This window comes from Akebia trifoliata, chromosome 2 (assembly GCF_017979445.1).
Source record: "Akebia trifoliata isolate Shusen 1 chromosome 2, ASM1797944v1, whole genome shotgun sequence".
Lineage (NCBI taxonomy): Eukaryota > Viridiplantae > Streptophyta > Magnoliopsida > Ranunculales > Lardizabalaceae > Akebia > Akebia trifoliata.
Window position 1 is genome coordinate 4,940,282 of NC_141376.1, and position 142,653 is coordinate 5,082,934.

Consider the following 142,653-nt stretch of genomic DNA (forward strand, 5'->3'; position numbering starts at 1 on the left):
CATTTTTCAATGTTTTCTACCAGGAGCTAGCTTGTGGTCTTTGTTGTTTATATCTAGCAAAAAATTTCACCCACAATAAGCTTCCCTTGCAAAAACCAATTACAAATACTACTCACGATTATTAATTTATTTCGTTTTCTATGCTTCAGAATTTGAAATTAAGTTAGCTTTTTCTCAATAAACCCATCAATGGAAGAATCATGATTTTGGCTGGGGTTACATGAATGTCATAATCAAAAGGCTGCATCCATCAAATATTATATAATATAAGCCATTTAGCCCGTTACACACCATGTGAACACATAAAGAATGGGCCCAGCCCATCATGCATGATAGATACATTAATCTTTTTTGTTTTTGTCTTTGCTTTCAATGTCATGTTCGTCTTCAACATTTCTAATACTAATTAATACTCAATTCCTCGATTACCACGACTGACCTGAGAACCCAATCCGACAACATTTAATCCTCCCGGAATCTGACAACAACCTCCCAAAGATCCGGCTTGTAAACTGACACCCTGTCTACCTTTCCAAGGTGACGAAAGCTCGACATGTTGTTTACCAAGGGCAGTGCTAGCCTTGATGGCAAGAGCACATAAGTGTGATATTGAGAGAAGGATATGAGATTGTGAGAGTGGCATGAGGAAGTAAATTTGACCGAGTTGCAACTCCTCTGTCTCTGGTACGTGCGACACGTACGAATCGAGGTACATAGTGTCCAAGTTGCAGAGAAAGTGGTTGGGGTTGTGGGAGAGGACGTGCTCTGCTCTGATTGGCTGCTTGAATTCCTCTAGTGTACCATCCAAGTGGATTAGCTTGGCCGTGGATAGCCAACTTATACCACCCCCTATACTTGTGGTTTGGGAGGAAGCACAGATGCCCATGTGGGTATGGACTATGGACTATGAAGAGAGACAGATGGTTTGATTTGTGGGTTGTTTTAAATTTGTTGGATAAGTGATTTTATAGGGAACAGAAATCATCGGAAGTCAATGTCCAAGGTGACTTTTACATATAATATTATTATTATTATTATTTTTTTTTGACAAAAATGGCCATTAAATCCTTTGAAATATAAGAGATTTTTATTATAAAAAAAAAAAAATCGTTCGCAATTATGACAATTCTAAAAAAATCTTACTTTATCATGTTTGTTACTCACTAAATCTTATTTTATCTAGTTTGTTACAAGGCAAACCTTGTAATAGTGATCTTCATAAAATTCAAATTGATGAGAGTGGATCTTAATCACATCAAATTGTGACATTTTAAAACATGATCTAATGTCATAGGTTTATAAAGAACAAAATTCTAAGAATTCTAGAGAATTTTTTTTTTTTAATTTTGAAAATTAATAGTCATTCATTTTCAACACCTTCTCTAAAATGATTCTTTTTTTAATTTTATTATTCTGAATTTGAATTTTTTCAAGAAATCTAGAAGATTATTGTGTTGAATTATCAATTTGATGATCCACATAGACCCAACAACCATTAGTAAGATTTTAAATTTTATTAAGATAGTCATGCTAGTCTGATTCCTAAAAGGTGCAATGTAGAAGTGATCGATTGGATTAGTGGGGGCCAACCTAAGTTAAATAAGGAAAATTTCGTGTAACCTTCGTAAGTTTTTATCGCGATGATGTTACGTTATCCTCCTTCACTGACTGTCTAGCTCTGCTATTTCCTTCTCAGAAACATCTGATTCCTAATAATTAAAAAACACACTTTTCGAAAAATCCCAATTTCAAATTAATTTGATGGGCCTTGATTTAGTTCGACGTTCTTTTCCTCGAACCTCAATCAAACTTGAAAACAACGAGATTCCATTCTCATTAAGTTGTAGATTTACCAAAGCACCCCTGCCTTTTTCACAAAAATCTATTCTAATAATGGGACCCACACAGTATTTGTACGAGCAGTCAAGGTGTTGTCCAATCGGAAAGAATCAAAAGTTTCTTTAAAAAAAAAAAAAAATTTTAGAGAAAGAGAGAGAGATGATTAAAGTACAAATCACTAAGGGTATGTTTGATTGCATGGAAAGTCACTTTCCATGGAATTTAAAATCCATGGAAAATTAGTAGTGGAAAATAGGTAGGGTTGGAAAATCAAATTCCATTGTTTGATTTCACTTGGATAAAATCATGGAAAAAATATGAGAAAAAAGAAGAAGAGGAGAAGGAGAAAGAAGATGAGAGGAGGGGGAGAGGAAGAAGAATATGACGAGGAAGAGGAAAGGGGGAGGATGTGGCGACGGTGGCGAAGGTGGCGACGGCGGCGACAGAGGTAAGTGAGGAAGATAGGGGGAAAACGTGGTGGTAGTGGTGGTGGTGGTGGCAGAGGAGGTGAGGGATGGAGAAGGAGAAGAAGAAGAGAGAGAGAGAGAAAGAGAGAGAGAGAGAGAGAAGATGGTCGGAGACGGAGCCGACGGCGACAGTGACGGTGACGGCGATGGTGACGACGGCGACGACGATGACGACAATGGCAAGGTTAGTGTGATGGTGGTGGTGGTAGGGAAGAATTGAGGATGGAAAATATGGGTGGATTTCATTTTCCCACCCATATGGGTGGGAAAGTGAAATCCATGATTTAGTGGACTTTTTGAATGGGATGGAAAATGAATTTCCATTTCCATGTGCAATCAAACACTTGAAAAATGTCATTTTCCATGGAAATTGATTTTCCACCCTATTTTCCATATGCAATCAAACATACCCTAAATGTGATAGCTAGGAGCCGCGTAGAAGAAAATAAAGAAACAAGGAAAGAATGTTTGGTGGACCTTGGAACAAATTTTGTATGGCAATTACTTGGCAAAGGTGGTGGATGTACGTTCATGTGGTTTCAAACACAAAGCCCAGATCCACAGCCCATCTGAGTGGTCCACACTAATGTTGTGAGAAGCTAAGCCATGAAAATATCATGCATATGTAGCCCAACGACATGTGTTCCATCGAGATATTGATTAAGACCCTATTCCCAATTCCTAATCATTCGTGGTTTGTTCACCAAGTGTAGAGACCAGCTAACTCTGCTGCAGATGTGTTAGCAAATTATGATTTTGAGTTCCATCAATGATTCATCTTAGTTTTCCTCTGATTTTGAGTTTAATTTCAATTGTGTTTTACAATGTCGTTTTTTTTTTTATATAGGTCATGATAGAAATTAGATTGCACCTTTACATTTGCTAATAATAATTTTGAATCTCATTTTTTTTTCCTGTTATTTTGCTTGTTTTGATGATCAACATGTTTAAATGGCCTCCCACAATGTTTACAAGTTCCTCCCTTTAGTTCACTTTGTTAGACTACTCTTTTGCATATTGCAAAGTTCTTCCATTTTTCATTCGATTAGTATTTTTTACATATTTCTTCTCTTTTATGCATGGGTACTAAATAGAACTTTATGGTCATGAATTTCTATATCTTGAATTATATATTAGCTTTGTTCACGAACGTCTTTCTAATTGAAGTTTTTTTATTTTATAATTTTTTAGAAAGCCCTCACATAAGCAATATATGAAAGACTATCTGTCGATAACCAAATAATTGTATAACTTGGTGCGTCATATCCTTCGATTATGAGAAGTATGTTATATGTAAGAGCCTCTTAGAGCATCCAACTACTCCCTGATTATACGCCCCCTCTTCCTTTTTGTAAATATTGGAGATTCCTTATATAGTTTCAAACTAAAGGCATGCCTTCTTCTCGTATAGGCTAAAAGAAAATGACCTTAATGTCATCCTCCTCGAGATGGTCTTGATTATCATCATCATTGTAATTACTATTGCCATCATAATTGTAAGAGTCCAACTTGGTTCGGTTTAGGAACAAATTAGAATCAAACGAATAAGGTCGGTTTTACTAGAAAGAACTAGAATTGAAGCAAATTGCCCATAAAACCGAACCAAACAAAATTGAACTAAGGTTAGTTTGGTTCAGTTCGGTTCAATAAGTTGCCAATGTCTTATAAACCTTCTTGGAAGTAACAAACATTTTAATGAAAAATAAATAAATATGAAATATTTCATATAATAAGTCATTAATTTATGCTCTAACTCCAAAGCAATAAGCACAATACAAAAATATCTACCATCCTCCACTTTCTTTCATGCACCAATCCATAATAACTAACGTATACTTATTCATTTTATGTAAGGGTTTCGATTTTTGGTTTTGTTCATTTATGTACAAGTCTTGAATCAAGAACTGAATCAAATTGATTGGTTCTACATTTTCTTAACCCGGAACTAAATCATAACTAACTTGATATATACTTAATCATGTTATAAGGGTTCGATCCTTGGTTTGATTCGGTTCTATACAAAACTTAAACCGAGAACCAAAGCAAATTGATTGGTTCTACATTTTCTTAACCCATAATCGAACCGGACTTAGTTGCACCCCTACATCATTGTAGACACCTCAAATTGTGCGAGCCTGTCAATAAAAGGCCTCATAGATCTTGGACAAGGCCCATAATCAAAGTAAAAGGCCTAAATAAAAAGTAAGATGGCTTTTGGCCCATTTAACTTGAAAAAAAAAACCCAAGATTTAAATCAAAGCCCAAATCAAATCCACTTAACCCATGGACTATTTGTCCCTTTCCAAGGTACACAAAACACTTTCTCATTTATCCTTTTTTGATTAACAGCTCTCTCATTCATTCTTTTTATTAGCAACTCTCTCATTTATTCTCCCCAAAATGTGTCACTTGGCAATATCTCATTAGTCCCAATGTCCAAGGAAGCATACCATTGGTGAGTTATTCTTTAAAATCTATTGGTAGGTCAATCATTTAATGGGAAATCCCCTTAGTAGCCTTCATCACTTAATTTGAAATCTCAAGGAAAATATTCTTAAAGTTCATGTAAATATGTTGGAAAGAATGGAAATGAACTATTTTGCCCTCCAAAAGCAAAAAAACATCGAAGTACATGAATTGATCATTTTTGCTACATATTACAATCTAAGATGGTTACTTTTGAAAATATGTATTTGCCTATATTTTTTAAGTTATTTACAAGAAAAATCAAATATTACATTTTCACATGTTTCTCTCACATATGTTATTCAAAAATCACTTTTACCAACCACTTCACATTTACAAGGCCTACTACCAATGTGACACACATATGTACATATACAATAGGGGATGAATGCATCATTGAATGGTTGATGAATTTGATCCAAATAATGTAAACCTTCACTTTGTAGACTTGTTTATTTTTGTTCACTATTTTGCTAACCAGCAAAAGCTGGCCATAAAATAATAAAAACTCTTTGTGGAATAATAAAAACACTTTGTATTGACATGTATTGTTTCAAGGGTGATTTCCTGTTAAAGCTGTGATTGTGAAAAAGGGAGAATTTTATTTTTTAACTTAAATATGTGTGACAAATTTCCATCGCTGTGGTGCATAGCTTCAACTACGCTAATGTGTTCGCTATCATCTATGTTTCCAGGTTTTCAAATAGGTTTGCATGTGTCCCATACCTTCTCAGTCTTGATACTGAAAATGAATCTGTGAGGAAAGTATTTTGTTGAGTGTATATGTTCCTCTACTCTCAGGTGTGTCATACTCCAATTAAGCCTCATGACTCTCTTACAATCATAGTTGTCCTCCTTTCCAAAAGATCGGTCTTTTGGAGTAATTAGTTGCTTAACATGGTATCAGAACACTAGGTTTGTATAAGTCACAGGTTCGAATCTTTCTACCCTTATGGGTGAGGGTGGTGTTTGAGTATATATTTTCCTCCTCTCAAGTAAGTCATACCTCACTTAAGTCCCGCTAGGTTTGTATAGGTCACGGGTTCAACTCTCCTCGAGGGAATTTTCCACTCTTATGGGTGAGGGGGAGTGTTGAGTGTTATGTTATCCACCTCTGCTCCAGGTGTCACGTGCTCACGTATCATGCCTCAAATCTACTTGTAACCCTCTTATATTCATAGTTGCATCTTTCCCATATGTTGAGTGTATATTTTCCTCAGCTCTTGGGTGTGTCATACCCAAGTTAAACCTCATGACCCTCTTATATTTATAGTTCTCTTCTTCAACAGATCAATCTTTAGGAGTAGTTGATTGGGGTTAACACATTTGATAAGTACTTCGAAGAGATACTACATTGTTGGCTTGTATCAAAGGGTCCTACCAAAGCTATCACCTTATAAGTGCTCAGTTGTGTCAAACATGTCCTTCCACCTCCAATAGCATTGTTTACAAGAGGAAGCTCACCATATTGACGAGTAGAAAGACCACGTCTTATTAATGGGAGAAGGGTAGGCCCCAACCCCATTTCTTGGATGAAATTGGATTGCAAAATTGTGGGGGTGCTATGATGAGTTTTCTAGGGCTCATGATGCAAGTAATCGACAAATTGTTGGAAACAATTTTGTGCAATTAATCTGGATTCTGTGTCGACTAATCAACTCGGTTGAATCAAAATAAAGAAAGAAAGAAATGAACTTTGGACCCGCATACAATTCTATGAATAAAACTCTGGCTGGTTACTTACTAGCGGAAATTGAAATTGATGGAAAAGGAGAGATGCCGATTGGATAAGACTTAGGGAAATTGGACCCAGAATTGAATTGGGACTATTTTTAATTTATAGATGATGAAGGTGATATCTGGAGACAATGATTTAAAAATAAAATATGAGATAACAGATATTTCTCATTTCTTCCAGTCTCCCATTCGTTACGGATCAGAAAATAGAGAATCCTTATAATATAGATATTTCAACAATATGGTCAGCAAATACAAATACAAATACAAATACAGAATAAATGAAACTAATGATGATGAGAGAAGAGGCCAAAACGCCAAGTGGAGCCCATGAAAATTTAGAATTCAGGTTCGAAAGAAAGACAACATTTTATTAATATGTCATGTTTGTATCCATGAATCAACATCAATTTCACTACGGAGAGACAGATTACATCCTTTCATGGAATAATAAAGAGAATATACACAAGTCAGAAATATAATTAGGAACTTTTATAATATTAGTGAGAGTACGAAAACACTTCCTTGTTGACCAATATCATAAACTTCCATAAATCATAACAACATTGTCTTTAAAAAAATTGGTTAAACATTTGACTATGTATATTTAAAATTTTAATTATACTCAAATTATTCTAATATTGTACATTGGGCGAATTCTTCAACAACAAAAAAAAAAAAAAAAAAGGCCTTTTGAATACTCTTTTGACTGACTAACCCCTTGAATGTTTACATCAAAAGCTCAATGAAAGTATAGACACTAAAAAGCAGTTTTATTAGTGAATTAATTGTTCGCTATTCAGTAGGAATCAATGGTGAAAAGGGTCAAACCGCTGGTCATAAATGAGTGATTTTTGGCTCATGAAATTTCTCGTCATAGTGCTCATAGACTATCTTGCGTGTGCCACATGAAAACCTAAAAAAGGTAATTATGTAAATTGGGGATGCCATTCAATACACACAGGCTTATGTGATGGGTGGATCCTGAAATTTGTGAGCACTATGAACAAAAAGAAAAAAAAAATCCATAGATAAATAACTAAGCAAGTTATTTCATAGTATGTTCGGCATTAGGGGTAGGCCCTAAATTTATGGGCTCACCTGGTCTCCATAGCGAAGTATTCTCCCTTACGGTTTAAAGAAAGTGTAATGATTTTCTAACTCAACTCTGATGCTCACTAATGTGGTATGTGCAAGACCTGTAGAATTTTTTTCTCAAGATACACAATTGCACATGTCTATGGGGATGTGCAGTTGTGTATATCGAGAGGGGGAAATTCTACTGTTCTTGCACATGTCACGTCTATTTTTGAGTTAAAAAATCAACACTCTAAAAGAAAAGATGATATACAAATATTAAGCTGCACTAATATCTTTCTCAATATGTGCTTTCAAAACTAGAAACTCCTCTCAACTTTCACATCTCTTAATTCGAATCAACTCCCAAGAGCCATATAGATATACATTAAATTTATTAAATATTTTTTTTATAAGAGATTTAGAGTTATATTAATTAATTTCTCATTTTTTGAATATTTACTACACAAAACTAATAAGTTGACAATGACCAGAAGAATGATATAGCTAGAGTGTCATACGATAAAATCAAGGATTTGAGAGTCTATAAATAAATAAATAAAGACGGTAAAGATACATAATCTTAAATAAATCAATTTTATTTTTTGTCGTATTTAAGATTGATTTAATTATTGGAATGTATCCCCAAATGCAATCAAACACATAATTTTAAATTTTGATCATCATCAATTGAAAGGGAGATCAAAGAACATGGATTGAACAAGATAAAGGTTCACACACACTTGTAATTTTCCTCAATAGATTGAAATTCTATTATCTCTCATATGTGCACATAGGCTGAGTCAAATCACATGTATCTTACATTTTTCTTGATTGTTTTTCATTGTAAATCAAGGAGTTTGAGCTCACATTTAAAAATTATGTTGTTATCATTATAAAAGTAAAATGAAAAAGAAAAAGTGGGGTTGATTTTAATGAGTCTTAGCAGAATAAATTTATACATCATTGTATTCATTTAACATCACTTGTACAACCTTTGCCAAGCCCCACAATGATATTATAATAATAACACACATAAGTGAACTTCTGAACATTATATGACAGGTCCCACCAAGGTGATGTATATCAAATATCAATCTTATATAATTTTTTGAGGAGTAAATTAGGAACATCATTAGTCCTTGGAAATAATAATAATAAAAAGAACAACTTGATGGGCGTATAGTCCAAATGAAAATGACAACTAGGGTTTGGGTGCTTGAGTGAATTAATCAGGCCACTATGAACGGGCACGCCTAGATTGTCAGTTTTGTACGGTAAGACTTATAAGCCAAGTTTGTTCGAATCGAAATGCAACCACTTGTGAGATCTACATCATCTTTGGTCATATTTTGCTCACAGTAACTGTTACTATTAGTTATCCTATATATTCATCTTTGAATCATTCTCTTTATAAATAAAGTCGTGATAATATGACTCGTCAGATGGCATATTCAAGTAATCCCATGACGTGATAAATTCAAATACTGTAGATATGAACACCTTGGGATACACAATTGCACTTCCACATAAAAAATGTATCTTGAGATGTTCAAATCTCCGATTCTTGAACTTGTCCACGTTAAGGAGTCATTTGAGTATGCCGCCTGACGAGTCATATTATAATATCCTAAATTCCCTATTATCGTAAAGATAAAAGTAATTTGATCAAGAATAAAAATAATTCAACTTAAAGAGGAAAATTATTATAATAGAGGCATGGTTAGATTGAAATTATAAGATAACAATGAAGAAATCTCCTTAAAAGTTAACTCTTTAAGAAGTCTATAAAGAATCGTGATAATTTGAGTACCCCACGTGGCACTCTCCATTGACTCTCCCAATGTTGGATTTAGTCTCACATCGGACAGAAATTGTCTTATCTCACTCCTTATAAGATCCCGGACTTCTTCACTCATTGTTAATTGATTTTGAGTTGAACCATCAAATTTATCATGATATCAAAGTGGGTCTTTATTTCTTTCACGTCATCTAATTTATATCTCCATATGCTTTGGTTCAATGCAGCTCACACGTGCGGGGGCACGTTGAGTTTAGTTCTACAACAGATGCAAATTTTCTTTGTTTCACTCCTTATAAGATCCTGAACCTCTCCACTCATCGCTTATTGATTTTGAGTTTGACCCCCAAATTTATCGCGTGACATGATAAGTTCAAGTACCATAGATTTGAATACCTCGGGATACACAATTGCACTTTCTCATAAAAATGTGTATCCCCAAGAAATTTTATATATCTCGAGACATACAAATCTACGATTCCCAAACTTAATCATATGAGGAGAGTCGTTGGAATGTGCCACGTGGGGATAATCAGATTATCATTGACCAATCTATAAATAAAGAAATTGTTTGTATATTTGATTTATTAAATTTTGACTAAAGAATAGTGTCTGTATTTCCCGCTAATCGCTTCCATTGTCGTTATCTTCGATTCCAAAATGGAGGGCCCTGCTCTCTGCTCCATTCCCTTCGGATTCTCTGTAAACGTTTTGTGGATCATACTCTCTCCACTTTCTGTCATTCCAACTTATCGTGATGAAAATGTGAAAAGTCCAGAAGAGAAATACGGGTAACCTAGGCAACCAGTTCCGGTAATTGATTTTGAGAGTTGCTTTTCGAGAAATGAAAATCGAATACCTAAGTAGCCTGTAAACCCACGCGTTAATATCTTATCCAAGTGTCCGGCTAGTTTGTGCTCTTGAAAAGTCCAATTATAATTGCTACAGTTAAGTTTTAAAGTGCATGATGTGTTGGGAGTTGCGACTGCTTGTAAAAGGAACAGAACCTTATTTTCATAGTAAAAATAAATGAAAAAACTATTTTAATACAAGAAAAATTATCCTCTCACTTCGTCTGGCCACTGTTACCATTATCACACAAAATTCGGTAGGTGCTTTGCAGTCCTACGCTACTTTCACCATCATTTCCGTAAATAGATCCAACGAAACAAACAACGATAGCGGGCCCACCCATCGCCCCTGTCATTCTCCCATCATATTGTAACAGCTGCCGAATGCAACCCAAGCATGGACGCTACGAGGGTACCGTGAATGTTCATGTCTTTTGTCTTATTAAATTATACTCCACAAATCCACACCATCTGATATATCTATCGTCATCATTCTGCTTCTACGTCATCACGTCACCTTTGGCTTTCATGATGTCTAATTATATTGCCGCGTTTGACCCCTCTCTAGTCTCTCCTTCGTCCTAGCTTCGTCATCCCACATTTAAAAAGAACTTTCAATTAACCCCCGTTAAGAGCCAAGAAAATACTCCAAAATTTTACTTCACTTTCACTAAAGTTTGCCGTTTGGGTTCTCCCCAAGTGGACTTTCTCACATTTATATTTCATAATTATTTGACTTAAAAGAACAACTTCATATGAGTAGGGGCATTTTAATAATTTAAGTAACAAATTATAATTAATTAAATGAGCTACCCTATTGGCACCCAACTTTTACTTTTAACATCCTAATTAAAAATAAATGAATAGCTGGGAATATCTCTCTCTCTCTAAGGGTGGATTTAAAGTGAGGGCTTGAGGGACTTGCCCATCAGAATTTTTGAAGTTCATGGATTAATGAACCATTACGACAGATATTAACTATAAAAACATCTGCTCCTATTATCCCTCACAAATACTCACAAAAAAATTTCTATCGTTCGTGTATCTCTCTTCTTTTATTTCTGACTTTTTTTTTTTGCGCTAAATTTATGTTACTTGAATTTAAGATTTCATAAGTCTAATCATAACGACCCGAGTGTATAATATTTTGTAATGGTAGAGATTTTTAAGCCATACCTTCCTAATGTTTGAAGAACGAGGTGTAATCTTTACTTGGGGCGTAAGAAATAATTTAAAAAATTGAGGTGTAATAAGTAAAAGTTGGGGTGCCAATAGCAACTTTCTTAATTAATGAAAATTCTCAAAAAATTTAGGCTTGAAAGCCATATATAATAATATTATATTTACAAAAAACAACCCTGTCACCTTCCCATTTCATAGCTGTCCTCTGCAATCACAGTCAACTTGGACGTAAACTTTTGCCCTCTTCTACCACTACGCGTTGATCTCATCTTCTTCTCCACCAAACCACCACTAACGTCCATCTCTCGCTTTGATTGTCTCTCACTACTGGCAAAAATTACCGAATTGACCCCATTACGGCAACACCTTTTCTTCTCTCCCCCACTCTTCATGAGAGCTGAACTTGCTTTTACAGCCAATGCGGCCATCTCCTCAGCTTGAAGCGGATGCCTTAAACTACTCAACGGCATCACAAAATAGAGTTGACCCGGTTGGAGCTCCTCGTTTGCATTTATAGCTGAAACAAAATCATCGAAATCCATTTCATCTGAGTTGCAGATAAAGCTTGTTGGATGCTTCTGCAGCACGTGCGAGACCCTAACAGGGTAAGAGAATTCCTGAAGTTCTCCATCTTGGAGTATCAGTTTAGCCGTCGCGACCGAGGTGGACTCGCACGAACTGCAAATGCCCATCTTTAACTCACTGAGTCGATTCGTCCAAAAGTTGTTTCTTAGGACTTAAGATCAGCTACTTTGTTTACAATTATGCCTCGTTGTGTAGCACAGACCACAGAGGCTTGGAACTTGGAAGGAAGAAATGGGCGGAGATCCATTTATAGAGAGTGGAGATTAATATCGTAGTCAAGACTTTTTGTCCACGGCATATTTTGTCGTTTATTACGTCCATTCTTTGAAACGAGTGCAAGTAGTCGCCAACCTGTGACAGGTTGTATAAATGTTCTGCCCTCACCAAATAGCCCAACTTTTCATTAATAATTACGGAAATAAGGACTGGGCCTAGTCTTAGGTTTCACGGCGGAGTATGTCTCAACATTCACCGTCTTTCCTGTATCAGTCTGTACCTAATTATTTGGCTTCCGGAATCTACCTACGGTCACTAATCAGAGGATCAGATCTACGGTTCAAGTTTGTTGTGAGACGAAAATGCTTTTGAACATGTTTTTTTTTTAAATATATCTTTATGGTTTTTTAAGAAACCTTTATTCAATGCACCTCATTAGTGACTTGCTTTTGAACCCAACGATACTTTAAATGTGAAAATTATTATGTAGATAAGCCATTCTTTGGTGGGTCACACCCAAAAACTTAAAGTTGCTTCCAATCGAACCTTATTAGCCGCCCATCGGATTTACTTCAACCAATTTTTTTCTAATTAGTGCTTGAGTGGTGAGTGGACGAAAGGTGATGTCCAGCATAGAGTATGCAACAGTACAGCATCAATGTAAGATCCTGATATCAACCATGACGTGTCATGTTTATCCCATGATCAATGTGCCAATGGTCCAACCACAACCATGCCGAAGTCCAACCCAATCTGATAATAACATTCTGTTCAGTTTGTTGGAGTTCAAACACATCGAGCTGTGAGCACGACTTGGTTATGAGTCCTAGTTATTTTAAACTCTAACAAAAACATGTCATGTAGACACTTTACCTTTATTATAGAAATAAGACACCGTATTGGGTCACAAGTCTTAAATAAGAGTTAGGATCAAGAAACAATTATTTGTTACAGTATTATGTACATTGTTTCGATGCCATCTATTTTACAAGATTCAGCAACATCTTATCAAGTTTTACAAAGCATTAAAGGAATAGACAACATCTAAATTCTGAGGGATTGGCTCCCTGATAATTTTGGATTGATGAGCGGTTAATGCTTGTAGGTTGTGAGTTCAATACCCAGAATGAACATTAATTTCTCAAAGGTCATTTGTGAGGGCACACATTCACTCCTAGTGCGTGTGATGTGCGAGTGTTGCATATGACCCAAGACTAATCTTTGTACAAGACCATGATTTATGAACTGAGCAAAACTCAAATACTAGTTTGATCCATTGTCTATAGGTATAAATACCTGATTATCATAAATAAATAATAAAAAAAATGGTGTTCTAAAAAAAAAATGTATTATAATAAAAAGTTATTTGTCAATCCTAACCCTTTAAATAAATATAACTGGATCCAACCAAATTGAGATAGAGGGTCAACGTAATTTGACAAAATTGGTTTGTTCAATTTTTTGACATGATAAGATGGCCTTAGTCACTTTGTTGAAATAATAAAAACGTGTACACACTAAGTCAAAAAAATTCATGAAACACTTAGAAAAATATAATTTGAGGTTGGGCCAAAGGTTTTATCAGTGGTCTCTCGAGGATACATAATGCAACGGTTTTGATCTAATATAATCTCCAATTTAACTGAAGTGAGAGAGGTTATGTAGTATGTTGAAGATCGAGGGTTAGTTTGATAAAACGATAATAAGAAAAAAGAAATAAACGTGGCGAGCTGAAGATCTCCAAAGATGCAAGAAGAGACACGTGGCGTTAGGTGTCAAAATGAAAGAAAACAAACCCAGATCCGCAACACCCACCAACCCGACCCAACCTAAAGGTCTGGTACAATATGATAAGGTGGGCTGTAGGGTGGAACACCAGAACAATCACATGGAAGCCGGGGTACCCATTATTTGATTTTGTATTCTTTCAATTAAATATTGGGGTCTTTGTAAAAGCAAAGCTTCGCCCAAGATTTTGTGGTTTGTTTTGTTGTTTTATTTTTTATTTTTTATGATTAATTATGTAATTAGGATAATTGATACCTCAACTCGCTTTGCTTTTCCTCCATCAACCTACGAAACTTCCCTCCCTCGTGCAGGTCGAAGGAATCTATCTGTCAATCATTGAGCATTGAAATTTTATGTTAAATGACTGATCTACCCTTTGTTTATATATACATCATCCATTTTGTCTAGTGATGTTAAATAGGTTGATCAATGACCTTAATGATCCAATCTAACTGAACCCTTCAGCTTGTTTATTTATTCCATATAGACAATGTAAGTTATGAATATAAAGAAAAAATAAAGTTTTGTTGAAGAATCATCAATCGATACCAATGTAAGAATAAATCTCGAGTGGTTGGCTCAATGGCAATTTTGAACCAACAAGTGATTAATATTCTTAGGTCGTGAATTCGATATCCAATATGAGCATTAATTCCTCTAGGGCCACCAGTGAGGGTACACCCTCACTTACCTGGTACGTGTTGCAGCATTGCATGTGCTCTAAGACTAATTGTTGGACAAAGCCATGGTCTATGGACTAGACAAAGCTCACATATGCATCCCGTCCGCTGTCTATGGGAACATCCAATTATCACAAAAGAAAAAAATTTACAATATAATGGTCATACCTGTATTTTTGCATACATAGTTAGAAATTAAAAGCCAGTTTCCTAGTTGTATATTCTTTCCTAATTATCATAAGCATGGTAATTAACTGATCTTATAGAATCTCATTTAGAAAAGGAAAATACTGAAGTAACATTGAAATTGACATTGTTTCACACATTGCTGATGTGGATGTGTGTAGAGAACCATAGATGCTTTTCATCAAGATACGAGTGAGAAGCATCTATGGTTCAGTGCACACCAATGTGTGAAACGATGTCAATGTCAATGTTACTCCAACACAACTCCTTAGAAAATGATAACTAAGACCAACTCTAAATTAAAATAGCTTGAAATCTCTTTTTAAACCAAAACTTATCGTGATGTGATGAGATACGCTAATAATGTGCCAATGATATTTTACAATACATCTTTTCTCACTAATAATGGATAGTATTGGTGGATCTGGCCTATCAGTATTATATAAGATGAGTGTATTTGGTTACAGATTATGCGAGGTTCCATGGGAGAAGAATAAAAAAGTTCAATTTTGGTGAGAATGCTCTCTTTACAATGGAAATTGATTTAAAAAAAACTCTAAACTAAACTAAATCCCTACTTTATAGAGAAGTTGGCACCTTCATGGTGCTAGTACAAGTTAAACTATACTCATTCCCTGGATACCATAATTGCTTCTTCTCCCCATGAGAAAGATGAGCTAGTAAATCTATCCATTAAAATCTAGTAACAGTAGGTAAAGATGTGACACGTTGTCCATCGACACAAGTAGAGCTCATTAGGCGACAATATAAATGTCGTTGTTTGTCTTGTTTCACTGTCCAACTGGTAAATTAATGCCGTGGACAATATAGTTGTTTGTGAGAACCATCCGAGTTTCGAATCCACCTATTTTAGTTCCTAGATTACTGAGAATTTAGGAGGATTTAAATAGAATAGTTTTTAATTTGAGGTAATTTGGTACCTGAAGTAAATCTAATTGGACTGTTAGTACCTAGTACTGGACCAGAGCTGATACCAATAATAGATGGTGCCCCTTAGATGTGTCGGTGAACTTAACATGATCCCTAGACAGAAAGGGAAGGTTGATGGAGTACTGGGTCATTTGTGTCGATGACAGTAAGGATGTACATTTACGATAAGGGAATGTGAGACGGATCTACGTGTGGCACTAACGCGTTCAATCGACAATTTTTGTACGATCTGCACTGTGGTTGAACTAACAAAATGGTTTGTCAATCATGCATGACAACTAAATGGCTAGGACATTATAAAGTTTTGATGGAACCAGAGTCACCCTTGAAGAATCAGTATATCACTCAAATCGCCTATTTCAGGTACAAAAAAAATTAATTAATTAACAAAATTAAAATTGATAAGAACTACAATCATTGCGGGCGTTGCACGTTCCGTGGGAGTAGTCCTTGGACAAAACAATGATCTATGGACTGGGAAAAAACCCAGATAAGGGTCCGATCCATTGTCTACTAGGTTATCAAAAAAATAAAAACTAGAATCATTGTACATATTAGAGTTTGGTCTGAGTAAATTGATACTTGAACTGAAATTCGTATGTCAATGGATCTGGACCGGATTGGATTGGGTCAATTTGGTACCAAATCTTTATATTAGGATCCAAACCCAATCTAATAACAATGGTATCATGTTCAGATCCAGATATGGCCAAGCCCAATTTGATATACAATCAAAATAAACCTCACACAGTCAAACAAATATATAATATAATTTATATACTTTCTAACATTCTTTCGGATTAGGTCCGATAATCAGATTGGATCCTTATTAGAAACCAAATCATCAATCCAAACCCAAAGTTATTGGATTAGATTTGAGATCTCATCTAATCCATTAACAGCCCTACTGGAATCAACCCTTCCACACCATTTTTTGCAACCGTTTTCCCATTATAAATCTTGGTTTTTACAATACTATTGTGATCCTTTCCTCTTTTTCTTTAATGCGTTACCACTGTAGATTGTCTTTAATTGTTAGGAAAATCCCTGGAAAAAACATTTTCATGAAAAATGTGATTTGTGAGTGTTTGAAATTCATTTATTTGAGACTTGGCGTTGGGATCATTTTTTAAGTCATAAAATCAAATCAAACTCATTAAGGGTAAGTTTGATTGCTGAGGAAATTAACATTAATTAATATGTTTAAATTGCAGAAGTACCCTTAAATGCATCATCATTTGATTGATTTAATCATAGACTAATCACTCCAACAAAATGAAATTAATGCTCAAATTTACATATTATCATATCTTAAATGTAATAAAAAGCAAATAGTCCTTGTAGAACACAAATTCCACTCTTAGCATATCCTCTATTTCATTATTCCATGACTCAACATCTCAAAATGCAACATACCAACTTCCTTGTAGGCCATTGGATTTGAGCATTTTCATCATGAGCAAGGCCCATGATCAAAAACGCCCAAATCATAGGGCTTTTAATTAAATGATCCATCAAACCTATTTTTCGATTTTCCAAAAGTTCATGGAGTAATACCAATGATAAAACATACAACAGCACCATCAACCTTACAAAGATGATAATTAAAACCACAAAACCCTTTACACCTTAGTAGTCCCTTTATCCCATAAAAACAACGTCAACAACACCATCAACTTTACAAAGATGATAATTAAAACCACAAAACCCCTTTAAACCTCAATCCCTTTATCCCATAAAAACAACATCAACAGCACCATCAACCATATAAAGATGATAATTAAAACCACAAAACCCTTTAAACCTCAATCTCTTTATCCCATAAAAACTGCATCAACCACACTATAGTACTCCTTTAAGAAATATTATGATTTAGATATTAATGACCCAACAACCCCAGCCACAATAGCCGTAGGATCTCCAAGAACTGCTGAGATGATGAACTGAACTGCCAATCCAGCCATCTCACAACATTTCTTCACTTTACCCTTACTACGATGGTGGTTTTGAAGTGTTCCTTTAAGGCTAGGAATTCTAGTTTCTAACTTCTTACCACGGCCTTCATGCCCAAAGTATAAGTACTCGTACCAGCTCTCCACTAGCATTTCCTTCACACAAGCCACATGTAAGTTGTACTTCTTGCATGATGAACGGTAACTCCAACTCCGTCCTTTCCTCCCACATCGGTGGCATGGTGCACTGACCTGTTGGAAATAATTCGAATTATGAGGAAGACATCGATAGGTTTCAAGGCTTAATCAAGATGCAATTTCTTTAAAATGGATTTTAAATCCGCTAGAGAACGTAGTTTTAAATAAACCGTTTCTAAGATATACAATGAAACACAAATCTCCATTACTACCATTGGAACATGTACAAGCACATTCGTGCGCGAGTACAACACATTTGGACAATTAAGCTCAATAGATGAATTAGCTAGATGAAAGTTCTCTTCTTATCCAATGTGAAAGTAAATATATATGAGAAAGAGATTAAAATAAATCCATTTACTTTATAATAAAAAAATTTCTACCAAGAAAACCTTTGTTTTCGCCCAAAGGAGGATCACAATAGTAATTATTTTGAAATGTGAACAAATAATCGAACATCACCTTCCGGTATAAGAAAAGCTTTGTTTCACCATCATCGAGCATGCTAGGAAGCTTTGCGCAACATGGATGAAGATCAAATCCACAAGACTTGCAGTGGTAGACAAATCCAGTTACGATCTTCTCGCAAGCATCACAATAGCGGGGGGTGTCACCGGGAGGTCGTGATAAGAATTGGAAGGAACATCTGCGGTAGAAAGAGTGATTTATGGAGGAGGATGGAAGGGCACAGTGAATGTGTAGGTCGAAATCACAAGTAGTGCTACAACATTTGTAGCGTGACCCTATGCCTACTTCCTTGCACCCATCACACTTGAAGGGTACTTCTAAATACTCAAACTTCAGCTTGTGCTGAGGGTGGCAAGGGTGAGTGATTTCCCCATATTTCATGATTTTGGTAACACAAGAATTTTTGAAAGAGGTGACACAAGAGAAGAATCACATAAGGAGGGTATTATATATGTTTTGAGATATAAGAGTGAAAATTTAACATCTTAAGTGAGGGTTTGGAAGAATAAGTTAATGGGATTGTGATTGAAGCATGTTTGGAGAATAAATGCTCAAGGACTGAAGACAAAGTGGATCGAATTGGAATTCGAATTTTACACTTTTTAATTGTTGATTTGTTCTAATTGAGATTGTCTTGGGCACAAACACAAACAAATGCATTTACCATCATAGTGCATTATTGGATGGCTGTGATTCCATATGTGTGGGCCACCTGATTAGGTCTCAATTATCTTATTTGTAGTTTGGGTTGCTTTACAAGTGATTGTATATCTCCCCTTCATTTCAGCTTTATAACAAAGCAACTGCCTGTGTCATGCCATGTGTCAAAGTTTCAGTTAAAGGATGGAAACTTGCAATAGAACGCAATTAAAGTGTCACAATCTTCGAATCTAAGTACAAATTAAACTAGATAAATCTATGTGGAGCTGAGGACAAGAAAAAGTGGCCCATAGTACTCTTTTGGGCCCCTTGTGAACTTTTGGGGCCCACTTATCAGAAAAAGCATCTTGATGGGTGACTTCTTTTCTGTCCGTTGGATTCAAGCATTTTTTTCTTTTTTACTATTATATTTTAAGTATTTGGATCCAAAGGCTAAAATCACTCAATCAAGCTAATTTTAGTATGTAGGACTCAAATGAGTAGGCCAAAAACTTCATGGGTAAGGCTATATTAAAGCTTGGTCAATAAATCCACATAGAAATCAAATCCACATCACATCCTATGTGGGGCCCAGGCATGGCCACATTCACCTAACATTGGCCAGTATTGACTCTTCCTGGGTTTTATGATAATGTTCTCTTATGTAAAATATGCTTCCAATTGTTTAGGTTTTAAAGTGCTTTAGAATCTATTAAAGACCAAATTTTGAGAGGTCCCGAGAGAAGTTGAATGTGTGTCTGAAGATTTACAATATCCTTAACAAACGTACATTTTTTAAATTTAATTTCAAAAATTTTCAAATTGTTTTATTGGAAAATCAGAACATGATCAAACTTTATTGAACTTTATGTTTCTTCTTATGCTAAGTTATGGGTGTTTTACAAAAATGGGCGAGTATTTCGCAAAAATTATTGAATCAACCATGCCTTTTTGTAATATTTATGAAAATGACTATATAAGTAATTTTATAATTATTATTTTATGGTACCTAAGTGGTTATAAAATATATGTTTCTGTTTACTTATTTAGCCAACCCATTTTCTCTTAACGTTTATCACCACACCTAGTTTTTCCGATAACATCTTGCATAATGAAATTATATAAACAACATCAAATAAAGAACGACCACACCACCATTATTTATAATCTGTCTCTCTCAATTAATGAAAGTCATATGCTCAGATGATAAGAAATGAGAAAGCATATTCATATCGAATCCAAGTCTTATTTCTATAAGCTAAAGTTTCTTTAATTCTCTAGCCCTAATAACATCTCTACCTACAAAAAAAAAAAAAAAAACCCAAATTACAAAACTAGAGCAAGAATGATTTCTCAAAATTCTCTAGGCCTTCAACTTCCATGCCTAAAAGTTATCAACCCAAAATCTAGACACAAACTTTTTCCCATCCATTTCAAAACTTGAATCTTTATCCAGGTGTCCATAAATTAATGAATAATGATTTTTTGATGCCCCCTTTAACCTATGCCCCTATCACAAAATCATAAATCATTTGCCTTGGGATACGTTGAATCATAAATCTTTTTCTTGTGTATCTCGAGGCAAATGATTTGTGGTGATGGGGGCATTAGATTATCACAACTCTAAATCAATTCGTTGGATCCCTTGAATGATTTGAAACCTCATCTTATTTCTATCCTTCCCTCAATGATTTTGTTATTTTATCAAATAGATCTATTGAAAAGAGCAAATCACAACCCCCATAAAAAGAACCATAAGGGCAACCCTCTTTATTCTGTGTTTTGGGCTCGCACTAAGGTTTAAAATTGGAAAAATTACTTAAAGGACCCTCGCGGAATGGCATCTTTCTAAATGGTCCTTGACCCTCATGTCCCACATTTCTCACGATTGAATGCCCTAACTGTTTGAACTCATCGTTTTCATCCAAAATTGGATTTTTTGTATCTCAATTAAGTTTCGGAGACTCCATTTCATAAATAAATAAAAAAGGTTTTAAGAAAAAAGATGTGATTTTCAAGATTTTTTTCAAACATTTTAAAGATGTATGTAAAAATTTAGGATTTTTTTCACTTTTTTTTCTTAGTTTTTGGATGAAAATTAATCAATAATGATTCTTTTGGGTTGAAATCAACAAAATAGGTTGTTATCTCAAGTTTTTAGTCGATCTTTTAATGTATTTTAATTGGAAAAACTCAAAAATTGAAATAGATGGATTTTACTAGTGTCGAGTTCATCACTTTTTATTTAATAACTGGTGAACTCTACAATAAATATTGGTGAGTTCGACAGTAAAAAAATGAACTCAACATTAAATAAAAAAACGTCGAGTTCGATAGTAAATTTTTTTATCTCAATGGTATGAGGGACCATTAAGAAAGAAAAAGTTTACTAAATGTCTTATTAAACAATCATGAGAAACTCAAGGACTATTTAAAAAGAAACCCTTTCACGAGGGTCCTTCAAATAATTTTCCCTTAAAAATAGGATGGTCACCCCCATTCTCCAACATGGATTTTCCATTTTATTTGATTGTTATAAAAAAATTTGGTGTGCCAATAGAATTTCTTTTAAAAAATTAAAATTTATTACCTCATTATCATATTCAAACTTCTAAGGTTCTTCCACCAAAATCTTTGAAGTTTGAAATCAAATTCCTTGTACTCTTATTCTTTACTTCCAGTTTTTCAGGAAAAGTGAAGAAAAAAAAAAACACCAACCCCAGAAGCCTTCCACCCTCCACATTAAGATCGCCCAACCTCTTATACCACTGGTAATTTTTTATTTTCCTTGAGAAATCTATTGTTATTGATGATAAGAAGACCCAGTAGTTGTAATTGTTCTCTAACTCTGTACAATTCCTTCCTCTATTTATTAAGAATCAATCTCAATAGTGATGAAGACTGTCTGGGGTTTTCACTTAATTTCAAACACTCCATTTCACTCTACTATTTCTATTGAAATTTAAAGTTTTAAGCTCCTACAGTTGTAAGACATGCTTTCTAAGTTACCCAGCAATATTCCTTCTCATCTGAGTCTCACATTTATGAAAATTTATGTGAATTCTGGAGACTTAGAAAATGCTCGACGATTGTTCAATAAAATTCCTCAACTAGATATCCGTTCTTGGACTATCTTGATCACAGCTTATACAAAGCAGGGTTTCCCAAAAGAATCAATTAAACTCTATGCCGAATTCCGAAAAAGCAACATTCAACCTGATAAGTTGATTCTGTTATCAATCGCCAAGGCTTGTGCGGTATTGGCCAATCTTGTCAAAGCGAAAGAGATTCACGAAGATGCCATTAGATTTGGGTTCGGTTCGGATAATTTACTTGGCAATGCCATGATTGATATGTTTGGAAAATGTAGGTTCTTTCAAGGTGCACAAAAGGTCTTTGACGACTTGCATACCAAAGATGTAATTTCTTGGACCTCGATCTCAGCCTGTTATTTGAATTGTGGGTTCCCAAGAAAAGCTCTGCAAATTTTTCGTGAAATGGGATCGAATTGTGTGAGACCGAACTCTATAACATTGTCATCCATTCTTCCCGCATGTTCTAGTTTGAAATATTTGAATTCAGGGAAAGAGATTCACGGGTTTGTGATAAGAAATTGGATGGGAGATAATGTTTTTGTGACTAGTGGGCTTGTCGACATGTATGCTAATTGTTCAAGTATCAAGCAAGCACAGCTTGTCTTCGACAACATGTCTCGTAGAGACATTGTGTCTTGGAATGTGATTATAATGGCTTACTTCTCAAATGGAGAATTTGAGAAGGCTCACAATCTCTTCCATCAGATGAGAACCGAAGGTGTTAAGTTGAATTCTGCCACGTGGAATTCCATGATTGGTGGGTGTATGCAAAATGGAAGACCAGAGCAAGCACTCAATTTGCTTGCTCGAATGCAAGATTCGGGGCTCAAACCCAACCATATCACGATTGCCACCATCTTGCCCGTTTGCACTGATTTAGAAAGCATAAGGGGAGGCAAAGAGCTTCATGGGTATAGCTTTAGACATTGGTTTTCCGAAGATATAATGGTTGGAACTGCTTTGGTTTTCATGTATTCAAAATGTGGGGATTTAGAGCTTTCTCGAAGAGTTTTCAATAAATTGCCTAGTAGAGACACTGTGTCTTGGAATACGATGATCTTGGCGAACTCAATGCATGGGAACGGTGAGGAAGCTTTGTCACTCTTCCATAAAATGATAAACTCGGGGACTAAGCCTAATTCTGTTACTTTCACTGGTGTTTTGTCTGGTTGTAGCCATTCACGACTTGTTAATGAAGCCCGTTTGATATTGAACTCGATGAGTAGAGACCACATGATAGAACCAGATACGGACCACTATTCGTGCATGGTTGATGTACTTGGTCGTGCTGGTTACGTAGAAGAGGCATATGAGTTAATCCAAAAAATGCCAATAGAACCAACCGTTGGTGCTTGGGGAGCATTACTTGGAGCTTGTAGAGTGTATAAGAAAGTAGAGTTGGGGCGAATTGCAGCTAAGCGACTATTTGAGATTGAACCCGACAATCCAGGGAACTATGTACTTTTATCTAACATTTTTGTTGCCGCGAAATTATGGGATGATGCGTCCGAGATTAGGAAATTGATGAGAGATAAAGGAATTACAAAAATGCCCGGTTGTAGTTGGGTTCAAGTGAAGAATAGAGTCTATACTTTTGTCGCTGGTGATAAGAGAAATGATCAGAGTGATGAGATATACGGATTTCTAGAAGAGTTGGGTGAGAAGATGAGACTTGCAGGGTATTTGCCCAATACAGATTTTGTTCTTCAAGACGTGGATCAAGAGGAAAAAGAAGAGGTTTTGTGCAGTCATAGTGAGAAGCTTGCAGTTGCTTTCGGCATACTTAATTTGAATGGGGGATCATCAGTTCGTGTGTTCAAGAACTTGAGAGTGTGTGGAGACTGCCATAGTGCCATTAAGTTCATGGCCAAGATTGTTGGGATTCGGATCACTCTAAGGGATTCCTTGAGATTTCACCATTTTAGAGACGGGTTTTGTTCTTGTCGAGATTTTTGGTGACCAAGTTTCCGAATAAAGAAATCGATTCTTAACAGAAGCTGTTCTTACTGCTGGTATTGTACACAAGTCACACAAAAGTCAGTATGATTAGTGACCCAAATCATCTGGTTCTGTCGCTTCCTTGGGATGGTTTTTGCCAGGCCGGGAAAGAAGTTTAAGAATGGCATGGTTACTAGTATCATGGATTAAGTCTAATTTAAACCTAGAATATATATATTTCTTGTGTCCTAACCCACCACAATGAATCTGTGACATATACAAGTAGCTTAATTCTGCTGAGCAGGCCTCAATTTTAGAATTAATCTTCGGTGTCTATTTTTATATAGAGCTGCTATTGGCACACCAATTCCTAAATAAATCACCAAAGTTGGCGTTAGTAAAAAATGGCGTGGCAATAGAAACTCTCATTTTAGTCAGCACCAGTGCCTTCTGCATTGGCTCAATGAAAGATAAGCTGAATGTTCTAAATATTATGATGTTTTGTTATAGTAGTAACATGATACTGTGGTGTAGTGGTTATCACGTTAGTTTTACACACTAAAGGTCCCCAGTTCGATCCTGGGCAGTGTCATTTTTCTTAGATCTATATATTTTTATATCCAGACCCTCTTCTCACCCTTCTTTATTAGATAAAAAATTTCAAATCTAAAACTAAAATTCAATGTTCAAAATTTATTTTTTTTTCTGGAAGTTAATAGAATTTTGTCCTCTACATCCCTATGGGGAGGTTTTGGATGTCCGAAGGTGATGCAGTGAGTAAACTTTCTCTAGTATGAAAGTATTTTTCTTTCAAATTTAGAAAAGACCAAATTAATAAACCACTCCAATGGAGGTTGTCCATGAGTGAGACTGACTGTCTCGGACAAGATATTCAATTTATTTGAGTTGTCTTAGACGAGATTTTAAAAATGCCTTTGAATTAGAACAAACGGTGTCTTTGAGACAATATGTCAACTTGTCTTGTTGGTGGACGATACCGAGACAACTTGGATGAATCATCCTGATCTCAGATGAGATTTAAAACCATCCATGTTCAGAAAAGGTGCTTGGCCTCCTCCTTTAAAACCATTTGTAACATTTTGCTCCCAAGAAATAGACAAAGTAAACAATTATATTATGGATTTACAGACAGACAGACAAGAACGGATTTGTTGCAATCAAATTATCTTCTTTTCTGTTCCCATCATTAAATTATTGTACATTGGAAACTCTTTCTACTATTTCATTGACGTTAGTATTGGTTTCTCTACTAATCTCTTAATAGTACCTACAAAAAGTTCGATATCATGTGTCACCCCTTCATCTAATACACATGCAAGAAAAATGAAACTCGGAAATTAAAAAAATAAAATAAAATAATATATATATGTAAATGTTCGGCACCAAACATTTTGGCAAAACATTTTTCAAAACATGGGTTAGAAGTTTTGGAATGGGCTGATTTTTGGTGAGGAGATCATCCTCACCAAAAATCAGCCCATTCCAAAACTTCTAGCCCATGTTTACAAGTTGAAAAATCGTGGACCGTCCATTTTTTGTAAACAATTTTTGATGGGGTTAGAAGTTTTGGAATTGGCTGATTTTTGGTGATGATGATCTCCTACGGTAAGGAGATCATCCTCACCAAAAATCAGCCAATTCCAAAACTTCTAACCTATGTTTTGCCAAAATGTTTGGTGCCGAACATTTTCATATATATATATACGGGGGGCGTTCAATGGCCAACTTTTTGGCAAAACATTTTTCAAAACATGGGTTAGAGGTTTTGGAATGGGCTGATTTTTGGTGAGGATGATCTCTATGGTGAGGAGATCATCATCACCAAAAATCAGCATATTCCAAAACTTCTAACCCATGTTTACAAGCTGAAACATCGTGGACCGTCCATTTTTTGTAAACTGTTTTTGATGGGGTTAGAAGTTTTGGAATGGGCTGATTTTTGGTGAGAATGATCTCCTCACCGTAGAGATCATCCTCACCAAAAATCAGCCCATTCCAAAACCTCTAACCCATGTTTTGAAAATGTTTTGCCAAAAAGTTTGCTAAAAAGTTTGCCCTTGAACGCTACCCTATATATATATATATATATATATATATATATATAGGGTCCCGTTCAGCACCCTAAGCTTTACCACACACTTTAACAAACGTGTTTTGTCTTACATGGGTTAGAAGTTTTGGAATGGGCTGATTTTTGGTGAGGATGATCTCTATGGTGAGGAGATCATCCTCACCAAAAATCAGCTCATTCCAAAACTTCTAACCCTATCAAAAATGGTTTCCAAAAAATGGACGGTCCACGATTTTTCAACATGTAACATGGGGCTAAACATTTCGGAATGGGCTGATTTTTGGGGAGGATGATCTTCTAATCATAGAGATCATCCTCACCAAAAATCAGCCAATTCCAAAACTTCTAACCCATGTAGGACAAAAAACGTTTGTTAAAGTGTGTGGTAAAACTTAGGGTGCTGAACATTTCCCATATACATGGGGCTAAACATTTCGGAATGGGCTGATTTTTGGGGAGGATGATCTTCTAATCATAGAGATCATCCTCACCAAAAATCAGCCAATTCCAAAACTTCTAACCCATGTAGGAAAAAAAACGTTTGTTAAAGTGTGTGGTAAAACTTAGGGTGCTGAACATTTCCCATATATATATATATATATATATATATATTATAATAATAAAAAAGGAACACAGTTTTTTTTTTTTTTTTTTTAAATCAAATTTTGGTACTTTTAAGTGTTGAAATTTCTTTCAAAAAAAAATAGAGAGAGAGAAATGCTAAATGGACGTTGTTTTAAGTGCACGCCCTATGCTGTGTTAGCGCACAATGCAACAAATGTTTGACATGTGGCACAATGACATCAGCAATAGAGAGAACTTCTCTCTCTTGCCTATTGCCCAAATATTTATTTTTTTAGATTTCAAATCTTTTAAAAGGTCGTTGAGCCCACATTGATTATCACATTGACAATCTAACAATATAGCCTTTTAGATTTCAAGAAAATATTCATATTAAAAACATATTATTTTTTGAGCTTAATCCAAGATATTAAAAATGGACAACCACTGAGCACTCAAATTTAAAAATAAAATTCAACGGTGAAAAATAATTACTTTTTTAATTATTATTTTTTTTTATAAAAAGTTCATATACTTTATCTCTCCTGCCCATATTGAAAAAAATAAAATAAAAGCAAACTTTCTGATTTGATCACTTGGTGACATTCAAAAACTAGTTATAGAGGAAAAAAAATTATATGAACTTACAAAAAAAATATAGTTAATTTTCACCGTTGAATTTTTTTTTTTTTAAATTTGGGTGCATGATGGCTGTTCATTTTCAACACCTTAGATAAAGTTCAAAAAATAATATATTTTTTAATTTCTATTTTTAGAATATTAATATTTTCATGAAATCTAAAAGATTGTGATGTTGGATTGTCAATGTAATAATCAATGTGGGCCCAACGACTCTTTTTAAGATTTAAAATCTTAAAAAATAAATGTGGGTAGCGGGCAAGATAGAGAAACTCTTTATTGTTGATGTCATTGTGCCACATGTCAAATGTTTGTTAGGTTGTGCGCCAACACATCATAAGGCGTCAAGGGTGTGTGCCAAAAATAACGTCCATTTAGCATTTCGTTTATATATATATAAAACACCAAAACTTCAGCACTTAAAAGTATCATAACTAGAAAAAAAAATAATAATAATAATAATAATAATCATCACTTTAAGCACCAATTTGAGTTGGTTTTGATAATTAGAAAAAATGTGTTAATTTTTTATTTATAATAATCTTTTTGATAATTTCCCCTTTAAAACCATATTCAAAAATAAAATTGCTTTTGAATTTCATTATCTTTTTCCACAGCTTGTTCATCTTCTTCTATTGTCCGTCCCTCTCCCTCTTCATAGATTCTTCTATTCTAAGATTACTTCGTAGACCTTTTTATTGATGATTGATTGCACATAACGATCGCTTTCTTACGTCCAAGCACCTCTATAAAAGACATTGAGTGCATCTGCAGTGCAGGGAATGAACAAACCAAGAAATAAATTAAAAAAATCATCTTATATCCAAATCGGAATCCAAAAAAATCTGATATCCAAATTTGAATCCTATATCTGATTAATAATATTGGATTCAATAAGCAAATTACAATAGAATTCTTGGATTTGTCTTAAAACCCCAAAAACACAAAACCCTAGATTTTTGCCCTTAAAAATCAGTATCTTTAATAAGGAAAATAGGTTACGATGGAAAATGATTGGTTTTATAATTTTCAAGCTTGATATTCTATCAATTTCAACCTACAAACCACAATGCAAGAAATCAATCTTAAAAACGATCCATTAAAAAGTGTGGTAAGATGCATTTTGAAAGAAAAATCAAGGATTTATTTTGGTTAGAGATTGAAGAACAGAGAGCAATGTTGACACAACACTTAAACCAATCCACAATAGACAATTGTAAACCCACAAATTACAGGTTGGGCTTCTTCCATGCTAAAGAAAGTACACAAGAAGATGCATGTCTTGGTCCTTCCAAATTGGCCAATGTAAATAGTTGGAATTTCTATTCATTGGGCAACTAGGATCACACCACCTAATCCAATCTTTATAGACTTTCTCTATAAAAAAATTGGGTAAATGCTGAAGTATCATTGAAATTGACATTGTTTCACACATTGCTGATGTGGATGTGTGTACAGAACCATAGATGCTTTTCATCAAGAAATATGATATTGATGCTGTGCACACCAATGTGTGAAACAATGTCAAGTTCAATGTTATTCCAGCACGATTCTTTTTTTCATGGACAGATACAAGATCATACAACATAGAAACATCCCAAAGAAAAGTAGAGAAAAGTCTACACTCATCCAATCATGTAGTTCTCCCGACAATCCATAAATGGGTCCACCATCAGCATGATTTAGAACATGCATAAAAACAACCCGTCCAATCTGGAGAGACTAGATTTCACTATCTGTCATGATGATCAAAACACAGAAAGCATTTGATATTCCATCAGAGAAAACCTCAATTTCAAAACTCAGTTAATAAAAGTGCATACTTCTCAATGCTCAAAAACCTATGAAGACCTCATTGTTTACCAAAGTTAAAAAAAAAAAAGTACAGAGACTCTTCATCACCATCTTCTTCTTCTTCTTCATGTAAGAACAATCATGAATGCCTCTCCAAGACCACTGCAGCATTTCAGACTAAATTTCATTAGGTGATACAATAAAACCAAAATGAATTACAAATGTTATGACCCAAGAATGCCTTAAGTATTAGTTTTTCTTCTAATCTCTCACCTACAAATAATTCAATATCATGTCTCTTAGCCAACCTGAGAAATCTCTACACCTAATGAAGGCATGGAGATTATTGGGGTCAAACCAAGTGATAACGATTGAATGGTCGTGGAGCATTCCAGAGAAGATTAATATCTCAACTCTCCTTAGCATTTATCGGGCCTATTTTAAAACTATGGTAGGCAATATCTAGAATCTTCTAATTAGATATGATACATACAACCTAATTATGGCAAGGAAACAGAAATCTATGGACTCTTCCATATGGCTGCACCATGTTCTAGAGTTTTTTGGGCTTTCCTAGATTTCTGTAACCCCCCACCCAAAAAATAGCTACTATATATCAATTCTTTCCCTTGTGTGTGTGGTCGTTCAAATGAATACCAGTTATTGAATGGTTTGGATCATCCAATTTGGATTGATTTCAGAATAGGAAATCTTCCAAATGGAGGCCACAATTAAGACAACTTAGATTGAGAAGAACAATATACACCCATGAATGAGAGAAGTACGTAATACAAAAGGTATGTTAGCACAAGGACGATCCCAAGCGTCCCCTAAAGGAGGAGGTTGGTGACCGATGTAAAAGACACTGCCACAATCTCAGTCCTTTTTATCACACCACAAGAAAAAAGAATTTCTCCAACACACAGGGATGCCATATTCCTAATCCTTACCTCTTTTTATAGATTTCTCAAATAATAATAGTTCTTTAGGATAAGTAAAATATATTGATGGAAGGCAATTGAGATGACCAACCAATGATACAAAAGTAGGGCCAAAAAGCCAAACGACTAGCTAAGGTGATATACAAACACATCCACTCCCATCTTCTCATAAAAGTCCTAAAAAAAACACAGCAAAACAAAACTCCCTTGAACTCCTTAACGAGCTTACATAAAAATAAAAATAAAAGGAACTCATTATTGAAATTATAATCACTTACAACAACCACTCCTTGTATAACAATTTTTTTAAATAATTAACAAACAAGATTCAAACTAAAAGAAAATCCGAACCAATTTTTACTTCAACTTACAATACTCCTAATCAAATGCAACTTACTACTCCGAATAAAATTAAATTACCACTAACTCAAAAAATAAAACCATATGAAATGGTAAAAAAAAGGTTCTACTAACCACCATTCGAAATTTTAAGACAACCGCAGAAAAAAAGAAGAAGAAGGAGAGAGAGGATGGGAAAAGGAAAAGTCGGAGGTAGGCAGTAGGCACAATATAACACCATCCCAATGAATGTAGACCATCATTTCAAAGAGCATGGAGAACAACTCCAGGTGGACATTCCGACCTTTGAGCCAATTCCAATGAAGTTGTTGAAAGTACAGAAGTCTTTAGTAAAAACTAAAAAACAATCCAAAGGTATAATCCTCTGCATAATCAAGCAAGCAACCCATTAGAGACATCCATTTAACTCTTCTATAGAGTTCATTAATATCCGAACTCATTAGTTTACCCCCATCTATCTGAATGATCGGTCTCAATTCAGGAGGAAGAACTGGTAATAGGCACAAAACCATCCGTTCTGGTTCTACATTTGTTCGAATAAAATGCTTAGCTAATTCCATGCGTCTAACCAAAAAATCCTTTCTTCTTCCAATTTTTCTATCTTCCCATTCATTACCGGCGGTCCCTTCTTCCCCATTACTTCCTAAGTGACTATTAAAACATGTTACGGCCAGCCCATAGACCACAACAAGTGCCATATTGCACAAGAATGTGACCCATGCTTCACAACACCCACAATCTACGAATACCATCATCATAAGTAGAAAATAGAAAGACAACCAAACAAAGAACATACAAACTGCTGCCCTCATCAACTCCCACTAATGAACAAGTTGCATCCAAATTCTTTATTATACCACCAAACCACACAATATGCTTTCTACCATTAACAACACCAAGGATAATGATTGAATAGAATAACAGTCATTATCAGCCTCCTTGTATTCTATTTTCCTTCCTTTTCAATATATTATACTTTTTCAAAAAAAAAAGTAAGTATGAACAACCACTAGAAATAAAAAACACACAGCAACATACAACAAGTAAAATGTCACTGCCTTCTCAAAATCCATAAGAACGCAAAGAAAGATCCTTACAATGATAATGTAATCAAAATGCATCTCCCAAGACAACTAACATTGAAAATGTAACTCATGTTGAGGATGTCAAAATCTTAATGGATGAAAAATAACATAAAATAAGCATCTCTAGCATTGAAAACTGTGCGAGCAAACAGGAACAATGGGTGCTAAAAGTAAGTAGTAGGACAGCCAAGAGGAATTTAATAGGAACAGACAAATGTTGCACAAACCAAATCACTTCTTTCTGAAGCCCAGTCCAAATAGTTTGAAACCGATGATTTGGCCAGCAAGCTCATAATGATAAAACACATTATAAATTTCTCTAATATCAACTTGCTGATTGACAAAAAAAAAAGAAAAAGGGCAACCATTGCACAACACAATTTCCGCTAATCTGAAGAGGCTAACAATCATTGCGTTCCATTGTCCTTCATCATATATTTCTCCTTTATTATGATTAATATAATATAATATTTGAACCTTTATCGTGGAATGAGTGAAATCTCTTCCCAAACTAAATGGATTAGCAAATTGAAACCCACCCCACACTAGAGCTAGGGTTTTATGTTAGAGCAGGAGATCGAACCAAAATGAACTCGAAAGATCTTATTCCTTTATGTAACAGGAGGCTTCACAAAAATAAATTTTGCTAGGTTTTCCTCCCTGAAACAAACACACTCTACCCTTAATATGGATCAGGTTCTCTCCATTCTTGATCCAAAACTAAATCGACAAATTACTTATGATTGATGAATCATCAAGATATATACTAAAAACAAACAGCTAAAAATCAAGGAAGAGTAATGTAATCCAGAATCCAGAAAGAATAAAATGGTGGAAATTAATTAATGAATTAATAGGTGATTTTAGGGGGGAAATTTATGATTTACCTTATATACTGGTAAAAGTAAATTTGATTAGAGCTCGAGCTTGAGTTCTTCTTTTTCTTCGCAGAGATAGTGAAGAAGGTAAGGGGTGACTCGAACCACCGCAACCCATATTCCAAACATGGTCACATGCGTCCTCAGCTGCTTCAGAGCCGTCGCCTTGTCTGGCCTTCGCGGAATCGCTCCCAAAAACATCTCTCTCTCTCTCTCTCTCACACACACACACTATTCTCAGTTTCTCTCACAAAAATGGGAACAAAACCCTAGCGAAGTAAGCGAACGATTGTGGGTTTTGATTTGTGACTGATCTGATTTATGGATTGGGTTGGGCCTAATAATTCCAATAAGCATGATCCGGCCCAGTGTAGTATTGTACGATTAATGTACATATATATAAACTATTTTCATACATAAAAAAAATATGATTAATGTAAAATGAGATTATGGGATCATTCCATTTACAATATATATAATTTACGTTGAAATCAATTCACTCGGATAAGCCAAGTCAAGCCAGACTCAGTAGCTATTTATCAGATGTGGATATTGGAGTCTTAAAAGCATGACAGACAAATCATGATATGTTTGATCACCCAACATGACCCTTGTAAGTACTAGGAAGTATGTATAATTTCAATTAATGATGTTGTCTAACTTCTTTTATTTATTTTTATAATGAATAGTGCACCCACTTGGGAGAGCGCGCGCGCGCACACACACACACAAGATCACACTGATATTTGTTCGGATAAGTTGGATCGAGTTAGTATTAGATTATTTCGATCGGATGCATTGAATCAAATCAATATTTGATCGGGAATGATCAAGTGTATTAGTTTGTGATTGGTATTTGATCAAGGATGATTGAATCCTTCAGATCAAGTGGTGTCCGATCACACGATTAAATTCGTTAGATCGTGTTGATTCAACAAATAAGTATTGATGATAAAGTGCGATACACATACTTTTGATGAGAGTGCGATTTGGATCGTTATATTTAATATTAAATGCAATCCAATAACTATTAGATCAAAATACATTGGCTCGTGATTCTTGGTCAATAGACACAAAATTTACTATAAATAACCAACTAGAAATCAAATCGACTCATCGAAAAATCCTACAATTTCCTTATTTTAAGTTTAAGAACTTGACACCATCAAAATTTTTTTTCTTGAGTGTTTTAAGTTGAAATTTAATCGTATATAATCTAATTTAACATTTTCGAATGTAATTTCATTATATTTTGAAAGCAAAATATTCTTATACCTGATATGTATTTGGTTCAAATCGAAAAATGGATAACATTTATCTAAAAGAGATTGATCCTGATCGAGTCTTGAAGTTTCTTTCATTGAATTTCTCTCAATTTTTACATAAAATTTCAACACATTTTAATCAAGAACCTAGAAAATTACAACTCATAACCCTATAATCATATTATTTAATTTTCAAAATTATAAGAGTATTCTTCTTTTACCATATGATCTACAAAATTCTTTAATCAATATTTTAAATTACAAATAAACTCTTTCAACAGATGAGCGTTTGCACATACCACCTTTGAGTTACAATTACAAATAATGAGATTTTCATCGTCAAAATATTATCCCAAAAACTTGGACATTTCCCATAATGACCATTGAGTTATCTGTCAAAACAGCAAATGTATACAATTCTAGCGATCCCATGGAAACATGTGTTTCGCGTTAATAGTTCTCTCGCAAAGTCGCAAGCCTAGGGGAGCAAATTTGCTCCTGTGGTAGCGGATTGATTCTTTCGCCAAACGGACACATGTGAATACGTGGTCCGAAATCTAGAGGTCCAAATCTCGTTTTGACCGCTACGATATTTCGATTTCGGCACCCCTAAACGCAATTCACTTCTCCCCTGTGTACGGGGTTCATTGATATTTTGAAGACTTGACGATCTCTCTCTTGCTTCGCTTTCGAGCTAGAATTGCAGAACGAGAATGGCGAAATCGAGCGCGGACGACGAGGAGCTGAGGCGAGCTTGCGAGGCAGCCATCGAGGGCACTAAGCAGAAGATCGTCTTGTCGATCCGGGTAGCCAAGAGCCGTGGGATCTGGGGTAAATCCGGACGATTAGGCCGTGGACACATGGCCAAACCTAGGGTTCTCGCCATCTCCAGTACGTATCAGTAACAATCCCCTCTTCATGTGTTTTTTATTCTTCAATTCGATGATCTGGTCATAATTTCTCATGTTGTACAATATATCCACGTTTCTGATGCTTGATTTCATCGTCCCTCGCTTTCTCTTTGGATTAGATTTGAGATTTCAAGTGATCTGATCTCATCATCCGTATTCAAAGTTCCGGTTTTTGTCAAATTTGGAATTAAGAAACTTCATTACGAAAGGACCGAGAGAGAGACCTGAGGGTGGTTTCGAACAGTTTCTAAACCTTAATTTCTAATTACGAGAATGAAATGCTGCTATTAATGATATTTTTTATGATTAATTACGTTCCAAAGTTCCAAAGAGTGAAGATCACTACGAAGAGTTTTGCTAAGTTTGGATTTTGTCGATGTAAACTGTGAGTATAAGAGAAATTCACTAGAACCTAAAATTTGAAGGTTCAGTAAAAAGTAAGAAAATATTACGGTGTACTTGTCACCGCTCGCACTGCAACTTTTTTAGAAAGTTTCAAAGCCAATAGGAAGCTTTAATGGATCAATTCTGAAGTTAACAAATTGTCACAAATGGGTTCCAATCGAGGAGGAAATGAGAGTACCGAGGGTGATTGTTGATGTTGACCCTGTTAGTGGCAAATGAACATGAGGTGTAGTTTTATTAATTTTAGACAATCTAACCCCCTCTTTGTTTCTCAAAGTTGAGTTACACGGTGGTGCACCTTAGAAACATTCCATCGTGTTAGTTCCAAGAAGTGCTAGTTATATACTCCCAATGATTTCTGATATTTCTACCAAATCGCTTTACATATGTTCACAAGGTCATTTTTGCTTTCTAAATGCTAATTTTATACTTGCCTCCCCCCCTCTCTCCCTTTTTTGTAATGATCAATTGGTTATATGTGAGAATAACTAGTGAGGATGTTGGTCCACATTGTTGGACTGATTTTGTGTGGCATGAGCTATAACTGCTTGTTGTTTCTGCAGCCAAAGCAAAGGTTCAGAGGACTAAAGCCTTTCTTCGTGTCATGAAATATTCTTCTGGGGGTGTTCTTGAGGTAATTCTGTGGCTCTAAGCTTAGAATGAATGCAAAATATTTTATTAATTTTGGAATCTCTTACAGTTTCACTGAACCTTGTAACGACATGAACTTGCATGTAATTGAGTAAAAAACTTGCATTCCTCAAATTCAGTTTCTGTTTGTTACTTAGTGACAATTGAGTGTCTACTCTAATATCAGTATATTAGCCAAATATATGTCTGAGAAGCTAATAATCTTAAAAGGTTTTATTCAATATAATAAAATTGATCAGAAACAAAAAACAGAGATTAGGCTTTGAAACTACATAATCTATAGTGTACCTATTTAAGGTGATATTCTCGGGAATGGGATGTGATTGGAAACTTTTTGTGCATGTAGCCTGCAAAATTGTATAAGCTGAAGCATCTCTCAAAAGTGGAGGTTATTTCAAATGATCCCAGTGGCTGTACATTTATGCTGGTAATGTTCCGTATCCCTTGTGGGCTCATACCGTTTTTATCTGCCGAGTTCTGTTGGTGGTTTTATCTTTCTGTAGTTCTGGTAACACACCAGAGTATGGTTAACTTTCTATGGTTGTACAGAAATATTTTCAATTTGTATTCTCAAAAATTTTAGTTGTTCTTTGCCTCCTTTTATTCTTTACTGACTTTCATACAGGGATTTGATAACCTTAGAAACCAGAGTGTTGCCCCACCACAATGGACCATGCGCAACATTGATGATAGGTGACATTGATGACATTATTTCATTCATATGCTCTTTTTATGTTCCTATTTCTAATGCCAGTTTTCATTTCTACCATGTCAAAGTCATGATTATATTCATTTTCTGATGGTGAACTCAAAGCCTCAATGTCCTTAAGGACCAGTTTAGAGTCTGTTGTAGCCTTTTAGGCAACATTTTATGAGCTCATTATACCTGTTTGACCTTTTGTTTTCATATTTTTTTGCTTGTAGGAACCGCCTTCTACTTTGCATCTTAAACATTTGTAAAGAAATACTGGGCCGTCTTCCCAAAGTTGTCGGTATAGATATTGTGGAGATGGCTCTTTGGGCTAAGGTGCATATGATAATTTATCCTTTTTCTTGCCATTTTTGTATATTCTGTCTGTTCCGTGATTCTGACATCTCACACGTTTTATCTCAATTAAAAACTGTATTCTTTATCATATGAAGGAGGGTTTGTACTTCTCCTCACCCCTAGATTGGGTTTTATGCTGGTTTCAACTCGTCAGATTCAGATTAGTGAAACCCATTCAATTTCTCTTTTGAGGTGGCTGAATGCTGATAGAGTGCAATGGTCGTGTACCCTCTAGCCATGCTCCTGGATTATAATACCTTTCACTTGGATAGTGAAATAAACACCCACACCACGTTTATGTTTGCTTCTAACTTGTAAGGATACTATTGTTTTTCAGCTGGATTGCCTTTCCATTGAAATAAGAAATCATGATTACAACAATGTTGTTCGCTTCTGCAAACACCCACTGTTTTAAATGATGGGTTAATGTTTCTAATCATTCCATTTTGAGAATATTTTATTTTTCAAGTGTCAGTTCTTTTTCTTGTGGAATTTTCATGTATCTCATTTACACTACTATGCGTATACCTCTCTCTCTTAGTTTTTCTTCACACATCACTGTGTAATGTCGTTTGAACTTTATTCACATTTATGCGTTGAATGTGAACATTTTCCATCACATGAGCCTTTCTTCACATTGTATTCCTGTAGCAAATTGTCTTGTAACTATTGATTTGCATGAACTGTCTAGGAAAATACATCCACGGTCACTAATCAAGCAAATCCTCAAAATGGGCCTGTTGCATCTATTGTGACAGAGGATGACTTGAAAGTGACTGTTGAAAGAGATCTTGTCTCACAAGCTGAAGAAGAGGATATGGAGGCTCTTCTTGGAACGTATGTACTGTTTCATTTCATTTTTTTTATCTGTTTCTTCTCCGTGACTTTTTTTTTCTTGTGCTGTGTTTTTTTTGCTTCTTTTTCATATTTTGCGAAGGTGGAAGGGGGACAATAGCCCTATGATGTTTACTTATTTTATAATATATTCTAATGCTCATACGAGGCATCTCTTCAGCATTGCCTTATTCTTGTTTTTTTTCTTTTGATAAGCAGTGTTGTATTATTCTTGGATTTGGATCCATTTAGGCATTGTTCCGGGTGTAATCTGGAAACTGAAAATGCTGGTCGCTCCTAAGTGTTGGCTTGATGGTGAGCGACCAACTGGCTGGAAAATAACCCTCTTGCTTTAGAAACACCATTGAATGATCGAAAAAGATACATGTTGCTGACCTGGATGGTTAGGATAAGGCAATGTTAAAAGATGATGTTCAAAATGTTGGCTATTTTATCTTTGTATGCAAATAGCACAGATTATGTCTCTTAGGCATTGACCTTGGCGTTTATGATTTATAGCTTAGTTGTAGGAAGGTCCTATTACAAAGTGTCACTCTCGTTACTGTTTTTTTTTTCCTTTGCCTCTATTCATGACCTTTTGCTACCATGAATTCATTAATATCCATCCTGAGCGCCGCCAAGTATTTTCATGAGTAGATTATTTTTACTGTTTTCTGGAATCGTGCATCTTATTATAAATCTTTTTAGGATTCACTGATTCAGTGATATGTTAACCTTGGGTGTTGTATTTAACTAAAAAACACAATTTAGACTTTTGATAATAACATATTGAAAAAAGGTGATCACCTGCTACATATTCTAATAAGCACATGCTAGATCCCATATGTGTTGGTTTTTAGCTTGGGAAGCATTTAGAACTTCACTTTCTTACTATGGGTGTAGGGTTGTTCTTGTGTTGAAAGTTGTGTTTTCTGATGTATTGGATACCTTTCCAGCGCCCTTGTCTTCTGCTATCCATTGAATCCATCCTATAATTCAGCATTGATGGATTACACATATTAAATATACAGGTATGTCATGGGTATTGGTGAAGCCGAGGCTTTTTCTGAAAGGTTGAAGCGAGAACTTCTTGCTTTGGAAGCAGCAAATGTGCATGCCATTTTGGAAACTGAACCCATGATAGATGAGGTAATCCTGATAACTTATCAAGTAAGGAACAAGGTTGAGTTTAATGGATGGAAAGACTTGTGTTGCCATGAGTTTGGGCACTTTTGGAGCCCCTTCATGAATGCATGATAAGCTCTATGGTGCTTAATTATCATTGTCATTTTAAAAACCTGCTGTTTAATCATAATATGCTTGGGGTCTCAAAAATACTTATCTTCCTGGTAATGTTTTTCGCTGAATAATTGCACCAGTGTCTATGCCTCTTGTAGTGGGTGGTTTATATTTTTTTTTGGGCTATTTTTTATTTCAAGTCTTTAAAGATGAGATCTATAGTGTGTGTTGTAGATTCTTACCCAAGACTTGTATCATTTGATGATGCCATGTGAAATCAATATTTATTTAATTATTGTGAGTCATGCAGGTATTGCAGGGCCTAGAATCAGCAGCCATTTGCGTGGATGATATGGATGAGTGGCTTGGAATTTTTAATGTAAAGTTAAGACACATGAGAGAGGACATCGAATCGGTATGGCTGTTTTCATGCTTGGAATTTGAATAGGAAATACTCTATGAAAATATCCTTGGTGGAGATCTAGTGAAAACTACTTTTTAGAATTTTCCTGCACATTCAGATGCATTTATAATATTTTAATCCTAATATAGCGAGTCTATGAAAATGAGATTTATCTGTATGGATATGTATGCCCTATGTCTTATTGTCAACAACCATATCTTCGTCCCTATATCTTTGTTTGATACACATTTGTTTCATTGAGGAAGTTGACTGTATCAAAATTAAGATGTGTGTATCTCACTTCTTTACCTGTCATCTATATAGTAAATATAAGTACGCGCGTGTTGCTGTCTGTTATTGAAAACAATGTGCCATATATATTGACCCCATCAAACCCAATATGCCAACACATCTGTAAAATTCATTTTGTATGGCAAGAGAGGTCTTTTAAAGATACTTTACTTCATTTTAACTATAAAATACAGCAAGAAGGTACGTAAAAATGACATGTCAAAATTATAGAAATAATAGCTGAGAGCAAATTTTTTTAATAAGCTGAGTTTTTTTTTTTGAAGGCACGTGTTCAACTTTTGAGTACGTCATAGTGTCCGACACGGAAAATTCTTATAAATTTGAGTTCCATAATGTGTCCTATGATGTTTCTGATGTGTTTAACGGCTGATCTTTGTTATGTTTGTAAATGATTGTTGGAAACTCCATGTCATGGCTGTTGAGTGTGTATTCCACCACTCTTGAGTGTGTCATACCCCTCTTAAGGTCCGTGACCCTCTTATATTCATAGTTCTCCCCCTCTCCAACAGATCAGTCTTTTGGAGTAGGTGGTTAATATTGCATCAGAGAGTTAGGTTCGTATAGGTCACGGGTTCGATTCTTTCCACTCTTATGGGGGAGGGGGGTGTTGGGTGTATAGTTTCCTCCACTCTCAGGTGTGTCGTACCCCTCTCTCCCCCCTCTTCAGCAGATCGGTCTTTTGGAGTAGTTAGTTCACTTGGTTGGTTAACAGTGCATTGTTGTAATTTTATCAATGGATTGAATGAGTCAGGTTAACAATAGTTATGTCATAGCTAATGAGTTGGTATGCTGTTTCATCATCATCATCGAAGTTGTTTCATTCCTATAATAGGGCTAGGAAAAGTTATATCATCCTCATCTTTTGTAATAATCATCGTCATCATTCTTTTTTGTTGGTATAAGGTTAGCAAATGAAGTTGGGTGCAAGATGGTTTGAACCTAGGTTGTGGGAACATCACCCCACACGTCTTACCACTTATCTAAGTTGGCACTTCTCATCATCATTACCATTGAAGCCTTATTCCAAAACTTTGTTTCCTGGTGTCACAAAGGAACATACTTAATAAAAAAATAATAGCATTTGTTAATTCTCTAATCATAAGCTGTGTTCCTTGCCACTGATGAGTTCCTACCTGAATTGCCATTCCATTCTTTTAAAATCCTTTTCAAAAATGTCCATTTTGGTTTGTCACTGCTGGACTTTCCATATTTTCATAGTTATGTGCTTCGTGTTAGCCAGCTTGTATTTTTCCCTTCCAGTTTAAATGTGGGACAGTATCGGTAGGCTTCAAATCATGCCATCACTTATACTGTATATTACTTGTGCTTTTTCGCTCCTATGCACAGATTGAAACGCGTAATAATAAGTTGGAGATGCAGTCTGTAAATAATAAAGCACTCATTGAGGAGCTTGATAGACTTCTTGAACGTTTACGCGTCCCTTCTGAGGTATGTTCCACATCACATGATATTACATCACTTTCATATCAATAGTTCATGATCGGTTTGAGTTCAATCCACTTCTTCAAGTTTACCTTATAATGGCGGCCTCTTTAATGCAGTATGCAGCATGCCTTACAGGAGGTTCATTTGATGAGGCACGCATGCTTCAAAATGTTGAAGCATGTGAATGGTTGACCGGGGCTTTACGTGGTCTAGAAGTGCCAAATTTGGACTCTTCCTACACAAACATGCGAGCTGTATGTCCTCAGCCCATTCCATATTCTTTTTCAGTTAATGTTTCCTCAAAATTACTTTTCAGCAGTGAAAATGGAAATGAATGACACCAATTTTGTGTACAACACGATTCCAGATATGTAGGCATGAGGATGCTCTCATGAATCAATAAATTAGTGTTGATAAAGCTGTGTTACATATATGTAAAAAAATGGAGAATACAAATAGAATCAACAATGTTCAGGTCATGTCCAATTGTACTCACTGATGTTACTGGTTGGCTTACTTTAAGATCTTCAACATACTATCTTAAGCCCATGTCTGGTTCATATTCCAAGTAACACTCTTGTAAATGGTAGTTAGCTCCTTTATCCCATAATTTCTTTTGGAAGGAAGGTGACACAGAATTATGCTCTACCATGGTTGAGTTTAGGGTAGGGAGAAGGAAGAAGGAACTCCAAATCTAGGGTCAATCAGAAACTCTAGCATCCGATCCAATGAGACCCCATATGGTGTTCATTTTTACAAGTTACGATAAGCATTCATTGGATAGAATGCAAGTAACACTCATATTTATGAATATGCATTGTTGTACTTCCAAAAATGCATATGCTGGTTTAAATTGCAAGTAAAACTCTAGTAAATGGTAGTTAGCTTCTTTATCCCATGGTTTCTTTGGGGAGGAAGGCAACAGAGAATTTTTTTATTTATTTTTGATCGGTAGGCAACACAGAATTTTGCTCAACCATGGTTGAGTTTAGGGTAGTAGAGAGAAGGAAGGAGCAATTTCGCCTCTAGGGCTAAGCGAAAACTCTAGCATAAAAAACAATTCCTTGCAGAAGTTGTTGCACTGTGCAAGTTATGAATAGCATTGGATAGAATGCCGCAACAAGCTATATGTTTTTGCGCTTGGGTTGTGCTATTGGTCCAGTCAAGGGATTTATGATAGTGGAAAGAGGAAATTACAGCCAATCAATTGTTGGGTAGTGTTATTGGGTCGCGTGTGTGTCGGGGGGGGGGGGGGGGGGGGGGGCATAGTGACAAATTCAGGCTTTGGGAAGAATTCGGCTAGGGAAAAAAACCAATCAAGTGTGGAAAAAATGGAAAATTTAAAAATAAAATATATTATTAATTATGAAAAGTATAAAATGAATATTTCATATATTAAACAAAATTACAAAACCATAATATTGTTCAGCGTAAAACTCCATGATTAATTTGTGAATTTCTTGTTTTTTTTTAAATATATGGGACTTTTTTAAAACTTTGTGAATTATTCGGGATTAATCCCTGATTGAAATAATTTGCAATTAATCGGCACTTTTTCAAAAAGTTGGTGATTTTGTTACTATGGTTGATTGGGGCGTGGGGGGTCACTTTGCAGGTCTAAATAAATTTGCATCACATAATTCCTTGCATAATAACCTTAATGCTATCATATTAATGCTTCAAACAAAAGGTAGTAAATTTTGATGCAGGATTATGAGATCGAGAAGTTCACAAGTAATTGTTTTCATGCTGGTGAACTATTATTAGCTTCAATTTTTTTGATGTGTTCATTGTAAGGTGATGGAATGAGATATCTTGTAAAACATGCACAGTTCTTACTGCTGGCCACTGGGAGTTTCTCTGGAACCCTACTACACTTGTTGCCTATTGTTATTGTGAACACATTACTGAGATATTATCTATCATCATCTATGAAAAGTGAAATTCATACAGGCTAAGGAGAAGCGGGCAGAACTTGAAAAATTAAAAGCCACATTTGTTCGGAGAGCATCTGAGTTCTTGAGAAGCTACTTCTCTAGTTTGGTGGATTTTATGATAAGTGACAAGAGCTATTTTTCCCAGGTTGAACCTTAGCTTTATGTTGTACCAGCATTCCTGACAAAGTTACAAAAGTCATGTTGATAAATGAAATTTTGACATTTTCCTGTCTGCTTGGATGCATGCAGCGAGGGCAGTTGAAGAGGCCTGACCATGCTGATCTTCGGTACAAATGCAGGACCTATGCACGTCTTCTGCAACACTTGAAGGTCTCAACTTGGATGCAAAACTGTACTTCCCTTCAAAAGTTGTGATACCATTGATTTTCTCTCTTATAATTCTTCATTTTCTTTACACTAATTTCAGAATCTTGATAAGAATTGCTTGGGCCCATTGAGGAAAGCTTATTGTCATTCCCTTAATTTGTTGCTTCGTCGAGAGGTCAGGGGACACTATACCTTCTACTCAATCACCTTGGATGTTGTATCTGTATGCTATTTAAGTAGACTTTATTACATCAAACATTTTCATTCTGTTCCAATTAAGTCATACTACCATTTCCCGTGCCAGGCTGTCTCAACTTCAGAAGTTGATGTATCCTCTGTTGTAGACTTATGTCCTGTTACTGGTGATGGTGGATTTTACTTCTATTGTTTGCTCTTATGTTTAATAATAGATATGTTTAAACTTGCTACAGTGTGCACCAAACGTCACAAATTCTGTAAATATGTATTAATAGTAAGATATCTGATGGTTTGGGAAATGTTGAACCTATAGAGTAAGGCATTGTGATAGTTTTGATTATTTATAGGCCCGTGAGTTTGCGAATGAGCTCCGTGCTAGTACAAAAGCATCAAGAAATCCCACAGTCTGGCTTGAAGCCTCCACAGGTTCCAGTCAAGCAGTGAGCAATGCAGACACTTCCACAGTTTCTGAGGCATATGCAAAGATGCTTACAATTTTTATCCCGCTCCTTGTGGACGAGGTTAGATTGTCGTATTTTTCCTCATAAATTTATGATTATACCTCTTATTATATTTGAACCTTCAACTGCTCTTCTATCACTTAAATTTCAGAGCTCGTTTTTTGCACACTTCATGTGCTTTGAAGTTCCTGCGCTTGTTCCGCCTGGAGGTCCAGCCAATGGTAGTAAAAGTGGACCCAATGACGACAGTATTGATGATGATTTGGGGATTATGGACATTGATGAAAATGATGGCAGTACTAGTAATCTTCTTCCATACTTTGATTTAACTCAACTCAGTGAAAGTTATTTTTATTGTCTACACTTATGTTTTAGCAAATGAATTTCTCATGAAAATCGCTAAAATATTTCATTTGCAGGTAATGGTTCTATAGAGCTAGGAACATTGAATGACTCGCTTCAAGACTTGCTGGACGGAATCCAAGTAAATTTTCACTCTTTCCTTTTCAGTAATTTTTCCTTCCTGATAAAAAATCCAAGTAACTTTGCCTGATACGATGTTTATGTGTATGTGCATAGACTCATTTACTGGAATTTGCAGTTGATGTTTGTTGGGATGACACGACCCTTGAAGTTTTGAATCCACCTGATTAAGATTACTTCATTAAGAAGTGTATTATGAAAATCAAAATTTCTAATTCAGACGGTTTTCTTTGATCCAAACCTGCAGCCTCAGCTTTCTGATGATATAAAGTGTCCATTGCATACTGCTGATTTACTTTAACTGAGAATTTAATAAATTATGGTTCAAAGTTATGTTTGGTTCCAGAATGTTTCGGAGGAATATTTTTGTTTCACTTGAGGCAGGAATGAAAAATTAATTGTTTGGGGATGTTTCGGATTGTCTTGAAATATTTTGGTGGTGACTGTCTCAACTTTTCTCCTGACCGAAACATTGCCTCAAAACAAGATTTCAAACCTGGATTATAATGACTGTCCATTGCTCCCTTCATGAGCTTCTATTTATAGGCACCCTTTGTTTGATAAACTTCGGAATTACTGGAAAAATGAAGTGCTTACCAATAGATAATCAGTTATCTACATTAAGACCAAATTTCTGGACGAATTTTTTAATGAAATATGCTTCCATGCACATGCATGCACCCTGCATGCTGCGACACATGAATGAATTCTTGGAACAGATTTTCTATTTGTTAAATCGTGCTTGAGTATTTTTCTGGTTCTGAACTGCCACGTTCACTTCTGATTGTCATGATGTGTTGTGGTTGCATTTTTTGAATGCTTTCACTTGCCAACCTTGTTAAATGTTCTTCTTGTTGCGTAGCAGTAAGCACTATTGGTGGTTTAATAAAGTATGATCTCCTGGGTATGTTCAAAACTCTTAATTAGCCAAACTTGTTATCTTTCTATGAATTTGTAGGAGGATTTCTATGCTGTGGTAGATTGGGCATACAAGATTGATCCTTTGCGTTGCATATCAATGCATGGGATTACTGAGCGCTATATTTCTGGTCAGAAAGCCGATGCAGCAGGATTTGTGCGCCTCTTGCTTGATGACCTGGAATCAAGAATTTCCATGCAGTTCAGTCGAGTAAGCTTTGCTCTTCATGCTGAAGCATTTTATGATCTCCTTTTGCATTCTTGAGACACTGACCTACTCCCATGTAACATATAATATGTGTTGCAGTTTGTTGATGAAGCTTGTCACCAAATTGAGCGAAATGAACGCAATGTTCGGCAGATGGGTGTTCTATCTTACATCCCAAGGTAAACTGGATGTAATGGGGTTCTGTTTTAAGATTCAATCTTGCATCTCCATGTTCAAGTTGGGAGTTCTATTTGGTATGATTCTGGTGATGGGTACAATTGTACATTGTACTTTGATTTATTCTACTACAAAGCATTGCGGGATTAAGTTCCTTAAATTCATCCTTCCTTTTAGTGTGGATGGCCTTTTTATGTACTCCAAATGTGTAAGAAATTTACAATTTCAGATTGGTGAAGTAAATGACCACACTTATGATCCAACCAATTTCTAGAGAATCATTAAATATTTTTTCGAGAGCAATTCATACTTCCTGAACACAGAATGATATTAGGATAACTTGAACATGTTGATGTTGACACACTCTGGTGCCATCATGCATTATCCCAACAATTGGGTGTTAGAACATTCAATTCTATCAAGAGGTTTTTTAGTTTCGGGTAAGTGAAAAAGATTTCGTTAAAGCAAGAACGATTTTAAAATGAAAAAAAAAAAATCGTAGAAGGCTCCAAAGGATTTTATCTCTAGCATCAAGAGCATATCCTAATACCACTTCAAAGTGGTATTATTTATTTTTGTGTGATAGGTAAGCATTTCCTGAAACCACTAGGGCATTTCATTTCTTTCCTTCCATGTATTACTTATAATCTAGTTTTATTTATATTCAACTTATATCCTATCTTATATCTAATGTGGTTTTGATCCCTTACGCATAGATTTGCGATCCTTGCAACACGTATGGAGCAGTATTTAACTTATATCCTATCTTATATCTAATGTGGTTTTGATCCCTTACGCATAAATTTGCGACGCTTGCAACACGTATGGAGCATTATTTAACTTATATCCTATCTTATATCTAATGTGGTTTTTATCCCTTACGCATAGATTTGCGACCCTTGCTACACGTATGGAGCAGTACATCCAAGGACAGTCTAGGGATTTGGTTGATCAGGCATATACAAAATTTGTAAGTATAATGATCTATCATGAGTCATATGTGTTATTCTTTGTTCTTTTCTTTTTAACTTTTATACTACTTAGTATTTGTAAGATTCCTGATTATTTCCTCTATAGTTTCAACTTTCTCTTATTGAGTTTGTAAATCCACCCTAACGCCTCACTAGAGAATGTGATGGTTGGACTCTAGCATCATTTACTGTGAAAATAAGAAACTAGAGTTTTGAACAGGAATACGGTGATTGTTTCAACCAACAAACTTCTGCAGAACATCAAATAATTATTCTAATGAAAAGCACAATTTCTTATACTTTTTAAGTGTGATAAGCATCGGACAAAGAAGAAATACAATTAATTAAGGAATTGGAAGATAATTTCCCTAGTTTTACAATTGATTCTTGCTTCCATGTTTAACATGTTAAGGATATGTTTCTTTTATTTTATTTGAATTGAAAATATGAGGTACACGTGTTTCCTGTTCTGTAATTGCGATGTTTGATACTTTGAGATTCAGGCTGATGAAAATATGGAGGCTGTTTTTTGAACAGGTTAGCATAATGTTTGTAACTTTGGAGAAAATCGCACAAGCTGACCCAAAGTACGCTGATATTGTGCTTTTAGAGAACTATGCAGCCTTCCAGAACAGGTATTTCAATCCTCATTTTCTTTTATGAATTGTTGAGACCTGAGGTTGACCCTCAAATTGATCTGAAGAGTGACCCATTATTTCTAAATTGGAATCCTGTCCATGTTAAGCATGCTGATTTGAAGTGATTGCTTGCAGCCTCTATGAACTAGCCAATGTTGTGCCCACCCTAGCAAAGTTCTATCACCAGGCAAGTGAATCTTACGAACAAGCTTGCACGCGTCATATCAATATGATTATATACTATGTAAGCATTTCCTCACCCTTTTCCTTTTTTTTCTTTCGTTTTCTGGAATTATTAATTATGAATTGTGTTAAAAGTTGAAATTCCAGTGGTTAGCTGTCTACACTTCAAACTTGAATGTTATGTTCTGAAGGTGTTCTTTGTTAATTTTTTTATTTGCAGCAATTCGAAAGACTCTTCCAGTTTGCTCGAAAAATTGAGGATTTGATGTACACTATCACGCCAGAGGAGGTTAGTGAATCATAATTCCACATGGTTTGTATTTCTTTTTGGGACACTTTTTTATTGAACTACAGTACTTTTGTTTCTAAACAACTTTTTTGTGAATATTCTCGGTACTACGAGGAAATCAACCATCATTCATGTCCGTATTGGCCGTGTTTTCACGTTGAGTCTAACTGTAATCCCCTCCAATTTGCCTTAAATGTTCATAGAACCTTGCATGTGCTTACATACAAACACAACCAAATGGTCAGGCACACATGCAAAATCATCAAGAGAAGATTAGTTGGGGAATTTGGAACTTTTGTGTTTGGTGATGAACCAGTAAGGATGTGATCAATATTACTCATTGCTCCCATTAACTTTATATTAGCATCTGGGCTACTCAACTTAAGCGTGGCTATTCCTTGAACTCGATAATGGTCCACATGGAAGTGGGGTTGCAACTGGGTTGGGTTGGGTTGGGGGGCCAATCTGAGCTTCATGATAACTCATGCTCAGGCTTCAGAGGATCAACCCAAGCCAACCCAAACTAAAACTCTGGTTGATGAGGGTAGTGAGAGGGGAAAAAAGTGTTTTTGGGTTGTCCCCTTGGCTTGACTTGTGGATCTTGATTTCCTTCTCAGTGAGGACAAAAGACTAAATTTTTATGTGTGAAGTTTAAGAAGGATAACTTTTCACCAGGACATGCATATTTGGGGATATCTGTTACTTTGGGCTTTAAAAATGGACTTGTAAATCTGCAGCAGGATTGGTGACTATACAATATCTCAAGTTTTCAGTAATTGAGTATTTCTTTAATAATTTTCAGATCCCTTTCCAGCTCGGACTATCAAAAATGGATCTTCGGAAGATGTTGAAATCCAGTTTATCTGGGGTAAGTCATAGTATATCTCCTCAAAAGGACCTTTTGTGCATGTCACTAACATGCTTTGGTTAAATTTGTTGGCTTCCCTGGACAGGTGGATAAGTCTATCAGTTCAATGTATAGAAAGCTACAGAAGAATTTGACTTCAGAGGAGTTGCTGCCTTCTTTATGGGATAAATGCAAGGTAAGTGCAGTCTTCTTTTTACCATCATTTTTAGGGTCTCGGGGTTTAGTAATTGAGTGATCCATTAGTATGTTCTCTGGCAGCCAATATTAACTAGAAGGCAAAAGCAATGTAAAATCCTCTACTTCAAAAACTAGAAATAGATGAGTAAAACAATATTTCCTACTGTGAATCCCGAAATATTATCTACACCATATCCCAACCATTTGGGTTGACAACATGAATCCAATTTCACTGTTGGAACTTTAGCTAGAGCTACACTACTTTCAAAGCACACATCTTCATATCATTTCTTACTTCTAAAATCCACTTTCTTCTCTTCTCCCTTTAGAATCCTGAACTTGCACCATTTCTAGACTCCGCTCATTTCTGTATTTTTTTTCATAGTTTCTCTCTATTTCATTAGCTGTAAGGAAACCTCAATTCATAATGCAGTGCCGCTTTATGAATCTTGTAAAACAGTTAGTTTCATGACCCAAGTACATTTAGTGACATACATAATATGTCTGCTTGTCTTTGTTCTTATCCTTGAACAGTTGAAATCATATCAACTCGCGATCCCATTCCTTCACCTTACATGGGGAAACCATTTCCCATTGAGAGTTGTGGTTCTGTGTCGATACTTTGCGGGAAAGGGTTATCAGTTTACAAATTTCAATTGCTCGGATTGCAGTTTTGAAAAGAAAACATGACCATCAGTGAATAAACATTAAAAAAACTAACCCTTTTAACCAAAAAAACTGCGGTTGGGTAATTCTTCTTTTGATGAAATAACTTCAGAAAACTCTAAATGGACCACATAACCATATCTAGTTTCCTCTGTACTTCTGGAGGATCCAAGTCATTTCAGACATTCTGTTCCTTCATACTTCTGTAGGATCTAAGTCATGTCAGACATATTTTGTTATTATCAGTCTAGTAGTGCATTAAAAGTCTCTGGTTGTTTCTTTAAAGAAACAAAGAAAAAAAAGAAGAAAGAAAAAAAAGGAAAAAAGAAAAGAAAAGGAAAGAAACTGCCTTGGTTTCAGGGGAAGAAGAATTTTGTTTCCGATTTTATCATTTCTTTGTTAGACCTTATCTTCTTTCTGTATAAGTTATGTCCAGATTTTAATGTTATATTCATTAGGTCTTATCTTCCTCGAGGGTTTCTTGTTTAGATGGCACACCACCCCCCTCCCCTCCCTTTTTTTTCCTAGGTAAGCGAGATTAGTGGTCAGTTATTAGTATGTGAAGTCGGGTTTTGAACCCAGGTTGTGATATCAACACTCACGGACTTTTAACCCATTTGGCAAGCTGGCACCTTCTGTTTAGATGGTACCATGTGTGTTGTTATGACTTTGATTGTTGTTTATAATTTGTTTAAGGTTGCCTGTTCTGTATATCTTTTCTCGTTTGGTTGGTCTTCTTGATCCCTGTCTTTTTTTTTTGAAGGGTTGTCTGTTCTTTGCTTCCATGCTTCAATAAAATTTATACTTATAAAAAAAATGGAAATATTTTTGAGGATTAATTTTTTGTATTTTTCATGAGTGATTCTCGTGGATAAGCTGAGAATATATGCATAGCTTAAAGTTCTATATTTCCTTGGTAAATCGGCCAATTATTTTCGACCGTGTAGTCTGCCTTTTACAAGTTGAACACACAGGTTACACCTTGTTTGTGTCTGAACATGAGTTACGGGGCTTGATTTTGTGATAAGCTAACAAAGTGTCTTACTTTGTCAGAAGGAGTTTTTGGACAAGTATGAAAGCTTTGCACAATTGGTGGCCAAGATTTACCCCAACGAGACCATCCCATCTGTAACAGAAATGAAAGAGCTGCTTATTTCCATGTAGAAGGAGAAAGTGTCTGTTTTCCAGATTATGTACAGTCAGTCCTAAATTACCCCTTTTTCGTAAAGGGGTGATGTAGTGTCTACATTTTCCTTTTGTAATTCAATTTATTCTTATTACACTGAATCGATCAATCATGTTCCAGGTTTCTTTTTTTCGGCCACCTTGAAGAATTTAATGAGGACTTATGTTTGTTATCATTTTTTGATTGAGCTAAATTATTTGTTTGTGGCCTCTTTAAAATTTGAATTTATGTCCGGGTATGTGACTGCTTGATTTGGATGCTCTGTTATTTTTGACCCTTTAGAATGGTTTCTATATCTATATCGTGTTGATGCACTTTGCCTTATGTGCACCATACATAGGATTTGATAAAATTCAGAATTTACCGTTTCTCCTTGGAAATTTGATCTCTTCCAGGAAAATATCGTCAGCTGCCATTAGCTTTGTGTTATTTCTCAGGGGGAATACCGGAGAGGTGAGAAATTTTGGAGGCACCCCCCCTCGTAGCATGACGTGTTCTTTTGTATTTATTTCACGCCACTATGTTTTTGTTAGTATTTGGGATACCTCCTTGGAGACACCAAGTGTAATCTAAGGGAGAGGGTTCTACCAAAACTTCCAAGTGGGATGGGTGTTTCAAAGTTTCTTCTGAAATTTTGGAGTGATGGCCAGTCAAGTTCCTGCAAAATTTTATGACCATTTGCGCAGGGGAACCCTAGCAACCAAAGTTTTGTACATCCTATTTAAGACGATTTGCAGGCATTCGAAGCTGGCATAAATGTCAAAATTCCCTCGAGTAGAGAATATTTTTTCCTCATCAGCAATCAACATCAGTTTGTTAAGAAAAATAAACTCGATTTATGTATTTGGGTCCACATTCAAATCTTAATCTGGTGACGGATGAAACACTTGGGAATAATGAAACAGACTCATACTGAAGAACTCATGTGTCTTAATAATTCTTCATTGATGATGATGATATTTCTCAACAAAAAATGTTGTATTTTCCCATCTCAATTTTTTGCCTGAATATTGTATTGAGTTTACTGATCCAATAAAAGAACTCTAAACATGTATCACTTAGGTTAGTAAATGTACTGGATCCAAAGGTGTACCAAAAACTAATTTGGTAACTTAGGGCCGAGTCGTGCTGGAGTGACTTCAAGCTGGAACCTCATATCATACTTCCTCAATCGTATAAAGAAGTGCGGTAAGCCTGAGGTCATTATTTTAATAAGGTTGATAATTTGCTTCGAAAAGTAAAAATTTCTTAATAGACCTTGTAGGAAGAATGTCTTTCTAAATGGACTCTCAATTTTAAGGTATTATCTTAACAACCCAATTGGTTAGAATTTTTCTTTCTTAATGCCCTCTTGTCCTGATACAACTATGAACTCAAATCATCAAGATCAACAAAATAAATTGTTGATCGTGATGATTCACATTTAAATGTTGACATTGACAATTTTTAATCTTTACGATTATAAAATGTTGATATTGACAATTTGAAAAAAAAAAATGTCAATATCAATGATTTGAATGGTCCACCCAATTAAGTGGTAAAGGCTTGAGGATAGTTGATCACATGACCGATGTTGAAATCTTGTTAAACCCACCTTCACCTCTATGAATCATCAATCCCTTATTTGCTTAGCAAAAAAAAAAAAAAAAATGATTCAAATTGTCCATCTCCACAATTTGAATAATCCATCTCAGCGATTGAAATGGGGGTTGTGATCATTAAGGAAGAAAATATCTACTAAATAGACAGTAGTTATTGCAGAAAAATTAGGCACAATTTAGAAAGATGTCTCATTCGCATGGTCTATTAAGAGTCCTGATTTTATGATGCCCCTATGTGGCATGTGGTAGAACCATAAATTTTTCCCTCAGGATACACAATTGTACATCCCTATAAATATGTGTAGTTGTATATCCTGTGGATAAGAATCTATGATTCTAGAACATTCTATGTCAAGGGGTGTGATTGAGGGGGGAGTCGGAAAATTAGAAAATCATTATTCATTAAGTAATTTTCCCAAAGTAAAATGAGTGCTGATTTTGTAATTCAGCCAAATAAGGTAATTCAAATTTCATTGACGTGGCATGTGCAAAAGTCATAAATTTTTCCCTCGTGATACACAACTGTGCATATTTTATTAGGATGTACAGTTATGTATCCTGAAAGAAAAATCTGTGACTCTTGCAGGATACACTTCAGTTGAGTTTTTGAGTCATCGTATGGAGTTGAGTTACAAAATCATTACAAAAATAAAATAGAACTGATCCATTACTTGAAGAGTCATGCTGACCTGATGCATTTTTTTTTTTTTTTTTCAGACGCTCCCATCATAGAACCGTAGATCCTTTGCTTTAAGATACACAAAAAAAAAATATTTATAATTATGTAACTGCCATGTCAGGAAGAGTAAACTGCGTATGAAAAAATGTGCGTCAGGTTATCATTAGTCTTCCTTGAAAGGGAGCTCTTCTGATCAACATTATCCAAATGGTAGTAATTAAGGAAACTTGAGAGGGTCATATCCGTCAACTAATTATTCTCCAATTTAAATGATAAGAGATCTGGAGCGCGGAAAGAACAGTTGAGCAGTGAGCGATTTTTAGCTCACTGCCCAACAGTACTGTTTGACATGTGGTGCTAATGACATCATCAGCAATAAAAAGAAAAGAAAGTTTCTCTTTTCGGCACGCCTTCCTTCACTCACAGATTTATTTTTTAATATTTTAATTTAAATCTTAAAAAGGGTGGGCCTACATTTACAATCCAACAACACAATCGAACTAATCCACGAAGTGGATGGCTACGGAGCACCCGAGTTTAAAAATAAAATACAAAAAATAGAAAATAAATTTTTTAATTTTTTTTGTAAATTCATATAATTTTGTCCTCAACAATGATCAGATTTTTTTTTTTTTTTCCCTATGGGCAGGAGAAATTTTCTCTCTTAGTGATGATGTATTTGTGCCACATGTCAAGCAACTGTTGGGTTGTGAGAAAAAAAAAAAAAAAACATACTCAGTCAACACCGCTTGAATTTAATGCAACGACCCAACCCCTACGTTCCCCTTTACTCCTAATTAATTCAGCAACAAAAACTCATCAACTACCTTTGCTGCTCTTTACTCCACCACCTCCAAAACAGCTTCAAGTTGTCTTCTTTAACTCCTTCAGATCAGATCACCTCTCTCTCTCTCTCTCTCTCTCTCTCTCGAGCAGATAGAGCTCCAAAGAAAGAATGTCGGTCTATACAGTTAAGGTTGAAGAATCAAGGCCAGCCATGGGTGAAAAGCCTTCAGCTGGACCTGTCTATAGATGCATTTACGCCAAAGATGGTCTAATGGAATTGCCTAAAGGATTTGAGTGTCCATGGGACTTCTTCAGGTCATCAAACTTTACTCTCTCTTTTTTGTTTCAAAATCAAATTTTCTTGTTTAGGACTTAGTAATACATCAACCATTTGGTTCATATTATTCAAGAATTATGTCTAATATTGGTTTCTTAATCATAACTCAACTAAATGCTGGATATATGTTTACTCATATTTAAAGGTGGCCAAACCTGTTTATATATCAGTATAGTGCGCCTCAAAGCTGCAAAAGTAGGATAACTTAACCCACTTAAATAACTTTAGAAGATCACAGTGAGAACTATTTTGTAGGAATGTGACTCCTAGCTTGGCAGACAAAATACAATAATACCCAATGACTTGCCAAAACACCTATTAAATCTTAAGATATAAATATATTTTTTTTCAATTATCATTAAAAAGATAAATATTGTATGGGAGAAATTTTTGGGATTTTCTTGATTCCTCAAGATTTTTCTTCCAAGAAATAAGCTTCTTAAAAGGAACACAACAGATTTGTTGACAAGGACATTGCAAATCCAACCACTGCACACCTGACTTCTAAAGAGTTATTCTTCCATATTCCACAAAATTACAAGCCTAACCGGTCCACGCACAATGTCAAAAAGCCCAAATTTGATGGCCTTGGGCCATCAAATTTCATAAAATTTGACGGACTAAGAGGTCAAATTGGCATAGAATTTTTCATTGTCAATGTTTTTTTGACAGGCCGAAATTGTCAAATTAATGAAGGATGGGAGTAATTCGACATCTCTAAGCCGTCAAATCTGGGAACATCAAGAAGTTCGACGGTTGTAGATCGTCAAAATTCAGTTTCTAAAATTCGTGGGCCTTGGCCTGTCAATTTTTTCTGTCGAATTTTCCAGTTTTCACATAGTGATGACCCTTGTGTTTTTTGTTTTTTTTTTTTTCATTCCCTGCTCTCAAAGGAGAAGATAAAAAATAAATTATTTTCCCTTATCAGCCATTGCGTCATGCAGATGTACATTTTTCGATTTCAGAATACAAGCTAAATTGGCCTTGAGACATGCAAAATACACTTAAGCCACATGTCCGAATTAGATTGAATATAACTTTGTCCATAGAAATATAACTTGCGACCTTGTTGAAACGTGCAATATTCAATCTGAGTGGTTCGAAGAACCGGCCCTCAATATCATGTTTTTAAAACTCAGTTTCACGTCTTGTCTCATCAAAGTATGATACAGAGTCATCTCGGACGAGTTTTCCAATATGTTTGAGACGTCTCGTTCAAAAAAATTAAACCCGAGTCCTAAATCTCGGTCAAAAAAGTGACTTTGTGAGTTGGTCTCATTCAGCTTCGATACTGAGTTAACTTGGGCGATACGTCTTGGTCTCGGACGAGTTTTAAAACCATGCTCAATATTGTAACAAAAGGCTGGATGGAAACAAGATCATGTTATATGGATCCCACCAACCTTGCTTCCTGATAAATTGGCCTCCATTGCTCATCACCATTGTCAACATCAGGATATTCCATGCTATGGCACATTCCAATGCACACTAAAATTTACATAATCCCTATGGTATAAGTAGACAGAACGAGTTTTAAAACCATGCTCAATATTGTAACAAAAGGCTGGATGGAAACAAGATCATGTTATATGGATCCAACCAACCTTGCTTCCTGATAAATTGGTCTCCATTGCTCATCACCATTGTCAACATCAGGATATTCCATGCTATGGCACATTCCAATGCACTTATAACGAGTACACGATAATTTACTAAAATTTACATAATCCCTATGGTATAAGTAGACAGAACAAAATTGAATAAGTATAAGCCATGTGAGATGACATAGGAGTGTCTCAAATATTCATCAAACGTGGAGGTGTATGTAAACAGTCTTAAGTCACCCTATTATATATTAATTTTAAATGCACTGTCCTTCTACCTTCAATTTATAAGGAATGATGATGTTTTACACTAAAACAACGAATGCTAGGGAAACTTATTTTGAGAATTGAGAAGAACTTCACATAAAATGCTCAAATATTTAATTTGTATTGGGTTAAATTACTTAGTCCATTTAATTTGGGCTTGGGATCGGGTTTGTGCTCAGGCTTGGACCCACTGACCCAATGGACCTTTGTCACACCTCTTGGTGGGTCTAATAAACAATCAGAAATCAATTTGATTTTTTGACAGTTAAAAGCTTGTTCATATTCTGTTTTCCCTCTGAGGGGAGAGATATACTCCCAACTTATAGAATCACTATTGGTAGAATGTTTCTGCAACTCCCACAACGAAGTGAACAAAAACATTTCAATTGGTACACCTCAAATGTTGGATCCTTTTATTATATTTTACTTCTTGTTAGCAAATCAGTAAAGAAATGTTTTCTACAGTTTCTTATTTGCAACTCTGTTCCCTGCCTTGCAGTCGTTCTGTAGAAAAGAACCCAAAAAACAGAATGTTTGGTCACCGTGAGATTGTTGATGGAAAGGTACAATTGGGTTCTTTTCTTTTGCAATCTAAATACCAAAATCATAATTACTCATGTGCTGTGATATTACTATAAACACAATCACTTATAGATTGAGATCAATGGCCTGGCAATGGTCAGGATGCAACATCACTGCAGTCTCAATTGAGGCCATGGGTTCGATTTGGAAAAATAAAGAACAAGTATTAAATAGAAATTCAAATTCACAGGTGGGTCCATATGTATGGCAATCATATCAGGAGGTATACGATGAAACCATCAGAATTGGGTCTGCCATCAGGAACAGTGGCGTTAATTCTGTAAGTCTGTTTTTTTACAATTGCAATTCTGCTTCTTTTTATTTATATGTTTCAGTTAGTCTGGTGTGGATAATACATCTTTTAAAGAGTACTTTAATTGTTGTCAGGGAGGTCGCTGTGGCATATATGGAACCAACTGCCCAGAATGGATGATAGCCATGCAGGTATTCTTTCTTTTTATTAAGCTTAATTTCTTTAACAGAAAGTAATATTTGAACATGCCATCCCACATCAATGCTCATTTAGTGTATAATTGGTTGAAATGCCTGGTTTGATGCTCAAACTGTGGCATATTTATTTTTTAGCTTACACTTTTGTTAATGTAGAAAATAATTATGAAGTAACAACTTCGCCACATACTTATTAATGTGGCCAAGCTGTTAGTTCTTTGGCGCATTTTCACATGGTGCGAGGCAAGTAGATGAGGCATATGTGGTTAATGATGATGCGCCCACATTGAAATATGTGGGTAACATAGATGCTTACTTATCACCAATTCATTAGACTGTCTGATAGTTAGCTAGTATAATTCTTTATGTAAACACATAGTTTGTTTCTTTCACAGGCTTGTAACAGCCATGGGATATACTATGTACCTCTATACGACACCCTCGGTAAGTCTTTATTATTAGTCTTTCTTTTCTTTTTAACAAATTCTGGTGTGCTCATGTTGAATCTCCCATAAAGTGGGAATAATTGAGTGGCTGTTTGACGGGGAATGATTATAACTGCCATTAGAGTTGCTGTTTTATAGTTTTATTCATGTTGCAGGTGCTAACGCAGTGGAGTTCATTATCAACCATGCCGAAGTCTCAGTAGCCTTTGTTCAAGAGAGCAAGATACAAGCTGTATGGCAATCCTTTTCTATCCCAACCTTCAACAAAACTAGGAATTATCTTTCTTGGACTCAAACAAGTTACTTTGTGTTAAAATGATTTTGCTCTATGTTTGTGCTAAGTTTAATTATCTGCACTTAAAGTTGGATATCTCTATCTTGGCAAAGAAGTCCAAATGGTTCTTTCTTCCTGTTCAAGGAGGTGAGCTAAATTGAATTACAAACAAATTTTAATTTTTTTTTCTTATTTTCAAATTTCTTCCTAGATTTACCCTTCCAAACTTCAAAAAAATCTACGCTTTTCCTTGTTATTAAACCTAAGTTATTTTGGTCACTTTGATTGTAACCCACAACTTTATCAATATATTAGCTTGATAAATAATTCTCAGTGAAAATTGTATTTATTGCACATGGTTTGCTAAATTTCACGACATTTAGATTCCTCTATATATTTCAAATTGCATGCATATGTGATTTTGTCTGACGCATCAAGTAAATACTGTGAACTCCCAGTCTATTGTCAATATATGTAAAACCTTTTGAAAATGCATAAATACACTGTGAAGAGATAGTTCTCTAATCTAAGTGGAAACATTTGACGTGGAGAGACATGGTACTATATGAAGCAATATCACACACAATGTCCACTGTTTAGACATTTGTGGTTGTATAATCCATATTTTCTTTGGTTTGAATTTCATCTGTCATACATCTGATACTTAAATGGTGCATAAATATATATGCAGATGCTAGCATGCCTTCCAAGTTGTACTTCATACCTCAAAAGTACGTTGAAATGCAACCTCAAGTATGCATTATACATGAGTTAAGGTTATTCTTGATGGTAGTAACTGACGTTTTAATCTCCTTTATTCAGCAATTGTCAGCTTTGGGGAGATTACAGATGCACAAAAGAAAGAAGCTGAACAAGTTGGGGTTTCTTGCTTCACTTGGAAAGAATTTGCTTCATCGGTAATAACCTGAAGTCCTTTTATTTTCAAACTTTAATACACATTGTTTTGATATTTCAGTAATGTTTTTATGGATTAATGAGACCTTTAAAGCTCAGATGCCATATCTCATACAGGCCACATCTGACTGCATTTTCCATTTGTTTTAGGGAAGTTCTGATTGTAAACTACCTCCAAAAAGCAAGAGTGATATCTGCATAATAATGTATACAAGTGGAACAACTGGAGACCCAAAAGGTGTTCTATTGACTAATGGGGCTATAATGGCACAAATTTTGTCCACAGAACAACTTCTTCGGGAAACAGATAAAGTGGTAAAATATCCAATTCTAGAGCCCTTTGTGGAAGCTTATTTTCCTTCTTTCTCAAGCTCAATAGTGTCTTGGTAAATAGAACTAATTGCTTACAAAGTTACAAGTTTTATTTTTCTTATATAGTTGAGTACCATGATGTGTGTGTGTGTGTTGATTCTATCTTCATTTTCTATTAGTGTCTAAACAAGCATGTTCCGATATGTTTGATTTGTTGTCCACATGTTGTGATTAAGTTTGGAATGAGTTTTCAGTTGGGTTTTGGAGAAACTTATCTGAAAGTAGTAGCAATATAGGGTCTAGTGAGGGGTAGGGACTAGGGAGAGAAGTGAAGGTGACATTCTCATGGTGGAAGCTAGTGGTCACTGTCAACTATGGATCTAGTCCTTTGTAGTGAAGCACATGATCCACTCTTGTATGTGTCATCGCTTATGGATCTAATCTTTCAACCATGCCTCTGTGTTGTTGTTCTTGTAACTATAAACAACAGTAAAGAATTGAAGCCAGAGTTTTCTCCATTTGCAGTTTACAGAAGAAGACACTTACTTCTCTTTCCTTCCACTAGCCCATGTGTTTGACCAGACAGTTGAGATGTATTGCATGTACAGTGGTTCATCCATAGGATACTGGCGAGGGGTACAATGTCTTCCCATCACTCTATTCCTTTGTTTCCATCTATTTTTGCCACACGTAATTAATCTTCATTTTGGTGGTTCTGTTCTTTATTTCTTAGGATGCCAGGTATTTGGTTGAAGACATTCAGGAATTAAAGCCAACGATAATCTGTGGGGTTCCTCGAGTTTTTGACCGTTTATATGCAGGTTTTGAAACAGACTTATGGGTTTGTCACTTTGGTTGCTTTATTTGGTTCTAACTGTTCGTCCTACAATTAATGTATGAAGGTATACAAAATAAAATTTCATCGGGAGGAGCATTGCAGAAGATTTTTTTCCAATATGCCTATAACTAGTAAGTTATACTAAATTCCATAATCCGCTTCACCAGCATTATCACAATTTCAATTCTGTATAAAGCCATGTCTTATGTTATTGAAAGCTTGCTCATATTTTATTTTAATTTTTCTTTTCTTCTATGTAATTTTCTCACATACTGACAACAGCAAGTTGAAGAATTTGATGAAGGGACTGAAACAAGATGAAGCGGCACCTCTCTTTGACAGTCTTGTCTTTAGCAAAGTCAGCCTCTCTTTTCTTTCATTGTTGTTTTCGCAAAAATGTGTTAAAACATATTCATAATGTCCTTTGTGTGAATTAACTGTATATAGATCAAACAAGGGCTAGGGGGACGGGTTCGTCTCATGGTATCTGGAGCTGCACCATTGCCTAGACATGTGGAGGAGTTTTTGAGAGTCACGAGCTGCAGTGTCTTGCTGCAAGGATACGGTATGATAAAATAGGAACAGCTCTGCTTCAAACAATTTAGTAGTTAAATCATTTTTGTTTTCAAACACTTGTGCATTGTGGGTGCTACTCAATCAACTAATTTCCCTTCCTCGGACTCTTGCTCGATTTTTTCAGGTCTTACTGAAACTTGTTCGGGATCTTTTACTGCCATAGCCAATGAGTTTTCTATGATGGGAACTGTTGGGGTTCCTATCTTGACCATAGAAGCAAGACTAGAGTCAGTGCCTGAGATGGGGTATGATGCACTTTCCGATGTGCCCTGTGGAGAGATTTGCTTGAGAGGAAATTCGTTGTTTTCTGGTTACTACAAGCAACAGGATCTTACAGAAGAAGTCCTCATTGACGGGTGGTTCCATACAGGTAAAATAGTTTTCGGAACAACTTATTTCTAAGGAGGCAATCAAGTTAGCAGCTAGAGATTTTTTTGTTTTTGTTTTTGTTTTTTTTTAAATTTTATACTTTTATACTTTTTGAGTTAATATTCTTAAACTTTTTAAAATAATTTGGTAAGATTTATGTAGAACGTAAGTTGCTTGTTTCCCTGGGAATCACTTATATAGAATGTCGCAGGTGACGTCGGGGAATTGCAGCCCAATGGGGCAATGAAAATCATTGACAGGAAAAAGAATATTTTTAAGTTATCCCAAGGGGAATATGTCGCAGTGGAGAACATTGAAGGCACATTTGGACAATGCCCTCTTATAACGTCGGTATGAAACCAGCCTAATAATAGTATATACTACAAAGTAAATTGTTACTAAATATGGGAATGTGTATGCATTCGTAAATGTACATATATGTATCATTTCTCAAGCGAATTTGTGCATTCTTTACCATTTTAACTATTCCTCTTATTAATTTCATCCTGGGACACAGATTTGGGTTTACGGCAACAGTTTTGAGTCCTTTCTTGTGGCTGTGGTGGTCCCGGACAGAAAGACACTCGAGGATTGGGCAGCAATTCACCATGAGATTGGAGATTTCCAATCTCTATGTAATAATCCAAGGGCAAGAAAGTACATTCTAGATGAGCTCAACAGTACTGCTCTGAAACACAAGGTATGCCCATAAGTTTCTTTGTTTTCAAGTTTCAAAACATGTAAAAGTTTAGATATGTTTTTCTACTAAATTCAAAGTTGTTGCCACAGCTTAAAGGTTTTGAAATGTTAAGAGCAATTCATTTAGAGCCAAATCCTTTCGACATCGATAGGGATTTGATAACTCCAACGTTTAAACTGAAGAGGCCACAGTTACTCAAGTATTATAAGGTATGTCTTAACCCATCTTTTCCATTCCACAAAGGTACTAAAAGAGTTTTTTTTGGCTTCTGGCATAGTTGTTAAGGATATTTATATAAATCATTCACAAGGTGCATTGATTTATCTTAGTAAAACTTAAATTCTGGTTTAATTTCTTTACGAAAATCTTCACTGTTATACATTGTTTACGATGCTTTCCTGATGTTTTTACAGGATCACATCGATCAACTCTACATTGAGGCAAAGGAAACAAAAGTATGAGAGCAATATTAGCACTTGGTAACCGATAAAAAAAATAATGTTATTAACACTTGGTATGTATATGTGGATTCTGCGTGCTTTTGAAGAAATCATTCATGAAATCTTCTATAAAACCAATGTTATTTTGTTTGATCAAATATAAACAAAGGCATGACTTTTGATGAAGAATATCAGAATGCTGGTCCTCCATGTTTTCAATGAATTAATTGTGAGAAATAAGTATTTAGTTGTTGAAACTTGAAAGAAAGAAAGAAAAATGCAAGAAGATGATATTTACTTTAGATAAATAAAGAAAACGTTATTAGTAGGATTTGGAATCTGTTTTTCGATGGTTTCCCGAGACAAGAATATGAGATTGACTAAACTGATATTCTTTTACCTTTGGTTTCTCTGTTGGAAGTTTTTTGAGCTATGGTTGATAACTACATATTCTTTCCTTCTTCATAGTAGGGTTCTTCAGCGGAATTTTCTTACTTCACCATGAGAATACCTTTTCTTTTCTGGAAGATATATCTACTACAAAAGTATTAAAAAAAAAAAGAAAAAAACAATCCATGTGCTTTTATGAGGACTGCATTCTTTTGGGCATGAAATCCATATGAAACACATTCACCTTTGCTTCTACCTCCAGAGAGTCTCGAAAGAAGGAAAATGCAGGATCAGGAATTGTGTTGCTTCATATGGGCCGCAGGTGGACTGAACTCCACTGGCTATAGCTAAAATAGGTCGATATGAATGTTTTGGTCTTGCATAATGGGCTGAAGTCATGTCCATGTGCTGTGCATACTACACGGCAAGCCAATCATGTAGATTGCTCAACATAGCCATGCATGCATGGTCCAATCCCATAAAAGATGTAGAAGTCAATTTTAGTCAAAGAAAATAAATACAAACTGAAACATGCTTCATCACGAATCTTGAAGAACATGGCGGATTTTGCATCCACTCTTATTGATTATAACCTCTGTTTAATAGATCATGTATTTAAATCAACCATCTAAAACCCTAGTTCCCAGGCCAAGAAAGAGAGATATTGAAAGAAGCCAATGATAGTAACACCTTTAACTTTTGCTACACTTGTTACCTTGGCAAACGGAAAGTCAGATGGAGACTCAAAAACAGCTCTCCTAGCAACGTTTTTAAACAAGAGACCTATAACATAACCAGCTCAATTCAAGACACCCCTCATCAAAATGGCTGGTATAGATTTTATAAGTATTAAGAGGAAATCAATGTCAAATGTTGAGTTTTGGTTTGAAGAGAAGATTGTCTATACGACTGGGAGAGCAGTAAGGCACTAGTGCAAGACTCCTGTCAGAAAGAAAACGACCATAAATTATCTCACTCCAGTTCTAATTTTGCCCCCCATTGATAGTAAATAACCAAAAGACAAATACCTGGATCGGGAGGGAGTTGAACATATGCGGGGAATTAGGACACCATTTAATGGGCCCAATGAATATCTCTAAGCTTAGAGGGCAAATAGGTTTGGATGATCACAGATGTAAGAAAATTTCCCTGTTTCAAGACTGCTCAATTATTATTACAAAAACAAATTGTATAATACTTGTGTTTAGCTCAAAAGGCATCATACAATCAGGTCTTCTAACACATTTGATTAGGCAGAAGGCGAGAGGTAGTTATTTGTGAGAACCAAACCCATCATTGACAACAAATATTCAGGTCCAACAAAGAAATTATACAAATTTAGCGTCCTTCAAACTGCAAACCAGGTAACATTAATGCATAGCTACTAGAAATAAAGAGGGCTTAGATGAAATAGAGTACAAAAGCCCAGACGGGATAGACCAACAAAAGAACAATACCAACCGTGTTTGATATACCATTACTCTTTGTGAAGGCGTTTCTGAACCCGCCAGATGCACGGATGTGCTCTTGCAACAGGTAACACCCAATAACAAGACATACTGCGACACCAACCAAGCCGCCCCTCAGAGTGTGAGCGAATAAACTAGGAGCCACCACCAGAAGAAGAATCAAAGATCCAGGCATGTCCAACCAATCTGCACCCATAGTTATCACCAAAAACCACAAATCAGAATTAGTGACTAAACCATCCCAATTGAGTTTGGAGATCAAGATATAACATTTATAGATAAATACAAGCCTACAATGCATACAAGTGCATGCATCTACCAGTCATAGAAAGCCTAGAGAACATACGTGGAAAATGCCGTGGAAAAAAGAGCCGTAAAACAACTGCAATGAAAGCAATCCATTTTCCAATCTCTCCTCTGCACCAAAATCAAAATAGTTTAGTAGCTGGTATGAAAATATAAATCAGCACAAATAAAGAAAAGTGCATTAACAGGATAAGAATCTATCACCTTAGAATGTTGAACAATAGCGAAGGAAGACTGAAGAAAATATAAGGTACCAAAAGTGATGTTAGAATGTTCGTCTTCCAGTTCGTTCGATCCAAGATCAACAAATAGCTGCAACATGCAAATGAAAGAACGTTGTAATGTTCTGAAATTTGTATACAACGTACAGAAATATATAAAAATGTTCTAGAATATATGGACCTAACACATCCTAGCCACAAAAAGTTTGAGGTAGAGAAAGAGCCATTTCGTAAAAGAGATTATACACAGCATGGAAAGTAAAGCCTTTTCTACCTAAAAATATTAAAGCAAGAACACCTATCTTTCTTCTTTTTAATTCACCATCAGCAATTACAAACCCTCAAATATTTGATGTGCTACTTAAGTCATCACTGTTATTCCTAGGTCTCACTCATAACTGAGAAAATAAAATTGGTCTTTAACTTCAAGCAAGCATTTTCTCATAGAGTGAGTGTAATGCTTTAGTAACAAGCATACTTTGATTTAATACAATTATAAAAAACAATTTCCATTCAAAGTCTATATAAAACACCTTGGATAATTGAATGTAGCAGCAGAAGAATATACAGAGTAGAATATGCATAATAATTTTCGTATTCGTACGATACTGAACTTACATACCACTGAGCATAATAATATAAACAAATCAATGATGAAAAATAATGCAGCAAAGGGCTGGGAAATTAATGCAACAAATAAAGTACAGGTGAAGAGAAAAACATTAGAATCCATGATTTAACTATAAAGTTAACGTGTGAGCACTGGATATGAAGGTGCACAGCTTTTTATGTGAATGTTATGTACACAATACAAGAAAAAAATTATTAGTTGTTGCTAGAACAGAATGGCATTTCAGATAAAAGCTGGTATCAAGCACAGACTTCAGTGGATATAAAAATGTCCATCCATGATTAAAAGGTCTAGTATGAAGTGTCATATGAGCTTTAGCCATGGAATGTGCAGTGTTTTAGCTCCATTAATACGTAGGTCATATATTAATGTTCCACACTAGTATCTAAAACTAAGTATGACATGGCAGAGTATGATGCCATGCAGCCAGATTATCCAATTTGAGCATGCAATTCAGAATTAAATGAAGCCGCAAAAAATTACTGAATAAAATAAATACAAAATATCATAAAATAATCATGAAATGAAGCAAAAATCTTCAAAGACTACCAGGAAAAGAATAGTGGGGATAAACTTTGGTGTAAGCATAGTCACCCAGTTCGGGTTTGTGAATAACCAGCAAGGGAAAATATGGGGAAAAAGAGGGTTACAGTTAGGATTATATAATTCTTCTTATTAAGTTGTGTTCTCATGTTACAACATCAAAACTCATGTTATCATTTTTTCAATAACCAATAATAAATCACCAAATCCCAAATTAAATTCATCAGCACACCCACAAAATAACCATATGTCTACAACACATTCAATATTTATTTGTTCAATATATAAAAACATTACAATCATGAATCCAACTTGGGATTCACCAACTGATAAAAAAAAACATCCAATGTCATCCTCATTTTAATCTTCTTGACACTTCATTGGTAAAATAGTAGCCATTATTTCATCAAAGTCGTATATGCTCTTACTAGTGCATCATGTGGGATTGGGTATGAGAAGGCTAAAATTTTATCTAGGTTGACATGTGCCACATATCCCAAATTACTAAAACAATATCGAAATGCCCCTTTTAATTAATTTGATTTAATCACAAAGTTTGTGATTTAATCATGAGCTTTGTAATTTAATTGCAACGCTTGTAGAAGTCATGACTTAATGAAAAAGTGATTAAATCATGATCTAATTGGTGAAGGAAAAATATCACGATTTAGTCGCAACTATTTCAATAGTCACACACACACACACACACGCAGTTGGAAGATCTTTCCCAATTGTGCACATAATTATAATTCAAGATGATAGAAGAAGCTAATTACTAAATATTATATCAATTAAAAAAATCTTCAATTTCTTCCAGAAACAGATGATTATATTATGTTCCATTAATAACTGAGAAATTGAGGAATTTTACACATGATTTTGGAATCTGTTTCATAGAATTATTCCAAAAACACTCTGTTAGGTAAATTTGTGAACATAATTATCCAAGTAGTTTAGATTCCGTTTTAAACTAACATATATTTACTCTGATTACATGTTTAGACTTTAGAGACCGAAGATCTACACATCAAAAGCACTGACTTGAAAATGAGCTAAATTATAATTAAATAAAAAAAATCCATTAAATTTTCTAATAGAATAGCACGTTAAAGCAGTTTATGATCCCGTGAACCACTAACAGAAACTCAAAACGCCCTAAAAAAGTCTTCGATCAACCAAATATGAATGCGGGGAGAACTCACATTGCTGCAAAAGAAGCAATCCATTGCAGGAACGTAGTTCCAAATCCTAGACCTCCGAGCTTGACAGCATCATTAGCGAATTTCTTCACTGCGATCTTAAGCTCTTTCATGTCTGAACTGAGCACTTCGTTGAATGTTGGATCGGTTTTCATGGCCAGATACTCAATCTTCCCCATTTTTTCTTCTTCTTTCAGATCTTGAAAAACTTGCAGATTCAGACAGGAAGAAGAGATGTGGAGAAACAGAAAGATAACTGACAGTTCATATATGGAGCTCAATTAGTTTTATTTATTTAATTATAATTATTTTTCTTGTTACTTGGGGGAGATTGTGCCACGTGCACGCGGTGGTGGCAAACTACGTCGCTGTTGCTTGCCGAGCTTTCACTAAAATATCTTCAATTATCCTTATCAAGTATGAATTGTACACGTGGAGACGTGGATGTCGATATCTTCAAAGCTTTTCTTGCTTAATTACAAAAATGCCCCTAAAGTTTGACTATTGACACAGAGGCAGCGATGATGCAAACCCCATACTTCGTTTGTCTTATTTGGTTATCTGTAGTTCTGATCCTTGGTCCCAACGCGATGAGCTAAGATGACCCTCTCGCCAAATCCCAGTTTTGGTTTTACTTTTCCGTGTCCGACACGTACTCCTTCACATAGAGTGGCCGTGTCGAAGTTGGACCCAGTCTCAGATTTCAAGGGCACGGTTGCTACCTTGAGAACTCATGCGGAGCCGAGAAGGTCAGTTTTTTTTTTTTTTGGCATTTTAACAAACATTTGATGTCTATTCTATTTATTGTTGCAATAAATGTTAATTTTCCACAATGATACTGAAGCTCTGTTCTATGGGTCGAATCGGAAATTAGACGATTTAACTCGTTTTATTCGCTGTTTGATCCTACTACATGATTACATCTCATCCTTCTCCCTCACAGGAACGAACCTTGACGACTTAACTGTTTTTAACTGTATTAGGTGTGAATGCTTTGATCTGCACAAAGAACTCGTTCCATATAACAAGGCATGGTCCTGGCAAAAGTCGACGTTAAAGGAACGACACACATTGTTGGAGCGAGACGAAGATTTCTCAGACACACTGATTATTCTTCAACACAATCCCGTTTATACATTGGGTAGCGCCAGTTCGGAGGAATTCTTAAATTTTGATAGAAACAATGCTCCTTATGATATTTATCAGACCGAACGCGGAGGGGAGGTTACATATCACGGGCCAGGCCAGGTACTCATCATTTTGCTTCAATATGCGCATAATTGGAATTGATGTTCTCTTTTTAGTATAATTCTAGATTTCATCTCTGCTATATACTCATTATCAAAGCCTTAGCCCAAAAATGTGGGGTCTATTGAGCAAATCTTCACAAGAATTGAACAATGTATGATAGTTTAACCATTTCTCCGTGCACACGAATGCATGCAGTAACTGTCCCTCCCAAGAAGTTTAGTGAGCAAGAAATTGCCATTTATAAGTTTTTTAAAACAAAACTTTATCATTAAGATAAACATTTGAACATGGATATAGAGCCTTCAAGACCAAATCAGATGTACATCGAAGCAATTGCACATGAAACATAAAACAATCTATATCAACATACCTGAATTCACTTTCCAAAAGGGCTACGAACCAGCAGACAAAACTAAGCAAGTTCCAGTTGTTAGAACCGTGTGAAGCAATGGAGTCTTCATTCTCTCCAACCATTAGCAATTGATGGGCAGATAAGCATGTGGTGAGGAGTGGGTCTTCTCCTCTATATGTTGAAATAATCCCACACTCAATTCTCATCACGGAGACATGGAGGTACACAAGCCAATATTCAAACATCAGCTCACACTAACTGTTAGAAACATGGGCACCTAATCTCACAAGGATCGCACATATTGGTGTTGGTTCAACACAAACTCTTGCAATCCTTTATACCCTGTTAAATATTTTAGTGACTTTGTTTCTACTAACATTGTCAATGAAAAGGGGAGAAGTCTAAGAAAGAAAGCGTTCCCATAATCCCATTTGAACTCCATGGCAGTTTGATTAGTTGAAAGATATGCTGGTTTTATAACACCTGGAAGAAGGGAATGAACGGAATAAATTAAGTCCACATGAAAACAGTTGACTCCTATGCAAATTTAACAATAGTTTGGGGACTCGGCCTGGTCATCGGGAGGCGAAGGCCAACAACATTTCCAATTCATTGGTTCAAGAAATAGTGAATATCTATTCCATATTGGTGGTGAAAGCACCTCTCCCTGAAATGCATGGAGAGAATTGTTTTGTTTTATTTCTTTCTTTTGTATGCTCTCTTTCTTTTTATCAAGAAAATAAATAAATTATCAAAGAAAAAGGAACAATAAGGCTGTATGTTTTCAAAATGTGAAATTACCTTTCCATTTTGTTGTTGAAATGGAGAATCCCTAGATTTTATCACTAGTGAGAAATATTTGCTTGTCAAAATATTAAAATAATATGTATGAAGAAGAAAAAAATCAGAAAATATAAGAAGCATATAATTCTTTAAGTTGGTTTAGTCTTATCTTTTGACTCGGTATTAAAATATCGTTTCATATGAGTTCTATTTGATTTTTTTTGTTGTCTCCAATGCGTTACCATCTGTTTCCTATTGTTCATTCTGGGGTTGTGGGTTAGAATGTCAAGCAATTAAACAATGGGCTTGAGCCCTGTTTACCATCCTTTTTTATCTTTAACTGTTTACTTGTGTGTTTGCTCTATAGCTAGTGATGTACCCTATTATCAATCTGCGGTATCACAAGATGGATCTTCATTGGTATCTCAGAGCACTTGAAGAGGTTGTCATTCGGGTTCTTTCCTCAACATTCTCTATCAAGGCTTCTCGGCTCGAGGGTCTTACTGGTGTCTGGGTTGGTACGTTTTCTCCTTCCTTCATGGTGGACTTTTAGCCTTCGCAATTTATGTTTACTCTTTGTCCTAGGTCTCTAATGTGCTCTAAATTTCCTTAAAAGTGGACCTTTAGATACCTTATATTCTCACATAAACTATGAAGGAAAGGAACCTCTGATTTACTTATCAAAAAAAAGACTTTCCCTATTTTCTTTTATGACCTGTTTATCAGCCTGGACCATTCATTTACCTCCACCAGCTTCGCATGGTAACCCTAGGTGCCTCTTTGGATCACTAATTTTATGGCGAAAAAGAAAACAAAAATATATATTTTGCTATCAGTCTTCCTTCCTTCCAACTTTATTATCTATTGGAAAAAAAATGCACTTAAGATGTATTTTTATTTTTTATTTTGCTACAAAAATGGTAATTACTTATATATATTATGATCATTGCTATTGTGGTTGCTATTTCTGATATGGGTTTTCTCTTATAGGTGATGAGAAGCTAGCTGCCATTGGGATTCGTGTCTCTCGGTGGATTACTTATCATGGGCTGGCCCTGAATGTCACCACAGATTTAACTCCCTTTCAACACATTGTCCCATGTGGCATTCTGAATCGTAGGGTTGGAAGCATCAAGGGGCTTTTAGAAGAATCCATATTATTGGATACACTTGATATGGATGCTCATCAACTAATGGATATTACACACAACTCCTTGCTTAAGGAATTCGCTGAAGTTTTTCAGCTGTCTCTCCACCATAAAACCACTTTCGCATCGGACAGTTTAAAAGAAAAAAACTGTCAAGATGGTCAGTTTTTGACAAAATAAGAAAAAACAATGCAGCCAGGAATCATTGTCGACAAACACCAAATTGTAAAATTTAAGCTTCACAATATTTGTTTATCCACAAATTATGCAACTGTCTGTCACGAAATTCTGTTTTAGTGTACTTGAATTATAAAAACATAAAATTGGAACTCGAGGCTTTAGCTGTGTATCTGGTTTATTTCAGCGAGGGAATGTATGTTTTGCAACAGATCGTATGTCATTGTGTAATTCTGCAGTCTCGACCGTGAAGATTTTGAAGTAAACCTCCTATTTATTTGATGGGAGTGGATCCTATGTAATACTCTGTTCCCGTAATATTTCCAACAGTGGAGAAATCATGTAGAAAAATAAAAATTAACACATCATCCATGTTAATGATCATTATTTGGACTAGAATTTAAAAAAAAAAAAGTTCTTGTAAGTGTGTGTGATCTAAGACTTTGAAAATGAACGATCATCAAACTTCCAAAGTTTCAACGAAAGGATTTTGATGTATTTGCTAAGTGGCGCTCTCTCAACTGTCTAGAGGATCACTTCCTTATTTGACATGTTGCCAGTTATATTCTTGAATTTATAACATGCCCCTCTACATTTAAAAAAATATTTGAGATACCTCGTGTTCTCAAACAAATGATATGCATACCACCCTTGACCTCGGTCTTCTCTTATAGACTAAGGAAAAAATTTATCTAAATACCCTCATGATCATCATCACTATTATCATCACCTTCATTATCTCCATCTCCATCGTCATCATCATTATCAGTATCACCATCAAACTAATGATATGCATACCACCCTTGACCTCGGTCTTCTCTTATAGACTAATAAAAAAATTTATCTAAATACCCTCATGATCATCATCACTATGATCATCACCTTCATTATCTCCATCTCCATCGTCATCACCATTATTATCACCATCATCATCACCATCATCATCATGATTAGTTTTGAAAAAAATTTCAATGATTTTTTATTGGTCAAGAGAATACTGAGCCGAAGGGACATGCTATAAATTTGAAAACATAAAGAGTATCTCAAATGTTCATTGGAATGTGAGGAGTGGAGGGATTCTTAAAAATTTTGAAGCGTGAGATACACTTCGAAGTTTTTTCCTTTTTTCCTCCCGGACAGGCTTCTTTAGGGAGGCAATTTCCTATTTAATAAGCTTTTGCTTCTTGAACGTGACGGCACCAATAGGACTGCAACTCGGGTGGCTGGGCCGGGTTGAAGATCAACCCACCCAACCCACACTAGACAACCACTAAGTTGTGCCTTTGCCCAACCTGATCTTAGCATGAAATGCTCAACCCAAGTCGGGTTGATCGGATTGGCTCATTCTTAATTAATATTTGATAATTTAATAATAATAATGACTTGTATAAAGATAAGTGGTATGTAAAAAAATATAAATTTATAATTATTTGTCGTAAAAATACGTTTCAAAGTTCACATCCATGAAATTATAAGTAAATGTTAAAATTAAAATAAAAAAAATTGATGATTCACTAAAGTTTGAAATGTGAACACGAAAGAAAAAAAAGATATTTTCCATAACCTAAAAATGATCAATAATTGTATTCTACAGTAAGTTCAGATTTTTCAAAATCGCTTTTTAACTTTTTCTTTTTAAGGGTTCCTCCACTTTTCAACTTTCTCATTGTAGAGAAATCATGTTTGGAAACAGTGCTCGTCAAACAATTAACGAATGCCACAAGCTCGTCAGTCATATCTTCTTTTCTACTTTCTCACTTTCCACAAAGAAATCCACTACTTAATGAACGCAACGACCTATTCAAATAACATACAAATTACATTATCCCCCCTGCATTTTGATGAATATTTGAAATACCCTCTAGGTTTCAAGACGATGACATGCCCCTTGACTGTGACCTTTTACACGAGCCTTGTGGCGAAGCAAGGATGGCTCAGGATCGTATCATTTAAGTCCCTCTTATGGTGAGCTCGGGTAGGACTCGATAGCAGCACGCCTTCTGTAGATGCTGATTTTCGCTCTACCTCAAGATGTTCTTCCTTCCTTTCGAAGTTCGGCTGGACCTGCAAATAAGCCCACTCCGACGATCAAGTTAGAATCTGTAATAATTTCTTTTGTGTCTTAATCTATCTTTTCAGAGAAAGGAAGAAAGAACCAGCCTCCTTCTTCATCCATGAAGACTTCCCTTTATAGGGATTTCAATGATCGTTTTCTGTCCCATCCCCTGAGGTGACTCAGAGTAGTTTACTTACTCTCTGATGTGTCAGTTGCAGGGGTAGTTGCAACTGTCCTGACAATCCTGGGGCAATCAGAACTGATCTGACATGGTATGGGTTGTCCTGGTTGTCAATCAATGGCACATCTGTCAGATCCGCCTTACCGACCTACACTATCACTTGATATCTGCAGAGCACCTCATCTAAACTACTTGATGGGCGATGATGGCCCGTTCGAGCTGAGTATCCGTGCGTCCGAGGATTTCCAACTACGGTACCTATCAAGCCTTATATTTGAGCTTCAAGTCTATGCTTTCGAGTATCGTTCGAGCTACGTGTCTATACATCCGAGAACTTCCCTCCACACCTTCCTCGGATCAATATCTAATCAATTACATGGATCCTCATATTACATTGACCAATCTTTAACTTTTTGTGAAAAGTAACTCTTATTTTTAAGATATAGATGATCCATGTCATTTTTGTGAGTATTAAAAGTAAAAAAGATTGAATTACCCTTGTAATCAATTTTTCTACTTCTTGCCACCTTTTTTACTTTTTTCTTTAAAAAAAAATCATTTTTGAACTTAGGTTTTGGCGGCCATAGAAATCAAGTACTGATTTGATAGTAATTGCCGAAGAGTGGAGGGGTGATTAATTGGCAATCTATTGGTTTTAACATTGAATTTAATCTACTTGTCTGTTGTTTGAAAATTTTATTAAAATTCTCAGAAAAAAAGTATGGAATTTGGTGACAATTATTTATCACTCATTCTTTGTAAGTTTTGATTAACTAATTAATTTATATTGCTGTTTCGCCTTTGAAATTAATGAGAAAAAAAAAATTAAACAATATTTTTATCGAAGATGGCTTTCACAAAAAGATGGTGATTTTTTGTTTTTCATTTTTTTGAGGGTGCGGGGGAATCGAGGTTTGTCATATAAAATTGTAGTTTATATCCTAAAGATTGACGAGCTTGGATAAAATAATTTCCAGGTAAAAAATTAATTTTTTTGGCAAGTGAATACAATTTATATTACTCTCGCAGAGAAGATCATGGTCAAGGGGTATGTCAACAGTTTGAAAATGTAAGGGTGGTATCTCAAATATTCACAAAACTCAAGGGGCCACATCATTTAGAAGACCATGGTCAACGGCAAGCCATCTTTTTTGGAAAATGTAGAAAGATATTTTTCTTTGTTCACAAGCTCAAAGATGAAGAACTAGACTCCATGCATCTTATCTCATCTCATATAAAAGGACTTTGCATGGCTAAGAACATACCAAGCCTCTTTCCTCTCAATAACTACTCATCTTTTTCATTTATCACATAATTCACAAGCCCTTGGAGATGGGGAAGTTTGTATTGGTAGCTTTCTCACTAGCTCTAGTTGTTGGATTCGCCACTAGCTTTGATTTCAATGAGAAAGACTTGGAATCGGAAGAAAGTCTTATGAACTTATATGAGAAGTGGCGAAGCCATCACACTCTTTCTTGGGATCTCACCAAGAATCGTGAGCGTTTCAATGTGTTCAAAGAGAATGTGAAGTACATTCACAACTTCAACAAGAAAGATACCTCTTATAAGTTGAAATTGAACAAACATGGAGCCATGACAAATAGTGAATTTAAGAGTTTTTACGCGGGATCAAAAGTAAAACACCCCAAGATGCTCCGAGGGGATCAACCAGAAAATGGGAATTTCAAGTATAAGAAGATAGAAAACCTCCCGACATCGATTGATTGGAGGAAGGAAGGTGCAGTGACTGACATAAAAGATCAAGGGAAATGTGGTAAGTTCATGTAACATATATTATTTATATCTATGTCGTTTATAAACTATAGTTATTATACATGAAGTGAGCACGGGTGTGCAGATAAAAGATTCACTAATTAGTGTATCATAAAAAGTTGGTATGGCAATATAAGATCGATATATTTCTCTTAACAATATTTACAATTTTATTATCTTTTGCTTATGACTTACTTGGTTAATCGTGTGGATGTTACAGGTTGTTGTTGGGCATTCTCAACTATAGCTGCAGTTGAGGGCTTAAACCAAATCAAAACGAATAATTTAGTTTCTTTGTCTGAGCAAGAGTTGGTCGATTGTGATACTAAAAAAAATCAAGGTTGTAATGGAGGATATATGAGATTTGCATTTCGTTACATCAAGAAGAATGGAGGGATATCAACAGAGAAAAACTATCCTTACAAAGGAAAAGATGGAACTTGTAGCCCAAATAAGGTAGGTTAGATTTTGTTAAACTAATAGAGTAACAATGATCTATCCTTCCTTTTCAGGTTATTATTGGTTCGAGTCGTGCTGGAGTGACTTTAAAATTTACATTGATTCACATTTTGCTGACGTGGAGGTGCGCATGGAACCATAGATGATTTTTACTTGTATCTCAATGAAAAACATTTATGGTTCTGTGCACACATCCACACCAATAAAGTGTGAATCAATGTGAATTTGAAAGTCACTCTAGTATTATTCTATTGGTTAAGGTATGATGAAATTATCATGCCACTTGTTATGGTAGCTAGGAAGTGATAGTTAACTCGACCAAAGCCCGATGGAATGAACTTGACGGTACTACAATAGATATCAATAGGTTGAAAAGCCGTAGTGTGGCAATAGCAAGGCCCCTCTACTCGTGCCAGGTTGTTCGGCTTTGGCCCTGACAAAACTACACTATAAAGAAGTAGACCCATGATTAGGGGGTTGAAGCGCTAAGGTTGTTCTACCGAAGAGAAAGTGTAGCCAGTTAAGCGACTACTAGTTAAGCTAACGTAGGCTTAACTGACTAGCACTTTGTGAAAACTGAAAATTTTGACAAGAAAATTCAACGGACCAAAGCCCACAAATTTTAAAAATCGAATTTCGATAGCCCATGGCCATTGAAATTTTTTATGTTTCCCAATTCAACAGCTTAGAGCCATCAAATTTCTCCCATCCTCCATTAATTTGATGATTTTGATCTGTCAAATTTTATGAAATTCGATGGCCTTGAGCCATCAAATATAGGGTTTTTTTCACATTGTGTAGACTACTGATATCAGGTGTAGTGTAGACCCTTTTTCACAATATTCTGAAATATTGATTTCAATCAAAATCCATCATGGGATGATATACTAACAATTTTGTTTATCACAATAAACAAAAAAATTATAAATTATAAATTAGTTAGTGATGTGAATACATGTAAGTATATTCTAGTATTGCAGAAAAATTCTTCTGTGGTGATGATTGATGGACATGAAAATGTACCTGCCAACGACGAAAATTCCTTGTTGAAAGCTGTCGCTAATCAACCTGTATCCGTCTTAATATCTTCTAATGGTTCCGACTTCCAATTTTACTCTGAGGTATTTTCTTGGTTTAATTAATTTAAACTATTGGAGTAGTCATCAAATTTATGAAAAACAACCCCAACAAATTAAAAAAAATGTTTTTTATTTACATTATTATCACCTAGGTTCTTCTGGAATAGTATCGGTTAGCTTCAATTCAAATCCCTAAAAGGGCAAACTTGGAGCTCTAGAAAAGAAGGATAGCAAAGTTGCTACAATTGATTTTTCGTAGATGTAGACCATGGAGCGTGGTGGTTTGTTATGACCCTAAGAGATAAGGACTTTACTTTCAGTACCAGTGAATGTTTTTTAATGTATTGGTTAGGTTTATATTAGTAAATATAACAATATTGTGGAAGGCTAATCCAATAATGGCTTGAACATTTAGGCTTATGGAGGGACCATTAGAAAGACCAATCTCAGACCATTTATTTAAACAACCTTAAAATTGAACCTAAGACTGTCACAACGAAGTCATGTAAAGCCAATCCTAGTCCCATACCGATTGGGAAAAACTCCATGGGGGGGTGGCACTAGTCTTTGAATTTAATTATATATGAATTGGAATGATTATGATCGCAGGGCGTATTCAATGGAGATTGTGACAATCAACTAGATCATGCAGCAACGATCGTGGGCTATGGAACAACTATAAATAGGACCAAGTACTGGATAGTAAAGAACTCATGGGGAACTAATTGGGGAGAACAAGGTTACATGAAAATGCAGCGTGACATTGCTGATGAACATGGACTGTGTGGCATAGCCATGGATGCTTCATATCCAATCTAAGGCCTTAGCACAGCTTAATGATCCTTTCTCGGATATGAACTCTAAATATAGTTGTAATTGATTGTTTATGTAGAAATAATTGTTGTTTGGTGATTGATGTATTTGGTTGCTTATAATGTCTTGGTGTGTCTCTTTAGTCTTCAATGAATCGAATATAATTAAGAAGTTATTTACTAAATGAATTACTGCTCTTTTAACAAATATCAATGAAACAGACCACAATACAAATTACTTGAATGCAAAAAGGAAAAGATTGGACAATGGACCGATTTTAGGTTCCAAACCATGGCTCTAAAACTAGTTGTAGGGATCTTTCAACGATTTTACGAAAAATAGTCCAAATTCATTTTTAAAAAATTAATTAAATGGAAGTCTAGATCTTTGTACACCAATATAAGCTTTATATAAGCAACCAACCAAAACCTATTATATGGTTTTTGAATTGTTACTTGATGTTGATGCTTTGTTAATGAAGAACAGAGTTTTAAAAGTGGAGTATGACAACTACTACAAAGAGAATAAACCTCTATTTGGCTTCAATCGAGATTTTGATTCATAAAACTATTCGTTTCACACTCAAATACTTCACGTTTTCTCCAAACACCAAACTCATATGAAATAAGAAAGCATAAAAAACCTAACATAAATATCAAGAATCTCGACGATAACTTTCAACTTTATTATTTTTTCTAATCTCCCCCCTTTTCAATAATACTCCTTTGACTTTATTCTCTTTCCTCTTTTTTCATTTTTTTAATAATACTCTTTTAATTTTATTGTCTTTTTTCTTTACCCTTTAACCCAAACACCAAACTCATATGAAATAAAAAAACATAAAACACCTATCATAAATATCAAGAATCTCAACAAAACTTTCAACTTTATTACATTTTCTCATCTTCCTCCTTTTCAATAATACTCCTTTGATTTTATTTTCTTTCTTTTCTCTCATTTTTTTTCAGTAATACCTTTTCAATTTTACTATCTTTCCTCTTTATCCCTTAACCCTAAACAGGAGGCATAACCAAACTCTAGTTTTATTGAGAATTTCTTTTAGCACCCCAACTCTTTTACTTATTATACCCCAATTAAATTTAAAGAATAAAAAATTAATAGACTCTGATTATCATTCTCTCATTTTAAGAAAGAACACGTTAGGTTTGGATATTTTCTTTTTGTTGAGGGAGACATATAAAAGAGAGAAGAGCATGAAATCAACATCAAGAGGTCGGAGTAGATGATGATCATCGTTGATGTCAACTTGTTCGTTTTGTGAGTTATTATCCATAGTGGAAATGTGCGAGTCTTTTTTTATCCTAGGCAAGTATTATGAGGGAAATTTTGATGTGAAAATCTTAATTCGTATTTTAAATGGGGTATATTAATTTTTAGTTGAGGTGTGACAAATAATTTAACTAATTGGGATGTAAGAAGTAAAAGTTGGGGTGCCAATAAAATTTCTTTTACAAATTTGAAGGCATAGAGCTGTACATGATTCATCAGAATGGTGTGTTCTGAAAAATTTAGAATCCAATAAAGACCATTATGAATTTAGATAAGATCTGATCCCATTCTTATCGAATTAGATCCTAGTGAAGTATAAGAGTGACCTTATCTCTTATAATAAAATTTGTAAATAGTCTCTCAAAGTTAACAGTGATACAATGGTTCAAGTGACAATAACGGCTAGTATTATGAATTCTTATCCACTCCCCAAGATCGCAAGTTCAACTAATTTACACTTATTTGATCTCTCATGTTCCTTGAACAAGGTGAAGTTTGATCTTCCAAATGGGTCTTCTAAGAGACTGTTGGTTGTTGGTATTGGGCATGTTAAATTGAAATCTCACAGCATTTTAAATGGTTTTGAGGGGCAAATTCGATCTCACAAGAGAGGTTCCACGGCTGTATATTGTGAATTGGGTAGTACTGGAGATGCTCTCAGAGTGTTCGAAGAAATGCCCGATCATAATTTGGATTCATGTAATAAGATGTTGATGGGTTTTGTTGAAAATGGGCAAGGAGAAGAAGCAATTAGACTCTTTAATGAGATGAAGAAAAGTGGATTTCGGCCAAATGGGTTTACTTTCACTGGAGTCCTGAAAGCTTGTGAAGACTTAGGGGCAGTGGAGGAAGGAAGGTCGTATTTTGAATCTATGAACAAAGACTATGAGATCACTCCTTCGATTGAGCATTGTGTGAGCATTGTTGGCCTTCTTGGAAGATCAGGTAAGATAGAGGAAGCCAAGGAGATCATAAATAGGATCCCAAGTGACTCTAGACACCTTGCATGGGCGACATTGCGAAAATATGCGATAACTGGATCAAAAGAGCGGATGGGTCCTAAATCTCCTTCGGGATTGAAGCTTAGCAATAAAAAGAGATTGGGTTCAAATCGATCGACTGCAAATCCGAAGAAGATCGAGGCATATGAAAAACTAAGGTCTTTGAATGAAGAAATGAAGGAAGCGGGTTACGTGCCAAATACTAAGTTTGTGCTTCATGATATCGATCAAGAAGCGAAAGAGAAGGCCTTGATGTACCACAGTGAGAGGCTCGCCATTGCTTACGGGCTTATTAGTACACCACCAGGGACCACCTTGAGAATCATCAAGAATCTACGGATTTGCGGAGATTGTCACAATGCAGTCAAGATCATATCGAAGATTGTAGATAGAGAGATCATTGTGAGGGACAACAAAAGGTTTCATCATTTCAAAGATGGTAAGTGCTCCTGTGGAGATTATTGGTAGTGAGAACTGATTCAAACTTGGTTTACTTTATTATGTATGGATGTGTACATCATCATCATCATCTCCCCCAAAACTTGGTTCCAAAAATTTGGGGTCTGATAAACAACTATTGTTCCTCTAAATGTTTTTTTGAAGTCACATTTTGATGTTACTTCATGAGAATTCAACAGGTATTTTGGTTAGCATATATTGATATGTATGTCACCATCGTCATCACCATAAAAACAGATATTATTTGAATGTATATATATCAATCTAAAACCAAGCTAAAGTATTAATCTTGTCCAAGACAAGATGACTTGTGTGAATCAACTTGGTATAGGTGGGGGTCGACATGGATTACCAGGTAAATATAGGTGGGGGAATCAGGTTTAGAACCATACTAATGATAGAAGAGTTTTTTCTTTATCATGATTCAAGAAGGAAACCAAAGCAGGAAGGAACATGCGAAAAGGAAGGAGATTGCTTTCTAATGTTGCAAGAAACAAATAGAGTTTGATGAACATGGGAAAAGGCTGGAGATTGATTCCTAATGTAGGACAAGATCTCAACAAAGAAGATGGATCGGACTGAAGGGTTAAATGTGCATTTTATCTTAAAAAATATATAACTTCGTGACCGTGAATCAGAACGACTATTATAATACCAATTCAGAAAACTAACGACTATTACTATTATAATATGAAATTAGAAGTCTAGAGTCTATTTGAACCTATTTAAGGGTCAATTTTCATTATGTTTTGCAGATTTATTATGAATTTCAGAGTTATTTCTCTTGTTTTTTCCCTATGGATTTAAGGTTACTTTATCCAAGGAGGAAGACCTTGATCTTCTCCTTCTCACCATGATTCTACCGTGTCGCATGTGCATACACACAACCTCCACGCCCCCACCTCCACCCACTGTAATAAAAGAAGATGCACAAAAAACATAATATCTAGACACAAATGATGATGAAAGAAAAAACCATATTCATGACTCAAAAATCACAGTACTGTAGAAAGTTCAATCTGGGTAAGAAACTACACATCTATTGACTGGTACAGTTGGAGCGGTGCAATTGCAATTGCTTTGTCATTGTGGCCTTTGGGGCATGAACCACTAGAAAAACCTTCAAGAGTGACCCTCATCGCCTTCCTCCATTGATGACGAGTCATCTTCTGCACTTCCTGGGCTTATTATACGTGCTCTCTTAACACCTTTCCCTACCACACTTATAGATGCACTTGCACCTGAGTTAGTGGAAGAATCAGTTGGAGAGCCCGCATTCACACCGTTGTTCTTGTTACTCGTTTCTGAAGAGTTTGTCACTGTTGGAAGCATGTTCTGCAGGATACTTATTGACTTGGCTGAAATCATTTCCAAGACTTCTGAGGATAGAGGGGTTGGTAGAAAGGCAAGCTGTTGTAGTTGTACAAGCTGTGCAACCAAGCAACAAGTGAGAATTACTAACTGTTGAACAATAAAATAGAGATTTCATGTACTTGTTAACTAACACTCACTTTCTCGTCCAACTCGGTGGAGATGCGTTGGAGAGTGGTAATCTCAACATTTATATCCGAGTGAGAAGGATCAGATTCGGAGCCCTTCACTTCATCAGTGAGCCTCAGCAGCCGAGCATTACAAACTAATAGAGCCTTCTCGCAATAAGTAATGGCTTTTTCAGGCTTTGAGCCATCCTCCATTGCCATACATATCCTAAAATTTCTGAGATTTGGGTGAAGGTTGTGATCAAGAGAAAACACTAGTTGGGAAAAATGAACACAATTATTACTGAATAAAGAATTTGACAATAAACAGATTAACTTGGATACAGTTCAACCATGCGTAGACTGTCGGGTTCGAACTGATGGTGCTCCAGAATGGATAATGAGTCATGATGATCCCTTAAAAATCTCTTAATGTCCTCTGCAGGATACACAACAAATTAAGCACCAAACTTAGATATGAGAGTTCCATCCAGGACAGAGGAATACAAATAAACCTGTTTCTGAAGCAAGCTCCCCCAGGGCTGCATAGATGTCTATTCTCTGCATTGCATCACTTGAGTACATGAAAACCATGTCCCTCGCTATTTCGATCACTTTTTTTGCTCGATCTAGGTCTGACATGCTGTCAGCTTCGTCGCCCTCTTGACTTCCCTCATCATCGTCTTCTTCCTTATCTTCATCGTCGTCTTCTACCTTAGCTTCATCATCAGCTTCCACCCTATCTTCCTCAGTAGCATCTTTTTCCCAAAAAAAGCAGAAGACATTTGAATTTATTAATGGTCATAGATGCCAAAACGTTAGTGCAACAACCATGTCATTCCCAAATTGTTGCTTAAAACAATATTTAAACATGTCTAGGTATATAGATATCAACATCATCGAAGCCTTACCCATCTATGAACATATGCAAATATGTGAAGTATGATTTCAGTAGATAAGAAACGCATTTACTGTAAAAAAAAATTCCTAAACTAGCAGCTAAGTCCAGTGGTTTTTTTTTTTTTTTTCATCCCTAATAACAAATAACTTTGAATTTCACTTGGCATCATAATGAAAACAAATCAAAATCCCTTCTACAAACCATAGAATGCTTGAAATATGTCCATATAATGTGAAAATAAACATTTTTTTGGTTGATCCAGGTTCTACAACATTTTTTTTGGTCCTCTCATACATTTTTTTTGGTTTAGAAGTACACGTATGATGTGAAAATAAATATGCCAACCACCATATAGATACTAACCATCTTGCTTAGCATCTGCTTTGGCTTTGGAGTACAGCGCACATCCATAGTTAAGGTATGCACCAAGACATTCTGGAGAAAGACTGCAAGAGTTTCCAGTTCTGCGCAAATACAATTGCATGATTAACAAAATAAAAATCAATGGCCGAAGAAGCCCTTTCAATATCCCCAGACGAGACTAATTCATACCGCAGAAAATGGCGCAAACTGCATTTTTGGATTTTAATTATATTAAATAAAATATCTAAGCATTATATTACATAATTTAACAAAAGAAAGATTCAATAAATCTTATAAATAAATAAAAAAGTAAAGAACATAGCATGAAAGAAAGAATTTCGACCAAGTTTCAACATCAAACTTAAGTGCAATTGAGAAAGACAAACAAGAATCTTCAGCAAATCATGCTTTAAAACATATTAAGCAGAAAGAATCAACTCAAACACAGACTAGTTATGATTAAAAACAATTACAAACAAAATTATACAGATATTTGCAATAATACACATTTATTTAATCAAGAACGAAGAATGTTCCGAGATTGGAAAGTATATCTCTGCCAAACACAAATCTTCCATCAAATTTCATAGAAATAATTCGAGAATCAAAATTTCAATACCAAATGAATGAGTAGAGACCCAAGAAATGAAAACACTTTGCGACCATCAAGCTCTAACATGTGAAATTTAAATAGAAAACTGGAAGCAAGCAACTCTAACATGACTTCAACGCAACTGAAGCAATCTACAGCATCAACGAAATTCTTGGAAAGACAAACAAGAATCTTGAGCGAAGCATGCTTTAAAACATATAAAGCATAAATATTGGAAATAACAATGGAATTAACAGTCATAACGCTCCCAAGAACCAACTCAAACACAGAGTAGTTATGATTAAAAACAATTACAAACAAAATTATATACATTGTAATCGCAATTGAGAAAGTTAAACAAGAATCTTGAACAAAGCACACTTTAAAGCATATAAAAGTACAAATATTGGAAATCAACTGAAACACAGTAGTTACGATTAAAAACAAAATTATACACGTTTTCAATGAAAATGTTCTTAGATTGACAGAACAATTGATTCAGGAAACCAATCCTGCATCAAATTTCATAGAATCAATCTGAACATCGAAAGTTCAATACAAAATGAAAGAGTAGGAACCCAAGAAATGAAACTCTTTGTGAGGATTAAGATCAAGAAATTTCAGAACTAATGAAATCATATCTTGTTATAAAGAACAAAAAAAAAAAAAAGAGTAGAATTCAAATAGAAAACCAGAAACAATAAACTCTAACTTGTATTCAATGGCACGAGCGAAGCAATCAATAGCTTCAGCGAAATTCTTGGCTTTCATGGCATTCGATCCTCTCTCCATCAACTCTGTGTAATCCTCTAGGTTTTCTATGGAATCTGCTTGATTAACAGAACAGCTATTGGGAGAATCTGAGCCATCACTGTCACTCCCAGAGATTCTCTGTCCTTCATCGGAGAGCGGAATTCTTTTGCCTTCGACGGTTTCTGATGATGGAACTTGAGATGAAGTGTCCTCATGAGAAGAAGACATGGCTGATGGACTCTTGACGTTCTGTTTCTTGAAGTTTTGAAAATCTCTTTAAGGGCAGAAAAGAAGAAAAAAAAAAAAAAAAACCAAAAACTAACAACACTTCTCTTTGATCAGTTTCAACTTCTTGTGTGATTGGCGAAATAATAAGAAAAGAATATGGAGGGAATTTACAATGTCTGCTCTAGCTTACAGAAAACGGTTAGAACCGTTATTTTTTATTAACAGCTTTTTTCGAACAGAATTACGAAACTACCACTGTACCTACGAAAGCGTAGGTTGGGAAAACTTTTATAAGAACGACATGGCCCTCAGGGTTTTGGCAATTATTAGAGGACTCGAAGATCAATGGAAAATGACCTAAAGGCCCTTTTCTTCAACTTTTAGTCAAAATGAAGTCCTTTGACTTTTTATCTTAAAATTTTACCATCTTCGGGTTGTTCAATATTTTGGAAATCTTAATCATCTAGTAAAGAACGCTTGATTTTATGTTAAAGTAGGATCTTGAGGGTAAAGAAAGGAACTTTTAGGTCATTTTGTATTAATCTCTCACAAAAGACTGCAGTCAAAGAGTATACCCTTGTATGAAAACACAAGGCATACATCTCAAAGAAGAAAAATGCTGAAGTGACATTAAAGTTTATACGGATTCAAACATTGTTATGTTCGAGTGAACAACATCTACGGTTCTGATTGCACCTCCATGTCAGCAAAGTGTGAATTAATGACAATCCAGCACGACTCTTCAAATAAGCTCAAAATCTAGAAGACTATAGAGCGGGCAACGGATCGGTCCAGTACCGGATATCGATTCGAATATTTCTAAACATGTACCCGATCCGATCCGAATGAATTAATGAATATTTGAACCAAATCCTATCCATTTCCTTTCATCCTTAATCCGAAACCCATCCAAAGACATTTCTTATTTTCGAATGATTAGTGTTAAAAAATATAAAATTAAACAAAATTTTAAAATATATATTTTTCAACTACAAATATAGATGGAAAACAAAAAGACTATAACGTTTTATCTATATGTATTCATATGAAATTATGAATTAAAAAAAATATAAAAATATGTTCGAATTAGATTTTTTCGTAATGGATTGGGGTAGATTCGAAATCAATCCGAAATTATTTTGAATCTAAGATTTCAATTCAAAAATCCAAATTTTCATATTTTTCAGATCGGATCGATTCAGACCAGTTCAAACATCGAGTATATTTTGGATTGTTGCCAATCCTAGAGGACTATGCCCTAACCCCCACCCAAAAAAAAAAAAAAAAGATGATACACATTTGACAATGGTCTCTACGAGAGAATGACAATAAAATGATTGAATACCATCTTCTTCAATGATTTACTGGGGAAAAAAAGAGCATCTTTGAACAGAGGTAGAGCTAGGTTTTTAAAATTTAGAGGCAACTAAAAATTATTGTGGGGCTAATGGAAAAAAATCGATTTTAAAAATAAAAAAAATTCAACGGAAGCACCGATTAATCCAGATCTTTTAAATTGTCTTTAATTTTAATCATTATTCATCCTAATTCAAGGAATGAAAGAGACATACCTTTTGAAGTATCCAATAATGGAGACAAATATGATCGAAGACGAACAAATTCCAGACCTCAATGAATCTGCCTTTGGTCTATGATTTACCCTTTCTCAGTTGCTTGTTGGTTCAACTTATACCCCTCAAGCTCTCTAGACCATCTCTTGTATGTAAAATCTAAAAGAATAACTTTCTTTCTTTTTTTTGTGTATTGTGTATCTTCGTTGGAGTCGCCCCCTATTTAAAGACTTTAAATTCTTTTTTGAAATTTGAAAACCCTAACAGCTAGGCACGATCTTGATATCCTAAATATTTGAATTCAAAAATCAAATTCTTAAGCGGGCTTTCATCGTGATTCGTCACATTAAATCCTTTTTTTTTTAATATTTAATCTGATCCAAATAAGATATTTAAAAAAATGCCCAAAACATGCTTAAGCGTTATGGATTTTTAAAAACACATTAAATAATGGATTTTGTGCCTTTTTAGGAATATATACATATGGGATAAAACGAATAAATCATTGGATCAAAGCAATGACTGATTGCTCTAAATTATCATATTTTAGGCAAAAATCAAACCAACCGATATACCCTAAATCAATAGGTACAAAAATGGTAAGTGACATCAGATTTGTATATTACAATTGAATCTTTTGAATTATATATTTAATTGAAAGGTCCTCCCATAAACCCATTTGTAGATACCTGAATTTGGATGTGCCCTCCATGCAAAGTGCAAAAGTCTATAAAAATTGGAATTGGCCCCAAGGTCCAAACTTTCTAAAAATTCACTTATCTTTTCAATAAATAATTTAGGCCAAATTTGCTTGGCCTATGGGCTAGAAACCCAACCCTAACCCAAATACATACTCAACCCACCACCCAAGCTCTTTAGACTTAAAATCCAACCATATACACATACAACCCAGTACCAAGCCCATTGACTTAAAGCCCAACCATTATCTTAAGCCTAAGTCTCAACCTAATAATTACAACCAATCACCATAACAACTCAAGATCATTATAAGGGGACACATGTTATCACCTCAACTCATCTCCCTAATTCATCTACCAACTCCGTCGCCTTTCTCTAAAAAATCAATATACTCACATCTCAGCCATACCTATAACCTACCTCCATCATTCTCTCCAAACCTTCCATCACAAGTCACCGCCACATCCCTTCTCCTTAATCAACTCACTTAACACACCCCCCAACATCTTTTAGACACATGTCACTACATCCTCCACCTTCCCAAAAAATTCTACAACATCTCTCTTACACTCTCATTCTTCTAACCAAAACTCACTACATTCAACTCACCTAACATTCAATCTATAACCACTCTCTTACATCCTCATTCTTCTAACTAAAAATCACTCCATTCAACTCGCTTAACACTCAACATAAATGGGTTATAAGAGTTAATCCATTTAGATCATAAACAACCCATTTACACCCTTTTTCATAAATACTCTTCCACCACCCTTAATTTACACACACCTCATTCACAAATCTCATATCATTCTACTCCTTTTTACCCCCATTTTACCCCTAAAAAACATCTCCAAAATCCTATAAAACCCCCCTCATTCTCAACACAAAAAGCCCCCAAGAAACAAATGCTTGAACATCTCCTCTCAAGTCATCTTTCTCAACTCTCAATCTCTTTCACCCTTATCAATCCCTCTAAAGAAATTCTCTCAACTCACAACTCATAATCCCTACACTAAATACATTCACTATCATCCTCAAGTTTAAACACAAAAATAAAAAGACGCATTAGAAGATCAAGAGGAAGAAAATTCAAGAAAAGAAGATTCCAAAAACAAGATAGAGTAAGGACAAGTGGTGTGAAAAATTCCTCTTCACTCCCCTTCATCTTCCTACTTCTATCTTCCTTACTTCTATTATTTTATTTTCAATTTAAAATAGTCATAGGATGTGATTCTAGCCTTCCCCTACCTTTAATAGATTAAACTTCGGTTTGGTCAAAAGTATAGGGGTTTGTAATCACTTTTAAAAGCAAATCATCTTTAATCTCTAATCACAAGTTGTACACACCACAAAACTCATTTTGAGGCTAAAGGAAGTTGGGTATTTTTCATTCCATGAAAATGGGCATATAATCACAAAGTCGACACTTTTCCAAAACTTATTTTCTAAAGGCAAAACATGGTAAGGTATTTTCTCTCTATGAGATGATCCTCCTAGTTTAAGCCAACATTAAAAATCCCCTCGTTTGAGGGACATAAAATTGTCGTTTAATCGAATTTTCCTATTTTCTTTTATTTATCTAAAATGGCGATGTTTTTCAAGGTTACTATTATTTGATGGAGAGAAATGGGTGCCTAACATCTTCCATTCTATCTAATTGGACTGTTTACCTAGATGATAGGTGGATTGATATTTTATCCTTATGAAAGTCACTAAATGCCAAAAAATGACATTTTTCTCTAAAATACGTTTCGGGTTACCATTCATACCTTCTTACAAAAAGGAATGGTAATGAATCCAAATCCTTGTAGAGGTGATCTTTGAAAATTGAAAATCAGACATCTACACAATTTATTAGATAATTCCTTATACTATAAACAATATCTCATTCAGAGACCTTTGAGAATATTTTCTATTATTTAACTCTTAGTCTATGTGCATGGTATTGAAACTCTAGAATGATCAATGGATAATTTGGAAAAAAAATCTTTTTCAAAAACATATTCTAAATTATATATTTTATCAAATAAAATATTAATTTATCGGTTAATCGATTAAAAATTTCACCTAGTCAAGATTTAATATACATAATCATCCTTGTCCCAATCTCGAATATTCCCCAAAAATCGGTTTTAGATTCCTTGTTGAATCATTATCATCATTCAAATAGTTCATTGGTTACCTAGTTAATATTATTTTACAATTCATCAATATGAAATTGAGAATTACAATTAACAAAGTCAAAGTAATCGGATTTCTATTCAACGATAAATAAGGTTCTTAGGTCTAAGGAATTTCTAAACTTGATTTATGCTATAAGTTAATTCTATATTGATAGTAGATTTCAACGAGAATTAACTTATGCGCAATTAGTCAATGTATTTGTTGAGTACATAATCAACATCATGATATCTTGAGAACAAGGTATTATTCATCAAATGTACACTCTTACAATATGACAATTATATAAATTAAATGCCCAGCTTCTTCCATAAATGTGACAATTTCAATTAAAAGAAACTATATAATTAATTCTCCCGTATCAACCCTAAGTTGATCGCTTAGTTATATTACAATTGATCTAAGGACCTTATGGTTTCTCATACATCGTCAATCATCTCATGATTGATGAAAATTGGTCATATATCATTATGTGAAGAAAAAAATAAATTGAATGATAAATAAATTAAATGAACACAAAAATCATTTATTGATTAATAAACTAATTGAAAATGAACTTTCCATTTTCAATAGGGGTAATAGCGGCATATCTTTTTTTCCTCATTTGTTATTACTCGCAGTAGCATAAAATTCTTTTAATTTTTAAAACTTCTTGTGGGAGCAATGCCTCTATTATGAATCCACCCATCTTAGAATTTCTTCCCAAATTCTTTCATCTTGAACCTTGGGTCTTGGTAACAAAGCCATCAATTGTTCTTTGTAAGAAGAAAACAAATGGAACTTTTACCTTTGATGATTTCATTTCATAAAATCAAGGGTGATGATGGATTTTTTTTAAGAAGAAAAATCGAAAATTATTTGGAAAGAAAAGTTTAAAGATTACCAAATAAATAAAGAAATCTTATACAAACAATGGAAGAAGTTGAAGACAACAATTTTTTGCGAAACAAAATTAGGTATTTTTTGTGCTAAATATTAAAGATAAGGGTATCTTCCCGATTTATTTCCTATCCCTTTTCACAATGTCAAAGTCAATGGAGGTGAAATTGGAAAAGTTCTTGAAAAACTTTTTATGAAACGACAAGAAAGGGAAAAGAAAGTACCATTTGGTGAATTGGAAGTTGATTTGCACTCCAAAGAAAAATAAAAGTTTGGGGATTATAGGTTTAAGGCTAAATAATATAACCCTTTTGGGTATGTGACTTTGGCATTTTGGGGAGGAAAAAGGAAGTTTGTGGAGGAGGGTTGTGCAGACTAAGTATGGGGAAAAGAGGTTTGGTTAGCTTAGGGGAGAGGTAAAAAACACTTATAGTTGTAGCATGTGGAAAGAAATTCTCAAGGTAGTAGTTTGATAGGAGAGCTAGTTTCAGAATGGGGGTAAGAACCAAAGTTAGATTCTAAGAGGACAGATGGTATGGAAATTCAACTCTATCAAATCACTACCCTTCTTTGTACATGTATTCACTAAAAATGAACTATTCGATAGAACATTGTCTGATTCGTAATGAGACTAATTCAGCTTGGGATCTGGAATTCAGTAGCTAGGAGTTAACTGATGTGACATCTCTTCTAGATTTTCTTAATGCTTACCGGTTGAGAAAGAATGTTAAGGACAAAAGAGAATGGTTCAAAAGTAAGGATAAGAGATTTACCATTAGATCCTTCTTTTGAGGTATTGTTTCCTAAATCCATCATTTGGTCTGCCCTCATTCCTTCCAAGGTTTCTTTCTTTATTTGGGTTACTTCCTTAGGGAAGATCCTAACTTTGGATAACTTGATTTTCCATGGGTGGATTGTTCCAATTTTTTTTTGTCTTAGTAAAAGGGATAAGGAATTATTAATCACATTTTAATTCATTGCTCTTTTTTCCTACAAAATTTGGATGCACTTTCTTTTACTCTTTTAGATGAATTGGGTCTTCATTTATTCCTTCTTCCATCTATTGGAATGGTGAACTTTTAACACCATCTCTCTCAAAAAAAGACATTTGTGGGCAACTCTTCCTTCGATCATTGTTTGGGGTCTTTGAAAAAAGAGAAATAGAAGGGTGTTTTAGGGTAAGGAGAGTACTTCCCAAGCTGTGGTTACGAAAATCTTGGGTTTGCTCTACTTTTGGTCAAAGTTGAACAAAGATTTTCTGGAGGTCTTTTTTTTTATAATTATTTTTAATTTTATCTTCAGATGAGATTTTTTATGTGCTTCATGAAGTCTTTTGTTTGTACTTTATTTTTTATCTTTTCTTCCTCTTTGTATTGGGCCTACATCGGCCTCCTTCATCTTTTCTCTTTTTTGGTAAATAAAATTTTACACTTATAAAAAAAAAAAGTAAAAGTATCTTTGTAGTTTTAGGAGTTTCTCATATAAGACCCACTGTCCAGAGCTACGTCATATGTTTGACAACGCGGGGTTATCTCAATTATTCACCAAAACTCTAGGGTGGTCTATAACTAAATTATCCACACACAAAAATGAGGTACAATGTCTCCCTTACACCTAAGGCTACAACTTGTGTGGGCAAAATCCGAACTTGGGTCAAGTTTGGGCATAGTTAACTTGGGTTCGACCGACAAAAAAAATGTTCAGCTCAAATCGAATTTGGGACGGGCATAAGTATCAGCTAATCCGATTTGCTCGAATCCGAACTTAATATGATTATAATTTTAAAATATTTCTTATCTTAATTTCTTTCACACTCATAATTCATATTTCAATATCTATTCTTTTATTTATCTATATATCAAAACTAATGTGTGCTTATTTTCATTCGATAAATTATTGCTTTGTTATTAATACTTGGTTTTAAGTGTAATTCTTTATTGTCGTACAATAATTATATTATAACTTTAAATGTTTTTCTTTTATTAAAAAAATATTTATTTTAGTTAATCTTTTTTTTTTTTTTCCTCTCTTTAAATTTACTTATAATTTTATGAATATAAATTTTTGAAAAATATTTTTAGGATAAATAATTGTAAATTTTAAATTCTTTTACACATCAATTATATTTATATAAACCATTACCAATACTAAATTACCTAATATTAATGAGGAATGAACTAACCCATCCAACCCGACTTGGCTAGGTTTTGGGTAGAGCATTCCGTGCCCGAGGTCAGGTTGGGCAAGGGATGGGGTTAGTGTTTGTCAAGTTTGGGTTGGGCGCAGGTTGATCCCGAACCCGCCCGACTTGCAGCGCTATTTACACGTAAACACTCCTTAGCCAACGACCAACGTTCACGAGTCCTGACTCAGTTGCCTAAATTGATTAAGTAACCCGTAGCTCTGTCAATATCTTCGAGTCAGCTAGAACGAGTCGTATTGATAGCAGCATTTTCATGGAGATTTGTGGACCAACCGTTTTAATTGGATCTAATAGGGAACCGAGTTACAGACGCCATTAAATTCCTCACCATGGCGCGTTTAGCTTCCAGCCCCATCGGCCTTCACAGGTTTCGACCATCTTTTCAACCCTCTCAATCTCTGCAATTTTCAAGAACCTCTTTCCAATCTCAGAGAGGAACACGTGAGTTTCAAAGAATAGCTTGTGAGACGAACCCTAACAAGACCGATTCTCCCGCAACGGTTCGTTTTCCTTCTATTGTAACTGTAATAACTATCTGTTTATAACTTCTCCAAGGCTAAAGAATCGATAATAGTACGGAAATCTGTGGCACCAGTTTGTTGTTTTGTATATTTGATCCAAAAAAGATCCATTTTTGGATAGTTTTGTAGTAATTCAGGGTATTGGTTTTAACGGTTTTATTGTTAACTTGCATAATCTCTGTAATTTAAGTTTCTGTTTAAGCTGTATGACTTCTGGTATAAATTGAGTTGTTTTGATCGAAGCAAATTTAGGGTTTTATTGATTCGATTGATGGAAACAATAAGTTGGTTCTCATTACTTTCGGAAGTCGATAGAAAATGTTTAAGTTAGCAATAGCCAATAATCCATTTCTTTACTGTTTTCGATTTGTAAAGTTGCCACTTTATCTTGTTCTTGGCTGCCCCAAGAAAAAGGCTTGTGGTGTACTTTTTTTCTTTTATTAATTGGGTTGTTTTCAATTATTGTTATATGGTGAGCTAAATCGGTTAATCTCAGAAACAGCCTTGAAAGTTCAACTTGCTTGTTTGAACTGATTTGATTCTTTAGTCAAAGATCTTTTTTTTTTTTGGGTTTATTATGTGAGATATGTTGGTTCTTAAAGGATTTCCTCACATCCTTGTTTTAAAATATTACATGTAGGGTTAAATGTAGAGTTAAATGTGCCTCCTACTATTTAATACTAACTTAAGATGATTTTATACGTGTTTCTTTATTTTGGTACAATATTAGCTTCCTATAACTGGGAAGTAGAGTCTTGATATTGCAAGGTTGGTTGTCTAACTGTTTGTATTTTGGTATAGGAAGCAGAAACAATTACTGAATCCAGCCCAATTAACGATAAAATCACCCAAACCACTGATTCTGCCCAAAAGGTTGGGTTTTCTCAATTACCAAACAAAAATATAAATAGACGGATTGCCGTGACTTCTACTGTTGCTGCTGTGAGCCTTTTCCTGTCAAGAAAACTAGATTTTGGTGTTTCTTTGAAGGACTTATCTGCAGCTGCCATACCTTATGAAGAGGTCAGTTCATCTGTTAGTCATATTCTCTACACTCACTGTAAGCTTAATTTGTTTTCTTATCTTATCTCGTCGTTAGTTACACAACTTACGTAACGTAACACACTCTTATGGGAAGCGCCCCTTGTTTGCATTGTTGACTATCATCTGGGGAATTTATGCCAGGCTGCAGTGTCATATGTCCTTAACACTTTCCAAAACTTATGTATAGAGGTTTTTGAGTGTTTCATCTTTTATATTTTGCTCTATTCTCTTATGTGTATAATGATTGCTTTCCATTTTGGCTTGTTTTCTAGGCTTTGTCGAATGGAATGCCCACTGTTGTGGAGTTCTATGCAGATTGGTGTGAAGTTTGTCGAGAACTAGCTCCAGATGTGTACAAAGTTGAGAAGCAGTACAAGTAATATGCGTTAAATTCCAACATAGTTTCATTCAAGTAATAGTTTGCATTTTAAAGTGAACCTTATATGTATGATGGGTCATCTTTAGCTGAAATGGATAGATGGTAACATAGTATTATTGTATCCAGGGATCGTGTGAACTTCGTTATGCTTAATGTCGACAACACAAAGTGGGAACAGGAGCTGGATGAGTTTGGTGTAGAAGGAATCCCGCATTTTGCGTTCTTGGACAGAAATGGAAATGAGGAAGGAAATGTTGTAGGCAGGCTTCCAAGGCAGTATCTTCAGGAGAACGTGGATGCCCTTGCAAGAGGTGAAGCTTCAATTCCTCATGCCCGGGTTGTGGGACAGTATTCCAGTGCTGAAGCTAGGAAGGTGCACCAAATCGTTGATCCTAGAAGCCATGGTTAAATGTTACCACGGTTGAATGTTATATGATTTCCCCTCCCTCGTCTATTCAAGGTTTAAATCTTATAATACCTACCTGCCGCTGCAGCAGCAGGTTGAACGTTCTATTCTTTTGGTGCACGAACGACCAGACCCCCACCCCATCTTCTCTTCCTCCTCGTAACATTTTTACAGAGTTGGAATTTGGTTTTCAGTTATATAGTAAAATTCACTGGGAAGTGATTCTTAAATTATCCACACTAGCATCTCTGTTGTCATTTTTATACTAACTTAATTTCATGTTATTAAGTTGTTAGTGTGCTGCTCCTAATATTCTCAGGGATCAGGTGAATCACTTGGTTTGGATTGCTCCTGAAAAGAAAGAAGAAAAAAAAAACATTGGTGCCACCAAAAATCTTGGAGTGAACTTTGAAATTTGATGCAATTGCAGATGGTTGAAGACATTCCCCTCACAATTTTCGGGTCAACTGATCTCATGTATTTTTGGCCCAACGCATAGGATCCCGGAAAATCAGTGGAAATTTTTTTTCCAGCAAAATGTAATTGGCAGGTGTATTTTTCCACATTTTCCTTTTTTGGTGGAAAGAGTATTGCCACATTGGCAATCCAAAACCAAACCTTTTTAGACAACATGGTAAAACTCAGATCTAGAAAAAGATTTAATAAAAAAAACTTGTGCTGGGCTTGATTCAAGCTTTTGTGATCATGTTTTTGGACCACATTTTCCTTAGTAAAGAAAGTGTTGTACAAACTAAAACCAAAAATCTTTACCTAGATGGAAACAAACACCAGCAAAAAAAATTTGAGAATAAATGCCGCCAAGTCTTCAAGGATGGTCGATACATCCATGTGCAGGAACTCCAAAAGTACGGATATTGAGCATGTGGATCAAACCTCAACTACAATCGAATTGCAATCCTTCACTGCCTCTCCTAGAGCCGAAGATGATTCAAGATTGAAAATCAGTCTTAACCATCAGAGCATAATCATTCAAGAAAGAGAAAAAAGGTGGTGATTAAGACCGAACGAAATGGTGAATCCCAGAAAAGAAAATCAAGTTTTTCCCACTCAACAACATCTAGAGTTACATTTTTTGGCTAGTCGACAGCAGAATAGATGGTGTTCCTTTGGTGTTAGATGATCCTTTGATCATTCAATTGTTCGTACTGTTACCTAAGTACATCTAGGTGAGACCCATGGAATGGATGATACCTCCAGAATGTCCCTAACCATGTGTTATGGCTGTGACAAATGATGAACACCTTTGCTATTAGTTGATCGGCAGGCCCAACTGTTTTATTTTTATTACAAAAACTCCTTTGGAGTTTTGACAACTCCAAGGGAACCTTACTTTATGAAGTTTTGTTGCAAACCTGAAGTGGGATCCACAGTGGATTCTAACCGTATCAATTTGTGGCATCCAAAAATATGATCTAACGTCACAAGTTATGGGATAAAATTAAGCTTTTTTTTTTTTTTTTTCAAGTTAATTTTCTTCGTTGAATTTTAAATCTAAATTTGAGAGTTTGGTAACCATCCATTTTCAACACCTATGATCAAGCTCTAGAAGGATTTTTTTTTTTTTTTTTAAATTAATTTTCTTCGGTGAATTTTAAATCTAAATTTGAGAGTTTGGTAACCATTCATTTTCAACACCTATGATCAAGCTCTGGAAGGATTTTTTTTTTTAAATCAGAATTTTTCCACGAAACATAGAAGTCTGTTTTGTTGGATTGTTAATTTGATAGTCCATGTGGGATCAACTACACTTAATAAGATTTCAACACCTACAATCAAGCTCCATGTGGGATCAACTACACTTAATAAGATTTCAACACCTACGATCAAGCTCAAAAAGGTTTTTCTTTTTCTTTTTTTTAATGTTTTTTTGAATCAGAGTTTTTCCATGAAAACTAGAAGTCTGTGTTGTTGGATTGCTAATTTGATAGTTTAGTAAGATTTCAAACTAAGGTTTGTTAAAGTAACAAACTTGATAAAGTAAGGGAGTTTTTGTAATAAAATGGTAACAGATAGGTCTGCCCGGTAAATCTCTCTTCAAATAATTCAGAAAATGATGGAAATCTAGAAAGAACGGAGATAGATTATATCCATAAAACTACTGGCAGGTAATATACAGAACGGCCTACAAAGATCAATAATTCTCAGCAACTGGTCTAGATGGAAAGAGCCGGAGAAGAAATGTCATTAACGACCACAGACAAACGACTCCAAGGACTTGGAAAGACACCAACATAGCAACCAAGGCCCCATTTCTCTCCAACAGCTGGGGGGTTACATTGGCCTCCCTCATTGAGAACATCAACCTCTCAATGAAATGGGCAGCTTTGGTCAACTGATAGAGCCTGTAAACCTGTAAAAATTAATTCAACGAGTCATGAAAACCGTTACTTTAATATGCCAAAAAGGCCTAGGTTGGAACAAGTCAAATTTGAGTTCTCAACCATTTAAGCATAACACAGAGACTGATCACACACCTCAAAAATAATAGGAACTAGAGGCCAAGAAGATGACCCACGCCTGTCAAGATGAGCCTCAAAAGCAAGTTGAGCAACACAGCCAATAAGAAATGGAATCACTGCAACCAGGGCTGGCAGCCCAAGTATCGGCCAAGTTACAAATACAACTAAGAGAGGAGCAAACACCTTAAAGCCCATGATGAAGAAGGCAGAATATAGGTATCCATTCAGGCCTGTTATAAGACCCCACCGTTTTGAACTGAACTGTAGATATGGCTTCTGCACATGATCGGTTACGAGCAGGAATGCAGCCAGACCGAAGTAAAACATGGTCTCAGAGCAAAAAGAGGAGACAATTTCTGCAAAAGGTGGCGAAGATAATGGTAAGGAGCACAAAATTAATTCCCAAAGTAAAACAGTAAAACATCAGGAAAGCTATGTATATATTTAAAAATATTTTACTCTAACCATGTGCCGCATAAGAGAGATGAAAATCTATCTCTAATCTATTAGAAATGAGCAGCGTTCGGAGGCCCTAAAGAGAGCCAAACATTTTTCAAAACATAGGTTAGAAGCTTCGGAATGAGCCGAGATCAGCCTCGCCAAAAATCAGCTCATTCCGAAACTTCTAACCCTAGTTTACAAGTTGAAGAATTGTGGACCATCCGATTTTTGTAAACCACTTTTGATGGGGTTAGAAGTTTCGGAATGGGCTGGTTTTTTATGAGGATGATCTCCTCTGCTTAGAGATCATCCTCACAAAAAATCAGCCCATTCCGAAACTTCTAACCCATACATTGAAAAAATGTTTGGCTCTCTTGAGGGCCTCCGAGCGCCACCCATTAGAAATATTCAAAATATAAGATTAATAAGAACAAAAACTGAAAGTTTCGTTGAATGGTGGTGAGATGAGTTCTAACTGGATTCCAAATATTGCAGATTTTGACAGTTGATGTGTTCCTTAGGTGACAATCATTGAAGGTTGCCAATAAGAGCAGTATATATATTATAACCTTATATTTCCACCCTTTAGTTATGTTAACACATTTGATCTCAAGCTGAACAACAAATATGGTAACTAACTATGCTCGGACTTCTAGTTTTACAGCCAGTGAAGTTTTTAGGAATTCTTTTTTGTTAGTTAAATTTTAAGAGAGCAATATAATATCAAGGAATAGGCCTTATATGCACTTTGATGTCCCAACAAACGTGAAACTGGAGAGGAAGAGAAAAGCAAACATGTAATCTTTTCAGGTTCAAATAATTTAATTATCTCCATTAAATTGTTGAGAAAAGTATAATAAAAAGGCCCAAGAAACTTTAAAAAATAACAAAATAGAACCTAGTTTTTTTTCTTTGGGGGAAATTAGGACCCTATTTGTTTAAATGGTAACTGAGAAGAGCGAACATATGATTTCTTTGCCACAACCTTGCTGAAAGTTTTTTATATGAAGTAACCCAAAGGTATTAAAATCCAAGTGAAAGAGCATCTGATTTGCAAACTAAAGAACTTAAACCACACCTCACAACAGTGAATTGTGAAATTTGGCCAAGTTGTGGCCAGCTATGGATTAAAAATAAATCTAAAAATCCCATGGACTCGTGTATGTATCTTAATTTCAGTGGCAACCGTTACATCATTCTGGTGTTGTATGTGAATGACATTTTTCAAGTGCATCGTACTTGGGATTGTCTCAGAAATCATATATCGATAACTTTTACATTAGATATGAACTGCAGAATTCTGCATTTAGAGAGATTCCTATGGCCAAGGTAGACGAGATATCTTTAATAAGCAACAATGGCCAATGAAAAGGATTTTGTGACGAATCACGTTGCAATTTATTGAATGTTGTGTCAAGAAATGTCCAGTAAATAGTATAGAACCAAAATCACATGCCTCGCAACACAAATACCCATGACCTAGAGGACATTTTTCTAGAGCTTATATTTTGTGGGTTCTTGGGAGACTCCAAAATCCAATTCACGCTCTGTATTTATGCTCAAGTCCTTAGAGCAGGAAGAGAGGGAGTGGTTGGAAAGACGAATAGGGGAGGAAGAGGTTAAATCGGTTCTTTTTTCGATGAGTGGGGATAAGGCGCCAGGCCCAGATGGTTTTAACATGGAATTTTTCAAATTTTGTTGGGAAGTCGTCTCGAGGGATTTTATGGAGGTCGTTAAGGAACTGCAAGATAAGATGTGTTTGGAGTATAGCCTTAATAGCACTTTTGTGGCGTTGATTCCTAAGAAAGCCGGGGCAGAAAGGATAGAAGATTTTAGACCAATAAGTTTGGTTAGCTCGGTATACAAGATTATTGCCAAAGTGCTAGCAACTCGATTGAAAAAAGTTCTTCCTAGTCTTATTGGCGACGAACAAGGGGCTTTCATTAGAGGTAGGCAAATCTTAGATGGAGTCTTGATTGCCAACGAGTGTCTTGATTCTAAGATTAAGAAGAAAGAAAAAGGAATGATAGGGAAAATTGACCTTCAAAAGGCTTATGACCATGTGAGTTGGGACTTCTTAGAATACATGATGGGGAGGATGGGTTTTGGAAAGAGGTGGATTAGATGGATAATGAAATGTGTAACTACGGTGTCTTATTCGATTCTCGTCAATGGGAGTCCGGCGGGCTTTTTTAGGGGTTCGAGAGGATTGAGACAAGGGGACCCATTATCCCCGTTCTTGTTTCTTATTGTTGCAGAAGCTTTGGGTAGATTGTTCACAAGAGCGGTTGATATAGGTAAGCTTTCGGGGTTTAGAGTGAAAGACGGACCATTGATTTCTCACCTACAATTTGCGGATGATACTCTTGTGTTTTTGGAGCATTCGAGGGATCAGGTAAGAGCGCTTCGTGTGTTATTATGCTGTTTTGAGGCTATGTCAGGATTACATATTAATTTGCAGAAGAGTAAGTTTTTTGGGGTAGGAGAGGTGACCGATATTCATTTGATGGCAACCACGTTGGGATGTGGACACGATACCCTTCCCACGTCATATTTGGGATTACCGTTGGGAGCACCATATAATAGTATCAAAATCTGGGATGGTGTGATTGAGAGGTTGGAGAAAAGGTTGAGTAGGTGGAAGGCCAATTATTTGTCGAAAGGAGGGAAGGTTACGCTGATCAAGAGCACTTTAACGAGTATTCCGGTTTATGTCCTACCGCTGTTCACGCTCCCGAGATCTGTCGAAATTAGAATGGAAAGGCTTATGAAGGATTTTTTGTGGAATGACAGGATGGGCAGGAGAAAGTATCATTTGGTCAGATGGAAAGTGGTCTGCACGCCTAAGAAGAATGGGGGTCTGGGCATAAAGGGGCTTAGATTAGCCAATAGAGCTCTATTAGGAAAATGGCTTTGGAGATTCGGTGAAGAAAGGAGTAGTTTGTGGAGGAAGGTTATTAGGGCCAAGTACGGGGAAAAAATGTTAGGCTGGTATAGCGGCGAGGCTAAAGATCCTTATGGGTGCAGTGTCTGGAAAGGGGTTCTTAAAGGGATAGAGGATTTCAAGAGAGGGATAAGATTCAAAGTGGGATTGGGAGATAGGATTAGATTCTGGGAGGATAGTTGGTGTGGCACATCGCCTCTGGCAGTCCAATTCCCGTCTTTGTACACTTGTTCAATCAACAAGAACCACTCTATCCAGCAGTGTTTGGTTGGCAATGAGTCTGGTCCTACTTGGGATTTGGGGTTCAAAAGAAATTTTAATGATTGGGAGCTAATTAAGGTGACATCTTTCCTTGATCTCATGTATACAGTTCATCTCAACGACAACGAACAGGATAAGTGGGAGTGGACAATGGCTAAGGATTCGAGATTCTCTGTTAGGTCTTTCTATAAGTGGCTTTCTTCTAATGTAGAGAGTTCCTTGGTGGGATCAATCAATTGGTCCAGGTTAGTCCCTTCTAAAGTATCTTTTTTCGTTTGGTTGGCTTCTCTTAGTAGGATTCTCACGTTGGATAATTTGATTGTGCGGGGTTGGATCATTCCCAACTGTTGTCCTCTTTGCATGAGTGATGCGGAATCTGTTGATCATTTATTAATCCATTGCTCTTTCTCTTTTGACATTTGGTCGACTTTTCTTGGTCTTTTCGGTTTTAATTAGGTCCTTCCTCGTAAGTTCTCCTCGGTGTTAGTAGAATGGACCAGTAACGCTTTCCATACCAGGAAAAAAATCCTTTGGGATATGCTTCCCTCGGCTATCACTTGGGGGATCTGGAACGAGCGAAACAACAGAGTGTTCAATAACAAAAGTACCAACTCTCATGCAGGTTTCTTGGAGATCTTGGGTTTATTATACCTTTGGTCAAAGCAGAACATAGAGTTTACGGGAACTTCATTTGATGATTTTGTTTTTAGATGGCACTCCTTGTGTAATGATTAGTGTTGTTTTTCTTTTTTTGCTTTTCTTTGAGGCTCTCTCGGCCTCTTTGTTTCTTGTCTCTCCTCTCTGATCAATATATTATACTTTTCAAAAAAAAACATTGAATGTTTCGGGAATGCATAAGGTATGTATCAAAATGTATTGATATGTGAATGTATTGCCCGATAATGTATCGGTTTTTTCATTAACCGAAGCATTCAATCGATATGAAATTTCAAAGGGCATTGATGGCGACTTTTAATATAGAAGTAGAATAATAATACATTGCTTGCTATGGAGATGAAGCAAAACAAGGCACATATATAATTGAGAGTAGATTAGTAGTTTAGTGAAAATACCTGCAAGGATCTCATCCTTGAGAAGTGATTCGATAGCGTTGCTAAGAAAAAACTGTGGAAGCACTAATGACGATATAAGTGCTATTGGAGCCAAAACCCAAACGAATGAACCTTTGCCCTCCTTGAAAGGGGACGAAACCAATTTCCCTTCCTCTATCACTTGGTGAGTTAACCCATAAAAGGAAACTGAACCAGGTTTACCACCGAATGGTTCAGGTCTATCAAATCTACGGGTAGGCACATTAGCATTCCTCCTTGAAATCTTATCAGAACTCGAAGAACTAGCGATGATTCTTACAGCGAATTTGGATGGGATTAAGACCTGATGATAACTGTTTCGCTCTAATCGAACTCTCCCATCTCTCCATCTGATATGACTTGCAGATATCTTTGTCAAAACAAACAGGGAAATGGGAGACAGAGCAAAAATTATTAACAGATACAAAGAACTAAGCAAGAGAGAGAGAGAGAGAGATTACGTACGATTGGATGAGAGGAGAAACGTTTGGGAGATGTGTTAATTGGGGAGGAACGCCATCTGCAAACGGACTGTATCTCCATTTGAATTCTGGTTCTCGTGCTTGATGAGAAGGTTCAATTCTATTTTTATATGTTTTAGCGAAAAAAAGGGAGAGGGAGGGTTATCCATCTAAACCCTAAACCCTCAATCGTAAAAACTCGCAAAACAAGAGTTTCATGCTAACATACGCGAGGGGTGTTATCTGGGATGATCTGCCACCGTACATGTAGCTCGAGTGTCCTTGTTTGTATATCTGGCAACGTTTTGCAGTCCGTTCATCTCCACGTAGACGTCGGGTTGTTAATGGATCAGGTCCGGATATTCGACCATTTCAATAAGGATCAATTGGATATTTTATGTTAAAATAAATGGGGCAAATTAATATATATATATATATATATATATATATATATATATATATATATATATATATATATATGATTAGATTAAATATTTTAATGTTTATAAAAAAAAAAAAAAAATTTTAAAGTTACCAAAAATGAATCAAGCTGTTGGATAGTCCATCTTTTTAGTAACTTGTCTTTACAACATTTTAAATAGATGCTAAGCAAGTTATTAAAACGCTGGACAATCCAATGTTTTAAGTATTCAAAGTGAATTTTTGATAAAATAATATATTTTAACACATTTTTCCGTTAAAGAGTCCAACGAGTTACTAAAATACTAATTCTCTAGCAATTTAAGTTGTTCTTGGTAATTTAAAAAATATATATATTCTTTTTCTAAATATTAAAATATTTAAAAAAAAATTAGTAATTTTCCCAAATAAATGAAGTTTTTCAAAAAAAAAATTATATTGAAGTAAAATGTTGAAACTTGATGTTTAGCATTACATTGGACTAAAAGAGAGATATGCCCTCTATTTTATATGTAGGGAAAATTACTTAAGGGCCCTTGGGGAAGGGCTTCTTTCTAAATAATTCTTAAGTTTTCGACGTTGGAAATTTTTTCTTTCTAAATGATCCTTGGACCTCATCTCTTGCATTTCTCATAATTGAATGTCCCAATCATTTGGACTCATCGTTTTCATCCAAAAATTGGATTTTTGACATCTCAATCGGGTTTTAAAGATTCCACTCTGTCAGAAAGGATTCAAGAAAGAAGAAGAAGTTAGTTTCAAGGATTTTTTCAAATATTTTAAAGATGTATGTAAAAACCTAGGGTTTTTTTTATAAAAAAAATTCTTAATTTGTGACTCAAAATCGATTAAGAATGATTCTTTTCGGTTGAAATCATAAACAAGTCGTTATCTCAAGTTTTTAGTCGATCTTTCCATGTATTTTAGTCGAAAAAACTCGAAAATTGAAAATGGGTGGATTTTACGTGTGTCAAGTCGAGTTCAACGGTAAATAAAAAGTGATGAACTCGACACTAAATAAAAAAACATGAAGTTTGGCAATAATCAAAAGTGGTGATAAATAAAATGGTGGTGAGTTCGCAAGTAGCGAGTGACCATTAATAAAGAATTTTTTTATTGAATGTCCTATCAAAATACTGTGCAAAACTTGGGGTATATTTAGAAAAAACCTTTCCATGAGGTTCTTTTAAGTTTGTTTGTTTTTTTTTTTTTTTTTGAAAGGTCAACAGGTTAAGGCAGACCCAGACCAGCTACAACCTTAGGAAAGAAATACCCCTACGATCCTAATCAATGATAGAATCGAGGTTACAAAGGAGAACGCCACTATTTATTTCATAACATTCCATGGAGTCTTGGGAGGATACAAGATAATCCACCGCTTGGTTAGCTTCCTTGAAAACATGGTTGAAGGTATACCCGTGGAAACTAGGAAGGAGCCTTATAAGGAAAGGACCAAGTGTATAACACTCCATAGGGTACTCCATCGGTCGTTAAGGATATTGACAGCCGTTAATGAGTCTGCTTGAACCCGAATGTTAAGACAACCTTTTGCAATACACAACTTGAGCCCTTCTAGGATAGCTTGTATTTCGTGATAAATGATTGAAACTAGGTTCACACGACCTGCAATAGCAGCAATCACCATTCCTTTATGGTTTCGAATGATTGCTCCAAGTCCACCTCGAGTGTCTGAGAATGAGCCATCAGTGTTGAGAGCCCACGTGCCAATGTTTGGCTTTGACCAGGAGCAATAAACTCTCCTAGGCTAAGAGAGAGTCGCATTAAATTCCCAAGGTTGAAGGAAATGTCGACTGTAGTCAGAATCCTCGACCCCTTTCAAGGTTTCTTCAAACTTTAACCGAATTTCTTCTTAAATAATAGAGATAATAGTGTAGTGGTTGTTGAATTTGTTTTGAAATATCCTCTTGCACCTTTCTCTCTACAAGTGATAGATGAAGGCGCATAAAATAACTTTTTTGATATCTTGAATGGTTGAGTTACCATTAAAATTAGAAACGGCCCACATCACCTCTTCTTCCCAATTATCCAAGGTACGATTGTGCATACATCTCTTAAGGATTTCAGCCCATGGTAGTCTAGAATAAGAGCAGCCATTGAATAAATGGTTCGTGTCTTCTTCATGATTACCACAGAGTCTGTAAGAAGCCTTAGCTCTTAACCCCCAATCTTTAAGTTTTCTCAATGTTTACACGTATAATCCCTTACTTAAGTATTCTACTTTGTGTCTAGAAATGTGCTATTTCCAGCTGTCCAATGGCACATTTCCAGCTGTCCAATGGATTTGTTAGTTCAATTCCAACAACTCGAATGAAATCACATTTTGATCAAGCTTTTAAGGCCAAAGAATGTGTCTATCCATTTCTCTCTCTCTCTCGCTATATTGTATTAATTTGCCAACAAACTCTCTGCCCATCAAACTAGAAAAAGAATTTGCCGAGTTCTTTTGCTTTAAAAAAATAAAAAAATATTGAACCTCTTCGCTTGTGGAGCAGTACACATGCTATCTAACTTGGAAATAAATTGAAAGACTTTGAAAGAGGGTTGTTAGATATCAAACAGAACACCTAGAATGTTTTTGTACTATAAATTGAAACACTTGCATCTGAAACCATCCCAGCATCATAGTTGTCTTCAGAGTTCAAATGACACAAAGGCACGCACACACCAAGCGAAAAGAACTGAAGTTCATGCATTGTAAATGTTTTAGCAGTTGCTTTTTATATTTCTAATTCTACATATTTTGTGTTTGGCTTCAACATCTTTTACTCAATACTCTGCATCCTCTATATATTTCAGGTAAGTATAAAAAGAACGATCATAACTTTCTAGGTAGTTGGCACAAAAGCATACTTGCAGTATCTTATGATAGAGTGGAGAGACAAAACTGTTAAAAAGCTTACCACCCACAAAGACATCAGGCTTCTGGTCAGTTGAATACATTGTCCAACAAGCTGTTTGTTGAAGGCGAGCTTTGTTCACTAAACCATGAGTCATGCACAGAATTGGGGGAGCCATCCTTCACCTCCTCTATTGGAATCATACATATACTCCTTTGTGGCACAAACAATCTCCGGCTCTCCGCCACGACCTTCTTAATGGTTGACCCTTGAGACTTCTCACTTACATTAGATGGAGATGAGCAAGTTGACGCTGCCGTACAAAGGTTGTCCTCCGAAGGAGCCCATCCACTATGCCTGATGTATTCTAGTTCGGCTGCTACTTCCATCATCGATGGCCTCATGTCTTTGTGAAAGGCAAGGCATCTAAATGCCAGCTCAGCCACCTTGTGCAAAGACGAAAGAGTCCAAGCATCCCTATGGGGATCAAGGAATGGATCTATTATCTCATCCACGCAACCCTTCCCGATCTTTTCAACGGCAAGTGCAGCCAAATTCACCTCGCTGAGGGGCCGAGAGAAGTCCACCACTTTCAATGCAGTTATAATCTCAATGAGAACTACCCCAAAGCTGTAAACATCACTTTTATCAGAAAGGTGGAAGTTTTGATGGTACTGGGGATCAACATACCCAGGTGTACCTTGAGGGGCAGTTGAAATGTGAGACGATTCTGTCATACCGAGTCTAGAAAGACCAAAATCTGCAACTTTTGACTTGAAGTTATAGTCTAACAATATGTTGCTGGACTTGATGTCTCTGTGGTATATTGGAGGGTTCCTTGCAGAGTGAAGATGGGTGATTGCTTGAGCAGTTTCGGCGGCAATGGTTAGGCGAATCATCCAAGGGAGGGCAGTGCCCTTCTCTCTCTGTAGATGCTCAGATAGAGTTCCATTGGGCATGAATTCATAGACAAGGATCTGTTCACCCTTCTCTATACAACAACCTAAGAGGCGTACTAGATTCGGGTGACTCACAGATGAGAGGAGCTTGATCTCATTCATGACTTGTTCAATGCCATCAGTGTCTCGATGTCTGATTTTTTTTATGGCAACCCATTCGTCATTGTGAAGTTTTCCAGCATAGACAGTTCCATAAGCTCCGGTTCCAAGCCTTTGTTTCTCAGAAAAGCCGCTTGTGGCTTTCTCAATTTCTTTGAAGGTATAAAATGGGACACTGCAGTCGCCCGTGGCTTCTGATAGTAGCTGTTTGGTGTTCTTTCCGGAAAAAGAAGAAGTGGGCTTTCTTCGGATTAAGTAGCAGATAAAAACCAGAACAACCATCAAAGAAGCTCCAGCAATGATGCCTAATAAAAAGATTGCCATATTTAGATATGCAAATAATGTATCAATGGTCCAGATTTTTTATGTTGATTGTAAACACATTATGATTCAAAGACCTCCAAATTAATTTGTCAAATGTATACTCTTTATAAGTTAAAAATCCAGACTTAATTGGATTCAACCAGCCATTGTCTTAGATAGGACCCAGAACACACATATGAACTCAACCCTATTACAGCTGATATATGCTACATGAAAGTGTAAAATGATGAAATTCAGAGAGATAAAAATTAGTTGATTTATAAAACTGGAGCCACATATTTGTCTCAAAATACAAGTTTTGGAAGATACAAATTGTTTGTTGCATTATGTATAACTCTATTTTAGAATCTTTGAGCTTTTAGAAGTTCCACTCTAACAGTCAAGAAGAGCTAAAATCAAATCAGTTTCTCTAAGATGTCAATGTAAGGGGGTAAAATAAAATATGCCTTTTAAACTCATCACCTCCACACACAAAAAATAAATAAATAAATAATACTGTAATAGAGTAATTCTTATGTAAATGTCTTGTATTCTGTTGGCCCGAATTTTTTAAGGAGTACAATAAGGGCAATCATGTAATATTTTCTTAAGGGTTTTTCTATTTTCGGGGGGTTTTTCTCTTTTTTGAGTAAAATAATATATATATATATCTATTTTCGGTGAAAAGGTGTAATGTGTAACTGCGATTTTTCTCTTCATAGTGGAATTGGTGTGATCCATGGACATACCTCAATCTTGAGGAAATCATGTCTGTGATTGCGTCTTGCTTTACTTTTCTTCATTTATTATTCTTGGATCGATTTCTCTACAAATGTTTGTAGATATTTGGATTCAAATTAGTGTAATCTCATATATGATGCCGTGTTAGATCCTTGTCAATCCTCTTTACCAAAATCCGAACTTCGCCCATTTTTATAATGTACATTTCAAGGATTTATTGATACCCAAAGGCTTTCACCTGGGTCCACACTTGTTAAAATAGGGTATAAATCAGGTTAAATCCGGATTTAACACACTCACTTACAAGAACTATATACCTAAGTATGGGGGAAGATTCCACAACCAAATACTACACCAACATAGCAAGCTAGCATCTCATGAAACTCGAGCACTTGAACATTCAAGGAATAAATGGATATCTATCTACATTTTAAAAGAAAAACAAGACCTACCTCCAATTAGAACACCAACTCTACTCCTTCCCCCACATCTGCCAGACAGATATTTTGAAGGATTGCAATTGGAAGAAACTGTTATCATAAAAACAAATTTTGGTTAGTAATATAAGAGAAAGCTTGACTTTGAAACAAAATTGAAAACTAAACATAAAACCAAGCTTCAACAATGGATGGATGGCCTGTGAAAATGACTAGAATACCCCGACTTCTTAGTAGAAGTAAAGAGCATTTTTGCCACCCAATTTCAAGATGACTCAGGATCCAAACGGGTCGGATCTGGACACAATGACCATAATGCTCCTTTATTACGGTAGAAGTTTTGACCTTTTTTTTTTTTCCTATAAATGTTTCTTTATTCAGCATTTTTTATTGAGAGATTTATTGGGCAGACCTGTCTGTTGCAATTTTATTATAAAAACTATCTTGATTCGTCAAGTATGTTACTAAATGAACCTTACTTTATGAATTAGGCTAACATGACTAACTTAGTAAGATTTTAAATCTTACAAAGGGTCGTTGGATCTACATGGATTATCAAATTGGAAATCCAACACCCCAATCTTCTTGATTTCATGGAAAAAATGATATCAAAAATTATTAAAAAAAAGAATCTATTTTTAACTGGATCTAAGATGTTGAAAATGGATGGGTACCGAACTCCCAAATTTAAATCTAAAATTCAAGTAAAAAAATAACTTTTTTTATGAAATTAATTTTCAAAATTCTTAAAAAAATTGTCTTTTATAACCTTTGTTTCATCAAAAATCATGTTTTTGGATGCCAAAAATCGATGCGGTTAGAATCCACTCCAGCTTATGTTAAGTAACAAATTAACCCATCAATTTGAATGGTAAGACGTAGATCCCAGGTCTAAGGTTTGCCGGATAGCAAACTTGACTTGACAAAGTAAGGTTACCTTGGACTTGTCAGAATTCCAAGGAGGTTTTATAATAAAAATGCAACAGTTGGGTCTGCCGGGTAAATCTCTTTTTCATTATTTAGCTCACAGAAATAATTATAAAGAAACGTTCTCCGAGAATCTCGATGAACATCTAACTGTCACGATCATAATTTTCTTGGTAAAAATTTCTTGTAGAAAAAAAAGACTTGGAACAGTAAAAATGTAAAATTGACGGAGACTTACCTTTCCGGCAACCTTGACCAGAAACAAACCCATCGCCTTCGTAACCATCCTTACACCAGCAGCGATGTCCTGAACTTCCATTAAACGGCGATTTGACATCCGTACAATTGGCGTGTGACGAACAGTTGGCACCATTACACGGTCCATCTAACCACCAACCCAACTGAACCGTCTGTAGTTCGACCGAAACGGTTGAACCTTTCTTCGAACTGAAAATCGAAGAGAAGAAATTACAACGGCTCTGATTCAAGTTAGTTAAATTCATGAAACCCTCAACTTTACTGCCACTCGAAAAACAGCTGATATTATCGCCTTTAGAACTGCACCTATGCGAAGCAAAGTGAGTTTCCAACAGAGTCGTCGGGATCATGCATCCATGACTCGTTGAGTTGCAATTACTTAACAATAACCCGTTTTGCCACGTCGGCGCGTAGTTCTGATTGTGTGGTGGTATTAGGCTTTGAATCGGACGGCCGCAGTCCGCCGGAATTTTGACTAAAATACCGTCAGGGGTTAGGTTTTGGACTTGGAATTCTCCGATGAAGATTTCTCCGTTATTTTTGCAATTTAGATGGATTTCACAGTTTTCGGAGAATCCGAAAGGGAAGGGAACGTGATTTCTTGTGGTGTTGCCGCAGGATCTGTTGCAGCGAGCGGAAGATTGAGAAACGATGAACAGGAGAATCAAAATCGCAAAGCGAAGAAGGATGTTTCGGTGGTTTAAAATCATGTTTAATAGCTGATGATAGATCGAATTGGGGTTGAAAAGTTTACGTTTTTAGGTAAAATTTTCATCGTTTACTCACAGGAACATTGGGACAAAAAAAATTTTGATTTTGCAAAGCTAAAGTGAGAGAATTTTGATTTTCCCTTGTTTTGGGGAGTTGGAGAACTTGAATTCTTACATCACTAATAAAGACACCATGGTTGATGATGATGATGTCCTTGATGTACCATCTTCACAGTAATTGTGCTAAAAGGAGGAATTTTTTTTGAAAGAAACTGCTGCTCCAAATCTAATAGGTTGTAGCCCTCGACAAGTTCTTCAATGATTTGAAATTTCAGTGGTGAGAAATGAAAAAGAGGAACCGAGTGAAACCCTAATTTCTTCTTCTGCTCTGTGTCTCTACGATCTAGAGCTTGAAGAAGATGAACAACAAAAGGAAAGTATGGAATTTCCAGAGAGCTTCCTATTTTTCCGGTCTCCACACCTCTCTTCAGCTCTCTTTGCCCCGAAGATTTCGATTGGCTGATATAGTAACAAGTGTGGACCATGGAATCCTTTCGCCGGATTTACCAAAATACCCTTATAATTACATGAATAATAAATGATTGGTTTAGTAATACCCCTACTAAGTTGGTAATATTAGATTTACCCCTTTAAAAAACAAGATTAGATTTACCCTTGACCGAAAGCCAATATTGTCTCTTATCAAGGGTTTAACGGTGAAATTTCAATTTTTTTAAAATTAAATTTAATAATTTAAGTATTGACAAATGCTTGCTCATCTGCTTTGGACACCGGATTCTACACTAAGTTAACCTCACAGAGGATAGAGAATCATTAATTTTCTAACGATTCGTGCTGAAGTAACATTGAAATTAACATCATTTGAGACATTGTTGTGCACAATCATGTATGCTTCTCACTCATATCTTGATGAAAGCATCTATGATTCTATAGACACATTCACGTCAATAATGTTAATTTCAATATTACTTCAGCATTTTCTATTTCTAATTTATATCTCAAGAAAATAAATCTATGGTTATACGTCCATTGCCAAATTAGCCTATGTCCAACGTAGTTAGTGTAGCACAACTCTTAAATTTTTAAAAGACATTATAAATAAATAAAAATTTCAAAAGTAATTTTGGCATTTGGTTATGGGGTAAATCTTATTTTGCATTTCGCAAAGAGGTAAATTTAATATTATCAATTTTGTAAGGTTATTCTAAATTAACCAAAGCAACTTGGTAACCTAAAACTGATTTTCTGGCAAATTTGTTTCTAAACAAGCAAATTTGTTGCCTATTTTGTTTCAACATTACTTCTTTCAAAAATAGTTGAATCCATTGCTTAATTCTTTCTCCAAGTGGCAAAACCATCATTGTACTCAGTATTAAGCTAACCAATTTTTTGTTTTTTCCAAGCAGTGAAATCATTGTTATACCCTATCTAAAAATGACAAATTTGACTCCATGTTGGTATTCAAGAAAATGGTAATGATTTTCATTATTGTTTCACTACTCAAAGCAAAACTATTTATTTTAACAAAAGTCACTTAAATGACAAAAATACATTATTTATTAGAAAAAATAAAACAAATAATTACAAACAACATAGAGTCAAATTAAAACAAACGTTTTTTCACTTCTGTATGAACTATTTACCGTTGTTGATTTACAATTGAGCAACTTTAGTGTAGAGTGATATTTTTAATGGACAATTACACATTTTTTTTTATCATTTTTTTTTTTTTTGACTAATTTACCTTTTCAGGAAATGGAAGTTGCACTTCACTTTAAAAGTTTAAATCTCAAAAAACAACGAGTATGTTGTTTTCCATTGAAAATGCCAAGGTAAGATAAATCTTATATGAAAATATATCTTGGTTACTTAAATATTTTCATAATACTATAAGGTTTTTTGTTTTTTTGTTGGGTACCTGAGTATCCCTGTAGATAGGGTATTGGGCTTCCATTTGGATTTTTTGCCCAATCCATAGACTATAGTTTTGTCCAAGAACTAGTTTCAGGGCATGTGTAACACTTACGTCTTACATGCACCAGGCAAGTGAGGGTGTTTTTTTGCAGGTGGCCCCTGAGGAATTAATGCTCATACTTGGTATCGAACTCACAACTTATGGGAAAATTACCATTGAACCAGCCCTTTGGAGTTGTAATATTGGGGTTATCTAGTAAGAAAACTCTTATTAAGACCTATTAAGTATTCTCCTCCTCCCCCACACTAAACCTTCCTTCCTAAAAATATAAAAAATGGAAAAAAAAAAAAAATTGCAACTAATCACTTGATAGAAGAACGAGTTGTCTCCACAGGGCCGCAAAGACGAGTGCATTAACTTTAATGAAGAGCAATCATATAAGTTTGACTCAACCCACCCATACTGTTGTTTATATGTATACCTTTTTTTAAACACATTATAGTCCACTAGAGGGAATGCACATGATTGGTAGCTTAGAATCTTTTTTTTTTTTTTTTTTTTTAATTTCAAAATTTTAAATAAGAAATAAAAATGATAATTATTAAATAAATAGGTATGAATATCGAATTTATAAAGGAATTATTATATTTTTTTAAAACATTTAGAAAATTTTCATAAATAAATGTTGAGAAAGGAGAATTAAGGAGGCCAAAACAGATATAACTGAAATAGTGAGATAATAGTGTGAAACTGTGAATTCAACCAAGGACTTTTTTGGAATTTCAAAAATCTAAGTCAAGGTTTTAAACCTTGTTTGGCAGTTCTGCTGGGCCTATATATTTTACCTTCCAAGTTATTTTCCCTAAAAGTATTTAATCAAACGGGAGAGCAAAACTAGGTCATTGTTGAATCAAATCAGTCAAGAACTAGTAATTTTGATTTGGAACAAAATAATAAATAGTAGTCAAAATGAAATAACTTTAGTATATTAATAACTATGGAAGCAATAAATTATACTTAATTTAGATGGGTTGTATGGTACTTCAAGATGCAATAAAATCCATTTTCTATTTTATCTGGATTGATGCATGTACGATTTTTTCACATTAAAAAATCATGATAGTGAAAATTGAAATCGATTTTTCAATCTCATTTTAAGAACCTTAAACTGTTTGAAAATTGAGGAATAAACAACACTGGTGCACTTATAAAAAAAAATTAGAGGCATGAGCATCTTCTTTGGAGTAAAGGAGGTAAAAATTTTTTAAAGAGATTATAGAAGTATTATTAAAATGTTAAGAACGTAAAAGATGAAAATCAATAAAGTGGGTTAAAGTATAAAAGAGAAAATATAGTAAAGTTAGAGAGGTAAAAATAATGAACAATAAAGAGAATCCTACAAATATTTTATTTTAATAGAATGTTTATCGTTCACAAAACTGTAGTAACTGGGGACTTTACAATTCTATTTTATTACATAGATGACATCTATGAAATAGGGACAGGAATGGAGACACAAATAGAGGCAACATATTTTCTTTACTCTCTAAACTGTGTCTAACCAAACTCATTTTAATATTGATCTTTATGATTATTAGAAGGGTGGCACACGCAAATGCACAAAAACAGCTTATAATTTAAAATATTGATTAATAGGTTTTGAAGAGTGCATGGTTAAGAAAATGTTTTTTGTAATTTTGAAAACTACGCAAAATGTGATTTGGAATTTTCTTGATTTTTTATCAAAATGACCATGGCAGAGTACACACTAATAAAACCCGAAATATAAATATCAAAACTGATCCATATCAATTGAGCTTTTGAAAGAGTGATGATTTTCTAACTAGAAAGTCTTCATTCGATCAATATTCGATTGACATAGCATGGACACTGAATCATAAGTCTTTTTTCTCGAGATACACAAATTTATATTTTCATAAAAATATGTAGTTGTATAATCCGAGGAAAAAGATCTATGATTCTATATTCGTGCCACATCAGCCAACCAAGCCAAGACTTTCTGGTTAGAAAATCATTGTTATCTTTAAAACTAGGTCGAATTTTCCTAAATGTCTGCCGAGTTGCGTCCCTTGGAAGAGTCAATTTAAGTGACCAATTCACAATGTAAAAAATCGTTAAGAGGCCTTTGAATATAAACGATTCGAATGAGTTGACTAGAGTACAACCGAGTTTTAGAATAATGACTTATTACCACCCGATATTTAGAGTAAAACAAGGCTTTTTCTTATGGTCATTCCGTACTTTTGTTATTAAAAATGAGGTTATTATGGTCATTCCAAATTAAAGTCGACAACAGTCCCTTTCAAACCCCTCATTTACGCACAAATATTAAATTCCTAAACGTTCTTCAGATGTATACCTTTCAAACCGCAACGTTGATAGTTGACTGAGAAAGTCCGATTCGTATCATTGACTTTCCAACCCACTACCCAGCGTTAACACTATGCGAACCCAACAAAGTTTTACAAGTTCAGATTCAAAGTTCCGGGTTTGGTTCACAGGTTGGATCATACGTAGGCTTCTATTAGTAATTCTAACTATTTAAAAACAATGGTGGTAAAGGGACGCACTAAAACATATATCATCGATTCATGATTGAAGTGGCAAGTGAACATAATTATAGATTTTTTTCGAGATACACAATAAAAATGATCTATGATTTTGTGTACTTATCACGTCAATCGTGTACAAATCACGTACACTTTAGTGCATCATTTCATCATTAATCAATTAAAAAAGATGATTATGAATTTAATTTAAGTACTAGAGTCTCATACCAAATATGTTTCAACGTAGAATGTAAATCAAGGGGTATGGACAAGGAAACTATTCCTCACATACGTCAAATAAAAGATTATTTGAATGAGCTATGATAACCTAACTTGAAAAAATGTATTTGATCTGTACGTGATTGTCCTGACAAGTGTACAGAGTCGTAAATCTTGCTCTTTGTGAACTAAAGAAAAAGATCTATAAGTCTGCTTACTTACTATGTCAATCACGTATGTTTTAACTAGTCATTTATCAGTGGTGTATTTTGATATCTAAGACGTTTGTAGATCAAAAAAATGTAAGTAAGAATCATTTTTCAAAGAATTGTGATAATTTGACGTTCTTTTTTCAAACACTCCTATAATAATATCGTAAAATTTTTATTTTGGGATACAGAAGAAAATGATTTATGATTTTGTAATTGTTAAGTCATAAAACGTATGGAGTGTTTAAAAAAAGAGTGTCAGATTATCATTACTCTTTTTCAAAAATAAAGCATGAAATTTTTTTCATTTATGAAAATAATCATTATGAATACATCCGTTTTTATATGTGATTGACGTTGTAAATTTACAAAATCATAGATCTTTTCCATCGAGATACACAAGAAAAAAAATATATTTCCTGTGCCCCTGTCACATCAACCGCGTAACCAACCACATATTAAAATTGTGTGCATTCATCATTATTCTTATAAAAATAATAAATTTCGATCAATAATTAATGGTATTGGCATAGGCCTTTTGTACACTTCACTCCCAAAATTAGGTGAACTAAACTCAAAAATGATAATAAAAAGTAAAAAGTAGAAAGTAAAAAGTAAAAGTGGAGATGGGACCCATGGTCAAGTGCACCAGTAGGTCCGGTTTAACGACTTTTGGTCCGGTAGTTTTCTGGTGTACCTGGGGATGCCTTTTTGGTCGTTTGTCATTATCGTTAAAACACGTGGATTAACAGTCATAATGAAATTAAATATTTTAATAAATTTCATCAATTAATATATTTATTTTATAAAAAATGTAATAGTGGCATTTTAAAGGCAAGTAATTATTTTGTTGACATTTTGACCAACCTAATCTTATGTTAAGTCTTGCGCCGAACAAGAAAAGGACAGGTCCATGGATAAGATTGAATGAATCACGGAAAAAAAAAAAAATTTATATCAACCACGTAACGTAGACTGCATTTAAAAGAAAAATTATAAGGTACAAAATTTAGTTTTCAAAGTGTATTTATTGCACCTTAACGTGGGTCCCAAAAGATGGAAAACGCCTCAACCCATGGTTGAGATGATTGGGATTTCTATGCAAAATGATTTCTTAGACAGAAAAAGTACAAATCCCTAGAAGTCAAGTTAGGAAATCGATGTTTTTTCTCTTATCCGAACCGTCTATCTAATAAAGAGCCACAACCATGGGGTGGGGCTAAAAATGTCCAAAGAGCATGTCATGGTCCCCCAATGAATTGGGTTTCAAAACTTGTTTGAACCCATTGAATCTATGATATATGATAATAATGGATATTTCTAATCTCAATCTACATTTGATGCACAATTGGACAGAAAAAAAAAAAAAAACACAGAGATTTTTTTAAGGATCGGTATAATTATTTTAGGGATCAATTTTATCACTAGGGAGTTCTTATGTTCGACATTGTGTGTCTAGATTATATTTTCCAAAATCAATAAGGTCACAATAATGTAAATGCGTTTGATGATAAATTTGTATTTGACTCCCACGAACAGAAGATTTAGATTTTTGAATTGTGATTTTTTGAATAAAAATTTTCATTCGATCTGTACACAACTGACGTGACAAAGGCACAAAACCATAAATCTTTTTTTTTCTTTTCGGGATACATAAGGAAAAAGATCAATGATTTTGTGCCCTTCCCTCGTCATCCGAGTGAAAAAATTTGAGTCAGAAAATCAGTAGCATAAATTTTTTCTTTCTTTCCAACATATGTAATCTCAACTCTCAAGAGCATAACAAGATACTATAAACTTGTTAATATCAAAGTAAATTAGGAAATTCTGAATATTGATCACAAAATTAGAGAACCAGATATTGAAACCATCAAGAAATAATTTTATTAGAATCCAATCATCGTTTTTCATGACAAAATGATTAAATGGATATGAAACGAACGCTCACCACATATGTCATTTTCATCTTACCATATGGAAAAAATCCATCTTTCTAGTTTGATCTATTATCTACATTTGTCTACTAGTTTGATCTATTATCTACATTTGTCTACTAGTTTGACAAAATCAATAAAATGCCCTCATTAAGGAAATTCAAAAAATTATAAAAATACCCTTTGTACTTGGTACAACAATATTGACTTAAATTTACAAAGTACCCCTTCTCCAAGATACATTAAATTGTTTATTGAAATTACAAAAATATTCCACATTAACAAAAAATTTAAATTATAAAAATAGCCCTCAATACTTAGATTCGACCAATTTTTGTGTTCACCCAACAGACTTGGCGATATCAATTTGGACTAGATCCGGCCTGGGAACTACATAACATTTCCTACCGTCTTTGGACCCTCATTCCAAAAACAACGTCGTTTTACATTGTATTTTAATCTGAAGAGAATTACTTATTGAATTGGTCATGGATCACCCTTTATCCAATTTGAATTCAGTCTATCTATATCTTTTTTTTTTTTTTTAAGATTAATGGGGGGTTAGGCAGACCCCCAACCAGAAAAAAAAGAACTACATTCTGTCATATCTATGCCTAGAAACGACCTTATATACAATGTCCTTAAGACGACTTGGGAGATCTTTATACTCAAAGAGAATTTTGACCGTAGTGGGAAGGAAAGAAGTTAAAAAATCCGCTACTTGATTGCATTCTCTAAAGTAGAACCTAAAATTGATTTATTGGAAAAGCGAGTCTCTAGCTCTTATTGTTTTAACCAACCTCTCTTCCCTCCATGGAGTAGCGTACTTCCCCTTGATGCACTCAATAGCCACCTTAGAATCTGATCTATTCATATCCCTAATTTAAACACACTATAATTCATTGACATAGGTACCTTTACTGGATATGTATAATAAAATAAAAGCTAGGGCACTGATACCTAGTGTTTAGGAAAGATATACGTCATGAATTTGAAATTTACGACTGGTTGGGCTGAATCGGGGCCGAAATTATTATAAAAAACAAGCCTGGGCCCAGCCCTTTGAGCCCTAAATAATAATCATTGAAATTTGCTTTCATCATGGTTACCTTAATCCCCCCCCTACTTTTTGTCCTATTAATTGACTTGTCACCTAAATAATACCGTTTATTTCCTAATCTAATGTAAAGCCCAATTTTGAGGAGACAACCCATTATCTAAAAAGAGAAAATAAGTTTTTTAAAAAAGAAAAAAAAAAAAAAAGGATTCTATAGATGTTCTGGTGACCTAGAATCTGATTCATTGTTGACTAGCAACTCCCTTAACAATTAGAATAATAATATTCCAATTCTTATAATGTATTAATGCGTGATTGTTGTATTAAAATTATATATCTATATCTATACCATTATAATGGAAGAAGGGTAAGTATTGTTAAATAAAATTTACCTTAATTAATTATTATTATTTTAATTATAGAAGTACCCTTGTAGATCCATTAATGCTTTTGAATTAATTATTTTATTGATAAGTAACAAGATTTGTAATGGCAAGAATATACGATTTTAATAAAGAATAGAAGAAAAAAAATGTTTAGTTTATATGAAATTTAACATATTTTGTCTGTTCTGATTCTATTCAGATGTCAAGTTACCTAGAATTAAAATCTTTTATAGTAAAGTAGTTTGGGTTTCCAATGGTTTGATTTTATACTAAAATATGTAGATCTAGAACTAATATAATTAGATTTGATTACATTAAAGTGTTGATTAATTGGATAGCCATGGCACACTTCTAAGTCGGAGTTTATCTGTTCAATCCCATTATGTTGGGTTCCTTTGTATAGGTGCACCCAGGTGAGACGTAAAATTCAAGTTTAGAGACCATATTTGTGCTTTTTTGACAACAATAGAAGGACCTACCATCCAATTAGTGCTAGTTTTGAGTGTTTGGGACACCTACTACTCAACATGATGCTTTGATAATTTTAATTAGTGGCACGCATGAATGAAAATTATGTAGAGGACTCCTCATATTCGTAATAGTGTCTTTGAATCATAACCCAAATGTAACGAGAACAACCATTGGATCATATGAGATGCGATCGTGGCCTACAATGGAATGGCCCCGGTTGTTTTATATGCTTGAGTTGAAAGCAACTTTACAAGGTGAGATATAATGGGGCATTAGAATACTTTTGGACTTCACATATCAAATCAATGGGATTAAAATCTTAAGAGGCCTGTAAAGGTGGTTTTGAGTTACCTCTATCAACTTTGCTTTGCAACACCGTTGATTGCTTCTTGTTCTCTTTGTCATCTGGTGGCACCGGTGTAATACCTGTCAAAAATCCTCCGATACTCAAGTTAGTTTATCAGAAGAAAGATAGGTAGATTCTCCTATTTGTCAGAAGGAAAAAAAGTATTCTTTTTTTTCTTCATTCTCCCTGTGTCTTATAGGGTTTTTCCTAGAATAGGAATTCCTTCTTAGATCCCTTTAAACTCCAGCTCTGATAGTGGAAAATCTCTTATCCCAAAGGAAACTCCACTGAATTAGAAATACTTCATTAAACGTTCTTGGATTCTTAGAATTTATCCTTTAAATTTGGAAGCCAAAAGATAGACTGAGATCTATGCAAGTTTACCAACTTTGCTCTGCTTTGTCGTTAGAGCAAGCATCTGTCATTACTCTGATATGCAATCGAACGGGATTGGGTTGTTGATTTGATTTGGGTACGACTTACTCAGAGTAAAAGCCTTTTTGATCTGCTCACTCTACTCTTCAACAGGATTTGAACATGTGTAAGGCGTAGACGTATTACGACTTTTATCCTCTCTGAGGCCCAATGATTATGGCTTTTGGCATGCAAGTATAACTGGTCTAAAGACTATGAAAGGTCATGGAGGGAATTGAGGAATGGGGCGTCCTTTTGAATACTTGTGGGGATAAGCTAACAAGTTTGCAAGCCCAAATCCAGCCCTTTTTGAGAGTTTTATATTAAAAAAAAAAATTCATGATTTTTTTTTTTCAAAATCATTTGGATATGAGTCCAATATGTTTTAATTATTCTTTTATTTATTTATAAAAACATACATCTAACTATACATCATCAATATACATATATAAAAGTACTGATGGGTCTGATGAGTCATTATCCGACCCTGATTTAATGAATTGGATCTTTTTTAAGTCCAACCCTTCCTTTGCGGACTCAATATCAAGGCCCAAACCTTGTTCCTTAGTACGGGCCGGAATGGTTTAATGGGCCCATATAGTATCCATCATATAATACTAGGAGTACTAGAGCCAAAGAATGATATTTCCTCTAAAGCCCTCTCTCCTTCCCTGCAACTCAAGTCTTTCGCAAAACCCTACCAAACAAGCACAAGTACAGCTAGGGAAAATGATGAATAGGGAAGACGACGACTCTGATGCCCCCGAAGAGTTCACAGCGCAACAGGTTCATCTCTCTCTCTCACTCTCTCTCTTGCAAGCAAGCAAGTCTGTTATGTATATATAAGCTTCGAGTACTGTTAATGGATGCTGTCTCTATTAATTTTTCTGTAATTGTGTAGGGAATTAGACAAGATGAAGAGATAAGAAAAGTACAGAGAGAAAATAAGTCCAGGTACTATTACTTAATCTACCCTTTAATTTCTCTTTTTTGTTGGGTAAAATGTTACAATTCCTCAAATTCGTTCCCTATTAGCTTTTGGGAAACCCATTATTCATCTCAAATTTCTTTTAGAAGAGATGAATGTCTGTGTGGAATGAGAAAATCAAGATTAATTTAGGAGTAAATCATATGAAAATTTTGATTTGGGAAGCTTTGATCTCAAAACCTTTTTTATTCTTCTAGGTTTTAGAAAAGTTGCTTTATGTTTTTTCTCTAAAATTTTTATGTGGTTGTTTGGTTTCTGTCGCTTTAATAGTCTAAATTTATCAATAAGGTTGGTTTTGGCTCATATTTCATTATTGGGTATAAGATTATAACATTGATTTTATTGGCACTTGTGTGGGCGGGTTGCTGTGTGTGTGTGTGTGTGGTGGGAGAAGGAGGTGGAATACTTCTCTATACATGCTATATGTGTCGAAAATAGTTTTATTGGATCTTAAAAAGATTTGACAGTGTTGGGTCTTCCTTGGGGGATCATTAAGAGTCAGTTGGACCCTTCTCATTGGACACATGATATTGAAAAGTAAGTTGGGTCATAAAAGAATTTTAGGTTTGAGTCAGGCTGAAGAGCAATGTTTTCCCCAAGTTTTCTTTTTTGAATGAATGGTTTGAATAGAAAGAATTAACATTTTCCTTTGTCTTCTTCAATAAGTGTCTGTTCTCTATAAAAATAATGGGTTCACTGATCCACAAGCACTTAAGGTTCATTTCTGAAGAAGTGAATCAAAATATGAAACTGTTATTTGTGATGTAAAATCTGAATTATAAAGTGAACACATGTAAACTATTAAAAGTTACATGAAACAATCCAACTCTTTAGTTGTTGATGCCAATGTCTTAATGTTGAAGGAAGGAAGATGACCTCGAGGGGCAGATGCCACCTTAATGTGCCCTCCAGTGCAACAAGTATTTGTTCGTCTTCCCATTTTTCTAAGTTGTTATTTCTCTAAATAGTTGTCATTGTTTATTAAGAAATCTTTAACCAATCTTTCCTTCCTAGTTGTTTTCTTGTAGTAACAAGTATTTACTTAAGGAGAAGATTATACCTTTCCCTGTATAATTATATAGGTGATACCATACAATGGTTAGTTGAATGATTAGTTACTTGTGGTGTCAATTCTACACTTCTCTCCTCTATTTGCTTTTGTTTCTTACTGGTCTTGACGGTCTAGTGTTGTTTCTCAACCGTCCTACATCAGGTGTTCAATATCAAAGGAAAAGCTTCAAATGAGGACATGACGGAGAAATTTTCCATATCCCTTGTTCTGTAATATCCAATGCATTGACTTATCTAACCAATTTCTCTTCTTATTTTGGGTGTTTGTGGTTTTGAGATTTCTGGTTCCAACAACCTGCTTGTTTGTGGTTCTTGACCAGTTTTTGACTGGGCTTCCTCCATGAAGCAAGTCAGTATTTGGATAGGGATCCATTTGTAGAAAGTCAAAGATTATCCTATGGCGTGGAAGGGGAGACCATGTGACATCCATGTTTGCAATTCATTGCAGATAGAACACTTTCAATCTATTACCTTTATGAGATTTTATTATAAAATTCTATTGATGGGTGCGACTGATTGATAAATGTGAAATTTGACTTTTGTCAACTGTTATGAAGTTGCACTTCTAAATGCTTGATATTTGGGGAATTGAGAGTTCAGGTTTCTGCTAGGATTTGTTCTCGTATGGATGCATCAGTAGTTTCTATTATCAAGCACAACTCTAATATTAGGGGCAATCTGTGCGAAGTTATAACTTTTTGGATCATTTAGCTTCTTAGGAGGGATGGTTGAAGAGGTTATCTTTTGGAGTTTTTACGAGGATTGCATTTTTTGATAGTAAATGGGAGATCATGACACATTCGGTTTAAATTGAACTGTGAAGATGCTTGGTTTAATAAGAGCTTTTGGAGTTTTCCTCTAGAGTTGGAAGGTACAAAGATTGAGAGTGGAGGATTTTTATTTTTCCAGTAAGCATGCTTGTTGTGATGCATCTAGTTTTGATTAATGTTGTGGCCACAAGGCTTTCAACTATAGGATGTCGTAGCTATGATGGATGATCAAAAGTTTATAGAATTTTTATGGGTTTGTGTTCATATTTTAGATGACCTATAGGTAGCATAATATGGTGTGATAGTGTCATAGCAACGCAAAAGAAATTTCTTAGATATTGTATACATATATTCATTTTTTTCTCATGAAAGGATGTGAAGATGAAAAGCATCTTTTCTGATTTACAGGGTTATTTTTTTAATATATTTTTTTGCATTCTGTTGGACTTCATATGCACATTCTCATGGGGAACTTTCTCACAGACGATTAGACGCTTTTTGCCAGAGTCTTCAGCTGAGAGAGAACAAAATCCTGTTCTAGGAACTTTCATTACACCGTGAACCATGTGACACTAATATAGGGCAGTTGACGGTGGAGATTTGTGATTGAAAACGGCAATATGTAAAGGGACCATTGATAAACAAATAATTCTTATATTATTAGATCTCAGATTCCGATTGATCAAAGCTAATTCTAAGCCAATCTATTTTTTATTCTAATCTTCGGTGCATTACTATACACCTAATTATAATACGTCATATAATCTAATCCCCTCGATCACGTGTTCCTTTGAATGAGGTACTTGTGATAAGTTACAATTAATATCACCCTTGATCTTGATGATTCAATAGTTGATGCTACCTGAAAAAGTCGATTGAGTTGGTGGCGGCAAACTGGCAATTGCCTACACGTGAAGCCCATCATTGCTGCAACAAGCCCCCACCCCCACAAGAAAAAAAAACCCATCTTAGAGTCAATCAGACTTCTTGCACGAGGACGTTTCCTATGTCTTCGAACTATTTCTCCATCATCCCTTTTGAGATTCTCGGGCTGGGTAGTTGGTATCAGCCATCCTCTCCCTCTCACCTTCAGCTCATTTATAGGAAATATTGGCCCATTTGGAATCATAGTTCAGTGGTATTGGTGAGGATTCCTGCTAAGATTTACAGTAACTCCACTCCTTGTTCCACATACTAGGAATGTGCATACTGAGAATTTGAGCTGGTAGTTGAACCTATTTCTTTTATCCTTGGAAACCCATTAGTGGTGGCGAACTCTTAGGTTTGTACTATACCTGTTTCTGATTTTTATACTCTGGGGGTCTGATTCTGCTTGTCATTTACATAAATTCTACATTTTTAAAGACAGAACGACGATAAACAAATTATTTATGGTGGTACGATTTGTTTATTCACTTTCCATGATCTTGACATGACTTGCTTTGTTTTGGTAGGGTTGCTCGAGAAGGCAAAGAGCGACGGAGACTGTTGGCTCAAAGGAAAACACCTCGACCAGTAAAAAGTGATGAAGGTGACAAAGAAGAGGTCACAGAAACTGAACCACAGCAGGAGGTTCTAGATAAACACGGAATGCTGCCAAATGACATCGTTAATCTGCTCGCAGCTCGTGAGAAGTATGTTACATTCTTTCCCTCTCCTTCTGTGCTTGTGATATCTATTAATGTAAGGGTATCGCCAACTTGAAGTCTTCCATGTGTAGGCAAGTCTTCTTGTCAGATTCCGAGGAAGATAATGCCGAGGAAAAGCCCAACCCTAAAAAGAAAAAGCCAAGAAACTCTGGGTAAGATGAAGCAACATTTTTCTTGTATCAATGACAGTTGTAGAGTTGAATAAATTAATTTGTTAAGGGCATTGATTTGCAGGCCAGAACCTGTGATTTTGAAGGACATACCCTCTGCTCAGTGTGTGCAGAACTCCTTAGATTTTTTGAAGAAAAGGAAAATGCAGGTTTCAAGATCGTATTCAGTTTTGAACAACTCCAACCAGGCATTACGCCTCATTTCAGCTAGCGGCACATTAAGTAAGAAGTGAGATGTCTAATAGATATATGGGTGTCCCCATGCTAAGTCACTTAACTACACTTTTTTCCCTTCATACTTGTGCTATTTAAGTGAAAAAACAGCTAAGAACATGTATTTAGTTGTTTCCCCTTAAGGTATATGGTTGCATATTTAGCCCCAAATTCGCACTCTTTTTTCTAAGAAAATTTAGTCCCTAATATAAATATATATATAATTATAAACCGAGTTAAATGATTTAGGTCGTCCGAGATGAGTTGATTTGTCCAAAACAGCTTGTTCTCTCATCCATGGATGAGATGTCAAACCAAAATTTGAAACCATGCTCTAGAAACCACTGTTGCAGTAATACTTTACTATAATGTATTTGTGGAAGAGGTAATTCCTAATGGTTACCCAAAAAGGTGAATTGTTAAATAAATGAGTTCTACACTGGACGACATACTTGTTAAGAATAGGAATGATTTGGGCAAATATATAGTAGTTATTGTTGAGGGAAGTATGCCCACCTCGATACTTTCCAGAGGCTCTCTTATAAAATTCATATTGATGCTTAGGTCCTTCTGTGCATTCCACAATACGACCAGGGAGTCAAAACGATGATCGTATGCCAGGCCTAGCAATCAACTTTTGATGATACAAACCAATAAAATAAAATAAAATAAAAAAGATAAAAAAAAAAAAAAAAATGTCTTCTGATGATATAAGCTTGTCGAAACTAACTTGAGAAGCTTGACAATGAAGGGATTCCACTAATAGAATTTGACACGTATCAAGCTATGCATTGCACCGTACTTTTAAGTCAAATTTTGTAGAGGTGTCATCAAATGATTTTCATTACAAGATAGAGGTGATTCCATCAGGACTCAAATCTAGTAGAATCAGAATTTTTTTTCTCACTACAGAAAGGGCCACTCAGATAAGTAAATGTAAGCCATTAGTTTACTCGAATTATTACTAACTTTATTATTGGGTACAATATAAGATGCACATGATGGAGGATTGTAAATGAAACACAGAAATAGCTGAAAGATTGTTTGAGTAGGACCAGGTAGGAAATAAAGATCTAAGCTTACTCCGTCTTTGGTTATTTTCACTATCCCATTCTTAATGGATTTGATTGGGATAATCTAATCCATTGTTTTGCTTTCAATTATTTGGTATTGATAAGAAATTTCTACCATGGAATAAAAACTTGCAATCAAAATGATGATTCACTTTGTCCTTTCAAAGACAAAAAACCTTTTGGAGCACATTTCTTTTGTGTGCATAGATAATGAAGAGTCATGTTTGAGTAACATTGAAATGTGTATCGATTCTAACTTTCCGATGTGGTGGTGCACACATAACCATAAATACTACCACATCAAAACGTCAAAATCAATGTGCATTTCAAAGTTATTTCAACATTATCCATGACTAAACTTAGATAGAAAATAGTTGAGAAGACCAACTAAAATTACAAAAACGACAATAAATCAAAAAGCGAAAAACAATCAACAAGAAAATACTACAAATCCAATCCCTTTTAATCATATAACATAATAAAAAAGATACACGGAAGCATTAGAAAAAACACCTCAGAAGCCTGCGGACTCCTTCCCTTCAAAACACCTGTTACTACTTGGATCACATTCATTGGCGGGTCCTATCCCATGTACGTGTCTAGAAATGAAGGAAAAAAAAAAAATTAATCATCATCGATCTTAAACAAGCGTACTAGGTTACCTACATTAATCAACCACGTGGCAAGCTCTTGCTCAGTCGAATTCAAAAGGTCAAATTAATGAACGTCAGCCACGTGACAATCACGTGGGATTCAATTCCATCTTACCTATAAATAATAATAATAATAAAAGTCACCATTTCTTTTTCATCGACCAAGTACGAGAGATGGTTTAACGTCTTTTTCTGTCCTTGATTTTTATTGCGTTTCTCTCTATATCTCTTATCTCCAAGGAAAATAACTTCTCAAAAAGAAATAATAAAAAAAAAGAGGGAGAGAGAGAAAATTACTAAAACAGTTATGTACCGTGTTAAAATTACAGAATCAGCTATATTTTGATATTTTCGAAAGCAGTCATGTACCTTGTTTTGCAATTGCCGATTGCAGAGGTAATTTGATGAATTTACCTTTATATCCTTCAGCTCAATAAAAGTTCATAAAAATAAGAGAGATTTATTAGGCAGACTTGTCTGTTGCAATCTTATTACAAAAACTCCCCTACTTTATCAAGTTGGTTACTTGAACAAAAATTAGGCTACTAAGAGTCATTGGGCCATATGAATTATCAAATTAGAAATTCGACAACACAACCATCTATATTGCATGAAAAAACTCTGATGCGAAAGAAAAAAAATTCAAAAATAGATATTTTTAAGCTTGATCGTAAGTGTTGAAAATGGATGGCTATTGAACTCCCAAATTTAAAATTAGAATTTAATTGTGAAAATTAACATTTTTTTATTTTTGTTTTTATATAATTCTTAGATTTTTTTTTTTTTTTCCTTTATAACCCTGTAGCATCAGATCATGTTTTTGAATGCCATAAATAATGTGGTTGAAACGTTTTTGGATGCCAGAAATTAATGTGGTTATAATCCATTCCAATGTATATTAGGTAAAAAATTAAACCCTTTAAATTTGAATTTTATGATGTGGATCCCATTTCAGGATTTGTTGGGTAACAAACTTGATTAAGTGAGGTTTGATGAATAATAAATTTTATAAAAATTAGGTTTTCATGGAATTGTCAAAATTTCAAGAGATTTTTTGTAATAAAAATGCGACAATTAGGTCTATCGGGTAAATCTCTTTAAAAAATTATTGACCATACTACTACGTATGTAGATAATCATGTGGGTAGATAATTAGGAAATTGAGTACATTACTTTTTGTATATATATGAAAAAATCAGGACTGGTGCAACAAATTTTGCAAGTTCCAGCTTGATGCGAGTTTCTCACATCAATTTTATGGAAAGTCCACGTTGACCAACATCTCATAGGGTAGTTGAATTTGTTGCAGAAACCATTTGATGTTCCTTCGCTTGAAAATGCCTAACGATTATGGATAGTCAATCACCCCACTAATTATGACAAGGCCTCTGGTGGATTTATAGATAAACATGCAAATTTAATGACGAATTAAAATTATTAGATTTGACAATTTATCACAATTGATTCATAATTATTAATTTGATTTTTATTTTATAATTATTATATATAATTTATCAAACTAATATACATATTAGAGTTTATCCGTGCTGAAAGTATGGGCACTCTCTTTGGAATTAAAGGGGTAAAAAAAAGAAATATAATCAAGTCAAAGGGATATTATTGAAAAAAGATAGGGGGGAGTATAGAAAATATAACAAAGTAGAGGATGGGAGGGTGAGGCAAAGGAACGACAATGAAATAGGGTTAGATGAATCCTACTTCTTTGTCTAAACTTTTATATCCCAGAAAATTATAGTTGAATGGAGCCTACTGTTGTGTTTTATTATACATTAGAATTCATTCATGTTGTAGGATTAAAGGGGTAAAAAAGGAAAATAATAAGATTAAAGGATTATTATTAAAAAATGGGAGGAGAAAAAAGATGATAACATGAAAAGTAATAAAGTGGGATAATATGGACCCCACTATTTTATCTCAATCTTTAAACTCACAAGTTTATAGTTGAGTGAATCCACCGTTGTGTTTTATTTTATATAGGACCAAGATCAAAAGTCAACTATTTGACCAATGTGTTTTGTCCTATATGAGTTACGCGTTTTAGAATGAACTGATTTTTGGTAAAGATGATCTCCCTTATACTATAATACTATTAGACTCTCCATTCATTGTATCACAATGACTCTGGTTGGTTTTACTTAGTAAGATTCCAAATCTTACTAATGGTCGTGAATTCACATTGTAATATCCAAAAAGCCTAATTTGATGCCATTAGATGTATAGGATAAAATTTTATGAACATTGATTTTTTTATTTTTAAAAAAGAATTATTTTTCATTGTTAAATTTTAATTTTAAATTTCAAAGTTCAAGGTCTATCCATTTTCAACACTTTGGATAAAACTCAAAATAAATTTTATTTTGTATATTTTATTTGTTTAAAATTGAGTTTTTCTATGAAATCTATAAAGTTATGGAGTTGACGTGGAAATGTGGTAATTCATGTAGCTCAACGACCTTATAAAAATTTGAAATCTTATTAAGTTGGTAACGAAAGATTTTTAAGATATTTTTGAAAGATTTGTTGCAAATATTTATGTGAATATGAATATAAAGTTTCTTTTTAAATTAACTATTATTTGTATGAGTACAATTATAATGACTTTCCCATGTGTTGGCAGGAGCGGATCCTCTTTTGTGGTATTTATTTCTTGTAGGTCCGTGTAGTTCAAAATGACGATTGAGAGAGCATGTGTAAAGATCAAAATTGATTCGTTGACATATTGGAGTTCAATGACTGTTAATTTTCAATCTTCTCGACTAGACTTACGGTCGAAGTTTTTTTAAAATTTTTTTTTTCTTCAAATGCTTACCAAATCAAAATAAAAACATGACTAGTAGGTTAGAATTTATCTACCACTATTGAAAGAGTAACACATAAGAACTACAGGAAATAAGTATCACGGAAGATCAGCCCTTGTGCTGCACGTTCCATAGTTTTTTTTTCTTCCAAAAGAAGCTCTTGGTACACTCTTTATTCACTCTGCCGTTTTTGTAGAACACCCAAACAAGAAACTATCAATAATTTGACGTCCAGGACAAGAGATAATACCTATCGTGGTAACCACCGAGAGATTGTACAAAGTCAATACCGTTGGACATTATCGAAATGTTAAAATTCTCAATATTCAATGTATCTTACGTGGCAACACTCATTAATGAGACAAGCACCTTAGAAGAAAAAGAAAACAACAAATTTTTTTTCCCAATTCAGAAAATGTAAATGTTGAAGTAACATTGAAATTGACATCTTTTCAAACAGTGCTGCTGATGTGGATGTGTGTACAGAATCATAGATACTTTTCATGGAAATGATACCAGTGACAAGCATCTGTAAATCTGTGCAAACCAATATGCAAAACGATGTCAATTTCAATATCACTCGAAGAGAAATAGGCAGGACCCAATACTTGCAGTGTATCTAATTTTATCTCAACCAATTATCTCAGAATCATTCAAGAACGAGTCAGAATCACATAATGTATCATTTGACACTCCAGATACTAGTATTTTTATTTTTTTTTTAATTTTATATGGGATAAACCTGTTTTTATTGAGCTAACATTGACACTCCCCACCATGGTTTTAAAGCTCAATTTCTCGTCTCGTCTCATTCATGCATGATATCAAATTGTCTTGGATGAATTTTTTGATACGTTTGAAATATTTCATTTAAAATTTTAAAATTTTAAAAATTAAATATTAGATATTAAATCTCGTTCTAAAAATTGACTTGTGCGTCCACCTTGTTCATACCTGATATTGAGACGATTTGAATGATACATCTCGGTCCTGGATGAGTTTTGAAACCATGCTCCCCATACACTGCCATGCTAAAAGTGGGAATAACTTTGAAGGAATCCCTTCCATTGATTTACACATGGCATTTATAAAGACATATTTCAAATTTTGATGAAAATGTAGTGGCGTGAAATAAATATAAAATGCCACATGTCTTGCAATGAGGACGGTTCTTTCAAATTTTGAAGTGGGTTGCCCACTTCAAAGTTGGACTCCTCAAAGTGTGTACTTGATTAATTTAAATTAGCGACAATTAGCCATTATTTTGGTGGAATTAAGTACTTTACGCACGCGCTTGCCATCTAGCTTCATCGTATTGGAATTGATTTCTAATCATTTCTAATATTCTTATATTTGGTGTCTCATGCACCTTTATTTAATAAATACACTTATATGTGAGCAGATTTAGAGTGGGAGAACTTACCCCCACTAGAGTTTTCAAATTTTATAGGTTAATTTGCTATTGCGACAGATTTTAGCGACGAATAAAGAAATTTGTCATTATTGCCCACACATTTTTTTTCCACTCTTAGTTGTCCTACAACTATTTTTATTTTCACTCTTAATTATCCTCATAATTTTTTTTTTACTACTATTGGTTGCCCCTAAATGAGCAAAATCCTGGCTCCTCCCCTGCACCTATATGATCCGACATTCCTAAGTTTCCAATCATCCCTATATAAACCTACAACAAATACTTTTGCCTTGAGTTTGCTTTTCTCGTCGGATCCAATATCCTGTGAGTACATGTATGTTGTAACTTTGTTATTTTAAAATGAATTTGATATTTTGTACAAAATCTTTTTAGAATAATGATTTTTTGATTCTCCCTTTACACTCCTGATGTTGCATACGTATAAAAACATAGATTTTCCTTTTTATAGAAATGTTTAATTTTGAATCTCGAGGAAAATCTATGATTCTATGCACATGTCATGCCAAGAGAGTATGGGGGAGTATGCGAGAGTGGGGAGAGATTATCATGACTCGTCTTTTCATGGGATTTTTTTTTTTTTTTTTAAATCTAAACGGATGAGTATGTAATTTGCCAAAATTACTCAGCCAAACATATTTTTTAATATTTATGCAAAAGGTACATACCCATTTCAATATTTATTTATTTATTTTATAGATTTTTAAGTTGAGGTGAATAATAGAATTCAAGCAACCCTCATATGGGGGTGACACGTATGTTCTATCATTAATGTATGGGTGTGTAGACACTTTTTCCATTCATTGAAATATCTTTGTTAGGTAGGGTAGGAATTCTTGAATTTGAATCTTGCAATCCCATATTCAGAAGAGTTGACCAATTTTATAAATAGTTTGGAAGCGCTGGAATCCGCACAATTGAATGGGTACACATAAACGCTTTTACGACTTCTTAAACATAATCTCAACCATCTACCTGTTTTATCTCTACTATCCCAAATTATCTTGACAGGTCAGATAAATTTTCAAAGATATTCTTATGAGTTATGATAATCTGACTATCTCACGAGACATACTCAATCGATTCCCTGATCTGATATGTACGAGAATCATATATTTATATTTCTCGGGATACACAATTATAAATTCTCATAAAATATGATTGTGTATCTTGAAAAGAATAGATCTAAGATTCTAGCATTTGTCACATCAAGGGGAGTCCATTGAGTATGCCGCGTGGGATAGACAAATTATCATGATTCTATTCTTATACCATCAAATCATGATGTTATTTTTATTTATTATGATTTAATAATATTATTAAATTATTATAATTCTTTTATTTCTTAAAAAATAATTTTATTTTGTGTAGATTTTCTAAAGACGTATTATCTATAAGTGGCAAGCAATAAAAAAAATAATGATGCTAGAAAGCTATTGTTGATATTTTACAATAATATCAAAATAAATATTAATATTTAAATATATAGTTATTATTTTTTATGACTTGCGTTTGTTTCAGTGAGCAATCAGTGGTTGATGAACTGCGCATTCGGTTTGTGGGCAATCAAGTGGACACTTGGCAGCCCATCAACATTTTGATATTGGCTATTAGTTTGTTTTGTTGATGGAGACAGTTGTCGTGCCTATGCAGTGTTTCGGCTTAGAGCTTCTCCAGATGTAACCAAATTATTGGTCGATCCAAAAAGAAAGAGCCAAAACATCGAAAATGATGGACACAGACCCACAAATTGTCGATAGAAAAGTACACTGTTGAACAGCTACTAATAGAGCGGCCACGTTAATCCTTTTAACATACATGCATATAATATCATATTTCTTGTATTTTTTTATTATAAAATAATGATAAAATGACACTCTCTCACATACACATATAATATAATCATAAATTTTTTCTTTGGAATAAACAATTATTTATGAGGATGCGCAATACATATATCCCAAGAAAAATTCTATGATACTATACACAATCACATCATGAAATCTTGGGAAGAGTTAGAAAATCACGACTCTTTTTTATATATTAAGTTATCAAATGTATTGGTTCTCTTGTCGAATTGTTGGGCACTGTTTCTTTGATTATAACAATAAATAACGTCATCGATCTGATATGAAATTACAAAAATTAAGGAACTAGACTTTATGTGACGCGTTGCAAACCATGACATGTGATGATCTTCTAAGTATTATCAAGTCAAACGATGTGTGGCATTCCTTCAATTGGTTTAAGTAATCTTCTCATCATTCCACTATCATTTTAAATGATTTTAACATACCAATTCAAAATCTTTAGTATACAAGAGATTCATCTTATTAATTATTTAATCACTAAATCAAATAAAAGACTGTTCCCTTGTTAGTAACCAAATCTTATCATACATTGAACTCTATTATTAAAGTTGCTAGTTTCATAAAGTAGGAGTTGAACCAATTTTTAATTTTGAATTCTAGAAGTGATTTGTCAAGCGTAAATGCAATAAAAATGTGTTGGAGGATCTCTGGACAAGATGCTTCTATTTATTATTTAGAATTGAAATTATATAAGTAACCCTTTTCATTATAAGACATGTGATATTTTTTTTTATATTTCACATTCTTACATTTTCATCAAAATTTTAAATTCCTCCTTAGAAATGCTACAAAAAATCCAATGGAGAGGCTTTCTTAAAATTTTTGAAATGGTTTGTCCGCTTTTAAGTTTTTTCCAAATATTTCGATTATATTTAGAGTTTCTCCACTTTTAATTACTCTAATATCTTTCTATATTTCCCATATAAAGGAAGTTAATCTGTATTAATTACTGTTAACCATTGTGGATACAAATTTTCGGAGTTTAACTATATAAAATGAACAACGAATTCGAGCATCTCTTCAGCTGAGTCCGACTTTGAAGCGGTCACCCGCATCAAAATTTCGGTGAAACTCTCTTGCCAACATGACACGTAGTTATTTATTTATTTGTCTCACACCTTTACTTTTTATCAAAAGACCTCTTTGAATACGCCACGTGTAATACCGCCTCTTGAGCTTTTAATTAATGATGACTAAGGCGTCAGGCTAACGTAAGTTATACGTAATAATTAAACATGTGGCCGTAAAGTGATGGCTGGATTCTATTTTAGGGAGACATTTTGGCAATAGACCGTTAATGTGTAGACAAACGATAACCGTTCACGTGGCAGCTGTCGGATCCATCACGAAAATCGTTCTCTGTTTATTTAAGTAAAACACCTCCATGTCAGAAATGTGAGAATCGCATTAAATCCTAATGTCACCCCAGCATTACTCTTTGTTTAACTGCCCTTCTTGTGTGGTTGACGATGGGGTGGGTCATGTTCGTGTTGGATCCCTAACCGACCCGTGTTAAAATCTTAAATCCAAACCGACCTGTTGATTTGATAGGTAGTGCAACACGACCGATGTAACCATGGTTTTAAATATCATCCCAGATTGAAATGACTTGGGCGAGTCGTATCGGTCTCGTTCCTTAACGAGATGGCTATCAATTGTGATACAACATTCACAAGACTCATTTGGTATCTTGAAAATCTCAGACGATAAAACCGAGAAAAAAGTCAAATGGATGCTTTAGATTTAGTCCCCACATTTTGATATTTATTAAAGATACCCCTTATTTTCGTCTTCAATGCTTAACATAAATCCAATGCCTTCTTTTTCAAATCCCATAAAAATTACAAAAACCAGAATCTACATATTGGTTTCAACCGAGATGAATGGTCTTTGATTGAGATGACTCGTCCAAGACGAGATGATACTTGTCCATGGACGAGATGAGACGTCGAACCAATTTTTGAAAGCATGCACGTAACCCATTTTGTAAACATATTGATTTATATGGGTGGCAAAGGATTGGGTCATGTTGAGGTGAAATTATTTTCAAAATTTATCCAACCAAACCCAGCTAATTTATTAAATAGGTAACACAACAAGACCTATGTAACCGATTTAATAAATATGTTGGTTTTATATAATGTTCAAGTCGGCACTTGTAAACCATGAACATTTCACGATAACGACTCGAGTATTATGAAAACGATTAAGTTGCGATCCAATCAAAGACATAAAGATGATTATAAGCCATATCTACCAACCCGTTATTAATATAAGTTAAGTATCACAAAACAAAAACAAAGTTCTACCAGCAATAACAAAAAAAAGAAAAAAAAAGAAAGAAAGCATTAAATGGTTTATATGGGTCAGATTGTATGCAGGTCAATTTGAAACATTAATGATGCAATAACTAAATATGTTGAAACAATCGTAAGGGCTTGGCCTAGTGGCAAGCCAAGCCTTGATATGTTTTTCAAGAAGGGCAGGTCAAGTGGTCGAAACCCCACAAAGCATTGAATTCTTTGGGGCCACCCTTCAAGGTTCGATTGACCCTCGACTCAACTAGTTGCATCTAGAATGTTTTGAGGGGTGTGGATGTTCGTAACCCGAGCACTACTCATTTAATAAACACGTTGGATAGGTCAAGATAATTATGATCCAAATAGGATTAAGCTCAACCCAAAACCATTAAATTGGTTATATGGATCGTGCCATTTTCGAGTAGATTTAGAATTGCCCCCCCTAATTTCCCTTTGTAGGTGACCTTCCCTTGGAGGTCGTTGACTTTAAAGTGTGAATCAGAAAGATTTTGGTTTTTGTGGCGCCTTGTCCTTCCCTATAGAGCCAAATGAGCCCAACGAACTGTTGAATCCTAAGGCTTCCTAGTTGGTTGGAAAGAAATGTATCCAAAATAAAATAATATAAATAAATAAAAAGTTGTAGTTTAAAAAAAGAAAGATGGAGAAAATAGAAATATACTAATTTCATTTAAAGATGACAAAGTTGTTTTTTTTCCTCAAATTTCTTTCCGAAAATTGATAGACAGGATTTCTTATTTTGTGGGTTTGGATCTTTGAAACGGGTCAGATACAATTTGAAAGGCGTTGACCTAACTCAGTTCCCGATCTTACATGTATTCACCTCTGAATCATTTTATAAGAAAATGAATTCTAGATAAAATTTTTTTTATAAAACTTATTTCAAAATGAAAATTGAATATCTACAGAATCTTCCAATCACATGAAACCAAACGAGGCCTACCTATCCATTCAACATGAGCTTTGGTTCTGTATGAAAGCCTAAATACAAGAGAATATTAAAAAAAAAAAGAAATTTCTTTTAAGAATAATATTTTTGAAGGAAAAACAATTCTAAGCTTTCATATACGATATTTGTTCGATAAACGTGTCACCTAAAATGTCCAGTCCTTAAGATTTTTTTTTAAACAACAATTCATTTTTTGTTCACTACAATAGTCGAAGAGTCGTGAGTTTTTGACTCGAAAATTTTCACTCAATGTGTACGTGGCTGACGTGGTTAGAGCACATAATTATAGAACTTTTTCTCTCGGGATACACAAAGAAAACAATCAATAATTCTATGCCCTTGTTGTGTCAATCGAGTACAAATCGAGTAAAAATTTGAGTACGAAAATCATTTGTCATAGTAGAAAGCTATTTGTGGGGTGAAGCTTAGTGCCATATCAGTTGGGGCACTAAGGTAGTGGTGTTTAGGGTACATGACAAATTTTTTTTAACACCGGACCGTACACACTATTTTGAATGTGACTTAAACGATTTAAAAATATTCATAAATTTACTTAAATTACGTATAGAAAAAAATGGCATTTCAGATTTTCTAGAGATTTATCTTTTCGTACCACCATTGATATAGTTGTCATAGTCGACCATGGTGATTTCGCGACAGAACCAAAGTTGCCCTTCTGGGTTTTTTTTGCAGTTCACACACAACCAAGGATGTGTACGTAATTTGACAAAGTCAGAAGTCAATTATCTCCAACCCAAAATAGTCAGACGTTCCGTTTGAATTGGAAAATGAAAAATCCCATGTAAGTATTCTGCTTTTTCGCAGAGTTGCGTGTGCGTGTGAAGTGTGAAGTGAAAACCCGCCACCAACAGTCGCCATATTATTTTAAGTGTGATTTAGACATACCCCCGCACATTTTTTGAATATATGATATACAGTCCTCTATTTTCAAGTGGATGGGATATCCCCTCACATTGCTTGATTCTTATAGTTTAATAACTGACTAAAATACCCTCACTAAAAATCCTTCATTTTTTTTTTAAAGGGTTCTTCAACTTCAAAGACATCTATGATAAGAGTCGTGATAATTTGACTTAGGCATATGTCATACTCGATCGACTTACCTAATGTGATAGGTTCGAAAATCGTCGATATGCTCTTTTTAAAAATTTAAAATTATATATTTTTTTATATTTTGAAATCGTAGTTCTGCATCCCAAGGAGAGCACATCTACTAATTCCCAAGTCTATTATGTCAAGTAAGTTGATTGAGTTGTCACGTGTCTAAGTCAGATTATCAATATTCTTATGACATATTACTTTGAATCTATCAATCTTATCTTTAATTCATTATTGAGTTGTGTTCGAGTGACTTCGAGATTAGACCTCATATTGCACATCTTGATGTGACAGTGGATAAGAATCATAGATACTTTTTTCACTCGTATCTTGAAGAAAAGTATATATGATTCCCATACACTTTCATGCCAAGTATAACATGTGAGATCCAATCTTAAGGTTACTTTTGCATTATTCTTCATTATTTTCAACTATGCCTTAGGTTATTCTTAATTTTTTTTTTTTGGTCCAAAATTTTTTACTTTATTCTTGAGGTTTGAAGTCCAATTTTTTTTTGTTTGAAAATGACTGATTTTAGAATAAAAATGAAGGATTTTTAGATACATGGTAGAGATAAGGGCATTTAGGTCATTATTTATTAGTCCACTATAGAAAATCCATGATAAGAAGGGTATGCCTATCAGGTTGAAAACATAAGGGAGAGGGTATCTCAAATATCCAAAATGTAGAGGGGGTTATATCTAAATCACCTTAAGTCCTCCCAACATAAAGAGCCACGTTTGTTTGATTGTGGTCAAACACGGTTTTCCAATCCAGAAGATCTCTTCCTTCCTTAACCGCTAAACTTTCTCCTTACACGTGTAACCCTCCCACTGTTCCACGCTCTAATTAGTGGTCCCCTCTTTTGCCCTTTATATATGCACCCTCCTCCTTCTCCCAACTTTATTTCTTTCATAATTTTATTATTATTATTGTTCATCTTAATTAATCGTTCTCTCGCGCTCCGTATCTTTGCTTAAAAGCTCTTTCGGTTTCAGTTTTCTTTAGATCTGGTTTTGTTCTCGATTCCATCTTTTTAATTTTGTGAAATAAATTAATGTCTTTCCGAGTTCCTTTAATGGAGAGTAATCGAAGAACCTCAAGAAGAGGAACCATGTGCGCAGAAGCAAACAGTCTTTCCCGCCCTAAATTCGGAAATTTCTTACACTCAGATCCAAACATCACTTCTACAAACAACGAAGACGATTACTCAACTCGTAACAGCAGCGCATCTGCAGCGAGTCCTGGTTATTACGATAGAAATCAGATGAGCGCAGACAGTTCTCCGTACAACATGTCTCCATGGAATCAGACAGCATCTCCTTTCGCCAAATCTCCATGGACTAGAATTAGTCCTGTATCTCCATTGTACGGTAATTTCTCAAATAATGGTCTTGTGGGATCACTCGTCCGCGAAGAAGGCCACGTATACTCTCTTGCTGCTTCAGGTGATCTCCTATACACGGGATCTGACAGCAAGAACATTCGAGTCTGGAAGAATCTGAAAGAATTTTCTGGATTCCAATCGAACAGCGGATTAGTCAAGGCGATTATTATTTCTGGAGAAAAGATCTTTACTGGTCATCAAGATGGTAAGATTAGAGTCTGGAAGATCTCTTCGAAGAATCTGAGTGTTCACAAACGCGTTGGAACTCTCCCTGCTTTGAAGGATCTCATCAAGAGTTCTGTAAATCCAAGCAACTACGTTGTAGTGAGACGCAATCGAAATGCTCTCTGGATCAAACATTTCGATGCAATCTCTTGCTTGAGCTTGAACGAAGATCTAGGTCTTCTGTACTCAGCTTCTTGGGATAAAACCCTAAAGGTATGGAGGATTTCGGATTCCAAGTGTTTGGAATCCATTAACGTTCATGATGACGCCGTTAACTCTGTCGCTGTTGGATTTGACGGTTTAGTTTTCACTGGTTCGGCTGATGGCACGGTTAAGGTTTGGAGGAGAGAGTTACAAGGGAAAGGAACGAAGCACTTCTTGGTACAGACGTTATTGAAACAAGAATGCGCGGTAACGGCGTTAGCCGTTAATCCGTCATCTAACGTTCTTTACTGTGGATCATCTGACGGAGTCATTAACTTTTGGCAACGTGAAAAGCACCTTTCACATGGTGGGGTCCTCAGAGGTCATAAGCTGGCCGTCCTATGCTTGGCGGTAGCAGGGAACCTTGTCTTTAGCGGTTCAGCTGATAAGAACATATGCGTGTGGAGAAGGGAAGGCATGATTCACACGTGCTTGTCTCTCTTGACGGGTCACACAGGACCCGTTAAATGTCTGACTGTTGAAAACGATCCAGATTCGACGGCTTATGATCAACGATGGATTTTGTACAGTGGAAGCCTTGATAAATCGGTGAAGGTGTGGAAGGTGTCGGAAAACGCGCCAGATTTACTGCAAATGGCTGCACTACAACAGCAATATATGCCGGAGAGGTTCTCGCCGGCGAAGAAATTGCCTTCGTCTAAGGGCTTCTCTTCCCCTAGCATGATCATGAAGACAAGGTAGTGGGACATGCTCACTATTCGACAATTTGGACGTGATCCACGTGTCCGTAAAATACATGGCCATGTGTCATTTGAGCAAAGATTTGTTAGGTTGTTAGTTTAACTCTTTAACTAACTAAAACCTATCCTGTCTGCAACGTGTTGGTTTTTTTTTGGTTAGAACATAGAATCAGCGACGGAATTTTGTACAGTTTTTTTTTTTTTTTCCTTTACTTTGGATGGGTTTGGAGGGTTGTAATCTTGTAATTTTGGGAGTTAATTCGAAAATGTAAAATACGTAAACTAAGAACTAAGCAAAGATTTTTTTTTGGAAGATGAACTAAGCAAAGATATACTTGTACATGAATACCATATTTATTTGTTATTTTATTTTCTGTAATCTGTTTTAATTGATTGACCTCATAATACTCCCATTTAATGGTTTTAGGCGTGAAATAAATGAGTTCGCGTAATCGCATCCAGAAACAGCAAAGCACCTAGCAAGGAACAAAGATTTGTTGTCAACAAAAGTGTGATAACTTGATGGAATAGAGATGTGCTGTTTTGAAATTTATACGCTAATTCCAATGCTTGGATTTTACATTGAGCTCAGTACACATGGTATCATGCCGTTGGAACATTAGCTTAGACCAAAATTTTGCTTACTACGAAACTCGATTATCTTCTGACGTAAATGTTGAAGTCTTGGTAGCATTTTCAAAAATGAGATAATTTTTTATTTTTTTTGATAGAGTAGGTAATTTGATTCTTTGTTGTCACTTAATTTTGTGATCCATTTATATATACATAGGGAGTGCTAACGTCCAAGATTTCATGATAACTTTAATATTATCCACCCAATTTACTTTTCAATATTATTTTTCTTATTTTATTTTTTTAATGAAAAAGATAAGAGTATTTTGATCTTTTATATAATTGAAAAATTCTTTTACTATATAAATTTAATGTTTATCTTTTGAGTTGTGATAACATAACTCGTCAAGTGGCATACTTAATCGACTCCCAGCATGACAAGTTTTAGAACGTAGATCTGTATAGCTTGGGATACACGAATGCACTTCCCCATAAAAAAGTGTATCCCAAGGGAGCCATATATCCCAAGACGTATAGATCTACAGTTTCCTAACTTGTCCATATCAGGGAGTCGATTTAGTATGCCACCTAATGAGTCATATTATCAGGATTCTTTTCTTTTTATTAAGAGTTGTGATACTCTGACACCCCCTTTTGACATACACCCCTATCACAGAACCGTAGATCATTTGCCTTAGGATATATAAGAAAAAGATTTATGGTATTATGTATCCTGAGGCAAATGATCTACGATTCTATGATGTGGGCGTATGTTAGAGGGGGGCGTTAGAAAATCATTATTCTTTTATTAAATGTAAAACAACATAAGTAATTTAACAAAATTCTTAATCTTAATTTATGAACTAAATATATGACCTAGTTAAAAATCTATCAAAAGAATTATGCAAATTCTCTCCATACCCTTAAGATTAAAGAACACTAATAAAATTGTCTTAGGATGTTTTTCCAAATACTTATCGATATTAACTTAAATTATAAGTATTGACAAAACTATCACAATAAGTTGACAAATCGTTCTCTGAGCATTGACATAATTTTCATATATATGATAATTCTATCAACACTTATAATGTTTTTTAAAATATTTATGATAATACTAATAATTATTTGAGAAATTTTCTTATATTTTATTGATCCAGGAAGTAAACACATAAAATGTAATTTTATTTTATTTTAATTTTTTCAAAAAGACAAACCGATCTGACCAATTTGATCTTTGGATTGTTATTTTGAGAGGCTTAGGAAGGTACAGGAGTCATATGAGAAAGATAAAGGGGGAGGGGACCACGATTAGTTTGATTACTTGAAGCACAAGTAAGGCTGATTAACCGCCCATATTTATTACCTTTTTTTTTTTTTTTTTCTTTTCCACTATCTAACTCTGCTAATTTCTAAGGTCGGTATTTTCACTTGTCATTTGTCAAAACTTAGATAAGAGAAAAATTATTGGCACCCTAGCTTTTGCTTATTATACCTCAATCAAAATTAAATAAAAAAATTCTATGATTGAAAATAAGTAAAAGTTGGGGTGCCAATAGAAACCCTCTCTCTCTCTCTCTCTAGAAATGTATTTGTTAGATTTAGGATTGTATATGAGCTTACTCGGCTTAATTGTAAACAATTGTTGAAGATGTTTGAGTGTTTTATAATGCTTTGTAATGTTTAGGTAATAATTTGAATCAATTTTTTGTAATGTTTGAATGGTGTGTTTTAATTTTTAATTACAGCAACTTCAACCGGTCTTCAAATTGTTAAATTTAAAATTTGGGGTTTTATTTTGAAGATTAGGGATTATATTACTGTTCATGGCTTTATATACAGAGTCCGAAGATAATTTTGAAACCCATGGCTCTACCATGGTTTACTTTTTAAAAATGCATATTATATCCCTTTATTTATTTTTTTATAAATATCAATTTTGACCCCACCCTAGCACATTCCCCTTTTATTTTTCTAAGTGAATGAATAGGCATTTAGAGACTCAATACTAATTTTGAAACCTGGGCTGGTTGGAGTTCAAAAGTGATTTGAATCCTTCAAAATTAAAAAAAAAGATGCTAATTTGAAGCCCCTAGTTGGAGTTGCTCTTAGGTTATTATAAATTAAGGTGTAATAAGTAAAATTTGGAGTGCCAGTAACAACTCTCTTAAATAATAATAGCCAACTCATATCAAGTGGAATTCATAATTTCAAATCCAATATTTAATTTATTGGGTACAAGATTTCTTCTGAAGTTCATCCAACAAACAATAATTTGTCAAGTTACCCTCTCCTTTGAATTGTACATGGCATTTTTAAGGAGGTATTCTAAATATTGACAAAAAATATAAGAATATAAAATAAATACAAAATGCCATGTGTCTTGTAACGAGGAGTCGAGGAGGGTCTCCTCGCTACTTTTTTCACATAGGGCAAGGAAGTAAAAGAATCCAGAACCATTGATTTTATAGAACTAGAAACATACTCCTTTTGGGATTGTGTTATTTTAAATCCTAAAAATAGGGGTGCAACACAAGGACATCGCAATAAGTCATCCAATCTATCACACTCTATTGCTTGTAGAAATGTCTGGGATTGTGTTAATACTACTACGATGAGAATTTGGAGCACAAGTATGCAAATATAAAATGTACTTGTTATTTTCAATTTTATCAGGCTTAATTATATATATTCAGGAAAAGTCTGTTGGAGCAGGCATGTCTGCTTCTCTTAGGCTTTTGATTTCGGTCCAATGGGGAAGCTTGGACCAATCTTTAGAACCCTTTAGGCTTTATTTAGTGGACTAATCACTGGCCCAGGAATAATGAAAATTGAATGGGCCTCTATGTATAATTTAGTGGGCTGACAAAAGAGGGAGCATAGACCTTTACTTCCTTATAATACCATGACATAACTATCACTTTTGGTGAATACTAGAGTTTTGTCTAGTGCAGTGCCCTGACATGGGCATTATCTTTGGAGTTAATATGGGTAAAGGACGAAAATTAATAAAGTTGGAGGGATATTCTTGAAAAATATAGAAGAAGAAAGACAATAAATTTAAAATGGTATTTTAATTAATAAAGATGGAAGTATATTTTTGAAAAGAAAATTGGAGGGATATTCTTGAAAAATATAGAAGAGGAAAGATAATAAATTTAGAAGCGTATTTTAATTAATAAAGATGGAAGTATATTTTTGAAAAGGAAGAAAGATAATAAAGTTAAATCCCAAGTCATAGATTTGAGATACCCAATGGGTTGTCAAGCTGATGACAAGCACTTTGACCTTGTTATACTCTAATTGACTGATGAAAGTGGCTTAGATGTCCTCATCTTCAAACTGTTGAAAAAAAACCTTGATTCTTTCTCCCAAAATCAATCATCTTTAACGTATTGGGTAAAATTACTCTACCTACTTCTACCTTCAAACCTTAAGAATAAGATATGATTTTTTTTTTGATGAGTAAGTTGGATTTGAATCCACGACCTCAAAGTTGCTTTGCAAAGTGTAAAACCAATTGAGCTATGCAGTCGTGATTACAACTTGTTTGGAATTGATATAAAAAGAGAGGAGAGGGTCTTGGAAATATATTTTTAAAAAAATATAAAATGCTGCACCAATAAAATATAATGTAGAACTCAAATCTAATCTTTCCAAACATTAAGATGTGATCTTGGATTGATGAAGAACAAAGATAATACATGATTATTTCCAATTTTATGGGTTGAACTGAGCACAAGATGGGATCTAGTTCCAAGTCATACACACTAACTTATAGGAGCCTTCTTCTTCCCCAAGTTTAAGGATAAGATTGTGATAATCGGATTCCCCCACGAGACATACTCAAAATACTCTCTTGACGTGGCATGTGTTAGAATCATAGATTTTATTTCTCAGAATACACATCT

The 142,653-nt window shown here is 34.9% G+C and overlaps 13 protein-coding genes, 1 non-coding gene and 3 pseudogenes across 17 annotated transcripts; 10 read left to right on the top strand and 7 right to left on the bottom strand.

The window, feature by feature from the left end:
- Positions 1-11,498: 11,498 nt before the first annotated feature.
- LOC147409000 (uncharacterized) lies at positions 11,499-12,244 on the bottom strand. Its single transcript, XM_086424556.1, has one exon. It carries the CDS (start codon positions 12,110-12,112, stop codon positions 11,600-11,602), a length of 513 nt encoding a protein of 170 aa, XP_086280682.1. The 5' UTR covers positions 12,113-12,244; the 3' UTR covers positions 11,499-11,599.
- Positions 12,245-17,349: 5,105 nt separating this feature from the next.
- Positions 17,350-18,917, bottom strand: LOC147409001 (protein VACUOLELESS GAMETOPHYTES-like). The gene is made up of 2 exons (XM_086424558.1): positions 18,439-18,917; positions 17,350-18,030 (listed from the first exon to the last, which is right to left on the bottom strand). The coding sequence occupies exons 1-2, from the start codon at positions 18,823-18,825 to the stop codon at positions 17,692-17,694; spliced, it is 726 nt and encodes a 241-aa protein (XP_086280684.1). The 5' UTR covers positions 18,826-18,917; the 3' UTR covers positions 17,350-17,691.
- Positions 18,918-21,716: 2,799 nt separating this feature from the next.
- On the top strand, positions 21,717-24,523 carry LOC147409002 (pentatricopeptide repeat-containing protein At1g20230 pseudogene; annotated as a pseudogene).
- A 112-nt stretch (positions 24,524-24,635) lies between these two features.
- On the top strand, positions 24,636-24,708 carry TRNAV-UAC (transfer RNA valine (anticodon UAC)). Its single transcript has one exon. It is a non-coding gene; the product is annotated as a tRNA-Val (tRNA).
- A 4,442-nt stretch (positions 24,709-29,150) lies between these two features.
- TOM6 (translocase of the outer mitochondrial membrane 6) lies at positions 29,151-32,756 on the bottom strand. The gene is made up of 2 exons (XM_086424568.1): positions 32,476-32,756; positions 29,151-29,364 (listed from the first exon to the last, which is right to left on the bottom strand). Exon 1 carries the CDS (start codon positions 32,665-32,667, stop codon positions 32,503-32,505), a length of 165 nt encoding a protein of 54 aa, XP_086280694.1. The 5' UTR covers positions 32,668-32,756; the 3' UTR covers positions 29,151-29,364; positions 32,476-32,502.
- A 1,564-nt stretch (positions 32,757-34,320) lies between these two features.
- LOC147409005 (exocyst complex component SEC3A) lies at positions 34,321-50,905 on the top strand. Its single transcript, XM_086424574.1, has 25 exons — positions 34,321-34,622; positions 35,611-35,681; positions 36,045-36,125; positions 36,324-36,391; positions 36,623-36,725; positions 37,438-37,583; positions 38,612-38,729; positions 39,130-39,234; positions 40,882-40,983; positions 41,097-41,234; positions 42,934-43,062; positions 43,167-43,247; positions 43,345-43,419; positions 43,790-43,963; positions 44,055-44,205; positions 44,323-44,387; positions 45,345-45,515; positions 45,612-45,691; positions 46,578-46,659; positions 47,198-47,295; positions 47,434-47,542; positions 47,702-47,770; positions 48,573-48,638; positions 48,724-48,813; positions 50,535-50,905. Exons 1-25 carry the CDS (start codon positions 34,445-34,447, stop codon positions 50,643-50,645), a joined length of 2,661 nt encoding a protein of 886 aa, XP_086280700.1. The 5' UTR covers positions 34,321-34,444; the 3' UTR covers positions 50,646-50,905.
- Positions 50,906-53,820: 2,915 nt separating this feature from the next.
- On the top strand, positions 53,821-62,032 carry LACS2 (long-chain acyl-CoA synthetase 2). The gene is made up of 19 exons (XM_086424578.1): positions 53,821-54,048; positions 56,441-56,504; positions 56,714-56,803; positions 56,911-56,967; positions 57,369-57,417; positions 57,575-57,651; positions 58,385-58,424; positions 58,516-58,610; positions 58,759-58,923; positions 59,446-59,556; positions 59,654-59,741; positions 59,823-59,889; positions 60,041-60,116; positions 60,206-60,323; positions 60,459-60,704; positions 60,915-61,054; positions 61,221-61,403; positions 61,493-61,612; positions 61,817-62,032. The coding sequence occupies exons 1-19, from the start codon at positions 53,903-53,905 to the stop codon at positions 61,862-61,864; spliced, it is 1,980 nt and encodes a 659-aa protein (XP_086280704.1). The 5' UTR covers positions 53,821-53,902; the 3' UTR covers positions 61,865-62,032.
- Positions 62,033-63,383: 1,351 nt separating this feature from the next.
- Positions 63,384-66,860, bottom strand: LOC147409007 (cold-regulated 413 plasma membrane protein 2-like). The gene is made up of 4 exons (XM_086424589.1): positions 66,606-66,860; positions 64,213-64,320; positions 64,049-64,119; positions 63,384-63,888 (listed from the first exon to the last, which is right to left on the bottom strand). The coding sequence occupies exons 1-4, from the start codon at positions 66,779-66,781 to the stop codon at positions 63,635-63,637; spliced, it is 609 nt and encodes a 202-aa protein (XP_086280715.1). The 5' UTR covers positions 66,782-66,860; the 3' UTR covers positions 63,384-63,634.
- A 269-nt stretch (positions 66,861-67,129) lies between these two features.
- Positions 67,130-70,531, top strand: LOC147409008 (octanoyltransferase LIP2p, chloroplastic-like). 2 transcript variants are annotated; one of them, XM_086424584.1, is made up of 4 exons: positions 67,130-67,351; positions 67,586-67,850; positions 69,356-69,506; positions 69,979-70,531. In XM_086424584.1, exons 1-4 carry the CDS (start codon positions 67,203-67,205, stop codon positions 70,314-70,316), a joined length of 903 nt encoding a protein of 300 aa, XP_086280710.1. In that variant the 5' UTR covers positions 67,130-67,202; the 3' UTR covers positions 70,317-70,531. The 2 variants fall into 2 exon arrangements, with proteins under 2 accessions (XP_086280710.1, XP_086280708.1); XM_086424582.1 differs by lacking the exon at positions 67,130-67,351 and having other exon boundaries at positions 67,375-67,850.
- A 3,282-nt stretch (positions 70,532-73,813) lies between these two features.
- Positions 73,814-76,826, top strand: LOC147409009 (vignain-like). Of its 2 annotated transcripts, XM_086424595.1 has the most exons (4): positions 73,814-74,324; positions 74,544-74,779; positions 75,763-75,903; positions 76,471-76,826. In XM_086424595.1, the coding sequence occupies exons 1-4, from the start codon at positions 73,883-73,885 to the stop codon at positions 76,678-76,680; spliced, it is 1,029 nt and encodes a 342-aa protein (XP_086280721.1). In that variant the 5' UTR covers positions 73,814-73,882; the 3' UTR covers positions 76,681-76,826. The 2 variants fall into 2 exon arrangements, with proteins under 2 accessions (XP_086280721.1, XP_086280727.1); XM_086424601.1 differs by lacking the exon at positions 75,763-75,903.
- Positions 76,827-78,125: 1,299 nt separating this feature from the next.
- On the top strand, positions 78,126-79,595 carry LOC147409010 (pentatricopeptide repeat-containing protein At2g15690, mitochondrial pseudogene; annotated as a pseudogene).
- A 792-nt stretch (positions 79,596-80,387) lies between these two features.
- Positions 80,388-85,513, bottom strand: LOC147409011 (uncharacterized). Of its 2 annotated transcripts, XM_086424610.1 has the most exons (7): positions 85,311-85,513; positions 83,471-83,760; positions 82,167-82,267; positions 81,418-81,660; positions 81,248-81,341; positions 80,936-81,140; positions 80,388-80,852 (listed from the first exon to the last, which is right to left on the bottom strand). In XM_086424610.1, the coding sequence occupies exons 2-7, from the start codon at positions 83,737-83,739 to the stop codon at positions 80,547-80,549; spliced, it is 1,218 nt and encodes a 405-aa protein (XP_086280736.1). In that variant the 5' UTR covers positions 83,740-83,760; positions 85,311-85,513; the 3' UTR covers positions 80,388-80,546. The 2 variants fall into 2 exon arrangements, with proteins under 2 accessions (XP_086280736.1, XP_086280735.1); XM_086424609.1 differs by lacking the exon at positions 85,311-85,513 and having other exon boundaries at positions 83,471-84,632.
- A 6,032-nt stretch (positions 85,514-91,545) lies between these two features.
- On the top strand, positions 91,546-93,870 carry HCF164 (Thioredoxin superfamily protein). The gene is made up of 4 exons (XM_086424619.1): positions 91,546-91,775; positions 92,598-92,819; positions 93,113-93,216; positions 93,346-93,870. The coding sequence occupies exons 1-4, from the start codon at positions 91,605-91,607 to the stop codon at positions 93,626-93,628; spliced, it is 780 nt and encodes a 259-aa protein (XP_086280745.1). The 5' UTR covers positions 91,546-91,604; the 3' UTR covers positions 93,629-93,870.
- Positions 93,871-95,697: 1,827 nt separating this feature from the next.
- On the bottom strand, positions 95,698-101,552 carry LOC147409013 (tRNA-processing ribonuclease BN). Its single transcript, XM_086424627.1, has 4 exons — positions 101,308-101,552; positions 100,825-101,212; positions 96,121-96,461; positions 95,698-95,996 (listed from the first exon to the last, which is right to left on the bottom strand). The coding sequence occupies exons 1-4, from the start codon at positions 101,383-101,385 to the stop codon at positions 95,778-95,780; spliced, it is 1,026 nt and encodes a 341-aa protein (XP_086280753.1). The 5' UTR covers positions 101,386-101,552; the 3' UTR covers positions 95,698-95,777.
- Positions 101,553-104,411: 2,859 nt separating this feature from the next.
- LOC147409014 (Protein kinase superfamily protein) lies at positions 104,412-109,518 on the bottom strand. Its single transcript, XM_086424632.1, has 3 exons — positions 108,286-109,518; positions 107,136-107,213; positions 104,412-105,944 (listed from the first exon to the last, which is right to left on the bottom strand). The coding sequence occupies exons 1-3, from the start codon at positions 109,013-109,015 to the stop codon at positions 104,671-104,673; spliced, it is 2,082 nt and encodes a 693-aa protein (XP_086280758.1). The 5' UTR covers positions 109,016-109,518; the 3' UTR covers positions 104,412-104,670.
- A 9,665-nt stretch (positions 109,519-119,183) lies between these two features.
- LOC147409015 (UDP-N-acetylmuramoyl-L-alanyl-D-glutamate-2, 6-diaminopimelate ligase) lies at positions 119,184-123,589 on the top strand. Its single transcript, XM_086424639.1, has 5 exons — positions 119,184-119,343; positions 119,459-119,511; positions 122,841-123,020; positions 123,107-123,187; positions 123,270-123,589. The coding sequence occupies exons 1-5, from the start codon at positions 119,197-119,199 to the stop codon at positions 123,436-123,438; spliced, it is 630 nt and encodes a 209-aa protein (XP_086280765.1). The 5' UTR covers positions 119,184-119,196; the 3' UTR covers positions 123,439-123,589.
- Positions 123,590-136,576: 12,987 nt separating this feature from the next.
- Positions 136,577-138,482, top strand: LOC147409016 (protein JINGUBANG pseudogene; annotated as a pseudogene).
- Positions 138,483-142,653: the final 4,171 nt, after the last annotated feature.

Excerpts from the sequence above, each read along its gene's own strand:
- LOC147409007 (XM_086424589.1), bottom strand. The coding sequence starts at position 66,781 with ATGGGGAAGATTGAGTATCTGGCCATGAAAACCGATCCAACATTCAAC. Across the intron at positions 64,321-66,605 it reads ATTGCTTCTTTTGCAGCAAT|CTATTTGTTGATCTTGGATC; the intron begins GTGAGTTCTCCC and ends TGCATGTTGCAG. Across the intron at positions 64,120-64,212 it reads CTATTGTTCAACATTCTAAG|AGGAGAGATTGGAAAATGGA; the intron begins GTGATAGATTCT and ends ATTTTGGTGCAG.
- LACS2 (XM_086424578.1), top strand. The coding sequence starts at position 53,903 with ATGTCGGTCTATACAGTTAAGGTTGAAGAATCAAGGCCAGCCATGGGT. Across the intron at positions 60,117-60,205 it reads ACAGTCTTGTCTTTAGCAAA|ATCAAACAAGGGCTAGGGGG; the intron begins GTCAGCCTCTCT and ends AACTGTATATAG. Across the intron at positions 60,324-60,458 it reads TGTCTTGCTGCAAGGATACG|GTCTTACTGAAACTTGTTCG; the intron begins GTATGATAAAAT and ends CGATTTTTTCAG.
- LOC147409011 (XM_086424610.1), bottom strand. The coding sequence starts at position 83,739 with ATGTCTTCTTCTCATGAGGACACTTCATCTCAAGTTCCATCATCAGAA. Across the intron at positions 82,268-83,470 it reads GCTCGTGCCATTGAATACAA|AACTGGAAACTCTTGCAGTC; the intron begins GTTAGAGTTTAT and ends GTATTTGCGCAG. Across the intron at positions 81,141-81,247 it reads AGTCTACGCATGGTTGAACT|AAATTTTAGGATATGTATGG; the intron begins GTATCCAAGTTA and ends CCCAAATCTCAG.
- LOC147409005 (XM_086424574.1), top strand. The coding sequence starts at position 34,445 with ATGGCGAAATCGAGCGCGGACGACGAGGAGCTGAGGCGAGCTTGCGAG. Across the intron at positions 36,392-36,622 it reads ATGCGCAACATTGATGATAG|GAACCGCCTTCTACTTTGCA; the intron begins GTGACATTGATG and ends TTTTGCTTGTAG. Across the intron at positions 48,639-48,723 it reads TGAAATCCAGTTTATCTGGG|GTGGATAAGTCTATCAGTTC; the intron begins GTAAGTCATAGT and ends TTCCCTGGACAG.
- LOC147409000 (XM_086424556.1), bottom strand. The coding sequence starts at position 12,112 with ATGGGCATTTGCAGTTCGTGCGAGTCCACCTCGGTCGCGACGGCTAAA.
- LOC147409015 (XM_086424639.1), top strand. The coding sequence starts at position 119,197 with ATGATATTTCCTCTAAAGCCCTCTCTCCTTCCCTGCAACTCAAGTCTT. Across the intron at positions 119,344-119,458 it reads AAGAGTTCACAGCGCAACAG|GGAATTAGACAAGATGAAGA; the intron begins GTTCATCTCTCT and ends GTAATTGTGTAG. Across the intron at positions 119,512-122,840 it reads CAGAGAGAAAATAAGTCCAG|GGTTGCTCGAGAAGGCAAAG; the intron begins GTACTATTACTT and ends TTGTTTTGGTAG.
- LOC147409014 (XM_086424632.1), bottom strand. The coding sequence starts at position 109,015 with ATGATTTTAAACCACCGAAACATCCTTCTTCGCTTTGCGATTTTGATT. Across the intron at positions 107,214-108,285 it reads TGGTCAAGGTTGCCGGAAAG|TTTCTTCCAATTGCAATCCT; the intron begins GTAAGTCTCCGT and ends TTATGATAACAG. Across the intron at positions 105,945-107,135 it reads AGTTGGTGTTCTAATTGGAG|GCATCATTGCTGGAGCTTCT; the intron begins GTAGGTCTTGTT and ends TCTTTTTATTAG.
- LOC147409008 (XM_086424582.1), top strand. The coding sequence starts at position 67,419 with ATGTTAATTTTCCACAATGATACTGAAGCTCTGTTCTATGGGTCGAAT. Across the intron at positions 67,851-69,355 it reads CATATCACGGGCCAGGCCAG|CTAGTGATGTACCCTATTAT; the intron begins GTACTCATCATT and ends TTTGCTCTATAG. Across the intron at positions 69,507-69,978 it reads TCTTACTGGTGTCTGGGTTG|GTGATGAGAAGCTAGCTGCC; the intron begins GTACGTTTTCTC and ends TTTCTCTTATAG.
- LOC147409001 (XM_086424558.1), bottom strand. The coding sequence starts at position 18,825 with ATGAAATATGGGGAAATCACTCACCCTTGCCACCCTCAGCACAAGCTG. Across the intron at positions 18,031-18,438 it reads AGCTTTTCTTATACCGGAAG|GTCAGTGCACCATGCCACCG; the intron begins GTGATGTTCGAT and ends TATTTCCAACAG.
- HCF164 (XM_086424619.1), top strand. The coding sequence starts at position 91,605 with ATGGCGCGTTTAGCTTCCAGCCCCATCGGCCTTCACAGGTTTCGACCA. Across the intron at positions 92,820-93,112 it reads CTGCCATACCTTATGAAGAG|GCTTTGTCGAATGGAATGCC; the intron begins GTCAGTTCATCT and ends CTTGTTTTCTAG. Across the intron at positions 93,217-93,345 it reads AAAGTTGAGAAGCAGTACAA|GGATCGTGTGAACTTCGTTA; the intron begins GTAATATGCGTT and ends TATTGTATCCAG.
- LOC147409013 (XM_086424627.1), bottom strand. The coding sequence starts at position 101,385 with ATGGAGATACAGTCCGTTTGCAGATGGCGTTCCTCCCCAATTAACACA. Across the intron at positions 101,213-101,307 it reads GTTTCTCCTCTCATCCAATC|ATATCTGCAAGTCATATCAG; the intron begins GTACGTAATCTC and ends GTTTTGACAAAG. Across the intron at positions 96,462-100,824 it reads CAAGGATGAGATCCTTGCAG|AAATTGTCTCCTCTTTTTGC; the intron begins GTATTTTCACTA and ends CACCTTTTGCAG.
- TOM6 (XM_086424568.1), bottom strand. The coding sequence starts at position 32,667 with ATGTTTTTGGGAGCGATTCCGCGAAGGCCAGACAAGGCGACGGCTCTG.
- LOC147409009 (XM_086424595.1), top strand. The coding sequence starts at position 73,883 with ATGGGGAAGTTTGTATTGGTAGCTTTCTCACTAGCTCTAGTTGTTGGA. Across the intron at positions 74,780-75,762 it reads GAACTTGTAGCCCAAATAAG|AAAAATTCTTCTGTGGTGAT; the intron begins GTAGGTTAGATT and ends CTAGTATTGCAG. Across the intron at positions 75,904-76,470 it reads ACTTCCAATTTTACTCTGAG|GGCGTATTCAATGGAGATTG; the intron begins GTATTTTCTTGG and ends TTATGATCGCAG.